Source organism: Pan paniscus, chromosome 2 (assembly GCF_029289425.2).
Source record: "Pan paniscus chromosome 2, NHGRI_mPanPan1-v2.0_pri, whole genome shotgun sequence".
NCBI classification, from domain to species: domain Eukaryota; kingdom Metazoa; phylum Chordata; class Mammalia; order Primates; family Hominidae; genus Pan; species Pan paniscus.
This window is the reverse complement of record NC_085926.1, coordinates 139,108,133-139,252,311: the sequence shown is the minus strand read 5'-3', so window position 1 is coordinate 139,252,311 and position 144,179 is coordinate 139,108,133. Positions and strand designations below refer to the sequence as shown.

The following is a 144,179-nucleotide window of genomic DNA, read 5'->3' as shown; positions in this document are numbered from 1 at the left end:
CTCTCCAGCCTCACCTCAAATCCCCTACAATCTGGGTGTGGCACCCGCTTCTCAACTGCAGCTATGTTCTCAAGTGTCACCAGGGTTCTCCTAACTGCCTAATCCAGTGGCTTCTTTACAGGTTTTGTTTGTGTGGTTGATTGCTTTAGATTTTCCAAAGTTTTCAAATGGACAAAAAACTAGAGAGAATAATATAATTAATAAACGTATATACTTGTTGCTTAGATTTAACCATTGTTACTATTTTTTTTTTTTTTTGAGACAGAGTCTCACTGGCTCTGTTGAGATTGCTCAAGATATTGGTCCATTTTCTGTGTTGGTCCCAGCTTGCCTGGTATCTTCCATCTTGCCAGGCTGGAGTGCAGTGGCGTGATCTTGGCTCACTGCAACCTCCGCCTCCCGGGTTCAAGCGATTCTCCTGCCTCAGCCTCCTGAGTAGCCGGGACTATAGGCACGCGCCACCACGCCTGGCCAATTTTTGTATTTTTAGTAGACACAGGGTTTCACCATGTTGGCCAGGATAGTCTCGATCTCCTGAACTCGTGATCCACCTGCCTTGGCCTCTCAAAGTGCTGGGATTACAGGCGTAAGCCACCGTACCCGGCCCCATTGTTAGTATTTTGCCTTGTTTCATCCATTTTATCTGCTAAATTATTGTTCATTATAGACATTCTAACGTTTCACCCTGAAATAATTCAGTATGCTTTTTTTTAAAAAAATGAACATCTTCCTACACACCCATAGTATCATATCAAACCAAGAAAATTAACAACAAATCTGTAATATCATCTTATACACACATTCCACATTCCTATTTCCTCAATTATTCTGGCAATGTCTTCACAGATGGTGTGTTCAGATTGCAGTCATGGATGTCCACTGTGTTTGGTGGCTGTGTCTTGGTTTTCACTGATGACCTCACTCTAGCATTTGCCTCTGCTATGCAGTTCCTTCTTGGAAGACTTTCCCTTGGTTTCCATAATATTAACTCTTCTTTCTCTTAATCTTCTACTCCTGATCATCTGTTTTCTTCACAGACCTTCCTTTGCTACTTGTCTTTTCAGTATTGGTGCTTCGCAGGATTCTGTCCTTGGCTCTCCATTCTCACCCTGAACTTGCTTCCCAGGCAATTCTCCTGAATAATATTCCATTGTATATATGGATACCATCTATGGTGTGGCTACACCACATTTTGTTTACCCATTTATCAGTTGATGGACGTTCGGGTTGTTTCTACTTTTTTGGCTATTATGAATAATGCTGGTATGAACAGCATTTGTATACAGTCATGTGTATTGTATACAAGTTTTTGTGTAGACATATGTTTTAATTTATCTTGGGTATATACCTAGGAGTGGAATTGCTGAGTCATATGATAACTTTATGTTTAACATTCTAGGAAACTGCCAAACTGTTTCCCAAGCAGCTGTACTGTTTTACAGTCCCACCAGCAATGTAGAAGGGCTCTGATTTCTCCACATCTTCACCAGCACTTGCTACTGTCTGTCTTTTTTTTATTATAGCCATCATAGAGGATGTGAAGTGGTATCTTACTGTGGTTTTAATTTGTATTTCCCTGATGGTTAATTATTTGAACATCTTTTCATGCGCTTATTAACCACTTGTCTGTCTTTCTCTCTTTCTTTCTTTCTTTCTTTCTTTCTTTCTTTCTTTCTTTCTTTCTTTCTTTCTTCTTTCTTTCTTCTTTCTTTTTCTTTCTTTCTTTTTTTGAGACACAGTCTTGCTCTGTCACCCAGGTTGGAGTGCAGTTGCGCGATCTTAGCTCACTGCAACCTCCACCTCCCGGGTTCATGCCATTCTCCTGCCTCAGCCTCCCAAGTAGCTGGGACCACAGGTGCCCGCCACCATACCCGGCTAATTTTTTGTATTTTTAGTAGAGATGGGGTTTCACCATGTCAGCCAGGATGGTCTTGATCTGCTGACCTCGTGATCCGCCCGCCTCGGCCTCCCAAAGTGCTGGGATTACAGGCGTGAGCCACCATGCCCGGCCAACCACTTGTATATTTTCTTTGGAGAAATGTCTATTTAGATCTTTTGCCAATTTTTCACTTGAGTTATCTGTCTTTTTTATTATTGAGTTGAAGAGTTTTTATATATTCTAAATACAAGTCTCTTTTCAGAAATGTGATTTGCAAAATTTTCTCCCCTTGTAGGAATTGTCTTCTTAGTCATCTTTATACCCATAGTTTCTAGCACAATAGGCATTCAATAATTATTTTTTGAATTCAATTGAATCTCTCATAGGTCTTTTAGGCAAAGTCTCTAATTATCTTTTTTACTATCCACTCAACTTAACTTCCTTTCTTAGACTATAAGAAAAATACAAATAAAAAGGAAGAATATGAACTCTTTGGACTGAATATTATTGAAAACTCTAAAGTATACATGGTTTTTAAACACTAGGTTTTAACAAATTACTTAACTTCTCCATGACTCAGTTTCCTCAGTTGTAAATTTGAGAGAGGTTTTGGAACTTGTACTTGGTCATCTCTAAGTTTGCGTCCACTCCAACATTTAATAAGTTTAACGATAACAAAAGTCAAGACCATTCCTGGTGGCATGCAGGGCTCGGAGCAAACCACTTAGAATAATCACTGTGTCTGCCTTGCTTGCTGGTATACTCCAAGCACAAAGTGCTGTGACCTACCCATAATAAGTAATAAGCAAAATAGTTTTACTTAATTCACATTAAGCTCATTAAATCCCACACCTGTAAAGATCATCAAGACGTCAACGACTCCTAAATTAGTATCTCTAGCCTGGACTCTCTTCCTGATGAATTCATTTGCTGATTCAACACTTCTTTCTGCAGGTCTAACAGGCCTCACAATTGTAACATGTCAAAAATAGAATTCTTGATTCCCCACTCCTCCTCGAACTTGGTCCCCACTCGCCACTCCATGCCAGGCTTTCTAATTTCAGTAAATGGCACCACCTCCAGTGAGATGCCCAGGTAAAAAGGTTGGAATCATCCTTAACTGCTTTTCTTCTTTAAAAGTCATTCAATTCATCAAAAAGCTTTATCAGCTCTACCTTTGAAACACACACAAATTCAACCACTTCTTACCATCTTACCTTCTCCACAGCTTACCACTCTGGGCCAATCTATGACCTCTTCCCTGGATTTTTATAGTAGTCTCCTACTTTGTGTCCTTAAATCTACTCTTCCCCACCTACCAACATTTCTCCACATAGGAGCCAGGATGATTCTCTAAAAACTTAAACAAGATCATACTACTCTTCTGTTCAAAATGCTCCAAAGGCTTCCTATCACATTCAGAATCAACCCATGGAGTTGCTGGTGGAGTGGCATGTTAGGCCTAGAACAGTTCAAGTGAACTGGGTCTGGCTTCCTCTCTGATCTTACCTCCTATCTCTCTCTGCCTTGGTGACTCCAATATGACCTTGTCAGCATTTTTATGTTTCCTGAACATATCCAGAATATCCTACCTTAGAGCCTTTGCACCTACTGATCTCTGCCTGCAACACTGGTTCACTTGAGATTTGGCATGGCCCACTCTCTTGCTTCATTTAGGTCTCTGCTTGAATGTCACAACTCCAGGGAGGTCTTATCCAACACCCTTTCTAAAAAAGCCCTTCTGCAACTCATTGTCCCTTTATTATGCTTTATGTTCATTCATAGTACTTAATGTTCCCTAAAAGATGTTCATTTATAGTACTTAATGTTCCCTAAAAGATTGTTTGTTTGTTTACCTATTCTGTCCCCCACTGGAATGTCAGCTCTAGAATCTAGAAGGGCAAAGATCTCATCTTTGTTTTATTTTCTTTTTCTTCCAACTTTCCAACTTTCTTTTTCAGTTCAGGGGGTACAATGTGTGGATTTGTTACATAGGCAAATTGCATGTCACAGGGGTTTGGTGTGTAGATTATTTCGTCACCCAAGTAACAAGCATAGTACCTGATAGGAAGTTTTTTGACCCTCACCCTTCTCCTACCCTCCACTGTCAAGTAGGCCCTGGTGTCTATTGTTCTCCTCTTTGTGTCCATGTGTACTCAATGTTTAGCTCCCACTTCTAAGTGAGAAAATGCAGCATTTGTTTTTCTGTTCCTGCATGAATTCGCTTAGGATAATGGCCTCCAGCTCCATCCCTGTTACTGCAGAGGGCATGATCTCATTCTTTTTATGGCTGCATAGTATTCCATGGTGTCTATGTACCACATTTTCTTTATCCGGTCCACCACTGGTGGGCATTTAGGTTCATTCATGTCTTTGCTATTGTGAATGGTGCTGCGATAAACATGCATCCATGTGTCTTTACAGCAGAACGATTTATATTCCTTTGGGCATTTTTTTTTGAGTATAGTAATAGGATTGCTGGGTGGAGTGGCAGTTCTGTTTTAAGTTCTCTGGGAAATCACCAAACTGCTTTCCACAGCAGATGAACTAGTTTACACTCCCACCAGCAGTGTATAAGTGTTCCCTTTTCTCTGCAACCTCACCAGCATCTGTTATTTTTAGACTTTTTAATAATAGCCAGTCTGATGGTGCAAGGTGATATCTCACTGTGGTTATTTGCATTTATCTAATGATTGGTGATGTTGAACATTTTTTCATATGCTTGTTGGCTTTGTTTACTACCTTGTTTACTGATGTATTCTTAGTGCTGGGTATCATTTCCAGCACATGATAGACATTCAATGAATATTGTTGAATAAATAAATAAATTAATGATAATTATTATCTGAGAGTAAGCCCTGGGTTTGTGTCACTTACTAACTGATTTGCCTTAGACAAATTATGTAATCTCCGCAAGTCTCAGTTTTCTTCCCTGCAAAAATGAGCTACTAATACCTCCTGCAAAGGACTGTTGTGAGGACTTGAGATAAGGGATGAAGGTGCCTCATATTAAGTGCTCAATTCATAGACCTGTAATTACCCATAAAAATAAACATCCTCCTTTACACACTTGGTTGAAGGACAAAGGGAATCATCAAACCTGCTTCCTTAGAACCACAATTTATCAACTAAAAATGCCATGCCAGAAGCTAAAAAAGGAAATGAATCCATTTCAGTGCAGTAGGCTCAGAGATCTGTGTTTACACAATGCCAGAATACCCAGGCTTAGAGATACTATGTTCAAATTCAAGTCAGGCCACTGCTTTGTTCTGCGGACTGCGGCAGAGTTGGAGGGGATGATTCAAAATGACCTCAGCTTTTGTCTAATTTGGTCCTGTGACCAGACCACAGGCAACGCCTCATCCAGGGAACTGATTTCCTTTGCAGCTCTCTGCTAAGAGGCCCATCAACATGATAAAATGCTGTGCAGTCATTACGTATTACTCGGCTGCAGGATGAGGCATTTCTACGTGTTTGGACATGGAAAGACCTTCAACAGGTATTGTGGAGTAAAAAATTCAAGTTGTAGATGAAATACACAGCACAAACACACACCAACAACACTCTGTTATACTTGTATGCAGGTTCCTACATCTGTATATAAACATAAAGCAAAGGGTCTTGAAGGTAGAAACCATGTCAGTTACTCTCACTTCCTCAGAGAAGCGGGGAGTGACTAGAACTGGAAGTGGGCGTCAAAGGAGACTTCAGTTTTATCCATAGGATTTGTTTGCAAAGAGAATGTGTTATGTATGTAATTAGAAACTATTTTTTTAAAGCTGCTCAAGCAAGATGATGCTAACACACCCCATTTGAAGTAAAATGAAGGAATTTACTTTTCCCTGCCTAGTGATTCTCAAATGGGCAGTCTCACCCATCAGAAGGTGTTTGGAAATGCCTGGGGGCATTTTCTGGATGTCACAAATTCTCCTGGGGGCTACTGGCATTTAGTTCCCCAGGGACGGGGGATGCTAAATGTCCTGTCATGTGGGAAAATCCCACACCACATAGTAGTATCTCTGCCCAGAGGCCAACAGTGGCCCTAGTGAGAAACCGCACAACACAAAAATTTGTGTTTGTTGTACAAGTAAATTCATCTATTACTGCCAGGTGTGGTAGCTCACACCTGTAATCCCAGCACTTTGGGAGGCTGAGGTGGAAGGATTGCTTGAGGCCAGGAGTTCAAGACCACCCTGGCCAACACAGTGAGACTCCATCTCTATAATAAATAAATGAATTAATTAAAAAAAGGAAAACTGTATATTTAAAAAAAATCTATTACATACAAGTAAGAGGTGTTTTTCTGTCTTTGGTTTGAACTACTGAGATGGCCAACACATGTTCTGTCTCTCTATGTAAAATAGTAAATTTTATCACTGATGGTCAAGAGAAGCAAATAGAAAACCATGCCAGTTGCTCTTGGTGGGAAGCCTGGGTTTTAATGGAGCTATTGGCATGGGTTTCACATCTCCCATTTAGAGTATGTGAATATTTCTGAGAATAAAGCTCATTCAGGCACCAGCCAGTGCCTTTGTACATTGCTGATACTTTAAGACAAACGTCCCATCGACCAGCAGTCAGGCAAGACTGAGAGCCTTCCAAGTAAAGTTGGGAGGGTCCCTTCTCCCATGGTTAGCAGTTCCAGCACAGGACTGTCTGCTTTTAGTCTGCTAGTAGTCTGCTTCAGACTACTGGCTCTTAGAAAGCAGCTTTCAACTCACAGTAGTAAGAGAGAGAAAGGTGAAGACAGGCAAAATGAAAAGAATATATTATATTTCCCCTTCAATTTCATACCCTTTGACACTATTGTGGTTCATACATTCAACACGTATTTACTGAGCATTCTACTGTGTGTCACATTGTGCTAGGTGCTGGGGTGTAGTAGAGAACGAGACATAAATGCTTACATTCTAGTGGAGAAGGCATAATAAATAAACAGATACACATAAATCAGGTCATTTTAAACAGTGGTTACTGTTGTGATGAAACAGCATGCGGATGTGATTGATAGAAACTAGTGGGACCAACATGTCATGGAGAGTTCAGCAGAGATGCCTCTGGGAGGTGATCTGAGGCTAGCTGGGCCCTGTTGTGGGGAATGATAATTGTGCCATCAGTGGCCAAGGCGGCAGCCACGGAAGGCCTGTGCCTGTTCCTGTCTCTTCCAGCCCAGCCCAGGGCATCATGCTGCCTGAAACAGCAGATTCAGTCCAGATCTTGTAGGTTATCTGTGCTCCATGGCTGGGAAAAGTTATGAGGAACATTCACACTTCTTATTTTGTTTTCCAGCCATCTAAGCCCAGGCTTTCAGCTGAACTCAGGCCAGGATTTCAGCTGAATCTAAGGAAGTTGATTTCATTTGTTCTAGAGGTATAAGACTAGAGTTTACTTGTGGATAATTGGCATGAGACTCTAAAAATTACTGTTACTTAAAAACACTTGTATGGCCATTACTTTGTATCAGACACAGTTCTAAACACTACAAATATTAAGTCATTTAGTGCTCGCAACAAATCTACATAATACGAGCAGACAACTATTATCCTCAGTTTATGCACGAGGGACACTAAGGCTGTTTCTCTAACAAAGGCCTTCCAACCAAGCATGCTTTCCAGGGATATGCAGTGTGGTTCTGGCTGACCGGTAGCACCAGCATTGAGTGGGGCAGACCTGGCAGTGGTGACGGCAGCAGAGGCGGTAGTGACGGCAGCAGAGGCGGTAGTGTCGGCAGCAGAGGCGGTAGTGTCAGACATGCAGATTCTTGACCTGCCCCAGAGCTACTGAACCAGAATCTGTGCTCTGCAGGTGATTCTGATGGATGGCGAAGTTTAAGGACCAGAGATCTAGTCCATTTTTTCATTTTTAGAAAGATGATCTGAAAGATTAGCCTTCCATATCTAGCTAACTGTTCAAAATCAGGTGTTTTAATTTTATGCAGCCTGTCTCTTTCTTTGTTAAAGCTCACTTCTCAGGTAGAGGAACTGGGCACAGCAGGGTTAGAATCAACTCGTTAATCAGGGGTCATTACAGCAGGATGTAGCGCATGCAGGGGGCTAGGATATGTGGTGCCGGGGGCTGGGGAAGGTATAGGGAGAGGCACCGCAGACCACAGGACAGTCCCTGCCTGAGAGAGTATCTCATCCCCATGTGCGAGTAGGGGAGAGGGACAGACGGGGCGCTGTCCTCTTATGGTGACATCCCACGTACAGCTAACCTAAGGCATTTAACAATATATCCTTCCCAGAGAGAAAGGAAGGGAGAAGGAAGGAAAGGAAGGAAGGAAGGAAGGAAGGAAAGAAGGAAGGAAGGAAGGAAGGAAGGAAGGAAGGAAGGAAGGAAGGAAAGAAGGAAGGAAGGAAGGAAAAATGGAGGGAGGGAGGAAAGAAGGAAGGCAGGGAGGCGATTTAATGTTGAAAGCATCCCCCCTCACATTCCCATGAGAAGATGCCTCAGAGAGAACCTGCATTTCCCTGAGGTTCTAGGTTACCATGGGCCTCTTTGGCACATAGCTTTTTTTTTTTTCTTTTAAATACCTGAGAAGGGATCTAAAGATTTTTCATTAAACATGATCCTGAATGCAAACCAACCACATTGCTTGGTTGTCAGCCAAAAACACATGGTCTGTCTAGTGCTAGAAGAAAATGGCTATATTAGGCTTCCTGAGAGATGTACGCATCCCATTCTTTATGGGTGATTCAAAGGATTCTCAGGAGACATTTTGATTCCATGTATTTCCCTGTGTGTGCTGACTTTAGACACTACCTTTTATGTAAGAGGCAACCACACTGTTTATGAAAGCCTATTTTCTGACTTTCCATGTTGTCAAAGCTGAAAAATTGGCCAACCAGATTCCACCCTAAGCTGTAAGATCCACACTGTGAGGCAGAAACTAGACTGCAGCCCTAGGAGGAAGCAAGAACTTACAATCATTGGTGGAAGCTGGCTGTGAAAATATCCACTGCAATATTACTGTGCTTACACAGTGAGTGTGTGCTCCAAAACCCAACAAATTGCAGGGCCAGATGTCTCTGGGTCCATGAGGGTGCTAGGCAAGGGGTCAATGCAAGGCTGGGCACTCTTTCCCCACCCACACTGCCCTTGTCTTGGCAGCCTGGGCTCTACTTGTCCACCCTCTGCAGCCAGCCCTGTTGGTGCTTCTTGATCCTGTGGTAACCCCTTCCTCTTACTGATTAGGCATGGAGTGGACCCAGCAGGGGCTGTGCCTGGTCAACCTGAGCCTCCGTCTCACAAATGTGATCTGAGTGGCAGGCCATCTGTGGCTGGCCATCCAGATAGCAGCAGGCTTTGGAGCCATGAGGTCTTGTGGACTCTGGGCTGGTAGATGTCAAGCAGAGACAGACAGACAGAAGCAGGGATGAAGTGGGCCTGGAGTGAGCAACCAACCATGTGAGTGACTCTCCCGCACTGGTTTCCTGGGCCTGGCTGAGTCTGACTTGCTGTCCTGGGTCTCCTTTACCTATAACCTCACACCAACCCCAGTCCCCTATTAATTGAGCCAGTTGGCATTGGCTTCTGTCTCCTGCATCCGAACAAGGCTTTACTGGAGCAAACAATGAGTCTGGGCTTTACACTGTCCCCTGGGGCCCTCAAAGGCCTGCTAAGGATTTTACAAAGGAGCCAGATCTCCAACCCCTTGTAGAACTCACTGTGGAGCTTCAATCACTTGTGACCTCTTGAGACCCAAAATGCAAACTTCTAGAATTTAGATGGTCTTGGCAAGTTCATTGTTTAAGAAACCCCTTTCTACAGGACAGGTATTTTTTTCCTGGTGCCATGTAAAATGCCCACACTTGTTCTGTATCCTTCCTTTTCTGATGAGTTCTCTGTGCCACTGAATGTCGGGTATGAATTTCCCCTAGTTTATCAATTAGGTGTAGAAACAATAACAGTAGTTTCCAGTAGTTTTCAAATTTTCAGCACAGAATCTTTTTTCTTAAGCTAATGTTACTTGAAACCTCAGTGCAGAAGATATATAAGCAGAGCTGCCCTCTGGGTTTCTTCTTTCGGCATCCCTCCCCCACTCCATCTGCAGGCTCTTCTAGAAGCCAAGGGCGCCAGGAACAAGCATTCAGGGCATTGCTCAGGGCGGCAGATCGTTTCATCCTTATCTACAGCAAATATCATGGAGCACCCATTACATATTATAGCCCCTGCCAAGCTCTGGAAATACAGCAAAGTACAAGACACATCCCCAACATAAAGGAGAGGTGGCCGGGTGAGAGCCTGTGCCAAGTTTGGAGGTGCAGCTCGGGCTGCAGGGCTCAGAGCTGAGAGGAGTTGCCAGGGGCTAGAGTAGTTGGGGAAGGGGCCACTGCCACCCAGTATGTGGGACTAGAGCAGAATTTCAATAGGTTTACATAAAAAGAGAAGGGGTGCGTACAGAAAAGACACAGACAAGAGGAGAAATGTGAGCAAGGGTGGAACTGTCTGGGTGCACTCAGGGAATGGCCAGCTGATGAATTTGGTTGGAGTAGCAGGGCATTCTCAATGGGAAAATAGGAAGGGGCCAGAATTTGAATGACAGGCTAGGAAAATTCAACTCATTTCAGAGGCCATCAAGAGCCCTGAATGATTCAACTTAGGAAAAAAGTATTAGGATGAAAAACAAGATAAGCACAAAAATGAGACATCAAGCTGCTCAGTTATGGTGTTTGACGTGGATCTGCAGGAAAGGCCAAGGGTCAGAAAAGGAAACGTTGGTGACACAATTCCCCGCTGCTGACCCTCTTCCCCAAAGGGTCACACGTCTTCCAGACTGAAGGCAAGCGCATTATCTTCCACTTATTTGTCAGGCATCAGAAAGCACAGTGACTCATTTGAAGTCCCCAGCCGAGGACTCCCAGGGGCCCTGACTCACAGGCCTTCCCAGAAGAATCCTGTCCAAGCACAGATGCATGATCACCAGACACTTGTTCATCGGCTGGTGAAAGCAGCCTCCTGGCTAGGTCAGCGCTTCTCAGATCTTTCCTCTTCTGCTCAAACCCATGAACGGGAAACACCTAAACTCTCTCCCAGCCTCAGGCTCAGCCTCAGCTTACTATGACACACTTGCAGCCTAAGGAATCCAGAGAAGAATGGCCCCATGTTGAAGCCTCTCCTAAAACCAGCAAAGTGAACACAAACACCTACACAAAAATACAGTAATTCCTTCTCATTTGTGTGTGAGCAATAAAAAAAAACAAAAAACAAAAAACAACCCAAACACAGTCATTCTTGAAGCAGGCATAAACATCAGTGCTGTACAGGTGAAAGCTGTACTCAGGCTACAAACTTCCATGGGGATGACAGTGTAAGACATTCCCTCATTGGACACAATTTGATGGTGACATATTAGGGCTAGCCAGCTCTGTCTCTGTCTCTCTCTCCTACATAATCAGTAGCCTGAATTTGTCCAGTAGTTGCCTAGAGTGAAATAGATTCTCCAGGTGGGAACATAACCAAGGACTTTGCCCAATCACCCCAGAGCTCTTAGGCATGCTATTCCATAAGGCACACGTTCACCTGTGTCATTGCATAGTGCATGCTTCAACAGAAGAGTAAATGAGATATTTAGAGTTGAAGTCATGACTCATGAGATGGAGTTGGAATTGAAGATCTTATAAGCAAAAGTTCAAAGAGATGCTGCTAGTAATAATATTTGAGTTGACAGAGGAACTCTACATATATCTTCTCTTTGATCATTATAAGGATCTGGAGACATGGGGAAAGTACATGTCTGTTTTCTGTTGCTTATAACAGAATACTTAAAACTGGGTATTTTATAAGGAAAGAAATGTATTTCCTTTAGTTATGGAGGCCAGGAAGTTCCAGGTTGAGGGGTCACATCTGGTGAGAGCCTTCTTGCTGGTGGGGACTCTCTGCAGAGTCCTGGGGTAGCACAAGGCATCGCATGGCAAGGTTCTCTTCCTCTTCTTGTAAAGCCACCAGTTCCCCTCCTGTGATAACCCTTTAACCATTAATCCATGAATGGATTAATCCACTTATGAGGGCAGAGCCCTCATGATTCAATCAACTCTTAAAGGCCTCACCTCTCAATACTGCCCCATTGGGGATTAAGTTTCCACGTGAATTTTGAGGGGAGCATTCAAACCACAGCAGTGCATTTGGGCAGGGTGGCAAGAACAGAAGCATAAAGAGTCTGAGTGTCTGACACAAGGTTCCTGAACAAGGGAGGGCCTGAACACCCTCTCATCCTGGTCTTCTGGTTTCAGAGGCTGTGTTCTTTCCAACAACTCCACAGGGTGGATGAGAATGACATCATCAGAAAAGGGACACAGAGGGACAAGGACAGCCACCGTACATCCCCCATCAGTGGAGGAAGGCTTTCTGGTGAGTGGGTTGCAATGGACTTGCTAGCACCTTGCTCAGAATTTCCAGGAATCTGTTCCCAAGGCTCTCGGGGGCAAAGGCAGAGGACGTTCCATGGTACCCTTAGTCAGGAGAGCGCATTAATTGCAGCTGCAGCCAGTGACTCAGCACTGATGAGAAAGCTGTCAGCTGCAAGCTGGACCAGACACACTCCCTGAGGCCACTGGCTATAGTCAACACTGGACACGTACACCTCCCAGTGCCCATCATGACTCCAGAGGAAGGAACTCTTCAAAGAACCTCCTGGTGACTGTGCCACCTTTCTTCCACAATAAATATGTCATCTCTCCTTCATTATTTTATATATATATAATACATGCATACATAAATATATATAAATTATATGTGATATATATATACAATATATATAGATATATAAATTTTTTTTATAGAGGCAAGGTCTCATTATGTTGCCCAGGCTAGTCTTGAACTCTTGGGCTCAAGCAATCCACCCACCTTGGCCTCCCAAAGTGCTGGGATTACAGGCGTGAGCCACTGTGCCTTGCCACCCTTCATTATTTTTCTATTCCAATGAGTTTTCTAAAATTTTCTAATTAAAAAAAAATCCAAACAGTACCAAAGGCTGTACAATGAAAAGCAATAGAGGTTGAAATATAGGATTCTAGTTATTGACACATAAATGTAATGCAGTATCTGGAAACTTCCATTTTTACAAGATGAGAAAATTAACCTTCCATTTCTGCTCTCCTCCCCTGTCCCTAACCTCTGGGTCCCTTAATATCACTGCTACATGGCACCACGTTTTATAACTTGTATGTATAACTTGTATGTCTTGCCCTAGAAATATAATTCTTTGTGCATATATGTTGATTGTTAAAATTAAAAACAAACAAGTAGCCTCTGGAGGGTCTCCAGAGGCAAGTGGAGACCCTCAAAGAAGGATGTACAGTCACGAGTCATTAAACGTGTGCTGCTCCGAGGGAAATAAAATTAAGTTGGGAGAAGGATGTGGGAAGGGATGGAGTGATGTATCGAAGTTATTTTTCCTGAGCATGTTGAAGGCATTTCTCTAATTCCTTTCGTTGAATGGCATGAAGGATGGGAGGAACACAGTCAGGGACCTTCCTTCACATACTCATCTATATTTTTGAGCACTGGCCATGTGCTGGGCACTATGCTAAGTGCTTAAGAAGCATATAAAGAATGGTCCTCACCTTCAAGGGGAAAAGACAGGAAAACCAGTGTGCAGAGAGTAAAAGCTCCAAGGAGGTGGGGTTTTTTTCTTTTGTGGCTTGTTCGCTGTTGTATTTGTAGTATTCAGACTAGCCAATTATTGGATGAAAGAATGAGAGCAATGGCAGAGCTATGCACGACTGGGGGACGGGGAGACAGGTAGGGGAGGAGCACCTATGGGAGCACTCAGGAGGAGGCCTGGAGGGCTCAGAGAATGCTCCCAAAGAGAGCTTGGGTTGAATTTTGAAGACCAAGTAGGAGTAGGACATGGGAAAAATTGGGAAAGGGAATCCCCAGTAGTTTGGTGGAAGCAGAAGGTGCATTTGGGAACATGAAAGGAGATGAGGAGGGAATGACAAGAGGGGAAAGAAGGGCCTTGTGTGCCAGGCAGAGAAGCCTGGCTGCATTCCAGGGGTGACAGAGCGCCTTGGAGGGTTGTCAGCACAGGAGTGGTGTGGTTGGGCTGTGTTTTAGAGACGCTCTGTGTGGGGAGTGCAGGGGTTACCCAGGGGCTGGAGGAGTCCAGGTAGGGGCTCTGTGATGAGACATGATAAGAAGCTGGCTAAGGTGCTGAGGTTGGAGGGAAGGGCCTAGACCCAGGAAACATTTAGGAGGTAGAGTGTGCACAGTTTGGTAGCTGAGGGGCTTTCTGGGATGGACAAGAAGTTCAGGTTGAGTTTCTGATTTGAGTAAATGAGGGGGTGGTGACATCATTCACAGAAAGAGAGATTAAGAAAAGAGTAGTGGCTTCAACAAGTTTTGAGGAGGTGCTAAGTGCCATTGCAGATGTGCTGTGCATGTGGGATATTCAAATGGGGATGGCTGTAGACAAGTGGATCTATCTCTAGATCTGAGAGTCCTTGGCAAGTAAGTGGTAGATGAGGCTGAGGACAGAAAAATGTAGGGTATTATGCACATGAAATTGTATGAAAAACACCACCTTTAAGCATGGATAGACAGAGAAGTCCATGAAGGAGACTGGGAGAAGGTGAACTGGAAGAGAGGGTGTCACTGTTTCTGTGCAGCGGCGTGCGAATGAATGAATGATGAATATATTATGTAAAATGATGAATTACCTTACCTTTTCTCCTGGCTTTCCCATCTTGAACTTCAAGCATTAGACTATACAACTAGAATCTTTCCCCGTTAATCTTGGTGCAGCAGCCACCAGAGGCATGACCTAGTTCTGCATGTGGTTATAAAATTTCTCAAGGGTTTTCAGGAAAGATTGGAAGACACAGAGTCTCAGTAGCTTTCCAACCAGTCGTTTCCCTGGCAATTAGCTTTATATATTTTTAAAATAAACTTTCTATTTTACAGTAGTTTTTAGATTTTGAGAAAAGTTGACAAGATAGTACAAAGAATTCCCATATACCCATTACCCAGTTTCCTCCATTATTCATGTATTACATTAGCGTGGTGCATTTCTTACAACTAACAGGCCAATACAGATATAGTATCATTAACTAAAGTCCAAGCTTTATTCAGTTTCCTTAGTTTTTAACTAGTGTCCTTTTTCTGTTCTAAGGAAGCATCCAGGTGACCACATTCCATCTGGTTGTCATGTCTCCTTAGGCTCCTCTGGGCTTTGACAGTTTCTCACATTTTCCTTGTTTTCTTGATGACCCAGACAGTTTTGAGAAGTGCTGGTCAAGTATTTATAGAATTTTCTTCAATTTTAGTCTGACATTTTTCTCATGGTTGGACTGGGGTCATGGGTTTGGGGGAGGAAGACCGCAGAGGTAAGGTGCTGTTCCTGTCACATCATATCAAGGTACAGACCATCAACATCATCACTGTTGATATTGACCTTGATCGCCTGGCTAAGATAGTGTTTGTCAGATTTCTCTTTTTCCCCCTTTCCACGCTGTACTCTTTGGAAGGAAGTCTATGTGTGGCCCACACTTAAGGAGTATGGAGTTATGCCCCACCTTCTTGAGGAAAGAGGCAGTCAGCTTTTTAAATCTCACCCTGCCTTTTCATTTGAAGAGAACATCTCTTCAGCTTCTTTTCCTTTCTTTCAGACACCCTTTTAAGAACACACAGGCCTGTCAACTATAGAGCCTGACTTTATAGGGACCTTTTATGGGACTTAATATTTCTAAATGTATCTAAATACAAACACCTCAAAAAAACTACATCACAAGATTTTAAAATGCAGGTAAAATGACTTCCCTTCGGGCATGGAGGTCCCCTTCGAAGCAGGCCTAGAAGGATGCCTCCTTGTCCAGGGGTCCATCTGGCAAAGCCTCACCCTTTGTTCTACTGGTGCCACAAATGAGCTTGGCCTAACTGCAAAGTCAGGAATAATGACACCACCCCTGTCAAGAGGGAGGAATTGGAAAGGAAGTACTTGAAAAGAATAATGATGCAAAGGATCTTTTCACTGTATTATAGATAAATAAAGTCCTACTTTGTTCCAAAAACAACACTTTGTTCCTGTAAACCAAGAGTATCATTGTAAAAAACACAACATGATCAGAGATTGGATCACTTCAAAGAGAATTAAGGCACAGAGTTTCACACCAAGACTGTAGAAAAGAGGATTATTATTTAAAGATACTGAAACTCTAACAAGAATAATTGTCATGTGAGTTAGGAAACATAGTACTTGTATCTTAGCACAATAAATTTTTACAATTTAATAAAACATTATTGCACTCTGATAAGATAAAACCTTAACCCCCCTGCTTTTGTTCCCTCCAGTGGCTGTTTCCTGTCCCCCACCCTGCTCCCCTGCAAACCCCATGCCTCTCCATGGGTTGGGAGGAGCAAGGAGGCAAAGCACATTAACTGTTTTTCTCTCATTCTCTTTTCCTCCTTATTGCCTGGACTTTGAAGTTCAATGTCATGTAAACATTAACTTGCTTCTTAAATAAAGCTGCAAAGAGCAAACTGTAATCTGAGCATATGATTTACCTTAACATTTTCCCATGAGCTCTAAGGATTCTGATTTCTTCTCTACCAGTATGTCTATATCTCATAGAATTACTTTGAAATAGTCTTAACTTATCATTATTATTGTTATTACTTTGGTATTGACATGTTTTCCAAAGAATGCCTCTTCGAGATGATTTTAGATAGCAATATCCACTAAGTTTAAAAAATGTTGTTACTTTTTTTTTAATTAAAGAAAAAACATGTTAAATGGCAGCACAGGTGGTTAAAAGATGGGGCAAAAATTATACTGGCTGAAGTTTGGGACTCTCTGAACACTTTCATTAGTCAGTTTCACAAGTAAAATTGATCGCACAGGTAAAACCTTAATCATCTTATTATAACTTTAGGAACAACCCACAGCAGCTAAGATGTATATTTATTTGTTTTGCTAGTCACCAGCCATCGTCTGCTTAAATTATCAAGAGTGTTTGTTTGTTGGTTTGTCTTTTTTACAGTTGTGTTAATCATGGTAGTCTCAATTAGTCTAGCAAACACTTCAACTCACCAAACTCTATGCTTCACTAATGCAATCTTTGCAAAGCTGGTGTTAAAAGGAAGATTTTTCTGAATTTGCCTTGGAGATGTTTTTATATTTTCTCCTAGGTTACATTTTATTTTCCCCAAATTAAGGAAGTATACAAATATAGTGACTTTTCCTAACCTTGAGAACTTTAATATGTGTTGCTACCCGGGTTGCTGAAGAAAGAATCCCTTAGTCTTAACAGACTGACTCTGTACAAACTATGTTTAATTACTCCCCTTCTATCTCCACTTTAGGTGGGTTCTTTTGCAATGAACAGTGTATGTCATTTAAAGTTGGCTTGCTGGACCTGAAGTGTGTCAATGTATGATCTCAAATAAATGAAAGACTGATACTAAAAAAATGCTAATTTTCTTAATTTATTCCCCCTGCACTGAAATGTTTTTCCTTGACACACAATTAAATATTTTTGAGCCTTTGGTAAATTACTGTGTGGTTAATTTTACTAAATGGCAGGAAGGTTAGATATTTGTAAATTTCCTCAGTGCATCATTCCTGATTAGTTGACCTTTTCTAAATATCAAATGGACCAGTTGCAGTCAATTCTATCACCACCATGATCAGCTTGCATTTATCCATAAGACATCTGTTTGTACACCAAAATAAAGTTCTTCACTGTTTTAGTTTGCTTTTGAAAACTGGCATAGACACAGAACAAACGGCTGTTAATGTTACAGAGTTTTGAATTTATCTTAATATATGATCACTACTGTTTAAACCTAAGTTTCAAAGAATACCTTTTTTGTTGTTATTCTGCTTGTCTGCTATTATTTTATCTTTATAAATACACTCTTCATTTTACAAAGTAGCTTCAATTGCTTTATTGACTCCAGATAGCAGGGATAATATACCCAATTACTTTGAAAACAAGACTGTTATCGTCACATGATTTCTGAATAATACATTAAAACTTTTTGCATTCATACCTATTCTCCAAACCCTTTTTCTTTCTCTTCTGCCCTCCTTTCCACCTGTCTTTCTTTTCTTTCTTCATCAATGATTTATTGAGCATCAACATGTTAGGCACTACGCTAGATGCTGGGGAATCAATAATAGATAAACTCTTGGTCTCCATGAAGCTTATTCTATTGATTTAAAATCTTTCCTATCTGTTTGTTCCAAGGGTCATTTAGAGAAAATACACTAATGGAATTCATGAGAAGGAAAGCAAACATAGAGAGCTTTCACTAAGTTGGAGAAAAAGTATGTCACCAACCTTTAGCTGTTGCAGAGTAATCTTCTTTTCGGGCTCTGGCTATATCAACAGTTCTTCTTTTCCCCAAGAACTGGCTCTGGAAAGGGCATTCTTCTTCCTCTAGCATGAATAACCCTGGGTGGGAATGTTTAGATGGATACCAGTTGGATGAGACCCAGGGCAGCAGGAAAGGCCTCCTAGAAAACCCAAGTGCCCATATTCATTTGGTAGGGCTGCCCGAGGCCTTGGCTAGAGGGCTTCTGTGGACAACCACAAATGCACAGGAAGAATTGGGGAAAATCAGATAAAGGAAAACCACTAAATGACACACGTACAGAAGGGAAACAGTTAAGAATTAACTCAAATTAATTTAAGGCTACAAGAACAAGTGGTGCAATGGCTTAGTTAATAAGAAGCTAGTCTCCAAAGCTAGGGATTTTGAGCCAAATGACTAAGGGCCTTCAGAGCTACCAAGAGGCAGATGGCTGGACAAAGGGACCTATCACAGAGAGAATCACAAATCATCATGGGGACCAGGAGTATGCACTGTACAATGGATGGAAACAGATTTGTTCATACATCCATCTACCCATATATACATCTGTCGATGATCGATTCAGCAAATGTTTGTTGATTACCACTGTTCTAGGTGATGGTGCTGGGGACACAGCAGTGAACATGCCCTCATGAAGCTTAAAATTCAGCAACATGCAGGGGGCATGTTGAAAAATCAACTGGAATGTAGATAGGGATTATACAAAGAAAAAGACAATGTTTAAACTTGAATCTGCCAAGTTTGGCTAGTTTCTTTGGAATACCAGAGCCCAAAGAACCTACCCCTTCAACTTTTAACTAGTCTGAGGTTGTGTCCCTTTTTTATCTTTCTCTCAGCTCAGCAAGACCATATAAGCATCCACATCTTTAGGCTCAGGCTCATCTATACTGAGGCCTCCAGTCCTGCCCTAACAGGAAACATGAAACCCTTGGATGTCTGCACTTGCCTAGGAATCACCTTCTTGAATTTCAGATTTCTTTACGATTTTTGACCTCTAAAAATTGAGCTCAAGTCCCTGGCTTTCCCAGGCTCAATATTTACGCAATGTCCTTTGCTTAACTGATATCCATCAATCTTCATGACCCCACTCAAATCTCTAACCTGAAGAATTGGAGTTGGGGGTGTAACAGCCCATTCAGAATGTGTAGGAAGCGCAGTCAGTGGACAGAGGTGAGCAAACCCAAAATTGAGATGGGTTAAACACCTGGAGGCCAGATCAGGGAGTATAGATCACAGGCATCATAGTTTATGGAGAACACGTTTCTTCTAGAAGGCTCTCCCAGGAATTTTTCATGCTGTGTTGCGATTTGAAGATAGTTTTGTGGTGAGAGTAAGGGGCCTCTTTGTGAATACAATCGGGGAAAAGACTATTTGTTAATTCAGACAAAACAGAAGGGTACAGGACAAATAACTACCTGTAGAAGAGTGATTGTCCTTGAAGAGTCTGGAAAAGCTAGGGAATAAGGATTTATCACCGTGTCATCAGCACTGGTGGGATGGATGGATGGATGATTGACTGATCTTCTGTCCATTTGGAAGCCATGTCCTATAGACATGGACTATCATAATTTCATTCATTCATTCATTCTCCTGTTTATTTATTTTATTTTATTATGTTATTTTTTTGAGATGGAGTCTCACTCTGCTGCCCAGGCTGGAGTGCAGTGGTGCCATGTTGGCTCACTGTAACCTCGCCTCCCAGGTTTAAGTGATTCTCCTGCCTCAGCCTCTCGAGTAGCTGGGACTACAGGCACACACCACCATGCCTAGCTAATTTTTATATTTTAGCAGTGATGGGGTTTCACCATGTTGGCCAGGCTGGTCTTGAACTCCTGACCTCAAGTGATCTGCCCATCTCGGCCTCCCAAAGTGGTGGGATTACAGGCGTGGGCCACTGTTCTCAGCCTCCTTTTAAAATCTAGATACTATTAATATAACTTGATAGGTAAGACACAATCCCTTTCCTCTTGAAGCTCACAGTCTAATGGGAAATGCAGGCTTATACTCAACTAATTAAAAAACTGGGTTGAGGTTTCTGACAGAAGGTTCCTTGGGATCTCAGAGCAGAGGCAATCTAATGCTCCCCAGGAAGCTGAGAGAAAGCATTCCTGAGGAAGTGATCTTTCAGTGGGACAAGGGTCACAAGGATCCTTCCAAGGTAAATTTTTTTTTTTTTTGTCTTCACTTAGCTCTTCCTAATGGGAAAGATTTTTTAGGACTAGTCTACCATGAATAGTTCAGTATTCTTGAAAAATATGGTTCTCATTGTTAACCAGTGAATTCCAATTAATTACTTAGAACTAGTGTGTAAATTACTTACTTAGGCCTGAACTGAAATTTTTTTTGAATCTACAAAGCCCAAGACTAATCCTTCAGCAGGGGTAGAAGATATGATAACTGAAAGACCCAGCCTAATTGGCCAGACATCCCTATTTTTCTTTACCAACTTACTATTGGCAACCGGCTCAACCCAGGAACTTTTAGGGCAGTGTAACAGCAAGCTCCACACTTCCTAAACAATAAGTAAAAATGTGTATGGGAGTGTAGCAAGGGCCTCTTCTATATTTAAAGAAGGTATTTTCAAATAGTTCCTAATAACAGTTAACTGGAGGACTTGAATTAACTTTTATTTTCCCAGGACCCTAAGCCTTTAGGCTTTCAAGCCTCTGGTAGGGCTGTCATAACAAAACACCATAGACTGGGTGGCTTAAACAATAAAAATTTATTTTCTCACAGTCTGGAACCTGAAAGTTCAAGATCAAAGTGTTGGCAGGGCTGGCTTCCTCTGAGGCCTCTCTTCTTGGATTGCACATGGCCACTCTTTTGCTGCCTCTTCACATGGGCTTTTCTCTGTGCCTCCATGTCCCTAGTGTATCTCTTCTGTGTACAAGTTTCTTCTTATAAGGAGACCAGTCATATTGGATTAAGGACCACTCTAATGGCTTCATTTTAACTTAACCACCTCTTTAAAAGCCCCACCTCCAAATACTGTCACATCCTGAGATACTGGAGGCTAGGGCTTCAATCTATAAATGTTGAGGAGATACAATTCAGCACATGACAGCGCCCCTTTGCAGATTCCTGCTCTCTGATTGCCCTATGATTCACCACTAAGGAAGCCAGTGACCACAGGGTCCTCCACTTCTTAAAAGAATGCCCACTCCAAACTAAGAGAGAAGTGGGAGAGTCTTGGGACCTGCACACCTTAGGCATACCTGCACTTGACTACAGAGTGAGCCTCTTTTCATGTCCTCCCAGGATTTGGGACAGCTTCCTGAGTTTTATGAGTGACACAGTGAGTTTCTATTAAAAGCAGCTGAAATGTCCATTTTGTACCTCAGGAGCACATGGGAAAGATGCAGACCATTGGCCATCAGAGGCTTCAGACTAAGGAGTCTTCAAAGAGCTCAGGCTGCTTTGTAGAAGCAAAATACAAGGTAATAATAGAGTCGAGATAACAGGAAGTAAAAGAACTCTGCAAAGCACAGTTAGTACCACTCTGAAAATCAATGTTTCCTGTTTGCTAACAAATCTCATTCTCCTGAGGGACCCTGGTCAATGTGAACAGGTCCCATTTGCCAGTGGCTGTAGGTCAATTTGCTGAGCGCCAGTTGTTTCCATTTTACATGTGTAGTCCCTGCCAGTCCCACCCCTTCTCTTCCTGTCCCTCTAAGTTTCTTCAGTTGTTTCCAATCTCTCTTATTTGTTTTTTTTCCACCAGTCCCTCTAAGTGCCTTTTATCTCCTCTCCCCCTCCTCCAATCAATCCTAGTTCTTCCAAATCCCTCCTGGCCCCACACATCCCCCCTCCTTTACATTCCAGTCCTTTAGTACCTCCCATTGTGTCCACTCCCCTAGCCCCTCCCACTCTTCCCCAGCTCCCTACTACCTCAAAGTGTACACAAGCATTTTAATGTTGATAAGGGGGCCAAATTGCCTACCACAAATGCTGTACCAATTTACATGCACATCAACATTAAACTCAACAAAAAGACTTGATCTCAGAAATACCTTCAATAACCCTATTACTCTTTAACTATCTGATAATATGCTTTGTGAAAATAAACATCTTACTGCTACTTTATTTAGTATTTTTTTGAATACTAGTAATGTTGAAAATGCTGTCATATGTTGGTTGTCCAATTGTGTTTCTGACTATGTAATTACCTGTGATATGGTTTGGCTGTGTCCCTACCCAAATCTCATCTTGAATTCCCATGTGCTGTGGAAAAGACCTGGTGGGAGGTAATAGAATTATGGGGGCAGGTCTTTCCATGCTGTTCTCATGATAGTGAAAAAAGTCTCATGAGATCTGATGATATTATAGGGGAGTTTCCCTGCACAAGCTCTCTCTTTGCCTGCTGCCATTCATGTAAGATGTTACTTGTTCCTCCTTGCCTTTAGCCATGATTGTGAGGCCTCCCCAGCCATGTGGGACTGTAAGTCCACTAAACCTCTTTCTTTTGTAAATTGCCCAGTCTTGGCTATGTCTTTATCAGCAGTGTGAAAACGAACCAATACATTAAATTGGTACCAGTAGAGTGGGGGCATTGCTGAAAAGATACCTGAAAATGTGGAAGTGACTTTGGAACTGGGTAACATACAGAGATTGGAACAGTTTGGAGGGCTTGGAAGAAGATAGGAAAATGTGGGAAAGTTTGGAACCTCCTAGAGACTTCTTGAATGGCTTTGACCAAAATGCTGATAATGATATGGACAATGAAATCCAGGCTGAGGTGGTCTCAGATGGAGATGAGGAACTTGTTGGGAACTGAAGCAAAGGTGACTCTTATGTTTTAGCAAAGAGACTGGCAGCATTTTGCCCCTGTCCTAGAGATTTGTGGGACTCTGAAATGGAGAGAGATGATTTAGAGTGTCTGGTGGAAGAAATTTCTAAGCAGCAAAGCATTCAAGAGGTGACTTGGGCATTGTTAAAGGCATTCAATTTTATAAGGGAAGCAGTGCACAAAAGTTTGGAAAATTTGCAGCCTGACAATGCGTTAGAAAAGAAAATCCCATTTTCTGAGGAGAAGTTGAAGCCAGCTTCAGAAATTTACATAACGAGGAGCCAAATGTTAATCTGCAAGAAAATGGGGAAAATGTCTCCAGGGCATGTCAGAGGTCTTCATGGCAGCCCTCCCATCACAGGTCTGGAGGCCTAGGAGGAAAAACTAGTTTCATGGGCTGGGCCCAGGGTCCCTGTGCTGTGTGCAGCCTAGGGACTTGGTGCCCTGTGTCCCAGCCACTCCAGCTGTGGCTGAAAGGGGCCAATGTAGAGCTTGGGCTGTGGCTTCAGAGGGTGCAAGCCCCAAGCCTTGGCAGTTTCCACAAGGTGTTGAGCCTGCAAGTGCACAGAAGTCAAGAATTGGGAGTTTGGGAACCTCTGCCTAGATTTCAGAGGATGTATGGAAACACCTAGATGTCCAGGAAGAAGTTTGCTGCAGGGGCAGGGCCCTCATGGAGTACCTGTGCTAGGGCAGTGCAGAAGGGAAGTGTGGGGTAGGAGCCCCCACACAGAGTCCCTAATGCAGCACTGCCTAGTGGAGCTGTAAGAAGAAGACCACCATCTTCCAAACCCCAGAATAATGGATCCACCAACAGCTTGCACTGTGCACCTGGAAAAGCTGCAGATACTCAACGCCAGCCTGTGAAAGCAGCCAGGAAGGAGGCTATACCCTGCAAAGCCACTGGGGTGGAGCTGTTCAAGACCATGGGATCCCACCTCTTGCATCAGCGTGACCCAGATGTGAGACATGGAGTCAAAGGAGATCATTTTAGAACTTTAAGATTTTACCGCTCTGCTAGATTTCGGACTTGCATGGGGCCTGTAGCCCCTTTGTTTGGCCAATTTCTCCCATTTGGAACAGCTGTATTTACCCAATGCCTATACTCCCACTGTATCTAGGAAGTAACTAACTTGCTTTTGATTTTACAGGCTCATAGGTAGAAGGGACTTGCCTTGTCTCAGATGAGATTTTGGACTGTGGACTTTTGAGTTAATGCTGAAATGGGTTAAGACTTTGGGGGACTGTTCAGAAGTGATGATTGGTTTTGAAATATAAAGACATGAGATTTGAGAGGAGCCAGGGGTGGAATGATATGGTTTGGCTCTTTGTCCCCACCCAAATCTCATCTTGAATTCCTATGTGTTGTGGGAGGGACCTGGTGGAAGGTAATAGAATCATGGGGGCAGGTCTTTCTCATGCTGTTCTTTTGATAGTGAATAAGTCTCATGAGATCTCATGGTATTATAAGAGGAGTTTCCCCGCACAAGCTCTCTTTGCCTGCTGCCATCCATGAAAGACATGACTTGCTCCTCCTTGTCTTCAGCCATGATTGTGAGGCCTCCCCAGCCATGTGGAACTATAAGTCCATTAAGCCTTTTTCTTTTGTAAATTGTCCAGTCTTGGGTATGTCTTTATCAGCAGTGTGAAAATAGACTAATACAGCCTGTTAACATTCTTTTTCCATTTTTCAATTGGGTTGCCTTTTTCTTACTGATTTATTTTTTATTTATCTTGTGAATATTTTTCTTCTACATATACCTTGTCTTCTAACTAACTGGGCTGAGACAGATTGAATATTCCTTAAAATGCTGTTATACGGATATAAAGGAATACTGGCCAACAAATATTTTGCAGAAATGTTCAAAAACTGTTAAAAGAATACCATCCAGTATGAATTGCCAAAAACCTTGTAAATAAGTAAAAGGAGCAAGTAAATGTGGTGAATTGGTCAATCATTGAATTGGCTTTTAGCAAATTAGTCTGTTTATTTTACCAGCATGTCTTCTCAAATACCTCAAAATATGACATCACTTCTTAGTTTTATATTTCCATTTTCCCCTCATATTCATTACCTTTATTTCTTTCCTTCTTTAATCATGTAGGCAATACATTTTATTGCGGAAATAATTTAAATATATACAGGGAATTGTAGCAGGCATTTTTTTGTGCCTACCTAATAGTCATGCCCTGTCTTCCATGTTGGCAAAGCCCAAATTTTGCTCAATATCTACTAATCTTGTTAATTGAATTATTTAATTCTCTAATATTATCACAGGAGCTGGGTGTGGTGGCACTCTCCTGTATGCCCAGACACTCAGAAGGCTGAGGCGGGAGGATCACTTGAGCCTAGAAGGTTGAGGCTACAGTGAGCTCTGATTACACCACTGCATTCCAGCCTAGGTGACAGAGCGAGACCCTGTTTATAAAGAAATAAAAATAAAAATAATTTTATTATAGCTTGTGTATCACTTATCCAAAATGCTTGGGACCAGGAGTATTTTGGACTTTTTCAGATTTCTGAATATTTGCATTATACTTACCAGTTCAGCATCCTTAATCTGAAAATCCAAAATCCAAAATGTCCAGTAAGCATTTTCTTTGAGCATCATATGGGCACTCAAAAAGTTTCAAATTTTGGAGCATTTTGGGTTTCAGATTTTGGGATTAGGATGTTCAACTGGTAACATGTTTATGGATTTCTAAGAGTTACATTAAGAGAAGGAAACTTGTCTTTGATTTATGAATTTCTAAGAGTTACATTAAGAGAAATTTGCTTTCCTAGCCCAAAGGCCCTTTGGTGAGAGGGAGGGACCCTGGAACCACATACGGTGATCACACTGGGAGCAGGTCCACTCACTCAACCATGGTGTAGTGAGGCCACCTTTATGCCTCTTGTGGACTTCCATTTAGAAGGTGCTCAGATGAATTCCTAAAGTGGTCTAAAGTGGATTCAGGGTACGGCACCCACCCCAGTATATATCTATTCATGAGGGCTTTTTGTGAGAGAATCTGATAGACGCTGTATATGTATGTATGACAAATGATGATATCTTGCCTGACCCTAGGGGAGAGAGAGACTATGCCAGAATCCATTGAGATCGCACATGTGGCTAGAGGTCTGGAGGCTCTCAGGTTACAAAACAGGTGTGGTGGTTTAAGCCTGTAATTCCAGCAACTTGGGACCAGAGTTTGAGAACAATGTGGGCAACGTAGTGAGATCCCATCTCTCAAAAATAGAAAGAATTAACCAGGCATGGTGGCATGCACCTGTAATCCTACCTACTCAGCAGGCTGGGGCAAGAGGATTGCTTGAGCCCAGGAGTTCAAGGCTGTAGTGAGCTATGATTGTGCCACTGCCCCACCACCTGGGTGACAGAGCAAGACCCCATCTGTTGAAAAAGAAAAAGTCATAACTATGCTGCAGAGACAGACTCAGGAAGCTGTGAAATGTGCATAAATTTTTTTAGAGCCAAACAATGCACATTCAGGCCCAATATATCAAATTTTTCTTTGGCAAATCTCTTTAATTGTCTGGCTTAATAAATGACAGCTGGGTTCTCAGCTTCCACGTTCCTATTCTGATGCTTTAGTTAAAGTATATGCAGAAAATCTGGCCTACCAGAGATAGGTAGTTGGAAATGGGGAGATTATTTTAACAGCTTTTCAGGCAATTGTGAATATTATTCTTGGATACTATACCAAAACTCAACAAATATATAGCTTGTTAATGTTTAAAAGCAAAGTGGAATCTAGAACTACATCCATTAACTTCTTGAGTTATTATTACATTAAAAATCCATTGGACTGTCTTGCAATTGGAATAGATTTTTTTTCTTACCCATCCATCATGGTTTTCTACCATCATGAATAAAATACTGGTTCATTAAGTGTAGTGTTATTAAAATATGTCCACATATTCTTTGATACTCCTCACTTTAAGAGGTGGAGCTTAGGCCGGGCGCAGTGGCTCACGCCTGTAATCCCAGCGCTTTGGGAGGCTGAGGTGGTGGATCACGAGGTCAGGAGTTCGAGACCAGCCTGGCCAACATGGTGAAACCCTGTCTCTACTAATAATACAAAAAATTAGCCAGGTGTGGTGGTGGGCGCCTGTAATCCCAGCTACTCAAGAGGGTGAGGCCTGGGAATTCCTTGAACCCGGGAAGCAGAGGTTGCAGTGAGCTGAGATCATGCAACTGCACTCCAGCCTGGGTGACAGAGCAAGACTCCATCTCAAAAAAAAAAAAAAAAAAAAAATGAAGTTTTTTTTTTTCCTGCATGGAGTTATGCAGATCTTCGAAATGTTGGCACATTTCATTATTCAATATTTTTTAAAATCACATTTATTAATATCATCACCAAGCTCATCAGAAAAACTTTTTAAGTATTGGGATGTTGTTAAGCTTGTGGTGGCAGATATGTTTCCTTTCTCTTTCTTTTTTGAGATAGGGTCTCACTCTGTCACCCAGGCTGAAGTTCAGTGGCACAAACGTGGCTCACTGCAGCCTTGACCTGCCAGGCTCAAGTGATCCTTCTGCCTCAGCCTCAGCTGTGACCATAGGCACACACCACCACGCTCAGCTAATTTTTTTGTAGAGACAGGGTTTTGCCACGTTGCCCAGGCTGGTCTCGAACTCCTGGCCTCAAGGGATATGTCCTCCTTGGCTCCCAAAGTGCTGGGATTACAGGCGTGAGCCACTGTGTCCAGCCTGGATAAGTTTTTCAAAATTCTAACCTTTTTCTTGAAAACTCAAATTTTCTCATTGGCATCAAATAATGTCAGTTGTTTCCTTTGAAGTGATTAGCTTACTTTGTTTTTTTTAGAAAATGTCTATTAAATACCCAGGTCCCAATCATACTATCAGTTATCAAAAGAGGTGTTTTCCACGTATGTTTATTGCAGCACTATTCACAATAGCAAATACTTGGAACCAACCCAAATGGCCATCAATGATAGACTGAATAAAGAAAATGTGGCATATATACACCATGGAATACTATCTAGCCATCAAAAAGAATGAGATCATGTCCTTTGCAGGGACATGGATGAAGCTGGAAGCCATCATTCTCAGCAAACTAACACAGGAACAGAAAACCAAACACTGCATGTTCTCATTCATAAGTGGGAGTTGAACGATGAAAACACATGGACACAGGGAAGGGAACAACACACACTGGAGCCTGTCGGCGGTGGGGACAAGGGGAGGGAGAGCATTAGGACAAATACCTAATGTATACGGGGCTTAAAACCTAGATGACGGGTTGATAGGTGCAGCAAACCACTATGGCACAAGTATACCCATGTAACAAACCTGCACATTCTGTACATGTATCCTGGAACTTAAAGTAAAATAAATAAATAAATAAATAAAAGTTTGCAAAGATACAATGAAAATAAAAGAGGTGTTTTCCAGAAAAAAAGGTCTAGTTCAGCTACGAACTCAAGCACAGAACTGCTTTTCCTCAGGACATAATACCTTGGTGTGCAGCAGACTTGCTTTATGCGCACTTCCTATTTGTCACACAAAATATTTAAATGTCATGTAATCAAGGCTCAAAATGGAATAAAATGAATACTCTTTACAGCTTCATTAAGGACATTAAGTGGAACTGGCTTTCCCATCCCCTTCCCCTACAAGTATACTGGTGAAAAATATAGTAACTGCCAATATAGTTTGGTGCCACTGCCTTGAATCACACCAAGGTTCCAGCAGTTTTACCTACGATTTTAAACGTAAATGTCACTACAGTGAAAAATGCAAATAAAACTTAGTATTATTGTGAAAACAGTTTTGACCTTGCAGATTCCCTAAAAGGATCTCAGGGATCTCCACAGGTCTACCCAGGTAGGAAATGTGGTAACATGGAGCAACATGGGAGAAGGGACAGGTAGCTCTGGGAAGCCTGTTTCATGAAACTGTCTGTCAGAAGACACTCAGTTACCAGTGGTTGTAGCTCCCTAGGAGCCGTTGTGATGCAGGACAGGAGAGCCACAAAATGTGGCTTTTTCCTTGGCTTTGCCCAGGAAAGAATTCAAGGGCTAGCTGGTGGCAGGGTAGCCAAAAACAGCTTGATTGAAGTGGCAGTGTTACAGCTCCATGACTGATCCTGCAGAGCAGGACTACCCCATAGGCAGAGAGTAGCTGCTCAGGGCAGTTCTATGGTCATATTTATACCTATTTTTAATTGCATGCAGATTAAGGGTTGGTTTATGCAGAATTTTCTAGGAAAAGGGGAGTAACTTCTGCGTCATTGGGTCATTGCCATGGAAAGAGGCGGGAACTCCCGGGTGTAGCCATGGTTACGGTAAACTGACATGGCACACTGGTGGACATGTCTTACGGAAAGTTGCTTCTGCCTCATCCTTGTTTTAGTTCATCCAGTTACGTCTATTTCTCGACAGGTCCTCTAAGTGGCTCTAAAGGGGAAAGGCGAAAATATGCCATGGGGCCCATTGCTAGGGTCTGAGGGATAAGGCTGGGAGTGGAGGAAGTGAGGAAGAAGGCCGGCCACCTACAGAACTCAGGCATTTGAGAAGATGAGCTGGATGAGCCCAGGCCACAGGAAAATTATCTTCTTGGGAACAGAGGTGGCAGATCAGGAGCCACAGATCTCCCCGCCACCCCCCAGCTACTGTCCACGCCTGTCTCCACCGCCTGTAGCCCCTCCTCCGACAGCCACAGCCAGAAGTAGAAGAGCTGTGGAACTCACATGTAGGGCTCTGTGGGTTTGGCTCTTAGAGTCAAGATGGTCACCGCCTCCAAGTGGCAGATAAGCAATGCAGGATTGGAGATAAGGGCGAGGGACAGACCATCTAGCCACCAGCCTCTACCCCCTAGAGACACCAAGAGGTGGGCAGAGAGCAAGTACTGGCCACAGGCAAAGCCAGAGCAGGCAGAGGGAGTGTATAGAACACCCTTGATATAAGTAACTCCATCTTAGCAAAAGACTCCACTTTACGTTTCAAAAGGCATCATGCCAACAGAGTCCCGATGTTCGCCTAACCAAAAAAGAGTGTACCCAACCAAATACGGCATAAACAGGCACACTCCTTCACTATCAGTCGTCACCAGAAGACCCCCGTGGCCATAAAAAGAGCAGGACTTCTCTAGCTCTAAATGGCCGTCTTAACAGACCCTATCTTGCTGTCGCCCATGATAAACACCCGGCATCTGCTGCCTAAGGCTTTGCCCACATCCAAGACTCTTCCTTGCAAGACATTGAGGCCAGGACACCTTGTCTCTCCTGGGACTAGTTTGTTAACCCCTTTTCCTATCTATCTCCTTTGCTCTTGATGTTAAATGTTACCCTGCTTGATGTGGAATATTTAATCTACAACATTTAACATGTTGACTAAGTATACTATTTTGTATGCTTTGCAATACTGACTTGGTGTAGTGGCTGAAGCCTGTGTGCCTATGGCTCTGACTACGGAGTGAGCGAGTGAGCGGGTAGTGTTAGGGGAATTGCCTCCTTGGGAACTCCATGTAGCTCCTGGGTTTTATGACTGGAATAGCATCAGTAAAAGTCTCACCTGGCGGAAAGACACAAACGTGGTGGACCTGGTTCTGTCTGACCTTCCTTGCTCGACTCAACGACAGAGAATGAGCTGGGAATAAGGGCAATGCACAGCCAACAGCGGAAGGGCTGTGGCCAGGCCCCTTCCTTCCTAAGTCCGGGTTTCTCTGGCTCACGAACGACCCCTGGAAGTAGACACCCGGCGACACCGCCCACCGGTCTATCCCTTCAGAAACCCTGTTCCCTGCCCGGTTGGCCCGCCTTCCGCTTTCGAAAGCAGAGGCAGTTCCGGGGTGGGAACCGCGCGGAGCTTTCTGGGAAATGTAGTCCTTGTCAAGAGGCTTCTGGGAGTCGTAGTCCCTACCTGTTCTTCCGGCGCACTGCCTTTCCGTTTTCCTGTTGCGGGTTCTATCGCTCTGCGGCGTGGGAAAGAGGCGTGCGCGTCCTTGCGTGGTCCTGCTTCGACCTGTGGTCTCTCTGGCTTCTGGTCGGGTGGGGAAGGTTTATGGGGTGGAACGTGAGAGACACGCTTGGGCACTTTTGCGTCTGGCAGTTAGGCAGCAGGTGGTAGTTTCCATGATGGGGACGCAGGGGCAGCGCCAAAGGGCCCCAGAGAACGAGGCATCCAAGGGGGAAGGGGTGTGGGATACGAGCCGACTGAGGGGAGACGCGCCCAAAGCCGGGGACCTCACTACCCCAGAGTCGACCTTGAAAGAGCCCTCGAGTCAGACTGAGGAGATGGGCAGTATCCTCCGACAATGGAAAGCCGTTGTCCGCTTCAGGGGAGACGCACTGTGACCCAAAAGTCATTTTACCATCATCACTATTGCTGCAGTTCATTCAGAAGGGTTTTGGGGGAGGCCATTGAAGGCTGAGCAGTAGCCCAGGGAGAGTTGACGGGGGCTGATGGTGGGAGTGGCAGCATGGATTCAGTGGATGATGAGGGATCAGGGAGTGGGGCGAGTTGAGGATTCCCAGTTTTCTGGTATGGGCTGTAGGCCTGTCTGCAGATACTCTCACCTAGTGGAATTCTTTTCCGTAACCTGTCTTAACTTAATGAGAGGCTTGATGGGTAAATGGTTAAAGATGCACGTGCACATCCATTCACCAAACCATTCAGATGCTCACACTAAACCCAAAGGCCACTCGTTCACTTATGCACACAGCTCACTTATACCTACCCTTGTGAACACACCGGTATGTAGTACACACAGCCACATAACAATTCATGATCACATACTCCTGGCATCAAACAAAGGGTAAATGTATCCATCTCAGTTTAAACGGCCTCTGCTATCTTGGGCGAAGTGTGACCTCCACACAAGAAGGACCCAGGTTGACTTCCTCAGTCCTCTCTGGAAACTTCAAACAGCTCAGCCTTTATCCTTTCTCTCGGCTACATCCACCTCCTCTAAGGTCCTCTGACTCTTCCTAGTCATCTTCTGCCACTCTGGCTTGATGGGAGGGAGATAGAAATGGGCTTGAATTCAGACAAGGGCTTTGCTTATCTGAAATGTGTTTGCTGAGGTTCTTATTCCCAGAGCAGTAGCTCTGAACATAATATTTCGTGTGTGCTGAATTCTGTTGAGAATCCAAAGAAAGTTGTGAACCCTCTTCCTGGATAAACACACATCTTTACATCCACACTGTTTTGAAAGCAAAATTGAAACCCATATGTGGGGCCCTGGTTAAGAACCTCACCAGAAGATCAGAACATCAGTTTCCTGATTGCCCTCTGTCTTAGCTCATTCAGGCTGCTCTAACAAAATACCTTAGACTAGGTAATTTATAAGTAACAGAAATATATTGTTTATAGTTTTGGAGGCAAGGAAGTCCAAGATCAAGGACTGGACTGGTGAAGGCTTACTCTCTGCTTCAAAGATGATGCTTGGGGCTGGGCGCGGTGGCTCACGCCTGTAATCCCAGCACTTTGGGAGGCCAAGGCAGGTGGATCACGAGGTCAGGAGATCGAGACCATCCTGGCTAGCACGGTGAAACCCTGTCTCTACTAAAAATAAAAAAAAATTGGCTGGGCATGGTGGCAGGTGCCTGTGGTCCCAGCTACTTGGGAGGCTGAGGCAGGAGAATGGCATGAACCCGGGAGGCAGAGCTTATAGTGAGCCGAGATCAAGCCACTGCACTCCAGCCTGGGCGACAGAGCGAGACTGTCTCAAAAAAAAAAAAAAAAAGATGGTGCCTTGTAGCTGTGTCCTCACATGGTGGAAGGGCCAAAGGGCCAAGTTAGCTCCCTTCAATTCCAACTCCTTTTATAAGGCCACTAAGCCCATTCCTGAGGCAGAGCCTTCATGAATTAATCACTTCCCCAAAGGTCCCATCTCTTAATACTATCACATTGGGTATTAGGTTCCAATATATGAATTTGGGGAGATCACCAATATTCTGACCATAACACCCTTTCTGCAGTCTTCAAGTGGCTCAAGAGGGGAGAAGAATAGGGTCTCAATCCCCATAGGAGTTGGAGTGTGAGGAAGGGGCAGCCTCTTCTCCCATCCATCTGTAACCCTTAGTTATGGAGCCAGACATCAGTTATTGTTGGTCCTCCACTGGGCAGTCAGTCATTCAGCTGGTTAAAGAGTCAGTTATGTAGTCAGTTTAAGCTTGTCAGATGTTTAGTTACCTACAGTTAGTACATCAGTAAGAAATCCAGTAGGTGGCCTGGTGTGGTGGCTCATGCCTGTAATCCCAGCACTTTGGGAGGCCGAGGCGGGCAGATCACGAGGTCAGGAGATTGAGACAAGCCTGGCTAACACAGTGAAACCCCGTCTCTACTAAAAATACTACATGTATATATATATATATATGGTGGCGGGCGCCTGTAGTCCCAGCTACTTAGGAGGCTGAGGCAGGAGAATGGCATGAACCTGGGGGGCAGAGCTTGCAGTGAGCGGAGATCGCGCCACTGCACTCCAGCCTGGGCAACAGTGCGAGTCTCCGCCTCAAAAACAAAAAACCAAAAAGCAACAAAAAAAGAAATCCATTAGGTCAATCAAGTGATTTGTGTGTTTAGATATTTAATCAGCCAACCAGCCAGTCAATTACTCAGGATTAACTTTTCAGATAGACAGTGGTCCATCAGGATCCGTCAGTCAGAAAGTCAATTTAATGGTCAGTCTGTCAATCAGGGTGCTAGTTGTTTAAAATGCTAAACACCTGGCTCATCAGTGGGACAAAAGGGCAGCTGGGGTGAGGCCATCTGGACACAGAGCGTGTCTCTACTTGCTACAGCTGGAAAATAATGTACACAGGTGGGGAGAAGATTTGACGACTCCTGGGCCGCCAGAGGGAGCTTTGGTTTGCTGGGAAAGAGGCCTCACGTGGTGTGGTTGACAGGGAAAGAGGAAAAGCGGCAAAACGTGGGCCAGGCGGAGTTGCCACCAGAAGGTGGTGTGGCATTCCTTCACGTCTCCACCCTGCATACTCCATCGGCTCAACTTTAGGCTTGAAGGAGCCCACTTCTGGCCGGCTTTTGAGGAAAGGCCCCTGGAAGGACTTCCCATCCTAGGGAGTACCTAACTGAGGCATGCTTGGCTCTGAGCTGGGAGGAAGCCAGCCGGCTACCCACCAGGAGAAGGACTTGCCCTCCCTGGTTGTCAGGGGCACGCCAGCCAAAGCACTGGGCAATGGGGGAAGAGAGGGAAACTGGGGTGGGGATGCTGGAGTATGGGGAAATCAATACCATACCTGTCTGCCCAGGAGCAAGGCAGGGAGCAGCTTCCTAAAGCTGAGGCACTGAGGGCAGGATCTCTGGTTTGTGGGAGTCTACACCATATCCAGGGCTACTTCTCATTCAGCTTCTCCAGGGGCCACACTTTGAGCCTCCATACTCCCATTCTTTTGCTGAACTCTGTGGTCAGCAGCTTCCTCTCAAATGAACAGCAAGTCCAACTAAAGCAGGAAGGATGGAAGTTAGACATAGATAATGAAGAAACAAGGGGAAAGGATGAACCCTCTTGGGGAATAGTGGAGATGTTTATATAAGGTTCCAAATGCAGTGTTGGGCACAAAGGCAGGATTCAGTAAATTTGAGTCCCCCTAAGGGAGGTGCATGTGGCCAATGCGTTGTAGCTCCTACTTATGCATAAAGCATGATTTGATGCCTCCAGGTGGGCTTCTTGGCTTTAAAAAGAGGGCAATGCAGCGTGAGCAGGAGCTACGGCTGAACATTATCTGGGTTTGATCTTTTGCTGCAAGCAGGCTGATGTTGCCATCGGAAGATTGTGTGAAAACTGACGGCAAGTGTGTGATTTGTGACCGCTGTGTCTGTCCCTTCACCCTGGTATGCTTATATGATGAGTGTAACTATGGCTTTTACCAGGGACACTGTGAGATCTGTGGAGGCCGTGGGAGTCTCTGATGCCTATTATTGTAAGGAGTGCACCAGCCAGGAGAAGAATAGAGATGGCTGCCCAAAGATTGTCAGCTTAGGGAGCTCTGAGACAGGCCTCTTCCATGAACGTCAAAAATATGGCATCAGAAAGAGGTGATTGGTGGGTGGCCCCTTCCTTCCCTGCATCGAGCTGCATCAGCTGCCAGAAATGACGCCTACAACTATCAACAGAAAGGGAGCGGAGCCCCGGGCATCGCCGAAGTGCCTGCCGGTGTACTGGGACCCTGCCACCTCTCCCTCCCCTTCCGTACAAACGTGTGATAGGGATGGAAAAGGGTTCTTTACAGAACACCCTGGCAGACTGAATCACAGAAGAATTGATAGATTAGTTACTGTTTTTTCTTGAATTCAAAAAGCAAGGTTCTGTCCTGCATATGGATATGTCCTCCCTACCCGGAGAGCTTCTAAAAACAAGTCATGGTTCAGTCTTCTGCTTGAGGAGCTGACTGTGAAGCTGCATGCAGTAAAAGACGTGTCCTTGAGGAGACTTCAGTGTGTGGCAGGAAGGTATCAGAACAAGAAATGAGGGCCTTTCATCTTTCACATTAAAAAAAAATGTGGGCAGGGCTGTCATTCTGGTTTCAACTGGTTTTGGTGTCTCAGAGCAATGGAGAGAGTCATTTGTGAGAAATAATGACTCCTGCCAGGTGGAGATGGTCCATGTGTCTGGAGCTTCACATACACTCTGCGGGAGTCATCATCCCTGGTTTAAGGATTGTAGGAACCTGGGTACGTTGCTTGAGGCTCCACACCTGCGAAGTGGTAGAGAACTGGATTTGAGCTTGGTCTATATGGTTCCAAAGCTCTTTTTCTAGGTGATCACACTGGAGACCACAGATAGGGAAGGGGAGAAGAGTGGAGGACTGAGAAATCACTGGCTTCTGAAGTGCTCTGGAAGCGACTGTCCTCCCGGAGATCCTGTCAATCTCACACCCCACACCATGATGCCAAGACGCTTTTTCTGTCTTCCAGACATGCAGAAAATCCATCAACAACTGCAGTCCATGTACTCAGGGAGGCCCTTAGGGAGCCTGGATTTTATCTGGAAGGCTGTGGAGGGCCAAGGAAGCGTTTTTAATTTGATTTACGCTGTCATGAATGTAAAATCTATACATGCCGGAGAGAACTATTTAGTATGTATTGGTAAGCCATCACACATGCTTTCTGTAGACCCCTGTGAGGAATGTTTAATATAATGATATAATGACTATGAGTAAGGGCTTGAGTCAGACTAGTTTGCCTCCCAGTTCTGCCACTTCATGGCTGAGAGGCCTTGGCAAGTGACCTCTCCTCTCAGTTTCTTTCCCTGTCTTAAAAATGGGGATGATAGGCTGGGCGGGGTGGCTCATGTCTATAATCCCAGCACTGTGGGAGGCCAAGGTAGGCAGATTGCTTGAGCCCAGGAGTTTGAGACCATCCTGAGCAACACAGCAAGACCCCATCTCCAAAAAAAAAAATGAAAATTAGCTGAGTGTGGTAGCTCATGCCTGCAATCCCAGCTGCTCGGGAGGCTGAGGTGGGAGGATTGCTTGAGCCCAGGAGCTTGAGGCTGCAGGGAGCTATTACTGCCATTGTACTCCTGCCTGGATGACAAGGGTGAGAGCTTGTCTCCAAAAAAAAAAAGGGGGATGATAATCTCTAAGTCACAGGTTACTGTGAGATGAAACAAGGTTCTGCGTAAAAAGCACACTGCATGTCTTGGGCGTTGAAATGCTCAACAAGTGCTGGCCCATCCTGCACATAAAATGCATCTCGTGCTCCATTTCCAACCCTCTTAGTCTTTTTCCAGTTACTGATTTCTCTTTTTTGCGTTAAATAACAGACATTTATTTCTCACAGGTCTGGAGGCTGAGAAGTCCAAGGTCAGGGAGACAGCATTTTCAGTTGCTAGTGAGGCCTCTCTTCCTGGCTTGCAGATAGCCACCTTCTTACTGTGTCCACACATGGGGGTGGGGAGGGAGGGAGAGAGAGAGAGAGAGAGATTGATTCTCTTGCCTCCTGCCCTAGTGTTTCTCTGATGCCATGGTGTACAGGGCACCCTCCTGCTGGGCAGTCATGCACATGCAAGTCAGCAGAGCAGGGAAGGCAGCTGTGGCTGGTAGCCAATGGATAAATGTTTCCCACAAGTGAACAGTTCTGAGATGTATTCCCCAAGCCTTCTTAGGAGGTCCTGTGGGATACAGCACCCAGTTGCCCCTGTGCATCCTTACACTGGCTTTCCCTCCTTCCCCTTCTGTCCCCTCTTTCACTCCTGCTCCTTTGGTACCACATCCCCTAACAAACTTAACAAACTACTACATTTAAGCTTTTTTTTTTTTTTTCTCAGACTCTGCTTCAAGGGAGACCAGGCTAAGACAATCTATTATAAGAAGAGTCTGTTTTCTTGGAAAAGCTACATTAGGAAAAAATGGGAAAAGAAACAAAAGGAGCTAGAAATATAAATATCCATAACAGAGATGCCAGAAGGGGATCATCCCCTTGAGCAGAGTAGACTCTTGACTGTAGCCCAAGTGTCAAGTTTACTTATTCACTTGTGTGGACGTAACAGAGTAGGGGGCGCAGGGAGAGGTACCAAGCTAGAGGGACCTGGAAGAGTTTATAGTCTAGCATAATTCACTTTCCAGTCCTGAGTTGGCCACTTTCTATTGACTGTGTGATCTTATGTACACGTCTACCTCTGAGCCTCAGAGCTCAGAGCCTTTCCTTACGTGTGAAATGGGGATAATAAATGCCTACTTCAAGTGCTCACTCATACTGTGAGATACACAGACTACATTAGTTGAATGTTCAGCCTAGTGTCCAGCCCATGGTATCTGTTCAACAAATGGTAAGTCACAGCCCTCCGTAATTAGCTTTGGATTGTCTGAAATCAAATTTTTCCTACTGCTTCCTATGTGCATACTTAGCTTCTGCAATAAAATGGTAAGCCTCTCAAAGGCAGTGGTAGAAGATCTATTGGTCATCAATAGATACTTATCCCTTTTCTAGAAATGAGTCCAGCTTTCCTGCCCATGCTAGCAGAGACCTTAGCCTCTAGGATTTGCTTGCTTTCCATTCAGGTCAGTTCCCAGGAGGCAGAGTCTGAGACACATGTGTGTGCAGGGGGTTGCTGGGGAGTGCTCTCAACACTGTGAAGGATGCTGGATGAGGCAGAAGTTGGGCTATGTTGCAGTCACAAGGCCTTGGCTTGACCCCAAAAGAGCTCTGAAGCTGAGATGGCCCCTCAGGGTTGTCCCTGGGCCTTCCAATCCCTATTCTGACCAATCATTGGATGTGGCTGCCCTGGGAAGGAGCCTGTCCTTCAGCAGATGGCTCTCTGCTCCAGAGCAGTGCCCTGAAAGCACTGACAGCCAAGCACCACCAGCAACTGGGGGAAGAAGTCCTGAAGTGGGGGATCAGGGTGGTGCAGCATCCACACCTTCAGTGTAATGGTGGCTTTGGAGAGTGTGGTAGTCACTGCGAGTTCTCTACCCAGTACCCACTTTCCCTTTTTTCTTGAGTGAAAGGAGGCTGAGCTTGTTTGGGACAGCAGTGTGCCCAATAAAGATCCTCACTTCCCTCGACTCGTTTACAGCGGAGGTAGCCAAGGGGCCCCACTCTGGCCAGTGAGAGGCGAACAGGAGTCTGGGTTCCTGATGACATAATGGCGCCACTGGCGAAAGTGAAAGGCTTTATTGCTTAGGCCACTGTCATCAGGTTTCGGCAGCACGGAACCAAAGGCAGTCCTAAATGGTTCAAGAGGCATTATCACATACCCTGCTTAAGAGCATGGTCCTGCGTGTGATATGGGCACAGTGGGAATCCCAGCTCTGCTGCACACTAGCAGCCATGTGGAGCCTCAGACGAACTACTCTTCGTGGTTCCCTTTTCTGTACAAGTGGGAATGACAGTAGTATTGTCACTACCATTTCAACATATAACACCAGGGTAACCAACTTGTTCCAGTTTGCCTGGGACTTTCCTGTTTTTTAAGCACTGAAAGCCCCACATCCTGGGAAACTACTCAGTGCCAGGCAAACCTGCACAGCTGCTCAACCTATTAAAACACCCTCAAACTACCCTGCTTCCTTTACAGATGGAAGACTGGAAAAATTGTGTTGATGCTGCCCCCTAGTGGTTGAATGTAATGTAACTGCTGCAAAGATACATTTTACATTGTAAGTTTTCTTGAGAATAGCAAGCCACAGATGGTTAGAGGCAGAGTTGGAATATTCCCCTAACCATTTAGATTTAAATGTAGAACTGCTTTAACCCTATTATATTATTCATCGATATTTGCCAGCAAATATACTATCTGGTAGGACTATTGTGAAGATTAATGAAATGGTGTAAATTTTCCCATGGTATCTCATATAGTGGTTTTTTTTTTTTTTATGACAGGGTCTTACTCTGTCATCCAGGTGGAGTGCAGTGGCATAATCACGGCTCAATGCAGCCTCAACCCCCGTGGGCTTAAGCAATCCTCCCACCTCAGGCTCCCAAGGAGCTGGGACCACAGGCATGTGCCACCACTCCCAGCTAATTTTTTTATTTTTAATTTTTTGTAGAGATAGGGTCTCCCTATGTTGCCCAGGCTCATCTCAAATTCTTGGGCTTAATGTGCTGGGATAACAGGCATGAGCCACCATGCCCAGCTATAAGTGCTCTTCAGTTCACTGGTATCATGTGAACTTGAGTTAGACTCAGCTCTGACTCTTCCTTTGAAAAAGTGACTTCAACCCCTGCCGGGCTCCCCCCGCCTGTTTTCCTCATTCACATTAGGGAACTAGGACTTTCCTCAGAATGTTGTGAAGATTCATGAAGAAACACTTGTGGAAACCACGTAGTTGGCACTACATGGCCAACTTTACTGCTGACAATGTTGTCTGGAAGGCAGGCCTCAGGCCATCCCTCTGCTGAGGGGCTCTGTAGCTCTCAGGAGCTGAGCTGGCCCTCAGGGATGCCTTCTCCTCATCAAGGCCAGTCTCCGCTGGCAGTCGGGCTTCAAGAAGTCCTGCCCAGACGCTCTGATGTATTCAGCCGCTTCCTCTTCAGCAGAAGCTATTACTCATCTGAGCTGGCTCCTGGGCAGGCACAAATACAGGGGGACAATCCAAACATTCAGTTCAGTGGCCTTGGGCAATGGGAGTTAACTGGTGTTTAGGCCAGAGCTTTGTGCTGGCTGCTCTTAAAGCCACAACTGCAACACAAACCCCAGCTATTTTCTGCTACTCGTGGTTGTGTTTAAACACAAGGTGGCACACCCACCCTTGTCTGGACTGCTAAATCTGTTCAGAAGGCTTCCCAGAGATTCAGAGAAACAGAAGCATGTATCTCTGCCTCTCTCTAGACAGTCTTTAAGACTTCTGGAAAAAGGAATCACCTAAATCTTCCAGAAAGTCTAATTCTGCTATGTCTATGAAAACCCTCAAATAGGCTTAATAGCAATATTAGATTAAGATCCTCAATTTCATTTAAAGTGAATTTAGAGAAAGAATACTTACATCAGGCTGGGCATGGTGGCTCACACCTGTAATCCCAGCACTATGGAAGGCTGAGGCGGGTGGATCACCTGAGGTTGGGAGTTCAAGACCAGGCTGACCAACACGGAGAAACCCCGTCTCTACTAAAAATACAAAATTAGCCGGGCGTGGTGGTGGCACATGCCTGTAATCCCAGCTACTCAAGAGGCTGAGGCAGGAGAAACGCTTGAAACTGGGAGGCAGAGGGTGCAGTGAGCTGAGATCGTGCCATTCTACTCCAGCCTGGGCAAGAGCAAAACTCCGTCTCAAAAAAAACCCCCCAAAAACCTCACATCAATAAATACCTGCACCACAATGAAGGAGCCTCCGCTTTGTTCTGTGTAAAGCCTTGTAGTCCTGTTTTAGTACCTTGGCTTTAAGTTGCCATTTCATGGATTTTTAATGAGATTTTTAAAATATGTCTAATCTATACCATGAAATATTACTCAATGGCTATAAAGAGCCATCTACATTTATACACATCTCAATCAATCAATCACCTATCATCTTAACATGGAAATATCTTTACGACATACTGATAAGGGAGGCAAGTTAATGAGAAATACTTCTCAAGATGGCCAAATAGGAACAGCTCCAGTCTATAGCTTCCAGCGTGAGCACGCAGAAGACGGGTGATTTCTCCATTTCCAACTGAGGTACCGGGTTCAGCTCACTGGGGCTTGTCGGACAGTGGGTGCAGGATAGTGAGTGGATGCAGTGCACCGAGAGTGAGCCGAAGCAGGGCGAGGCATCACCTCACCCGGGAAGTGCGAGGGGTCAGGGAATTCCCTTTCCTAGCCAAGCGAAGCTGTGACAGATGGCACCTGGAAAATTGGGTCACTCCCACCCTAATACTGCACTTTTCCAATGGTCTTAGCAAACGACACACCAGGAGATTATATCCTGCACCTGGCTTGGAGGGTCCCATGCCCACAGAGCCCCGCTCATTGCTAGTACAGCAGTCTGAGAAGCTTAAGCTGCGTGGAGCCCACCGCAGCTCAAGGAGGCCTGCCTGCCTCTGTAGACTCCATCTCTGGGGGCAGGGCATAGCTGAACAAAAGGCAGCAGAAACCTCTGCAGACTTAAATGTCCCTGTCTGACAGCTTTGAAGAGAGCAGTGGTTCTCCCAGCATGGAGTCTGAGATCTGAGAACGGACAGACTGCCTCCTCAAGTGGGTCCCTGACCCATGAGTAGCCTAACTGGGAGGCACCCCCCAGTAGGGGCAGATTGACACCTCACACGGCTGGGTACCCTTCTGAGACGAAACTTCCAAAGGAACGATTAGGCAGTGACATTTGCTGTTCAGCAATATTCACTGTTCTGCAGCCTCCGCTGCTGATACCCAAGCAAACAGGGTCTGGAGTGGACCTCCAGCAAACTCCAACAGACCTGCAGCTGAGGGTCCTGACTGTTAGAAGGAAAACTAACAAACAGAAAAGACATCCACACCAAAACCCCATCTGTACATCACCATCATCAAAGACCAAAGGTAGATAAAACCACAAAGATGGGGAAAAAAACAGAGCAGAAAAACTGAAAGTTCTAAAAATCAGAGCGCCTCTCCCCCTCCAAAGGAACGCAGCTCCTCGCCAGCAAGAGAACAAAGCTGGATGGAAAATGACTTTGACGAGTTGAGAGAAGAAGGCTGCAGACGATCAAACTCCTCTGAGCTCAAGGAGGAAGATTGAACCCATTGCAAAGAAGCAAAAAACCTTGAAAAAAGATTAGACGAATGGCTAACTAGAATAACCAGTGTAGAGAAGTCCTTAAATGACCTGATGGAGCTGAAAACCATGGCACGAGAACTACGTGATGAACGCGCAAGCTTCAGTAGCAGATTCGATCAATGGGAAGAAAGGGTATCAGTGATTGAAGATCAAATGAATGAAATGAAGCCAGAAGAGAAGTTTAGAGAAAAAAGAGTAAAAAGAAACAAACAAACTCTCCAAGAAATATGGGACTGTGTGAAAAGACCAAATCTACATCTGATTGGTGTACCTGAAAGTGACGGGGAGAATGGAACCAAGTTGGAAAACACTCTGCAGGATATTATCCAGGAGAACTTCCCCAACCTAGCAAGGCAGGCCAACATTTGAATTCAGGAAATACAAACAACACCACAAAGATACTCCTCGAGAGGAGCAACTCCAAGACACATAACTGTCAGATTCACCAAAGTTGAAATGAAGGAAAAAATGTTAAGGGCAGCCAGAGAGAAAGGTCGGGTTACCCACAAAGGGAAGCCCATCAGACTAAAAGCGGATCTCTCAGCAGAAACCCTACAAGCCAGAAGAGAGTGGGGGCCAATATTCAACATTCTTAAAGAAAAGAATTTTCAATCCAGAATTTCTTATCCAGCCAAACTAAGCTTCATAAGTGAAGGAGAAATAAAATCCTTTACAGACAAGCAAATGCTGAGAGATTTTGTCACCACCAGGCCTGCCCTAAAAGAGCTGCTGAAGGAAGCACTAAACATGGAAAGGAACAACTGGTACCAGCCACTGCAAAAACATGCCAAATTGTAAAGACCATTGATGCTAGGAAGAAACTGCATCAACTAATGAGCAAAATAACCAGCTAACATCACAATGACAGGATCAAATTCATACATAACAATATTAACCTTAAATGTAAATGGGCTAAATGCTCCAATTAAAAGACAGAGACTGGCAAATTTGATAAAGAGTCAAGACCCATCAGTGTGCTGTATTCAGGAGACCCATCTCATGTAGAGACACACATAGGCTCAAAATAAAGGGATGGAGGAAGATCTACCAAGTAAATGGAAAACAAAAAAAGGCAGGGGTTGCAATCCTAGTCTCTGATAAAACAGACTTTAAACCAACAAAGATCAAAAGAGACAAAGAAGGTCATTACATAATGGTAAAAGGATCAATTCAACAAGAAGAGCTAACTATCCTAAATATATATGCACCAATACAGGAGCACCCAGATTCATAAAGCAAGTCCTTAGAGACCTACAGAGAGACTTAGACTCCCACACAATAATAATGGGAGACTTTAACACCCCACTGTCAACATTAGACAGATCAACGAGACAGAAAGTTAACAAGGACATCCAGGAATTGAACTCAGCTCTGCACCAAGCGGACCTAATAGACATCTACAGAACTCTCCATCCCAAATCAACAGAATATACCTTCTTCTCAGCACCACATCACACTTATTCCAAAATTGACCACATAGTTGGAAGTAAAGCACTCCTCAGCAAATGTAAAAGAACAGAAATTATAACAAACTGTCTCTCAGACCACAGTGCAATCAAACTAGGACTCAGGATTAAGAAACTCACTCAAAACTGCTCAACTACATGGAAACCGAACAACTTGCTCCTGAATGACTACTCAGTACATAACGAAATGAAGGCAGAAATAAAGATGTTCTTTGAAACCAATGAGAACAAAGACACAACATACCATAATCTCTGGGACACATTTAAAGCAGTGTGTAGAGGGAAATTTATAGCACTAAATGCCCACAAGAGAAAGCAGGAAAGATCTGAAATTGACACCCTAACATCACAATTAAAAGAACTAGAGAAGCAAGAGCAAACACATTCAAAAGCTAGCAGAAGGCAAGAAATAACTAAGATCAGAGCAGAACTGAAGGAGATAGACACACAAAAAACCCTTAAAAAAATCAATGAATCCAGGAGGTGGTTTTTTGAAAAGATCAACAAAATTGATAGTCCACTAGCAAGACTAATAAAGAAGAAAAGAGAGAAGAATCAAATAGATGCAATAAAAAATGATAAAGGGGATATCACCACCAATCCCACAGAAATACAAATTACCATCAGAGAATACTACAAACACCTCTATGCAAATAAACTAGAAAATCTAGAAGAAATGGACAAATTCCTGGACACATACACCCTCCCAAGACTAAACCAGGTAGAAGTTGAATCTCTGAATAGACCAATAACAGTCTCTGAAATTGAGGTAATAATTAATAGCATACCAACCAAAAAAAGTCCAGGACCAGATGGATTCACAGCTGAATTCTACCAGAGGTACAAGGAGGAGCTGGTACCATTCCTTCTGAAACTATTCCAATCAATAGAAAAAGAGGGAATCCTCCCTAACTCATTTTATGAGGCCAGCATCATCCTGATACCAAAGCCTGACAGAGACACAACAAAAAAAAAGAGAATTTTAGACCAACATCCCTGATGAACACTGATGCAAAAATCCTCAATAAAATACTGGCAAACCGAATCCAGCAGCACATCAAAAAGCTTATCCACCATGATCAAGTGGACTTCATTCCTGGGATGCAAGGTTGGTTCAACATACGCAAATCAATAAACGTAATCCAGCATATAAACAGAACCAAAGACAAAAACCACATGATTATCTCAATAGATGCAGAAAAGGCCTCTGACAAAATTCAACAGCCCTTCATGCTAAAAACTCTCAATAAATTAGGTATTGATGGGATTTATCTCAAAATAATAAGAGCTATTTATGACAAACCCACAGCCAATATCATACTGAATGGGCAAAAACTGGAAGCATTCCCTTTGAAAACCGGCACAAGACAGGATGCCCTCTCTCACCACTCCTATTCAACATAGTGTTGGAAGTTCTGGCCAGGGCAATCAGGCAGGAGAAAGAAATAAAGGGTATTCAATTAGGAAAAGAGGAAGTCAAATTGTCCCTGTTTGCAGGTGACATGATTGTATATCTAGAAAACCCCACTGTCTCAGCCCAAAATCTCCTTTAAGCTGATAAGCAACTTCAGCAAAGTCTCAGGATACAAAATCAATGTGAAAAAATCACAAGCATTCTTATACACCAATAACAAACAAACAGAGAGCCAAATCATGAGTGAACTCCCATTCACAATTGCTTCAAAGGGAATAAAATACCTAGGAATCCAACTTACAAGGGATGTGAAGGACCTCTTCAAGGAGAACTACAAACCACTGCTCAACGAAATAAAAGAGGACACAAACAAATGGAAGAACATTCCATGCTCATGGATAGGAAGAATCAATATCGTGAAAATGGCCATACTGTCCGAGGTAATTTACGGATTCAATACCATCCCCATCAAGCTACCAATGACTTTCTTCACAGAATTGGAAAAAACTACTTTAAAGTTCATACAGAACCAAAAAAGAGCCCTCATTGCCAAGTCAATCCTAAGCCAAAAGAACAAAGCTGGAGGCATCACGCTACCTCACTTCAAACTATACTACAAGGCTACAGTAACCAAAACAGCATGGTACTGGTACCAAAACAGAGATATAGACCAATGGAACAGAACAGAGCCCTCAGAAATAATACCACACATCTACAACCATCTGATCTTTGACAAACCTGACAAAAACAAGAACTAGGGAAAGGATTCCCTATTTAATAAATGGTGCTGGGAAAACTGGCTAGCCATATGTAGAAAGCTGAAACTGGATCCCTTCCTTACACCTTATACAAAAATTAATTCAAGATGGATTAAAGACCTAAATGTTAGACCTAAAACCATAAAAACCCTAGAAGAAAATCTAGGCAATACCATTCAGGACATAGGCATGGGCAAGGACTTCATGTCTAAAACACCAAAAGCAATGGCAACAAAAGCCAAAATTGACAAATGAGATCTCATTAAACTAAAGAGCTTCTGCACAGCAAAAGAAACTACCATCAGAGTGAACAGGCAACCTACAGAATGGGAAAAAATTTTTGCAATCTACTCATCTGACAAAGGGCTAATATCCAGAATCTACAAAGAACTCAAACAAATGTACAAGAAACAACCCCATCAACAAGTGGGCGAAGGATATGAACAGATGCTTCTCAAAAGAAGACATTATGCAGCCAACAGACACATGAAAAAATGCTCATCATCACTGGCCATCAGAGAAATGCAAATCAAAACCACAACGAGATACCATCTCACACCAGTTAGAATGGCGATCATTAAAAAGCCAGGAAACAACAGGTGCTGGAGAGGATGTGGAGAAACAGGAACACTTTTACACTGTTGGTGGGACTGTAAACTAGTTCAACCATTGTGGAAGACAGTGTGGCGATTCCTCAAGGATCTAGAACTAGAAGTAGCATTTGACCCAGCCATCCCATTACTGGGTATATACCCAAAAGATTATAAATCATGCTGCTATAAAGACACATGCACACGTATGTTTATTGCGGCACTATTCACAATAGCAAAGACTTGGAACCAACCCAGATGTCCATCAATGATAGACTGGATTAAGAAAATGTGGCACATATACACCATGGAATACCATGCAGCCATAAAAAATGATGAGTCCATGTCCTTTGTAGGGACATGGATGAAACTGGAAACCATCATTCTCAGCAAACTACCGCAAGGACAAAAAACCAAACACCACGTGTTCTCACTCATAGGTGGGAACTGAACAATGAGAACACTTGGACACAGGAAGGGGAACATCACACACTGAGGCCTGTGGTGGAGTGGGGGGCTGGGGGAGGGATAGCATTGGGAGATATACCTAATGTAAATAACGAGTTAATGGGTGCAGCACACCAACATGGCACATGTATACATATGTAACAAAGCTGCACGTTGTGAACATGTACCCTAGAACTTAAAATATAATAAAAAAAGAAAAATAAATAAATAATTACATTGTAAAAAAAGAAGAGAAATACTTCTAAGACATACTATTAAAAGATACAAGCTATTAAAAGTATTTTTAAAGGAAAAATATTTTTAAGGGAAGCAAGTCACAGAACTATATATATATACACACACATATTATATATATTTACATATATATAAAATGATCTAGTTCCTATTAAAAACTACATATATTTCTGAATCTACATGGAACTTTTCCAGAAGAATGTCAGACAGCTCACAACATTACCTCTGGAGGTGGGATTAGATGAGAACATCACTTCTGAAGCTGTTTTTCAGTATTGGTTATTTTCTAGTGGGCATGTATTAATCATAAAAACAAGGAAGCTAAATTATGCATGTATACACCCAGGCCTGTCATGAGTTAAGTCATTAGACCACTGCCCAGAAACCAAGGACTATGACTGTGTCCACTGATCTCATCTCTGTGCTTAGTGTTTGTTATGGAATGAAGTGTCTCGGAACTTGATAGTGAGGAAGATATTTTGATGCTGTGCATACCAGTGTCTTAGAAGACAAAACTGTTATCTACACTTTTGGTGTTGACTCTTAGCCACAATATTTACTTTTACCAACAGATACTATCAATTGATTTTTAAAAAAATCTTCCGAGTCACTTTTATTTTTAAGTCTTCAAGCTGTGTTTAGCAGTTCTAATTCAGATATATTGTGAGTGGGAAGGAAAGAAAACACATTTAGTCTTTGAATACTTGAGAGATAACACAACTTTCAGCAGTAAGTAAGGCAGTTAAAATAAAATTTTAAAATACTGGTTCTCTGCATGACATTTGAATGAAGGGGGAAAAATAAAATACTGGCTCTCACTTGAAAATAACTCGAGTGACTTATAGGTACAAACCATTAGTTGTATAGTATAGGTATTCTTCAAAAATTTATTTATAGAAACAGACATATTCAAATGCAACACTGGACAAAAACAAAGAGAAAAAGTTGGAATGCCGATGACAACAGAGAATCTCACTTTCACTTTCCATTTCTCTGAATTAGCACCATTAGTTCAGAAATCACAGATGTAATTATAATTGCTTCTAATATATAAAACACCTTATAAAGATCTGTAAACTATCTAATAGCAAAGTTCTTCCAAAAACGCATTTAAAAATCCATCAGAATTTACCATTTGAAACTGATGAAAATGGTTTAAAAATGAATCCAGTTCTACGGCTTGTCAAAGGGAATGAGCCATAATTAGTTTTATTGGAAGAAAGTGCCTGAATTCATCTTCTAGCCTCCTTCTAACCACCAAGCAGGTACAGTAAATTGAATATTACTACAGGAATAAGAGTCATCTAAAACTGGTCTTAGAAAATATTTTCCTAAACTATAAAAATACTAAATGGCATACAAAAATTTCAGCATATACAGCAAATAGACTACAGCAGACAAATATTTAGAACATACTTAAAACTATCTTGTACCACAATCATCATAAACATCAAGTATTCTTCTAATCAGTTTTCTATGATTCATTCTAATTCAATGTTTATTTACCCTCAAGTTTTGTTCTAGTGTCAGATACAGACCAAATTCTGTGTTTCTAGCAGAAGTTACTGGAGGAACCATTGAATAATTCTTGGTATTCAACTTGTTCTCAAAGTGCTGGAAGTGCAATTGTAGTATAGCCTATTTTTTAGATGAGGGGTCAGCAAACTACAGCCCAGGGGCCAAATCTGGTCACCATCTGTTTTGTCCGGCCTGGGAACCCAGCTACACATATTCCTTTACGTACTGTCTGTGGTTGCTTTCCTGCTTCAGAAACAGAGTTGAGTAGTTATGACAGAGACTGTATGTGGCCTTTTGGTCCACACAGTCTGAAATATTTACAATCTGGCCCTTTACAGAAAAAGTTTGCCAACCTTTATTTTAGATAAATCACTTCAAGAAATTCTTAACAAGGACAAGGTAAAAATGTCTAAGATTAAAAAAATTTTGGTTGAGGTGTGCTGGTTCCATCACATAGTAACATGGGGCAGGCCAGAAGAGTGCAAACTTGGATTGGCAACTTCAGGTCTTGAACTATATTATTCTGGCATTCTAAGCGAAGTCTGGCTATGATAAAGTACCTTCTATTCCTCTGTGAACTGGCCATTTTGTACCAAGCAATTCACATACCACATTGCAGCAATGTGCTTACTGTTCAACCCCAACCATCTGTGGTTCCCACAAACAATATTTAGCCTTTAAAAAGCAATAATCTTCTACCCTTAGTAACAGACAAAACTAGAAGTGGACCTTTCCCTATGCTCTGTATTGGCATGGATTCTATACTGCTGTACTGCATACCTTTTAGAATTCTTCCCTGTGACATGCATCATAATAATTTGTACCACTGCCACCCAGGGCTACAAACATGTCCCTTTTGACAAAGCGGACCAAGTTTTCAAGCGGGCACATGGGCTTGGGAGAACGCTTGTGGTGGTCTTGGCAGAAAGAGGTGTGGAATGTGACATCGACGCCATTGTAAAGAATCCGGACGGAATGTTCACTGGGCTTTTCTCTGTCTTGCCAAAGCTCAAAGATCAACCTGGCTGCAAACCTTGGGAACCTGGCTTCTGAAAGGCCCAAGGCACTGAGAACTGGTGACAGAGTGACATCATGAGCAGAGTAGAGGGCAAAGAGCTCTTGTTTCCTGCCCTCGGTGGCACGCTGCATCCGGCCGATGGTTTGGTTCAGGATGGGGTGGGCACCCAGGACAGAATACCCGAGGTACAATTTCTTCTCCCGTCTTTCCCTTTCATCCTCGATCTGATGGGTCTTAATTACCTTGAAGTGCTCCATGTCAACACAGCCATTTCTGGTACAGGGAAAGCTGACATTGTGGCAGAAGTGGCAGAGCATGGAGTCTATGGGGTTGGCAGCTCTAAGCTGCTTGGTGGGGACATCCACGATCTTGGCCATCTCCCCGTAGGTCTTCTCCAGCTGGCTGTTTTTCAAACGTAGGAGGTACTGACGACGCTGCTCCTTTTCCAGATACTGGTTTCTTACCGGGCAATAGCAGCTTCCAGAGCAGAACAGCGCACTTGGCTGGTGCCTGAAATAAATCTTCTTCCAGTCAAAATCTGGGAGAAAGCCATAAAGCAAGGCCAGCCCACTTTGTAGGGTCCGGCTTTTCCCAGTGGTCTCTAAATAGAGCTGGTCTGCAGACCAATCATTGGGCAGGAGTTTGTGTTTCTTTAGATAGATATCCCTCAGCAGCTGACCGTTCTGCAAATGCTGCACAACTCCTGAAACACAAGCACACAAAGCTTACCTTACTTCCAGCTGAGCAAAAGAAACAGCAAAGGGAGGTGGAGTCAGCATGTGGCTCTGGAGTGTTTTAGGGCAAGAGAATGGCATCCAGCCTGCTTCCCCATGGTGTGGAAGTTACAAGCTCGAGTTCACAACAGCTTGTGAAGGGAGCCTCTTGGGGGTATTCATGAAGGATGAGCAGAGCGGGGCCCTGGCCTTGAGAACCACGGCCTTTGGACCATCTGCCTTGCACTTGGCCTCCAGACTGGCCTCTTCCCTGGGGAAAGTGTTGTGACTGGTTGGTCTCAGGGTTCGAAGTCACCCAGCCAGGGGATATCTGTAATTGCATGGGCCTAAGGAGAGGTTTTTCCCTCCTGTCCAGCATTCCTCAGTGTGCAGCGAGTGCTCAGTGAAACCGCTCAGGCGAAGGCTGACTGCAGATTCCCTGCTTGCTGCTGTCTCCTCACTGATGGAGAGTCCCCTCCTTGACCCCATCCTCCCCAGCCTGCCAACCGAATGTTCTCTGATAACCTGCTGGGTATGTTCTGCCTGATCCTGGGGGCTTTACAGACTCGTCAACACACATGCATTCTCTGTATGATATGGAACAATCTCCTGATACCCAGATAGAGTACTGGAAAAAAGCCAAGTGTAGAACAGTATGTTGATTATGCTCCTTTAAAAAGAAAGAGAGGGAAAAATAAGAATATGTATTTGCAGCTGCCTGAGTTTTGCATAAAGAAACTTTGGAAAGTTGTATAAGAAACTAATCTCAATGGTTCCCTGGGGGTGACGGAGGTACAAAAATGAGGTGGATGGAACATGGGTAGAAGCAAGAATTTAAAGTTTACTTCTTAGTACTGTTTTAGTTTTGAACTATCACGCTATGATAATAAATTAACTTTTAACATTGGAAAAAGCCTTATCTTTAAGCAGAAGAAGGCAACCCAAGACAAAAACAAGCTCACTCTCATCCTGTAGTAGGAGGTAACGGGACACAATCTGTCATGGGCATGAGTTCTACACACAGGCCCTGTGACCAGTGACACCATTTATTCAGATGTCCAAACAGTATGAAAAGTCCCACTGCAAAGATGAGACAACTTCAGCTGAAAATTGTGAGACAGAGGGAAATACGTTCCCCTGGGAAAGGGAACAGCTCAGCAAAACCCACAAAGGATGTCTGGGTCCTACTGTGAATGAAGAGTATTGAGAACAGAACTCCCCCAGGAACCCAGGAACTAAAGGCTGGAACAGGATTTAGCACTTCCAAGACGCTTTGCAAAAAAACATGCAAACCGTGAGAGACAAACATTAGATTCTGTGTCTCGCCCTAGTTCACTGCGGGGCCTATTTTATTTGGTTAGGCCACATAAAGTTAGAGTGCTTACTGTGTGCCAGGCCTTTCTCATTTAATCCTCACAAAAACCCAATGAAGAAGGTATATTATTATATTTTATATTTTCCTTATTTTATAGATGAAGAAACAAAGGCCCTGAACCATTTACAGTTAAAAAGTGGCAGAGCTAAAACCCAAGACCCCATCTGGTCCTAATTTTATGCTCTTAGACCCTTACATTTTCATGCCGAAATACAAAGTTCTAGCTATTTAGGGCTTCTTATACTTGCCAAACATAGCCTGCATCTTCATGGCTTTGTTCATACCGTTCCCCTTTCTCTTCCTAGGGAAATCCTCCCAGGGCCTGGCTCCAAGCTCCAACACTACCTGCTCTGTAGTGCTTTCCTTCTTCTTCTCCCTGGTCAAGTTAATAATTCCTTCCTCTTCCCATATGCTGCTGGACCATGACAACATCAGCTGCATTTATTGGGAGCCTCTCATATGCCGGCACTGCACTAGGCACTCTACACATGCTACCTCATCAAATTCACCACCAGCCACCGGGAAGACAGGCTCCTCCCCATGCTACAGGTCTGTCTGACTCCAAGGCCTGTGTTTACTCTCTAAGGCCCTGCAGTATCTGGCATTACAGGCAGTTGTCTCCACGCACATTGTGTGCTGCAGTTGCAGCCTTCTTTAGGACAGGCAGGAGGGTCCTATTCATCCTGCTACCCTCTCACACTCAGCAGCTGCCAAAGCATCTTCAACAGGGTAGGCACTCATGAGCAATCTTACCTTACATAGTTACTGTAGGGTGCCGTAAGTGCACCAGGGACAAAAGATGATTATAACAGCCATGCATTTTTCATGATATTTAAAATAGAAATAAAAATGACCATTAAAAGAGAATGAGGAAACAGGAGCAGACAGTATTACAAAAATGATTTCTAGAGTAACACTAATTTAGAAACGATGATGATGATAGATGAATTGAGAAGAAAGATCTGAATGAATGATTAGGTGTGTGAGGGCCAACCCCCCAGCCTCTTCTCAGGTAGCAGCTCCTGGATCCAGAGACTGGCGCCCTCACTTCCTGTTCTCTGCACAGTCACCCTGACCTGTTAGCCAGGGCTGATGGATGCTAACCCCTAGGACCTCAAGGATTCTCCCTCTCTCAAGAATTTGGATTTGCAAGTTCATCTGTGTGTGTGGCTGGGACTGTAATTTTGTTGACAGACACAGCAAAAAATTAGAGAGAGAGGCAGGGACAAGACAGCTTTTTTATTCCTGGTTCCAGTCTCTAGAGGTCTGGTCACACTCTTGATCTTAGAGTCTGTGAGTCATTCCTGAATTCTTATAATAAATTTCCTTTTTTTGCTTGAGGTGTTTTCTGTTATTTTTAACCAGAGAATCTAAGCAGCAGTTCTCAGCAAGAGTGCTACTGCCTTCAGAGAGGGCTTGGGGGTGGAGTTATCACAATAGTATGGGGAAAGGCATTCCTGGCACCTAGTGGGTAGGGGCTGGGGGGCTGGTCTCCAGAAGGGACACGTGTCTCTGTCCCATACAACTTTTGAATGCAGCATGAGACATTCCAGCACGTGCAAAACATATTTGAATACTTTAGACTGTAGAATCTAATTCTGTTTTTTTTTTGTGTCTAGAACACAAAACCATTTTTGTATAATATTAATGTTCACTGAATTTTCCAGAAATACAATATAAACTAAGGAACATCTATACTTTGTTTTGATCAGAACTTCAGAAAAACCATGTCCTGACATGTGGTATTAGAGTCAACAATACAGCATCCATCAATCATCTGCATTTGTAGTTGTCAGAGTCACATTTAGGTACAAGCATTTGAAGATTTCATTCTGTTTTCTAGTGTAGCTGTTCTTAAGCATTTATACAGAGTCACATATAATTAAGTAGTAAATTAGTTTCTTTTCATTTGTTATCGCTGGGGACCCTGGTATAACTTTTAAATAATTAACTGCATAGAAAGATTACATTCATTCATTCATTCATTCATTGAGACAGGGCCTCACTCTGTCACTCAGGCTGGAGTGCAGTGGCATGATCATGGTTCACTGCAGCCTTGACCTCCCGGGCTCAAGTGGTCCTCCCGCCTCAGCCACCTGAGTAGCTGGGACTACAGGCACATGCCACCACACTTGGCTAATTTTTAAAAATTGTTTGTAGAGATGGGGTTCCACTATGTTGCTCAGACTGCTCTCGAACCCTCAGGCTCAAACGATTATCCTGCCTCAGCCTCCCAAAGTGCTGGGATTACAGGCATGAGGCACCATGCCTGGCTGGTTATATTATATTTAAATTTCTCTTCATGATAGTTGAGGGAGATTGCAAAATAGTTAATTGTGTAATCAAAGGGGGTGTTGGATCTGCTAGGATGAAAACCCTTGTTCTAAAGTAATGCATGTGGAACTAATTGCCAAAGGCTTTTGACACAACTCCTTATCCACGGCTAGTCCTCCAGAGGCTTCAGCTTGTTCCACTCTGTCTATCCAATATCATTTCCCCAATAATAATGGCAAAACCTAAGAGGGCCTACTATAGGATGGAGACCTTCCCTCCATCCCTGCTGAAGTCCTAAGATGCTGATGCAAGATGAAGACAGAACATGGCCAATGGGTCTTCCCAATTCACCCATAAAGGCTGGTGACCAGGCAAAGGTCCTCTGAGGTTCCAGATTGAAGAATCAGAAAACTGAAACCTCTTGAAGGACCACCTGTTCCTCTATTCCCAGCAAAGGTGACTCCACAGTTAACTCACCAACCTACCCTGATGGTGAACTGACTGCACATGGTCTGACTAGGGCTGCGGAGGGAAAGCTGTGCTTCTGTGAGAACTCAGCTCAGCCAAACAAACTCCACATGCAGTAGAAATGTGCCATGCATTTTCTTCCCTGAGATCTTGTACATGAAAACCTATTAGAAGTTTTGTTAGAAATATCTGAGAACATGAGATTAGTTAAATAAATGATCAATTGCCCATCCAGAGTGAAAGAATATGGCGCTATCATAAATGATGTAGTGGATAAACAGTTATTCATAGGGAAATATTACCAAAATGTGTTGTTGAGTGGAAAAGTGGGTTATGAAATAGTGTGTTTAGTAAGATGTGTGTGTGTGCATAAGCACAGGAAGAAGGGTTACTCTTAAGGGTCTATTTCTGTGGTGGAATTACGGTTGCTTAAACTTTTTCTTCTTTTTACTTGTCTTTCCTAAATTATTTTCATGAACACGTATTGTTTTTGTAAGAAGGAGAAAGGTTCTATTTAGTTTTGAGAACTCTGATGTTTATTTAGAGGCCCTGGTGACCGAGCTCCTTGCAGAGCCAGTCCTTGCTTACCCCCTCTGAGCTGCACAGCACACCGCCCAGGAGAACTGCTCGGAAGGTATGCAAGCAGAAGAGCGGGTGGGGGAACCCCTGAGCGCATGGGGGTCACACATACCTGTCTGTGTGAGCTCTCCCATCTCACACAATGGGTGATTTGGGTAAAGAGGCAAGGAGTTCAAGGGGCTTTCGAAAGAGGCTCCGGATCCTTTTGACATGTGACTAACGAAAGCTTCCAGTTTTGGGTGATACGGTTTCCTAGAGAGATGATAGAGAGAGTTAGAGGTCAGAGTGCTCCACAAGAATCCAAACAGTTTCCAGCTTCAGCGAGCCAAATCCCACGTGTATCGCAGCCTTTTGCACCCACAGTAACAGGTACCGGCTCAATCACTTTTCAGTTCCAATTTCATTATTTCTCGACCACTGACACTGACACATGAAATCCCCTGTGAGGTCGGCCAGAGTTCCTAACCTCTGCTGAACTCAGTACTGTGGGATTCAGCTTCGCCGTCTATCTTCCGGCTCCCCAACCTGCGCTGCCTTCCGGGCTCGCTCTCCGGGAGGCCGCCAACACCCACCCAGCAGTCACGCCTAGGCTGGGCATCGTCCCACTCTCTCCATTCCCTGCCCCTGCACATGCTGTCTGCTCCCCATGTCTTGCAGATTCTTTTTCCTGGTGCTTCTCCATCCCCTTCTCCTTCATCCTCACAGCTACTACCTAGGTTCTGGCCTCAGGCAGCTTTTGTCTGGCTGGCAATGGGCTCTTTATTGGTCTTCTTGCTGATTAAGCATGCCCCTCTAATAATCTTGCCTTCTCCACTGCCAGAAGGATTGATTTAAAAGGTAACTCTGACCAGTCACTGCCCTTCCCTATCACCACCTTCTGGAAGGGGCCACACACAGCCTGTCCCTCTATTCTGGCCTCGCCCTGGTACTCACTGGCCCTCTCTACCCTAATACTGTGCTCTGGCCACGCCAAGCCAAAGGCCTTCTTTCCTCCAACACACAACGCACCTCATTCTTCAACACTTCCACCACTTCCCACGAGCTATCCCTTCCTCCTAGAAAATCTACCCTATCCTTTATCAAGGTCACCCATAATCCTTAATTTTTCTGACCTCTGAAAAATCCCCCTTTAGGAAAATTGTTAACGAATAAGATAACCAGGATCTCTATACCTCTTTACAATCCACTCCAGGTTTTGGACATACAACCTCTCATTTAATATAGGGTAATAATAAATGTCAAAAAAAGTTTATATATGAGATCTGAGAGTATCTATATTTCTGCCACAAAGTATATGTGGTAAATCTTTCTAGTCACTAATATACAATTACCCTGAATAATGAAATGACCTATGAATATAAACATCTTTTCTTTGAATAACGAAGTAGCCTATGAATGTATATACATTTTCCAGCTGAAGAGAAGTGGACAGATAGAGTAGTTCATGCCTAAACTCTATAAGAATCAGCATGAAAACAAGCAAAGATAAACTGTTCTAATGGCAAACCCCTGCTGTCTGAAGGCCCAGTTAACTTTGAAAGTGCTTTAAAAATGGCTGCCAAAATGGGTTTATTATCTATCAACAACATAAAGCTAAAAAAAATCCATCTTTTAAAAATACGTTTTTAAATTAGAGAATACTAATCCAGACATGTAATATAGTCTAATAAATCACCCTGGATAGCTAAAGGGAGTTATGCCTTTCCACAAAAACAGGGTACGTTATTTTGCCTGAGGCTAAAGCACATAAATGTTTGCAAACTGGGAAATAAAATGTCCAGACTGACAATGAGGCTGCCAAGAGTAATCCACATAAACAAAGGCTATCCATCAACAGGAGTCAAATGTTCTGCACCAGGCCATTATTTCAGGTTGGAGCTTTTCTTGAGGATCTGAGAAAGCTTTGCTGCCAATTTTAGAAATGGAATTTCATGACTGGAAGTGTTTGCTGAGGTGACCCAGGTTTTCAGGGCATCTGACTGCTTAATGATATCTAACTGCATTCATTCCAATGTTTTTTATTTTTGTTTGTTGTTGTTGTTGTTGTTGTGTTGTTTGTTTTTGGCATGCAAAGATGAAGATTTGTGGAAGAAAAACTTCATTTAAAGAATAGCTAACAGGCCGGGCATGGTGGCTCATGCCTGTAATCCCAGCATTTTGGGAGGCCGAGGTGGGAGGATTGCTTGGGGCCAGGAGTTTGAGACTGGCCAACATAGTGAGACCATGTCTCTACAAAAAATACAAAAACTAGCCAGGCATGGTGGCGCAGGCCTATAGTCTCAGCCACTCAGGAGGCTAAAGCAGGAGGATCACATGAGTCCAGGAGGTCGATGCTGTAGTGAGCTGTGATTGTACTACTGTACTCTAGCCTGGGTGACAAAGAGATACCCTGTCTCAAAAAAAAAAAAAAAAAAAAAAAAGAAAAAGAAAAAGAAAAAAAACATTTGACAACAAATGGCTGTATCTTTTTAGTGGAAAGCAGACCAGGTAACTCGAGTCCTGGACCTGGATCTGACTACCCAGGCCTTGTCTGCCTGGTCCACTGCTCCATCCCTGGAGCCCAGAGGGTGCTTAGCACATAGCAGATGTTCTAAAAATATATGTGAGTGAATTCAACTGTGAAGTGTCCCATCCTTGGATGTTTCATGAAAATAGCAAGCCTTCCATAATCTGTAGAAATGAATACGATAAGTTCCCATACGGTTTGTTAAAATATTCAGATTTTGATGAAAATATAGTCGGCCCTCCATCTCTTCAGATTCTGCATTGGAAGATTCAACTGTGGATCCAAAAATACTTGGAAAAAACCCAATAAGAAATAACAATACAACAATAAAAATAATACAAATAACAACTATTTACACAGCATTTACATTGTGTTTGGCGTTATAAGTAATCTAGAGATGATGTAAAGTACATGGGAGAATGTGCGCAGGTTCTGTGTAAATACAACACCATTTTACATAAGGGACTTGAGCATCTCAGATTCTGGTATCCAAGGAGGATCCTGGAACCAACCCTCTATGGATGACTGTATTAAAACTAAAGGCTACTGTGGATGAGACTAGTGTACTAGTCGTACACTAAAATCTATTCTCTTCTTAAGAACTTGGTTAGACCCTATTTCTGAGGTCCTGAAATGAGGTAAAGCCACATTCGCCAACAGAACAGAAAGATGTATGCCACTTCTGGGTTCAGGCTTTCTGATCATGTGTATGCCCGGTTCACATTATCTTCCTTCCTTCCAGCCATTATTTAGGCATGGCAGCAACCAGGGTTCAACCATGTAGCCATCCCCAGGGGATAGTAGAAGCAACAACCTGGAAGAAACCTGGGGCCCTGAATGACCAGGTGGAGCTGACTAGCACAATCTGGAACACACATTTCAGACCTTCACATGAGGAAGAGCTAAACTTCCTTGTTATTTAAGGTAATGCATTCATGAGTCCCTGTGCTACAAAATAAACTTACAAAATAGGTGTACCCTGACTAATGCAGACATAATTATATCCATGAAAATAAATTTTTCTTTAGGAAAAACTCATATTATTGTGGGCTCATTGAAAATCTGCTTTCATAATGAAAACTGAAATAATCAAAAGTGTTACTATCTTAAGCCTTCAAGTCATTCACTTTGGAGTCCTTATCTTCACTTTTATATGCATTATTCACATCTATTTATGCCACAAAGTTTGAGCCGAACCCCAAGGCTAATCCACACACCCATGAGAACATTTATTGTTTATTTAAAATCTCAGCAATGACTGAGTTCTGCACAGAATGTTAAGGCAAGCAGAAGAGGCAGACGACCAGTGACACTGTTACCAGAAAACACAATCCAAAAGAGGATACATAGCTGGAAACTGGAATCACATTAGATTTTTAAAGTTCATGCCAATTAAAGAATTTATCATCTTACATATTAATAACATGAGATTATGAAAAGATAAGCCCAGTGTACTTTTCTTTGTTTTTAGCTTTCTGGACCTTTTGGTCTTACTTGATGTAATGCATTGCCCTGCTTTCCTTAGCTCTCATAACATTGCTCTCTTGACTTTTCCCCATTTGCAACATCCCTGGCCCCTCTTGAAATCCTTTTTCTCTCTGAGTACCACATGCTGGTGCTTCCCAGGACTCTGGTTTTGGCCCATCCCTCACTCCTCAGGTTCTGTCTGTAATACAAGCCCACAGCTTCAAATGCCATCAACATGCTGAAGATTCTCAACTAAACCTCTTTCTCCCAGCAAGCCAATGCCCCTGAGCTGCAAAATTATACAGACTAGGCCAGGCAGGGTGGCTCACACCTGTAATCCCAGCACTTTGGGAGGCTGAGGTGGGCTGATCATGAGGTCAAGAGATCAAGACCATCCTGGCCAACATGGTGAAACCCCATCTCTACTAAAAAATAAAAAATACAAAAGTACAAAAATTAGCTGGGTGTGGTGGCGCGTGCCTGTAGTCCCAGCTACTCGGGAGGCTGAGGCAGGAGAATCGCTTGAACCTGGGAGGCAGAGGTTGCAACGAGCCAAGTTCATGCCATTGCACTCCAGCCTAGTGACAGAGCGAGACTCTGTCTCAAAAAAAAAAAAAAATTATACAGCCTATTACTGACTAGAAACTGTCTCTTGAATGTTTCATGATAGCTCAAATGTAGCAACAATGCCTGTACTAACTTCCCCCCATACCTCCCTTCTGTGTTCTCTAATTCCAGGGAGGGGTACCACCACCAGCCAGACACCCAGTCAGAAACCTGGGCCCAATCGGGCCTGCCTTTCATACCCCTGTCCAACCTGCCACCAAGTCCTATTGATCCCACCTTGTAACCTTCTCTAAGACCCACTCACTCTCTCCATCTCTGCTGCCACTTTCTGAGTTTCAGCTGCCATCATTTATTCATTCAACAAACATTTAGTCACACCCCACCACTCATATGTCAGTCGCTGTCCTAAGCACTTGGAATGCAGCAGCAGTGAACAAAAACAAATTAAAATCTCTGCCCTTAGGGAGGTTATATTCTAGCCTGGGGAAGCAGACAATACACAATGAACACTGTGTGTGTGTGTGTGTTTGTCTGGGTTAGAAAGTAACAGATGCTGTGGCAAAGAGAAGAGCAGGCTAAGGGGGCTGTGGGAGACCAGGGTGGAAGGAGGAGCACCTCGTCATTTTAACTGGAGTGTTCTGAGTAGGTTTTATTGAGAAGGTGACATTTGAGCAAAGACTTAAAGGAGGTAAGAGGACTGGCCATAAAGCTTTCTGTGGGAAGAGCCTTCTAGAGACAGAAACCAGTTTGTGCAAAGGCCCTGAGGCAGCATACAGTGCCTGAATGTGGAAGGAAGAGCTAGGAGCATTGTGGCTGAAGCGCAGTGAGTGAGCACGAGGAGAGCGGAGGGCAAGGTCAGGCGGGTTAGGGGTGGAGGAAGGGCACTCAGGCCTTGTGGGGCACTTTAAGGATGTGGATTCTGATTCTGAGTGAAGTCTCTCCTCTGGATCACTACCCTAATAATAACACCACTAGCTGCCACCAGCTTCCAATCCATCTTCCACACTATGGCTGTCAGAGACCTTCATCTTTTCATCCCTTTCACTGCCCGGCTCTCTCGCTGCCTTCATGCCTGGACATACTCCCTCGCTGGGTATCGAAGCCTCAGATAACCTAGTTCCTACCCAGTTTTCCACTCCACGCTTGAGCCTGTGAAACTAACTTTCTGCTCAAGCCCGTGAAACTAACTTTGAGGGCCCCAATGTGCCAAGCTGTCCACCACCTAACACTGCATGGGTTGGTCTCACCGCCCAAGGGGCCATTCAGCACCAGCTTCTGCCTGACTTGCTCCTGCACACCTTTCTGGTCCCTTTCTCTGTGTGGCCTTCCCTGATCTGCCACCCCGTGTCCCCTCCCTGCCCCAGGTGGGGTCAGGCTGCCCCTCTTCTGGCTCATGCCCCCAAATATGGCACCCAAACTACTTCCATTTCTACTTCTTGCTCTTCTTCCATTTCTTCCTCTTCTTTCTCTAATGCTGCCACCACTGCTGCCACCTGTGCCAGCTACTATTCACTGAGGGCTGCCGTGTCCTGGGCACCAGGCCTGTCTCTGTAAATGTGCTGAGCTCCCTGAGGGCAGAGGCAGCCCCAACAAGCGGCCTTTCTTCTTCGACTCCTCAGAAGCCCACTCCCTCCATCACTGCTCCAGCCCAGCCATACCCTGGTCTTATTGTGGCTCACACCTGCCCAGTTCTTTCAGCCTCGGGCCCCCTGCACTTGCTGCTTACTCCATAGGGAACACTCTGTCCCCGGACCATCACAGGGCTGGCCCCTTCACTTCATGTAGGTGCCTGCTTGTGTACTGCCTTCTGGTACCTGGCACATGATAGAAGCATAAAACTAAAATTTGTGCAATAAATGCTGATCAAAGTGGATGTTTTCTCTTCCTTGGATGTAGAAAAGCATATTTAATTCATATTTATGAATGCAAAAAAGCATTTACTAAATATGGCATATAAATAACTAATAACCTTAATGCTGGCTAAATGTAATACTATGAGGGTTAAAATAGCACCTTCCTTATAAAGCACATGGCATTCACAAAGAGGCAGCTTCTACTACAAAGGCTTTGAGAGTCACAGGGTGTGGCATCGTGGATGGAAACCCTGGGGCAACAAACTTGTGGACCGCCAGCTAGGGCTTGGTTCAGCTCACTGCACCCTGCCTGCTGGCCACAGTATTCCGTTTCACTAGACTAGAATAATGGGCATGCTCCAGGGCACACCACCTTTTAGGAGGTCACAACATTAGTAATTTTTAAAGCTGAAGTAGCACCTGGGAAGACAGCAGGTATTGCTCGTGACCCAGATCCCACAGTCCTGGGGGAGTCAGCAGCCTAGAGAGGGTCCCCTTCACCGGGGTTCCTGCTCACTCTTACTCTTAAGTATCTGTTTATAATGATGAGTCAACTATTACTGTTTTTAAAGATTAAATTAATTAAATGAGATTAAGTAACTATGCATACCCCACCCTGTTCACACAAAGGATTTAAGTGGCTTCTAAAAATACAGAATGTTCAATAAAATAAAACTAGGCAAAGGAAAATGAGGGCAGAGGCAGCCAGGCCAACTGGTCCCTAGGAACTGAACCTCTCAAATGGGAGCGCCAAAAATGGCCCCATTAGAGGGTCCTGGCATCACCGTGACAGGGGCCCTGCAAGACGAGCTACAAAGTGTCACTTTTAAAGAACAGCCCTGGCTGTAGTGAGGTAATCCATGGCTCCACCAGGCTCGCCCTCCCCGGGCAGGCTGGCATCCCAGAAGCATTCCATCAAAATAACATCTTCCCCACTGAGCACTTCATCTCCTGACCTCATTCACTAAACTCTGCTAGAATGTTATGTGCCTCCAGACACATTTGCTGAGGTCTAGCCCAATATTTTATTGCTAACTATGCCTCTAATTTTAGAGCCATGCCATTTCCATACAATTTCCACACTCTGTTCAATTATTTTTCATCCTAAGGGCTTTCAACCAAGAACAGGCTGCCTCTACTCCAGTGAAAAATTAGAAGGGTGAAATAATTCTTACATTTATATGGCTCTGCAATTGCTAACGTGCATTTGTCTCTGTCACCTCACTTACTCCTTGCCCCAACTTTGCATGGGGAGCCTTGTGATCCCCGTTTCAGAGGTAGGAGGCTGAGGCTCAGAGGACACTAAGGGGCTTGCCCGCTGCTCTGAATGGAGCAGGTGAGCTGGGGCGGAGGACTCTTAACTCAGTGCTCACTGTACTGTGTCCCAACTGTTTATTAAAGTGAAAAACATCAGGGTGGGAGGGTGAGCCTCAGACTGGCCTGGGCTCAGTATATCTGCTATGTTGCTTCAGACAGGTGTCCTCGCCTCTGTGGGCCTCCGTCTTTTCAACTGTATAATGGCACTCACATGTAGGACTGCTCTGAGCTCAGGCTCCTGCAAACAGTATGGTTCACCAAGTGTAGGTCCTGTCATTCTCTATCCTACAGGATATAACAGATACTTGAAAATGACTTTTAGAAAAAGTGCAATTTACCTGTTAGCCACCAGAGTGCAGTCAATTTCTGGTCGCTTTGTTTTGGGAATGACATACAGTGGGTACCTGTCTCCGTGGCGAATGAACACATGCACTGAGACCAGCTTAAAATGATGCGGGGCATGACCTGCGCGAGAGAAGCACATTGTCTGGTTATCACTCAATAGGTGTCAATCCTTTTAGAAGGGGGCCAAGGGGATGACCTGGCCACATTCGTGCTGGGAATCTGAGCCGGAGGCAGCAGGGGCCACCGTGGGTTTGCAGAGCCACCACAGTGAAGGGGCCCTGGCTGCCATTCTGGATGGGGGCCACTGAATAGTCTTACAAGGCGGGACAGAGGAACATGAGTAGGCTGATTATGTCCCAGACCTCCTGGAAACAACGGGAGGCTGGTGAAATGCAGGCATGACTACTAATGTGGACTCACTCACATGCATAGACCAGGGAGAGAGCCACGGAAATACTAGAAACAATGATTTCTGCTTTAAATCTTTCATGAGACCAGAGAAGGCATAAAGAGATCAATAAGGATTCAACACTATGCTCTGATACACTTTTACAAAAGCAAAACTTGTAGAAATTGCCTCACTTCTATGGCAAGACGCCAGCAGGACATCCTGTGGACATCCTGAGTCCCAAGAGGCTACCCTGAAAAGCAGAGTGTCTCAACGTGCTGCACTAGTGCCTGCCAAGGCCACCTTTCTACCTTGCTGCTGCCTCACTAAAGATCATGATGATGGCAAACATTTGTGGTGGGTTGATCGTGAGCCACGTGGTATGTTCAGAGCAGTTACTGAAACCTCCCCAGTCCCAGGCATAAGTCCTGTGAGTTACTCCCATTTTATAGAGGAGAATGCAAGGACCCAGGAACTCATTCAAGGGCACAGCCTGGTGGCAAATGCAGGACTTGGGTCCTGGCCATCTTGCTCCTTACTGCTGTGCAATGCTGCTGGAATAACTAGTCCCCAAAGGGGTATCTGTCCTGGTGGCACAGTCAGGCCTACCTTCCATGCTGCGCTCGGCCACGCTGGGGATGTTGCAGTACAAAAGAGCTTCATAAACGGGGTCTGTCACAGGGGGCTCCGTCACAGGGTCGGGCATGATTCTCTTTCGACTCTTGCTACTCATTCCATTCTTAGGTGTCGACACCGGGATCAGGTGGACTGAAACGAAGCAAGGCAGGTTGTGACGCACAGTTCCTGGGGCGCCAGGCCAGCTGCAAGGCCCAGCGCAGGGCTGGATTTCACTTTGAGGAGCTATTCTTACACTGAGAATCAGGGTGCACTTCAGTGGAGCAGAAGTCAGCTTCCCATTCGAGAAGGGCTTCTGAGCCCCACTGTGTCCTGCCCCTTCCTCACTACCTGCCACTACCCTCTCCTTACCATCTATTCAACACCAGGGGGGCCTCCCAAGCAAAGGGGCCTCTCTCAGGGCAGTTGGAGGAAGAACTCACACACTAACTTCTTAGGACCTGATTACCTCTTCCTAATGCCCTTTAATTCCAGTAACAACAAGAAGGAGGAAAACCATCATTCCTCATTGAAGACCTGCTAGGTGCCAGATGTGGGTGTCTGACATATCCCATTTATCATCATCTGCTTTATGCTTTGTGGGCCTTCAGAGTCGCTCATCTAACCCATGAGAGCACTTTACAGAAGAAAGCCAAGGACCAAGGCATGTGTGGTGGGTGAAAGCCTGTCTCACGCTTACTCCTTGACTTCAGGCCAGCTTCCCTGCTAGTGTCTTCGGGGTGGCATGTGTGGGTCTTGCAATCTGTGTGCTTGTCCATCTACTACCCTCATTCCATTAGTGAGCTGACCCTTCACCACCACGTGTGGTCAGGCTGGACTGTCAATCACAGTGTCCCCACTGTGACACTGTCCACAGGGGTGGACATGTGACCAGAGTCAATAAGGGTAGTAATGGGGCAACTGGACTCCCTTTCCTCGAGACGGGTGATATACAGACTCTAGAAGAGGTGCTCTTTTTCTTTCGGATGCTAATCTGTAAGAATGGAAATGTGGGGCTGCCCAGCCATCTATCCCTCATGAACAGCTTCTGTCTCAGTGGTCCCTAATCTCTCCGTGCCTAGGGAATGTCTTTGTAGCATCATAGATCCTCTAGAACTCCCAACACAGTAATAGTCATACTTTCAGCATCCGCCCTTTGAGGGAAACACATGAAAATAAGTGTGCTCATAGATCTTTTTAACTTCTAAAAGATTTATTAATCACCATAATATCTACACATGCGCACGAACAATAGCTAAAACAGGGACCAACCACCAGCCTAAATCAATGTAAATTCCCTAATTACTTCTACAAATTCTTCTACATAAATATTTAAAACTTCCCTTTGGCAAACAGATGCCATAAACAAAGATAAAAGGCAACACACTGAGAGAAAAATATTTGCAACTAACCTAACAGACAAATGATTAATATCCAAAGTCCGTAAGAGCCCCTATACCTGAAAAATCATTAAAGGATATGAACAGGCTAATCGCAGAAAAATAAATACCAATGGCCAATAAACACATGAAGAGATGCTTAAGTTTATTCATAATTAGATACAGATAAAACAACAGTGTGATACTGTTTTTCATAATTAAGTTTATTCATAATTAAAGAAATATAAATCAAACAGTGGACTATATTAATAATTTTTCCTCATCAAACTGGAAAATCAAGTTTTAATGATAACACTCAATATTGGGAAGGGTGTGAGAAACCTGACGCTTCCAAACATCATGGGGAGGGTGGAAACCGGCACCTCTCAGGAGTGTTTGGCAGTAGCCATCAAAATGGTATATGTGCACTACCCCCGATCTCGTTATTCTACGTCTTGGAATCCATTCTGTATCTATAAAGATAGCGATGCCCACGCACAAAAATGTATGGCCAAAGAGATTCCCTGCAGTGCTGTTTGTAATAACAAAAAATGGAAATAACCTAAATATCCATCTCTAGCAGAACAGAACGTTATGTCCCTACTGTGGAATGTTCTATCCCAGTTAAAAAGAAGGGAAAAGAATCAAAGATAAATTAAGTGAAGTGAATACACTAAGTCACTGTATACTGATATAATCTTCTTTGTGTAAAGAAAAAAAACAAACCATAAATGCATAAATATACAGGGATTTGTTTATTACGTAAATGCATAGAAAAAATGTCTAGAAGGTTACCCATCATAACACAGCAGTGGTTTTCCTCTGGGAAAGGATGGAATGGGGTGTGAAAAAGTATTTTTACTTGTTTGTGTATTCGCACACACATATATGTACAGTCATGAGTTGCGTAACAATGGGGATGCACTGAGAAATGGCCCTTAGGCAATTTTGTCATAGTGTAAACATCATAGAGTGCACTTACACAAACCTAGATGGTAGAGCTTTCTACACACCTAGGCTATTTGGTCAGCCTGCCGCTCCTAGGCTACAAACCTGAACTGCATGTTACCGCACTGAATGTTGTAAGCAGTTGTAACACAATGGTAAGTACTTGTGTATCTAAACATATCTCGACTTAGAAAGAATACAGTAAAAATATGGTATTATAATATGGCACCACTGTCATATATGTGTTCTGTCGTTGATGGAAGTCATTATGTGGTACATGACTGCATATGTATTTATAGTAAGCACATATTAATGTATTCTATATGTATAGAAATATATATTTCTGTATTTCTATGCTGTCTAGGTAAGCATTTTTTTTTTTTTTTTTTTACAGTGAACATATTTCCCTTCATTACTTGTGTTACCAAAACAACAATCACAGAGATACAGAACTGGTGATTCACCCACCCAACATTAGCCCTTTGGTTGCTCCTAGGGCCACTTTCTTTCCAGTAGTTGGAAGGTGCTAGGATGGCTAACACAGCCCAGGTGTTCAGAGGGAATTCACTACAGGGAGATTAGCACAACAGCACGGAAATATAGAAAAGTGCTAAGGCAGTCTCTTAGTGACCTGGCCCTTCTGGCTGGCTCAGTCCTTGATTCTGCTCTTTTGTGAAATCTACCAAGTCCTGGCCCCTTGGCCATGCCTGTGGGCACACTCCCTTGGAGTCTGGGCCAGGGAGAGAAGCAGCTAAGGAGACAGGATAATATGAGTGACACAGAAATGGAGGGGCACAGGTGAGGACAGTGGGTGTCCTAGAGTGCCCACAGTTTGCTAGTTCATCTATAAGCACCCGGGGTGAGGCCTGTTGTGGCTGCCATTTGGGAACCACGGTGGTTGGCTGCAAATGACCCACCCATGACCCAAGGAAGCAGTGGTTTGAAAACCACAGATAAAGATCAGAATGAGACCTTCTGTCCAGAAAGATTTTATCTGCTGCTTCCTCTGGTATCTGGGCCTGTCAACTGTGTCTACTAGTTCAGAGTGTGAGATCACCCTGTACTATTTGTGCCTCCCTGAGTCACCAGGACATAGCATCAGTTCACAAGGGGCCTTCCCAATACCAGGCATTCAAAACAGGTCCTGACGCATAGAAGCTGTGAGGAGAAGTCTCCCCAGCTCCATCTTGACCCCAATCCCAACTTGGTTCTCACTGTTCTGAGCTGCTCTGAGCCACCCCACCCCACAGGATGTTTCTCGCCTATGCTCCACCGTTTGCTGGCAACTCTACTCTCACCCTCTGCTCCCGAAATCTGGCCAACACTGTAACTGATCCTAGGGTCACCTCCTCCAGGAAGCCCGCCCTGAATCCCCAGTTCCCACATCCTCTTCTATGAGCCTACCCAGTTCCTGCTGCCGTCATGGCTCACAGCATAGTATATGCAAGCAGCGGTGTCCCAGTTTGTCACCCTGCCATCCCAAACATCCAGAGGGCTGGGAGTGTGCCTCTTTCACATTTATATCCCCCGCTGACTGACAGAGGATAGGTCTTCCAAAAATACCTGCTGAACTGGGGCAGACGCTGTGCTCCACGCTTTTGATGAAATATCTCATTGACTCCTCATGTGGAGCACTGAGGGTTGCCGAACCAGTCTGGGGTGAGGGGCATCCAAACAGGCTTCCCAGAGGAGACACCTAGCTGGGCCTGAAAAACTGATGAAGCTGGCTGTGTGGAGGGGAAGAGGAGAGGAGCAGAGGGGAGGCCGTGAAACACAGCCAAACATGGCAGATGAGGGTCAGCAAGCTGGCTCAGGATACGCCTTGGGTCCCGTAAGGCCTGGTCAGGTTGGCCTCACCAGGGTCGATGTGCAGGCCGGGCTCCAGGAGGAAGGCTGGGAAGGGGCCTGGAGGAGCAGACCCCGGGCTGCAGGCCGCCTCTGCCCTGGTGCTGTGCTACTCACCACATCAGCTCTTGAGGCTTGCCCCGATCACCTAGATAAAGGGAGCTGAGGGACAGACCCAGGGGCTGGGGGCAGACACTGCTCCAGGACACTGCTCCTCCCAGCAGGCTTTGCCCAGGCCCCCCATGCCTCTAGCTGTCCTGTGGGACAATTAGAAACTCTGCTGACCTCAGGCAGATGACAGCAGCTCAGATGTCACAGGGCAAGAGAAAGAGGCTGTGGGGGCATCAGAAAGAATAGTGGGCAGATAAATAGATGGAAGGATAACGAGTTTCATTATGTAGGTGGGAAAACCCATGAATCTAAATGAGTGCCCTGGGGCCACTGTGCCACCAGGACCAACACGAATAACAGGATACGAGATATCTTTTACTGATGATTAACTCTGTACCAACGGGCATGCAATTTCTCTGTGGTGTGATTACCAAGTAGGAGGGCAAATTTCCATAAGCTACCTTTGGAAATAAGCCTCTCTTTTATGGCGGTGTTCTCTGCTCATCTCATCTACGATCACTTTCATCCTGTCCACACATCTATAATCCTCATGTGTAAAGATGCCGACAAGGTCTCAATTTCAAAGAAATGGCAGAGAACATGACCTCTAAAGCATCTCCTTGGGACCCTCCCTCTCAAAAGCAACCAACAAATTTCTTAGAATCATGAGTAAAACAACCAGATGCTATCCCACGCAGGCTCCCTCCCCACCACCCTTCCCCACCCCATCTCCCGAATGCATAGTGGATGACTCTGTATGTATTACTAGTCAACATTCCCATAGCTATAGCTAGGATGCAAGCCAAACTGATCCTCTCTCTGCTTTTCCCAGCTTTGGATCTCAACCTAGGAAGAGTAACCATCAGCCAGACAGTAGACCTTAGGCAGAGGCAGGTCAAGGGAGTTACCTAAGGTCCTGAAGCCTGTAAGCCCGGACCTGCTCACCCACTAAGCTCGGTATTTATGCATTTGTCCATCTGGCCATCCAACATGTATGGAGCACATGCTGGGGAATTCTTCAGAGAATAAAATGGACAAGGTCTCTGCCCTCACGGGGTTTACAATCCAGTTGCGGGGGACAGTCAGACATTAAATAAGAAAAGGTGGGGAGAAAGCACATGGACCATAAGGAGAAAATAGCCTTCTCAGGCACGGGGCCCCCTGCACTCACTGGTTGCTGGTTAGGGGGTGCAGGTATGGAAACGATGCAGTGAAGACATGGATATAAAGGAAATATTGGGAAGTTACCAGATGTGATGGTTAATACTGGGTGTCAACTTGATTGGGTTGAAGAACACAAAGTATTGCTCCTTGGTGTGTCTATGAGTGTGCTGCCAAAGGAGATTTACATTTGAGTCAGTGGGCTGGGAAAGGCAGACCCACCCTTCATCTGGGTGGGCACAATCTAATAAGCTGCCAATGCAGCTGGAATATAAGCAGGCAGAAAAAATATGAATAGACAGGCTGGCCCAGCCTCCCAACCTACATCTTTCTCCCATGCTGGATGCGCCCTGCCCTTGAACATCGGATCCAAGTTCCTCAGTTTTGGAACTTGGACTGGCTTTCCTTGCTCCCCAGCCTGCCGACAGCCTATTGTGGGACCTTGTGATCGTGTGAGTTAATACTTAATAAACTCCCCTTTATAAATATATATATATGTATATATTCCATTAGTTCTGTCCCTCTAGAGAGCCCAGGAGTGGTCAATAACAGCTTTAAGCAAAACACAACTTATCAACTAGACTTGGGTTAGTAGCGAACACTAGAAACTTGTTTAGAGAGACCTGTTTCATCTAATGATGATTTGCTCATTTTGATTTTTGTTTATTCCATTGATGGTCCCCATGGAATAGAAAATAAGGAGGGAAAAGGCCAGGGTCAGAGTCAGATCATAACAGCACAGGTTGCTAGGCCACAAACCCCTGTCTAGCCTTTGAACCTCGGGGCACCTTAGTTATCCCTGAAACTCAACAACCATAGGGGCAGCAGATAAAGTTATAACCAAGTATCTGCTGCCACCTCATTATCTGGGAGTTACTCTGACTTGCACAAGGACACACCAGTTTCTTTCCCCTAGGGTGTCAAGCCAACCTCCCTGATATCCAGGTCACCTCCCTATACCAAGGCCCTGGGATAGGGCCAAGGACAGAAATCTACCTGCATATGTGGCCTTCTTCTTGCCTTAGGAAACTGCTGTATGCAAGTTCCTTGCAGGTGCCTTGAAACTGACTTTAATGGAGCACAATGAAGGGCCCCAACCCTGGGTCAGCTCATCTCTCCCCACTTCCTTCTGTGGCGACAGACCCATCCTCCTTTGGGAGCAGCTCCTCTTCTCATGCCAACCCCATGGCCCTGTGGGGGCTGTCATGCTGCTCCTCCAGGACCATGTCTCCGCCTTGCTAACTAGCCCAGGGATGAGGACCTGACTCTAGGCAGCTGTGCCAATAAAGGGACCTTTCCAGGAAAGACAGGCTGTCCCATGTGGAAGACACTTCTGCAGTGGGAGTCAGATGGCTTCCAAACCCCTCCCTCCTGCCATCCCCATGCTTGTGTGATTTGGCTGTCAGCCTTCTTCTGATTACACAGATACCTGGCAGATTACAGTTGGGTATCAGGGACCCAGAGTTTCCCGGGAAATGTGAGCATGATGAGGCTAAAGTGTTGGCTCAGCTCTGTCTCCATTGCTCTGGGATCAGCTGCCACACAAGTCACCCCACTGACTACACCAGCAAAGAACCTCTTGGGGTCAAGGTCCAGCTCCACTATCTGTTTACCTTCCTAGCTCCAGGGTCTGCCTTGCCCTTTTTGGGACTTCAACACTGGGCTAGTCACTTCCTTAGGGGACTACAGTCACTTTTTCCTTGGAACTCCACTGACATCTGTCCTCAGTTGCCCCTGCTACCATGGTTCTGAATGCAGGGAGGTAGCCTGGGGCTGGGGGCTGCAAATGAGCTATAGTATTACAAAGATGTGAATTCATGTCCTGGCTCTGTTACCTCCTAGCTGTGTGACCTGGGGCAAGTATCCCTGCCTCTCTGTGCCTCATTTCCTTCATCTGTCAAATGAAGGTGATGATACCTACAGATCAGGGTGGTAATGATGATGTTGAGATACCACCTGTGAATGGATTCTGGTAAGGAATCAAGAAATACTATTTTCAATGTTTAAAAAGTGAGCAGGATATGGTGGTACATGCCTAGAGTTCCAGCCACTCGGGGGACTGAGGCAGGAGGATCGCTTGAGCTCAGGAGTTCGGGGCTGCAGTGAGCCCTGATCACACTACTGCATTCCAGCCTGGGTGACAGAGTGAGACTCCATCTTATAAATGAATGAATGAATGAATGCTATTTTCTACATCCATCCCCTGGATGTGATTATTCCTGTTTCCTGCAGGCTCTTAAAAGGCGCTCCCTCTAACTTGGGATCTGGAAGGGATATCAAACCCCTGCGTCCAACCCTTCACAAAAGCACAACCAGCCAATCTCCCTTCTCCTCTTGGCCACTCCAATTTTAGCAGCTTTTCTGGCTCCCTTAAATACATTCAGCTTATCTGAGATAGTGCCTCCTCATAAGCTAAAACACCCCCAGTCCTGCCACCTAATTTCTCCAATTTCCCCCGGCAAATAAACCAAAAGGCTCTTGAATTCTCTCTCCTTCAGTGGTCTGCCAAGGAATAATGACGCGCTCTGTCAGTTCCCACAATTCCCTTAGTGCTCCTCAACCCACTAAATTATCTTAAATGCCCGCCCTGTCTCTAACCTGTACTGAATTTTAAAAGTGCATTGTAACTGTCAAATGAAAACCAGAACCACAACGAAGAGTCCACAGTTGTTATCTGCCTCTCATCGTCTGCTTTTAAAGGCTGGAGTGGGAATCATGTTATACAGGTGAAATGGGAAAAGTCAAGCCCACATTTGTAGACTTTGAGACACTTGGTTTTACATAAATGAGATTGATCAAACAGTTGAATCTGCTCTTCCCATTTTGATCTATCCACTTTGAGCTGCAATACACCAACCTTTCTTGTTTTCCTCATTCTTAATGTTGCCTCATGGTGAACCACATTAGGTAAGAATTTATTAAGTGCTTCTGATACGCCTGGTAGCATTCAGGGAGCCGGAGAACTCCAGCAGAGTTCAGGGCTGGGCACATCCTGTCAGCCTGGAGCTCTGCTCCCTGGGCTATTTGCACGCTCTATCTCCTCCCTCCTTGACCCTTTCCTCTGACATTTGCCTCTGGGACCTAAGTCCACCCATTGCTTGGGCATGGGGGCTCCCCCTGTGGCCTGGGCTTGAGCCCCAGTTGCAGCCTCTCAGAGGAGTCAGGAAACCCCACACTCTTCTGGGAGCTGCTGGTAACTGGCCTTACCCTAACAGGGCCATTGGATTAGATGATGCCAACACCAGACTCCAAATCACCACACACTCAAGACAGAAACTAGAAATAAGAGATTTCCAGGACAGGCCTCCAAAAAGAACATGAAAAGAACCTATCTCCTTAACCTTTTTGGGTCATGAAGGTTATGACCCTCATCTTTGAGAATCTGATGAAAACGATTGATCCTCATCTCTGAAAGACGATGTGAACACAGTCTTGTGAATTGGACTTCTGGGGGTTTACAAGACCCCTGAAACCCCATGGGACAATGCAGAAGTCCACAGGTTCAGGCTAAGAACCCAAAGTACCTGGAAACAGGTTTTCAATTTCAACACTCAAGAAGAGATGAACAGATTTTCTTTTTTCAAAATAAAAAGGGGTCATAAAAAACATGAGTTCATCCTAAAATAGTCATTCAACACTAAAGTATAAAAAGAAAAGGAAAATCACCCATAAATCCTACCACCCAGAGAACCCCATAAGGAATATTTTAGTATTTGAGTATATATGTGCCCTGCCAGAGGCTAAACATGTGCTTCTGTCCCTGCTCCGGTGGGAATGGTGACGGATGGTCACTCAGGCCCAAGGACATTGTTCTCTCTCCCCAAGAGGAGCAAATAAGTTTCCTGTGTCTCAAAGGTCTGCAACCCACTGAGGCCACCAAACCAGCAACCTGTCCTTGAGGGTGGGTGGGTTGTCTGCCTTCTGTGTAAAGGCTCAAAAGACATAGCCAGACAGGCGAGGGGCTTTGGGGAGGCCACCTCAAGGAAAGAGAGAATGTGGCCCAGGGTGGGGCCTGCACTCTCAGGCATGTGGACATCCCACAAGAGCTGCCCCACCCTCTGGTAGATACCTAGGGGTGGTGTGGACGGGCAGACCCCTGGCCAGTGGAGTCCAGCCCCTCGGATGACACAGGGAAAAGAGAAAAGCAAAGAGAGGCAAGATGTGATGCTGAAGCTCCAGCCAGATAAATCCTAGAGAGGGGCCATGCATCCCAGCCACCTCCCCATTCTTTCCCACCTGAGCCCACCCCTGAGCTACGGCTCTGAGGCACAGGGTAACATCTGTAGTGTGTGTGACAGCCACACTGGCAGGAGGGCAGGATGGTAGTGAGGGCAGGATGGTGAGGCAGTCCCAGAGCTCCCTCCCAGGTGCCCGCCCTACTTCACCCTCGTGTACAGGATTCAGATTCTGCCCCTGTCGCCTCTTTTAGATCAGCCTCTTCCTTCTCTCTTGTGAGGTGGGGCTGCTGGTACATAACAGGGCTCTGCCTCTGATCAGCACTCACTTCATTTCAAGGTGGGCTTCCTCCTTTTAATGTCATCAGCATGGGGCCAAAGCCCTGTTGCCAAGACAACAGGGAGTGAGTGGGGTCTGCACTGGGTGGCTTAGCTCAGCAGGCGCACACTCTGCCTACCAGACTCCAGCTGGCCTCGCGCTCTCCCTGCAGTGGGTACAGCCACATAAATCCTGTGGCTTTCTATTCTGTTCATCTCTTCAGTGGATCTTAGAGATCTCCAGGCACTTTCCTGAATTCACTGAATACTTCTACTAATGCTTTCTATTTTTACTAACTAGCCATGATAGTATTTGCTCTTGCTGATTCAAGACACACACACACACACACACACACACACACACACACACACTCTCTCTCTCTCTCTCTCTCCCCCACCCACCCCCAAATAAAGGTACCATTTTAAAATTTAATATATTATGCACAACCTTCCAAGTCAATAGAGACAGGTCTATGTGATCATGAGGTAATGGGGTATTTACTGTTGTACACGTTGGTTGCCTTCTCCTTTGTTTCCTATTACAAATGATGCTGCAGTAAACATCTTTAAACAGATCTCTATCCCCTCATCTAATTATTGATGAGAACTTCTTTAAGATAAGGAACTAAGAAGAAAAAAGGGAAGAAGGGAGAAAGGGAAGAAGGGAAGGAGGGAGAGAGGGAGAGAGGGAGGGAGACAGAGAGGGACAGAGGGAGGGAGGGAGACAGAGAGGGACAGAGGGAGGGAGGGAGACAGAGAGGGAGGGAGGGAGGTCAATATCTAGCTCCACCCTGAAAGAAAACTAGAAATGACCCACAGACATAAATGTGTCCATTCTCAGCTTGCAGAAGAACCTGCTACATGACACTCTCACCTTCCCACTCCAATGCATCTACAACATGAGCTTAAGAAATTGTGACAATAGCTTATTTGTCAGATTTAATTTTGTCACTCATCTATGGTGTTTTTTTTTTTTGTCACCTGCAGATATTTAACTCTATGTGGCAACTGGACATAAAGCATTCTGAGGAAAAGCAAAATTAAAACTCCCAGAAATCAAACAGAAAGTAAAATCTTTAAGAAAAGGACTAAAATTAACAAAAAATACAGAATTTAAAACTTTGGTCGCAATGAAGAGATGGCGATATGACAGAACTCTCAGGCTAACAATGTAAACCTTCACTTTCAATTTCTCATACTTTTTGTCTCCAGCTGAACAAAATAAAAGCCCAGGAGGAAGCGCATTGGGGCTTTTAGAATAGAGGACACAGTACGTTAGATCCTGGGCATTCTAAGGGCTTGCATCCCCAAATCTTTTCCATGAAGCATACTGAGATCTTCACACATCCCCACATTCAAACATACCACTCTGTACTTTTCTCCACTGAACGTACACAGGACAAAGAACAGAGGACGACCACCTCCCCTGGCTGTGTGGCAGGACGTGGCTTCCTCAGCAGCTGAGCAGCTCACTTCCTGCTACTTTCATCAAGATGTGTGCCTCAGCAGAATCACTATCACCATATACTACAGATCTCAGGGGTCCCTGCAAAGAGTCGAAACCACAAATGCTAATGGCCATCTACAAGAGTGAGCAGGACTGAGGACACAAGGGTCTGAACCACCGAGGAAGGTGTCACAGCACCCTGGCACCTGTCAGGGCTCCTTGCTTGCCTACTCAGAGGCAGTTCTATGTTAATGTACACACTGTTCTATCAAGCATTGTTATTTTCTTTCTTAGCGGATATCAGACTGAAAGCAGCACAGAAAAAGGGAGGGGATATAGGGGATCAGGGCCACAGGAAACATGATAGCTCTGCAGGTAGAAGAGTTCCCAGGGAAACTATCGAAAACACATGCACACTCTTTCCCTCTCTCCCCCCGCTGTCTCTCCCTCTCTCCCCCTGCCGTCTCTCCCTCTCTCCCACTGCCATCTCTCCCTCTCTCCCCCTCATCTCTCCCTCTCTCCCCCCATCTCTCTCTCTCCCTCTCTCCCTCTGTCTCCCCCTCTCTCACACACACAGAGCTGGCTAAGCGGGGCCTCCTCAGCTCCCCACCTGAGAACTTCTAAGCAGGTTGCCCCCTTGGCTTCTAGACCACTCCTGTCCACAGTCCACCCCCTGGCTGCTGCTGTTCTGTCTCCTTCGTGGCCCCTTGTCCTCTATCTGCCCAGATTTTCTTTTGGCTCTCTCTTCCATCTGCATCACAGGGCACAAATTCAGAAGCTGACAGGGACTAGGCAGGTGGGCGCTGTGGCGACCAAGACAGCACTCTCCCCACCCAGGGAGGCAGCCCCGACTCAGCTGCCCAGCTCCTGCCAGCGGTCCCCGTAATGCTGTGGGCCTCAGGTTGCTGCACAGTCTGGTTTTTCAAAGAGGAGCTGGAAGTTTACATGAAATTGCCTAGTTTTAAAACTTTGGTAAATAAATTAAAAAATCTAAAAACAGGGGTTGGGCCAAACAAAACAAGTTCACAGGCTGTTGGTCTGGAGCAGCTTCCACTGCTCCAAGGAGCCCTGGTCCTCCGGAAACCAGGGCTTCACCAGCAGGGAATACAAAGTCCCCAGATGGTGGCTTCTGACAGGGTCTCTCATAGGCCTCAGACCCTCAGGTCCACTCTTAGGCAGGACACTGCATCCACTGGGCCCGTTGGCTACCTCCAATGATGTCCATGCCCTTCAATGACTCCTCCCAGCCTGGTCTCCTTCCTGCTCTGCCCCAGATTGTCCTGCTGCTCAGGCCCTGTCCCACTTCCCTTCTTGCTCTGAGCACTTCCCCTTGGCCTCTTTATTCAGACCCAGGGAGCCACCAGCCCTGCATGGTTGACTTCCCAGTCTGTGTTCTGAGAATTTACTTCCACCTATGGCAGACTTATCCCAGATGGAAATGAGACATTTACGTGAATGAATGCATGCATGAATGAAGTGTCTACTGAACTCCCTGAGCCAGACTCCTGGGTGCCATGGTAGAGTCCCCCTGATACCATCATCCTAGCCCCACGACACCACCCAATTAGCTAGAGTTCCACAGAACCACCATGACGTCTCTTGGCTTTGCTTCTTCCTTTCAGGGTCAATACCTTCATTGGGGCCACCCTCAGCTTGCTACTAGATGAGCAAAACAGCCTCTGAGGTGCCTCCCAGCATCACCCTTTCACCAGCCTCTGGATTGGCAGTTCTTAGATTTTGTGTGCATTAGACTCACCCAGGGAGTTTGTTAAAGATGCAGATTTCTGGGTTCCACTACCACCAAGATTCTGATTCTTTAAGGAAGGGCACAAAATGTGCTTTTTTTTTTTTTTGGTTTTGGAACATGCATTTTGACAAGCTTCCCAGGTTATTCTGATGAAGGTGCTTTGGAAAACACTGTGCTGGACTGTAGTCTTTCCAAGACACAAATCTGATGGTGTCTTCCTCGCCTCAGTGGCTCCTCACAGCCTCAGGAATAGTGTAGTGATAGGAGGTAGGTCCCAGACTTTGTTCCAACTTCACAACTACCTACAGGTGACTCACCCGGGCCTGCTCTCTCTCTCTCTGCCTTTGCACATTTGGCCAGGAGCACCTGTACTCAGCTGCCTCCTTGACCACTCCTGCTTTCTTTAAAGGATGGACTCAGATGCCACCTCTTTTAGGGGGTCTTCCCCAACTCCAAGCTGGATTGGGTTCCTGTACTCTAGTCTCTCATACTACCCTTCCATAAATGATCTCTAATTCATTTGTTTAACAAACACATACGTAGTGATTACTATGTGCCAGGTACTGTTCTGGGTGTTTTATAAATATTAGTTTGCTGAATCCTTTGCCAACCCTATGAAATACGAACTATCATTGTCCCCATTTTACAGATGGGGAAACCAAGGCACAGAGAGGGTAAAGAAGTTGCCTGAGGTCACATAGCTGGTAAGTGGCAGGACAAGGATTTGATCCAGGCAGTCTGACTCCAGAGCCCACGTTCTTTCTGACCCCACTGTGCTGCTGCCTCTTACCTGTCCCAGCACACAGCACCTGGTATTCCAGGGTGTCGGCTTGTGATTCTTCTCCACTGGACAAAGAGCTCCCTGGGGCCCATGAGGGATTAAACTCTCAGCCCGGGGCCTAACACACAGTGGAAACTAAAGAACATTTGCTAAAGAACAAAGTGTCACATACTCATGGCACTGGATCAATGAGAAAAGATACAATTCATAAAACCTTAGAGTTTAAAGAGACTTTAAATGGGATCAGACTCAATGACCTGTCCAATACTTTACTCTTCAAAGAGCAGCCCTCCAGAGTTTGCAGACTCCAGTGACGGAGAACACACCATCCATTCCACCTCTGCATGGCACTGACTTTTAGGAAGTTCTACCATATGCTTAACTGAAATGTGTCTCCATGTTCACCTCCTCTTGCAGAAAGGGCCCTTCAGATATTGACAGCAACCCTCACTCTCATTTTTGCAGGTTAGTCCTCCTCTTTTCCTCTTTTCCCACTGGGAATCTGAATCTCCAGTTCACCTTCAGCATTTCCTTCGACTCTGCTCTGGCCAATCGGGGCCCTGACCAAGAGGGAAACCCCAGATATGGGTGCCATGTGCTCAGTATAAATTAACCCCATCATGGCCAACGCACTCTGATTAAAAACAAATGCATGCGTGATCTATTTCAAAAGCTTTCCCCACCAAGTGGCTGAAGTAACATAAACTCTGGCAACTTCTGGAACACCAGGAGCCCTGGTTTCTGATGATGGTGCACTATGATGGAACTCTGCGCTGGTTTGCTTAAAAGGTTTATGTTGGCTATGCTTCCATGAGCCAAGGGTTTTCCCGTATCTCCGTTCTCACAGCAACCTTGCAAAACAGCAATAATTAACTCTATTTTACAGAAGAAGGAATAGGACACACAGCCACTTAGCAGGGAAGCTGACATTCAAATTATGATTCTAGAGCCTGCGTGCTCCTGTCACACCACCATTTTGGGAATGGTGGTCAGAACATGGAGAAATGAGCATAAAATCAGCATTAAGAAAATGCAAGGGCCAAGGAGGAAAGTGAATGATTACAAATGAGCACAAGAAGTGGAAACATAACTCATGATTCCTAAGTCTTCACATCCTGACAGTCTTTCCTTGCTGCACTAAAGGAGTCCTTTAATTTGAAGTTATTTTTCCACTTGTATGTATTTTAACTACAATAACCAAAAATATCTATGCCTTGCCTGTTCCCTTCTACAATTCAAACATCAGGAATTTCAGAATGTTTCACCTTCCAAACACAAAACATTAAAGACTTGAAAACATAGACTTATTTTTATTACAGACAATTAGCATATAGCAAGTCATTAGCACCGTTTAAGATGAACATATTTTGAGAAACTGTGAACAGTATCTTAATCTTTTCTGTATTTCCTTACTACCTCCACTTCCACAGTGTAGAAAAACGTCAAACACACATAAGCACTTAATAAATATATGTGGGTTCACTACATACTTTCTGTATCCAGAGGAAGACGTACTTACTTAAGCAATCTGATTTTTGAATCGTAACCGGGCTATTTCTTCTTCACATTCAAAACATCAGGAAAAGAAAACTACCAATAAGACCAAATAAGATATATGATCATTTCAGATAACAAAGCTATATTCTTTACTTAAAGCATGAGAAAACCGAGTTATACTTAGTTGCCTCAAATATGTTACTTAAAGTAATTATATACGCTAATTTGGTATTCAAAAATAAGTAAAAAGAAATGGTAAAGAAAAAAGTCCATATATTTTAGGATAAGAATGAGAACATAAGTGGTATATAAGCGAAACCTGTGCATTATGAATTAGTGCTGTTTCTTACAGTATAATAATAAGCAACCAATAAAGCAATTAAATAAATGGAGCAATTAAACTCACTTCTACAGAAATGGGGAAATTCCAAAGTTACAGTTTACCTAAAAGAAGAGCAGTAAGAACGTCCATATCTTAATATCTTTCCGATCTCCAACGTATCCAAGAATAAAGAGCTCAGACCCAGACAGGCTAATTTACCCTGCAAAATTTTCCTTAAAAAACTATGGCTGAAAATTGGCTTTCCTAAAACAGAAGGTACTTTCAGAAGAGTTATATAAGCAAAACACACAGGCCAATTCAGTGACGTGGAAACCAGCTCATGCAAGAGAAATGCCACAAACACAAGTAACACACATTCATGTCTCAGAACCTGTCAGCCTCTCAAAATAAAATCAGGGTTGATTGTAACATCCTACCTCTCCAACCAAAGGATGGAAAATTTTTAATGAAAATTTATAAACAAACTACTGAAAATCTTACCACACTTTTTGGAAAGGATTCATATTTTACAATTCATTTGCCATCTGGAATATTTTTAAACTTCTGATGCCCACCTTCTTTTGACCTCTTTTCTAATTCTGGAAGGATAAAACGAGTATTTTAAATTCTTTTTACTATTAGAAATAGCCTGTCATATGCATGTACATGGAAATATGTCACAATTGGAAGTGAATCAGGGAAACTTCCTCAAAGCCTCCTCTCTTGAAACCACCTCCTCCTAGAGCCAAGCCTTCCCCATGTTCCTCTGTGCACTCATAACATCCCACTTACCGAGCCACCTGCCCTTCTTTCCATCATTCAAACTGCAACAGAAATGCCCCTCCTCACACAGCTGTCCTGGGTGGTGTGGGTGCCAACTGCTTGTCTCCCACCCATCAGGGTGAGGTGGTTAAATGGAGAGAAGGCAGGTGACAGCAACAACATAATTCCTGGCATCACACAGATGTTTTCTCAGCTTCAAATACACAGCAACAGAAGGAAAGAAAATAAGGTTCCATCTGCTTTTTAGAGCAGGCATGGATTCATGCATTCAGCAGACATTTACAAAATATTACTACGTGCTAGGCAGTGCTGGTTCCTGGGATACAGAGAGAAACAGGATGTGGTCCTGCTCTCAACGAGCAGACAATCTGGTAGAAGGAAAAGACACAAGAACTGAAAATTATACTAGTGCATGGTTAGTGAAAGGAGGGGGCCGGGCGTGGTGGTTCACGCCTGTAATACCAGAACTTAGGGAGGCTGATGTTCTTACTGCTCTTCTTCTAGGTAAACTGTGACTTTGGAATTTCCCCATTTCTGTAGAAATGGAGTTTAATTGCTCCATTTATTTAATTGCTTTATTGGTTGCTTATTATTGTGCTGTAAAAAATGGCACTAATCCATAATGCACAGGTTTATGCTTATGTAACACTTATGTTCTCACTTGAGGTCAGGAGTTTGAGACCAGTCTGGGCAACATGGTGAAACCCTGCCCTGTCGCTATAAAAATACAAAAAATTAGCTAGGTGTGGTGGTGCATGCCTCCAGTCCTAGCTATCCAGGAAGCTGAGGCGGGAAGATTACCTAAACTCCTAAACTCGGATGTTGAGTCTGCAATGAGCTGTGATCGTGCTACTGCACTCCAGCCTGGGCAACGGAGTAAGACCCTATTTCAAGAAAAAAACGGGGGAAGGAAGGAAGGAAAGGAGGGAGGGAGACAGGTTCAAGGATTCAGAGCATCCTGATATATATAAAAGAAGCACCAAACCCTTAAGTATTCCTGGAAGGGTCCTAGAGGAGAAGAGGCAAGGGCTGAAAGGAAAACAATGAGAGGGGGTGAGGAGGAGAACGCTCTTGGCAAAGGAGCACCAGGATCTGAGCACAGAAGCAGCAGAGAGGGGCCACAGGAGGGCAAGGGGCCTCTCAGAAGACCATGGGCCACCACTGAGGTGTTGCCACTAAGGAGGTCCTGGGGCCAGATCTGTGTCTGAGAACAGCCACTCTTAGGTGAGCTGTAGTGTGCACAGATTTGGGGCCTGGCCTGAGCCTAGGAATCTCAGTGGAGAATGCTACATGGTGAGGCCCATGGCCTGGTTTTATCAGAGTCCTCCTGTCTCGTCACAGGGGATTTCCCATGCAGCCCCTGCTGCCTGGGGGGTGGGTTTGATACTGGTGACCTAATCTCCCCACCCTCCCCGAAACAACTCCAGCCCCGCGGCTGACTGAAGGCTAAACAGACACCCAACTTGCAAGGACCCAATCAAAGGGCCAAACACCTCTGCTCTGTGTGGCTCAGCATAAGAAGTCAAGCAGGGCCACTCAGTGTCTCCATCTGGTGAATCTGAACAAAAAATCTGGGAATAACCAGGCAGTTCAGGAATTCATGCAAAAGTCAAAAGAACACACGAACACTGCTCGGTGGTTTAGGATCCCTCCTTGCAACCGGCCACTGTGAGTGCCAACAATAAAAAGACTTCGTTGTCTTCAGCCTCATTGTTCATTTATAAAACAAGCCTTTGGGGCCTCCTTGTTTCCTATGAAGCCCCTACCCTCCCACGACCTGCGGGGCCCGGCTCTACTCACAGAACTGCAGGCTGAGGCTCACAAAGGCCAGCAGCGCAGCCAGGGCCAGCAGCAGCAAGAAGCGGTTGCGGAAAAGCATTATTAAGTATTCTATTTTCTCTTCATGGTTTCACCTCAAATCGGGAACATGTCCTGTGAATAAAGCAGAGGTGATAAATGAGTGTTTAGAGGTGGAAAACTAAATTTGTCAACTGAAAATAACCAAACTTGTCAACTGAAAATAATCTGATTAGCCCAGTCCCCTGGCAGGGAAGCATGCATCTCTAGCTGGAGAACAACAGCATGCTCTATGATTAGTCTTTGCCCCCAAATAAGCCCAAGCGAGAATGCTCCCTTCAAGTTAGTAAGCAAAAACTAGTTCCTGAATGCTTTATCTGACATCAACAAGGAATGAGATATTTTACAGACATGACCTTCCCAAGGAAAAACGCAAAGGATGTTTATTGGGTATTTACAATGTGCTGGACAATAAGGGAAATCTTCACACGGACTCATCTTGCTGTGACCTTTAACCTTTAAATCTTCAAGGTTTTTTGGTGGACATTCTGCTGAAATGATCTTGGTATTCTTTAATTGTAATTGTTAATCTGAACAACAATCATCACAACATGTCCCCCAATGCCTTGGGGGATGGTCTGGGTGTGCAAAAGGATTTGCTCCTACACTGACTAGCTCCATCCGCTAATTGAGACCTCCCTTCATCCTGGACCACTAAGCCTGTTTCAGCTGTATCCATGGGTCTTCTGGAAGCCTCGTCCTGCCTATTCAAAATTCCCCTAACCACATTGGAAGTGTGCAAGAGGACTTTTTAAAAAAGCTGAATAAGGTCCTAAATGTCCCTTCTGTGGAAAAAAAAAAAATGAATGACTACTATAACTTTTACCCTATCAGTTTTAGAAGTCAAGTTTATTTCCTGGTTCTCTTTGGGATTTTAAAGAGAACTTGCAAACCATAGTCTCTTTAGAAAAGGTTCTTAAACTACAGTTAGATTGTAACGGTAATTTCAAACTTGAATCTTTTCCCCATTCAAATATAATCTTCTTCAGAGACCAGACAGACAAAATCAGATAAAAGCTCATCTGCTAATGTGTGAGGGCTGCGTAACTGTGAATATAACTGAATATAGCCATTAAGCTGTACACCTGGGGTGAATCCTATCTCAATAAGCTGTACTATGAAAAGCACATCCTTTGGGAATGAAGCAGGAGCCAGACTCCCAGAGCCCCTCGCCTACCACCTCCTCCCCAAGGGCCCAGTAGGTGACTTTGAAAACCCACTTGTTTAAGGGACCTGTCAGACTTTCTACCAAAAGAGAACATTTGCTAACAGATTGATGAAAACACACTTGCACCTTACGATTGCGCCTGTGTGTCCAGCAACCAGCATCTCTGCTAACAAACAGATCCCAATTTCATTTTATTTATTGATTTTGTGGTTTTGTAACTCTATTTGGCATATGTGACAATCAGCAGTTAGTTCTCATCCACATTGACTAGATTTTTGAATGTGGTAACAGGTACATAGGTAACCAAATATAGAGCTTGTTTGTTGAAACTTCATCCTCATTACGTTTCCTGGATAGCCGCGCATGACGGTATGGGACGTGCCTTAGTCCTCTGGCCCAGACAGCTTTGTTGAACCTGGTATGAATGTGCACATCTGAAGTCCCCCTCTCCTTCAATCTCTCTGAGTGCTGGAGAGGCACGCTTCTTGAAGCCCCTTCTTGAATATGCTTCTTGAATGTGCTTGTGAATATTGATGGTGTATTTTCAGGTCACCGTCTTGTTAATGGCGGAATGGCCCTTCTTCTTGCCACTCTTCTTGTGGGAGCCATTCTCCCAGGCCCAAGATGGAAAGGAAGAGCTTGAGGGAAATGCTTCTGTCCCATGAGTCACTATCCCTAACCAAGAGTCAGTGCCTCCATGCCTGAAGCTCAGTACTACACGTACACATGTTCTCCTGCACATCCCTCCCTCTGCAGCTCTGGTGCAAATCTTGTCTTCAGGTCTCTCACTCTGGGCCTGGGAAGCCACTGTGCTGGCCCTGGGGAATCATCCACCCCCGGTTTCTGATGCCACGTGGTGTCTTTTGTGCCATCACCTCAGAGGCCGACCTGCCTGCTGGTTGCCCTGCGTTTGCATGTGGGAGGCGAGGGCCTTGTTTCTGCTGCTGAGTCATGTCTTGTCCCTCAACTACTTCCTGCTTCCATGCTCTTAAGGGATTTCCCCCTCCCTGACTTGTGGGAGAGGCCAGTAGAACAGCTAAGTATGTTTCCTATGGTCTTACTTGACACTGCATTTTCTTCTTTCTCTTTTTTTTTTTTTTTTTTTTGAGACAGAGTTTCGCTCTTGTAGCCCAGGCTGGAGTGCAGTGGTGCGATCTTGGATCACTGCAACCTCAGCCTCCTGGGTTAAAGTGATTCTCCTGCTTCAGCCTCCCCAGTAGGTGGGATTACAGGTGGCTGCCACCACACACCCGACTAATTTTGGTACTTTTAGTAGAGACAGGGTTTCACCACATTGGCCAGGCTGGTCTCGAACTCCTGATCTCAGGTGATCTGCCTGCCAAAGTGCTGGGATTACAGGTGTGAGCCACTGTGCCCGGCTGACACTGCCTTTTCATAAGGGATTAGCCACAGTATGGTTTACAGTTGTCTTCAGGCGGGCATTTGGTGGAAACAGTGGCTACTTGCTATAAGTCTCAGTTTTATAGCATGGTAAATTGTTGCAGTAACAGCCCCCAATTTTTTCATGCCCTTTGTATCCATGGGCTTACCCAGTCTTTTCCTATACTGACTTTTGGCTTGGCCAAGGAACTTGTTTTGGCCATGGGACAATAGCAAATGTGTTACAAGCAGGGACTTGAAAAGTACTTATGCATTGGGGCTTGTCTTCCTTTACTACTTTTCCAACACTGAGACCACCATGTGAAGACCCTAGGCCAGACTGCTGGGGCATGAGAGACCACATGGAGCCAAGGTAAGCAGTCCCTGCTGAGGCTCCCTTGAAACAAACTGTGGTGACAGTCTGCTGTCACCACAACTGTGAATGAGGCCATCCCAGACCACCCTGCTCCAGCCACACCACCAGCAGATGGTTATCAGTGGTCTGCCCAGACTAAAAGAACTGCATGGTCAGTCCCCAGAATTATAAGCAAATATAATGGTTGCTATTTTAAGCCAGTAAGTTTTGGGAGCTTGATACAAAGCAAAAGCTAACTGATACAATAAATGGGAAATGCCTTGCACCTTCCCCAGGAAATTCTAAGCCAGGATCTAGATCTCAATATCCTCATCTGTAGGCACGACATGAAAATCTCCATCTTGTCTACGTTCTTTAATATGCGGAGTGCTTTTTGGGAAAACAGCTATATTTAGTTTTAGATTTAAATACGTTAGGTTAACCAGATGGCTGGGATCGTGTAACTGCCTGACTGCTTCTAGTCTGCACTGCTGACATCTCCACCAATCTGTGACTTTTCATTTGCTGAACAGTGGGAACATCCACCGTTTCCCCTTGATACTCTCTGGGGTCTGCACCCTCCCACTTCTGACTCTCCTCTGATAGCCTCTAGCATGGTCAGCATTTCCATTATTTCTACTTGTGCTAGGGAGTAGTCTGGTGTGATCACAGCCCTAGGGGTGTATGTACACAGCCTGGCCAGAGGAACACCGAATCCCAGGATGCCTTCTTTTGGAGCCCATTTCACTAGAAAACTTGAAGATAATGATCATACTTTAGTCTTGGTTTATTAAAATGGCTAAATAATGATGATAGAATCCAAAATTCACACGGATTTGAAGAAGTTTGCACCTGAAGCTAGGACCCCAAGGAGTAGGGGTGTGTGTGTGTGTGTGCGCACGCGCATATGTGTGTGTGTGTGTGTGTATATGTGCACGTGCCTGTGTCCAACATGAGAAGTGGAGTGCGTGGTTCTGCTGCTGTGGGTGTTTCTTTGCTGGGGACACTTCAGTGGAAGAGACTGAAAGGAGCCCTAATGTGGTGTAAAGGACGAGGCTCCAAAGATGGGCAGATCTGTGTTCAATTCCTAGCTCTGCTGCTTATTTTCTGTGTGTCTTGACAACTGGCTCCACCTCTCTGAGCTGCAGGATCCTGCTTTTTAAATAAGACTGAGGATAAGAGACAAAAGAGCAGGTGGCGGTGGGGAGCAAATCTCACAACAGGCAGAGCCCTGCTGTCGAGCAGATATGTACTATGTCTGACTTCCACACTCCGGAAGAATCACACAGACACCTATACCACAATCTAAACACAAGGAGTCACCCTTTTCCTTGAACTATTGCTTCTGCTCCATGCTGTGGCTCTGCTTTCAAATCCTGGCCACCGGCCCCTCCCCTACTCACTGGCCCCATCCCATCCATCAGGGTAGGCAGCCACGTCTGCAACCATGTTCATGGCTCCTCTGCCACCATGAGCCTTCCTGGGGGCTGACTCAGCTGTTGTGTCCCTGCCTTGCCCTAGGTTTTCCAGCCTGGAACATCTGCCTCAGCTTCTGTTGGGCCCCACCCCAAGAGGATGAGGTACCAGCCAACTGGCTCTTTCTGGCACTGTGGTTCAATCTCCAGCCTGAGTTTTCCAGAGCTCCCTTTCCCCCTTTTCATCTCCAGGTAGGTAGGAGGCTCCTACAGCCACTCAAGAAGTCACGCAGTCCTTGGTTCCCTTCCTGCCATCTTCCTGCACTTCTTTCCATAAGAGCTCTGCGCCTACCCCTGGGGTCTATAGCAGCTCCTCAAGACATCTGGTGAGACTCATACAAGTCATGCCAGGCGACAGCCAGTATTCTGAGCCCAGAGCAGGACCCCCACAGCCTGCTTGCTCACAGCCCTAAAAATAAGATCCACAGGAAGAGTCCCTGCTTCACCGGCAGGGTGAGGTGCTATGGGATTACAGCTCCCACATCTTCTAATCCCCAAACATCTCTCAAGTCCCATCACCTTCTGTGGAAAAGATGCTCTTGGCTCAACATGGCATCATGACCAAATCCAATTCCCACAAATACTTCTGTGTAAACAACTGTTATATGTCCAGGCTGAACATAAAATAGTTGTCAGTCATCACATGTCTGTTGGGCACAGCTGCAGTCCCCTGTGCTAAACCCACGTGGTACAAATATCTGAAACCTAGAAATTGAATTATTACTCTGAATTCCTGATGAAACAGCAAAAACAAAACAAAAAACAGAAAATCCAGCTAACTCAATTCAACCTTATTACAAGTCTGAGCTGTGAAAGAAAAGATTTTAGAATACAATTTTGAAACATAGTACTAGTTAATAAGCAGTTCCCATTACATTATGATGAATACCATTTCTGAATTAAAAGGAAAAAAAGAACATGTCAAAGGCATTTTTACAAGCTACCATTCTACCACCAGAGAGTTCCAGAGCCCAAGCCTTGGCCTATTTTTTACCTTGTAAGAGCTGAAAACACCACATCTAGTGACAAACTCTGGTCCAGGCTGTCCTTCAAAGTGTACAGAATTTAGGGTTTTAAACATGACCACAATTGCTAGAAAGAAAATGTACAATTACCTTTCATTTGTGCAGTTAAAATACCATTACCAAGAATAGAAAGGTAGTATTAAAGAAAATGCTTCAGATGTATTCTACACGTTGATTTTTTTGGTCAGAATTATTTTGGCCTAAGTAAATACAGCATTATAATTAAAAAAAAAACCCTTCAAGTCTGCAATTGTGAACAAAATATGAGTCAAGCAAAGGTAAAAGCTATATCTTAATAGTTTCCCTTCTCCAAAGTCACATCAAAGTGGAGTTTAATTGCCAAATCAAAGATGCTTGCCCAAGAGAAACCAACCTTGAAGTCTGATGAAGATGCGCAGATTCCAGAGCCTCCTGGAAACCCCAGGAAGGCACCTGGGATGAAGGGGCTGTGAGTTCACAGCAGTTATTCACATTCCAGAGTTCTCCACTTAATTTGCAGGCTCATTTCTAAAAGCTGAAGCCAGTTCACGCACTCACTCATTCAGTCAGTCAATTCAAAATAACATTTCCTGAGAGCCAGTAAGTGCCAGGCACTATTCTAAGTGGTAAGAACACAGGACACAGGATACAGGACACAGTTTTTGTCATATGGAAGGTCCCAGCTGAAAGGCACTAGAGTATTTATGGGAGAAATGATACAAGACCTAGGACTTGCTTTAAAATATTCCAGAGGGGCCGGGCGTGGTAGCTCATGCCTGTAATCCCAGTACTTTGGGAGGCCGTGGCGGGCAGATCACTTGAGGACAGGAATTCAAGACCAGCCTGGCCAACACAGCGAAACCACATCTTTACTAAAAATACAAAAAATTAGTCAGGCATAGTGGTATACACTTGTAATCCCAGATATTCAAGAGGCTGAGGCATGAGAATCGCTTGAGCCCTGGAGGTGGAGGTTGCAGTGAGCTGAGATTGCGCCACTGCGTTCCAGCCTGGGTGACAAAGAGAAACTTCATCTCAAAAAATAAAAATTATAAATATATTCATAATTTATATATTATATATAATATACATATCTAATATATATATTAGATATATATATATTCCAGAGGAGATAAAAAGTTTGAGGGGAATAGATGAAATAAGATTGGCAAAATGGTGACAACAGTTGAAGCAGTGTGACAGATCCTTGAGGGTTCATTATCTGCTCCTCTCTGCTTCTGTGTATGTCAGAAGTTAAAGGTGTTTTTTTTTTTTTTTAGAAAAGTTTCAAGAAGTTTTTTTAAAAACAGAAGTGTAGAGTCTGGCGAGGGAAGTAGGGAGTAAACAGATCACTAGGCTCTATCAAACCAGTGCTATCAGGAGGAAAGAAGACTGCATCCAGGCTAGGATACGGCAGATTGGATTTCTGAAGTGGCAATGCCAGAACTCCATCTTGAAGAGCAGATTGGTGTTGGTGCATCTGTGATTGAATTTTAGGAAAACAGAATGAACTCAAGGGATGGTGTTAAAGGTGGTGGGGAGGTATTGGGTTGTGAAAGGAGCCAGAGAAGGGAGATGATACATCCAACACTGATACATGCAGGGAAGTGTTGTGCCTAGGGAAAGCCAGCTGCCCAGAGGCCACACAGGCGGAGCTGGGGTGCCCCTGCCGTGTCTGGGTCTGCTTCTCCAAGGGATGGGCTTGCCTGGCCCAGCACCCACAGCCCTCTACCCAGGCCAGCTTCCCCACTGACCTCAAGGTGTCCTACCATCAGTGGGACCAGAAAACACACTCACTGATTCTCACTCCCTCCCTGGAGTGCCCTCTGGGCACTAAGCTGACTGAGCTGCAGGATGGAGTGGGAAGAGGGGTCTGATTGCAGGATCCACACCACCAGGCAGGCCAGCTTGAAAGACAGGCCCACTTCATGAACCTACCCTTATTTTCTAGGGCCAGGGTCCTATCTCCTCCCAACACCTGGCCTCCTTGGGGAATACTGGACAGGAACAGGCCCAGAGGCCTCCCTGCCCCTCTCAGCAGGGGCAACATATTGAAGGATATCTAATAGTCATGAGGCGTGGCTCCCCTGGAACATTTTGCACTTTGCCGCACCACAGACCCTCCCAGGCACCTCTCACCTGGGGGTCTCCTCCTGAAAAACAGCCTGTCTTCTACCCTAGGGTGGTGAGGGGTGATTAGACCTGCGTCACTGTCATGCCCAGATGTGATGTAGAATGGTAACAGCCGCCTCTTGGCTGTGGGGAAGCCAGTGGGGAGCTGAGGTGGTGCTATGGTTTGGATATGTGTCCCCTCCAAATCTCATGTTGACATGTGATCCCCAGTGTAGGTGGGGCCTAGTGGGAGGTGTTTGGGTCATGGCAGTGGTTCCCGCATGAATGGTTTGGTGCCGTCCTCTTGCTGGTGAGTGAGCTCTAGCTCTGTTAGTTCATGTGAGAGCTGGTTATAAGGCGCCTGGGACCTCCTCTTCTCTCTCTTGCTCCCGCTCTCACCATGTGATACGCTGGCTCCCCCTTTGCCTTCCACCATGATTGTAAGCTTCCTGAGGCCTCAGCAGAAGCAGATGCTGGCACTACGCTTCTTACAGCCTGCATAACCATGAACTAAATAAATTTCTTTTCTTTATAAATTACCCAGTCTTGGGTATTCCTTTACAACACAAAATGGACTAACACAGGGGGTGTGCTGATCAGTGCTGCAGATTGATCCTGAAGCAGGCCCTGAATAAAGGGCAGCACCAAACTCAATGTTCTTTGCCCTGCTTTAAGGACCTGTTATGATCTGGCCACACCCCATAAATCCCACCTCATTTCCCAGTCATACCCACAATAGGCTGTTAAATGCATGGGCCTGGGGTCAGCTGGCTAGGTCTAGAGCCCTGCTCTACCTGATAATGAGCCACAGTTTTCTCATCTATGAAGTGAGAACAATCTCTGAGCCCATTTCATAGGTTGTATAGGGAGGGAGCCGTGGGGTTAAGATATGTAAGGAACATGGTACAGTGCCTAGCCTCTGATAAGCTCTCAGTAAGTATTAGCCGTGATTTTGCTGATGGTTTTAATACCCACCAGCCACAAGTGAGCTACTTACCCTACTTCTCCCTTGTCTTTGTTCCCTCTCCCCAACTCTAGAAATAGAATCTCCACTGGACCATGCCAGAGAAAGTCAGAGTTTGAAAAGGTTTTAAATATCATTTGGTTCAAACCCCTTCATTTACCTGAAGAGAGGCCAGGGCAGGTCCGAGGGGCAAAAGGCTCCAAGCTGCTCAGGGAGGCTGGCCTGCATGGCTGAAACCCTTGCTTCACATTCAGAGTGGTACCCAGCAATCTGCCCTTGTCACGTTCTTCTTCACTGTAGCAGACACACTATGTGGCAGATGCTTCTAACTGCCCCAAGTGTCTATTCCTTCCTTCCTCTTATGAACAGAACCCTCTGGATTTTAGCTGGATACATGGATACATGACCATCCAGCTAGAGAGAATATTTCCTAAACTCCCTTGCAACTGTTGTAGTGATGTGATCAAGTTCTTCCAATGAGTCGTGATTGGACGTAATATGGCCATTCCAGATCAAAAGGAAGCTGCCTGCCCCAGACCATTCTGACTTTTTTCTTCTCCTATTCCAGGCTCTGAAACACTGGCATGATGAGGAGCAACTTTCACCATGCAGATGGAAGCAACATCCTAGTGGATGACAGAGAAGGACCCTAGATAATCCCAAGGGGCAAGGCCACCCATTCCTTGATTGCCTTCCAGCTCAAATCATTTTGGGAGAGAGAAATTAATCTCACAGCATTTTAATCCATTGTTATTTCACTTCTGTTTAAGCAGACAAACCAATTTCCGATCTAGAACTTGCTGTTAGCAGAACGCTGGTACTCTTCATGGGGCTCCCTTCTGGAGGTGTAATGAGTAAGTGCACAGGCGTTCATGAGCTGCATTAGGCAGAAAACCTCGTCACTGACCAGGCTGAATACCACTCTTATATATGATATGAGACACTGTTGTGGTCACCTTTGTTCTTTTTGCACTTTAGTTTTTGTTTTATCTTAAATAATTCATGTATCTATAAAGATGGCTTGGCTGCAGGTAACAGAAAACCCTAGCAAGCAAAGAGACTCATCCACATTCTCACATGACAAACCATAGTATTAGGTAGGACAGCAGCTCCAAGGCTAGTTGATTCAGCAACTCCAAGCATCAATGGGAAGCCAAGAGCTTTCCATGTCTGTCCTCTTACTAGGCTGGCTTCTCTCAGGGTCACAAGCTGGCAGCCACACTGCCAGGCATCACAGCCATACTCAGCCATGGGCAAAGGCAGAAGGGATAACTCTGTTCATCTCTACTGGAAGCAAAGAAACCTTCTCCAGAAATCCCTCCCCCAGGCTGCCCATCGCATCTCACTGGCTGAAGTGTGTCATGTGCCCACACTCAAACCAATCACTGACACTGGGAATGGATACAACGACTGGGTGGAACCAATCAGGATGCACCTCCTGGCAGAGGCCCACACAGGGATAGAATGGGCAGAGACCTGAATAGAGTCAGGGCTCTGTTAGGAATAAGTGAGCAAGGGGATGTTTGCGACAACTCACAACTGGAGAAGGTGTGACAACATGCACAATTATTCTAAAAAATTATTTTTAAACACAGTCATCTGATGACAGTACCACAACTTTTCAGATCCAATAATCAAAACACATACAGTCATAATTATATGTTTAAAAAACATCAGTGCTGGTTTGCTCAGGTGTAATTCAGCAGAGACAAACAGCAGAGCAGCCTCCTGCAGCCTACTGACTGTACGTCTTCCACTAACAGACCTTTTGTTTCATATTTTACATGTTTTTAAAATATGCAGCATTAATTATTTAGCTACCATTTCTTTCCTAAAAGGATTTGAGGCTGATAATCTGCAGATTTAGTATTTTTAAATCCCTGAAATAGTAAACTTTTTTTTTTCCTTTGTGAACTACATGTTCTAACCACTCTCTCCTTTGAGGTTTTTTTTCCAACTCTACAAAGGATAAACTTGTCAAGGCATCTGATCATTTCTCAGGGCCAGAACAGACTAAAATAACTAACTCATCAAGCCAGGATTTTCACTTTTATGTACGCTTCAGTTATTATTATTATTATTTTTTGACATGACAAGTCTGTGTTCCATCCAACGTTACTGCTTTGCTCTTTCTTAAGTTTCAAAGTAGTTACATCTGAGACTGGCATTATTATTTTAGAATGTCGAGAAGCTATAAGTACCTCAACAAAGACAGGAGAACATGCAGTTGGCATGATTTACTCACCGCAAAGCCACTTTAAAAATATAGCTGTTTTTAAAAAAATTTTGCAAGCAAAGTGTGTCAATTGAAAGTTTCTTAAAATGTCAAAGAAAGCACGAGAGGATTAAACAGGCAGGCTGCAAGACTGGAAGTACAAGTGGCATAATATCAAGGCTTGAATGATAAAAGTCAAACTTTTAAAGGCAAAAAAAAAAAAAAAAAAGCTTCCAAAGTCCTGAGACTCTTAGCTGTGCAATGTAAATCAGGCACACCTGAAAGGACAGGTTATCAAGGCCTGCATTTCTGTGTTAACAATATTATATAGGAACGGGATTTTGCTCTGGATGGACTCATGGACAGGAGCACTCACGCATGCCACTGAGAGGCGTTTTGCCCAATGAGGCCTTTTTAGGCTGGGATCACACTTACCTACAGAGCTTTGGCAAGACCCTGTGCTCACTGGCAGGTGATTCTATGACTCATTCATGAAGAAGAGTGGGGCACCAGGAGCCCTGTAGCTTGTTATCACTGCCAGTGCCAGTGGGCATGAACTTTACATCCTTAGAAGTAAATCTGAGAACACGGCTGTCTCACTTAGTAGGAGGTTGACAGTGTCAGTATAGAATGAGCCCTCCTGCCCATGGAGGTGGCCAAGTGTGTGTAGCCACTGCTGGTGATGCTACAGAGGGGCTGATGTGGGTGACCTTTCGGAGCCCTCCACGTGCTGAGATCCAAGGATTCTCTGACTCAGATCCCAAAATAAGCTCTCAAAACACACACACACACACACACAGACTCACTCCGTCTCTCTCTCCATATATATATATATGTGTGTGTGTATATATACGTGTGTATATATATACGTGTGTGTGTATGTATATATACGTATGTATATATACACGTGTGTGTATATATACGTGTGTGTATATATACGTGTGTGTATATACATATACATGTGTGTGTATATATACGTGTGTATATATATACACGTGTGTGTGTATATATACGTGTGTGTATATATGTGTGTATATATACACGTGTGTATATATACGTGTGTGTATATATACGTGTGTGTATATATACGTGTGTGTGTGTATATATATACACACACACACACATTGCTCCTTTGCACTTATAAAGTGACAGGTAGAGCAAAAATAGAGCTAAGAGCACTGTTACCTACAATTACGACATTTAGCTTTGGAGGAAATCTGAACTGCCTCGAGTCCCAGCTCCCTGCCAATAAAGTAGGTAATAAGACTCTTAAGAGGCCAGGCTCAGTGGCTCACTCCTGTAATCCCAGCACTTTGAGGCCGGGGCAGGTGGATCATTTGAGTTCAGGAGTTCAAGACCAGCCTAACCAACATGGTGAAACCCTGTCTCTAATAAAAATGCCACAAAAAAAAAAAAATTACCTGGGCGTGGTGGCGGGCACCTGTAGTTCCAGCTCCTTGGGAGGCTAAGGCAGGAGAACTGCTTGAACCCGGGAGGCAGAGGTTGCAGTGAGCCAAAATTGCGCCACTGCACTCCAGCCTGGGTGACAGAGTGGGACTCCATCTCAAAAAAAAAAAAAAAAAACCAAAACTCTTAAAAGCTCTGAAGCTTTGATTCAGCTCAGCTAACAGTTGTAATGAAACACACAACTCCAGGTTGATGTAACTTAATGAGAAATTTGGGAGCCAAAGTGGTTGACACAAGTAATTTTGAGAATGAAAAGCAATGGGGGTGGCCATGATCCTTGTTTACACACCAGTTTCCACAAACTGCAGCTAACTGAGCAAGTACTTATTCTGTATTATCATAATAAAATCAAGTTTCTAATGGAGTTTCTTAATATGTCTATCAAATAGGGCAAAAAGCTATACTGTATTATTTAGAGGTTTGTTTTTGTAGTTCTCTTACAAGGCCCATGGAGTTACTGCTTGGGTACTGTTGTGTGTTATAGGAAATTGCAGTGGTGGGAATGTTTGTTGTAGAATGTGAACTCTTGGTTATAGAAAGTTGACTCTACCCACCAACTCTGTGATAATGAACCACAGATTGCCATATCACTGATTGTGATATAATAACTGATAGAATCAGGATGGACATCTATGCTTCCTCTCTTTAAGCCAGAGGACAAGTAATCCTAGAGGACACTTGCATTTCAGGGACATACCTGAAAGCCTTGTTTTATAAGACAAATCATTCTAACAGATTAATTTTAAAATCTTGTTTTCCAAGAAGGACTGTCTTCTGTAATCTTCCCATTAGGGAGTCATCAGATCTCTGGTCTTTTAGTGGTTTCCCATAATGCTCCACGGATGTCAACCAAATACTGCCCATGGCCTCCATGGCCCCACCTACCAGTGCAGCCTCACCTCAAGCCCTCACACTATGCCTCTCCCAGACCCAGACATCTCTCAGCCCCACAGAAGAGCCTTGCTCACTGGGGACTCCAGGCCTGGGTCAGCTGGGCAGGTGCCTGGAATGTCAAAAGGGCATCACTCCTGCTCCCCAAGAATGAACCTGAGGTGGAGAAACCTGTTACTCTTGGAGCTGCCTGAGGCAGGGGAGGGAGGTAAGACCCCAAGGAGCATGCTGGAGCCAGCACATAAGGCCACTGGACTGCCTTTTTGGGAGGACTCTGGTGAGCTGAGACAGGTAGTGGGTTGGAAGCCAAGGGTGAAGTGCTCAAAAACACAGAGAATGAGACCAGTTATTGCCTGAATAACTGTGTGAGACACATGTATGAGAAACAGCCGGCTGGGCCTGGTCTACCTCCAGACTATGAGGATAAGTGTAAAATGACGGCTGTTTTAAGGCACCAAGTTTGGGAATGATTTACTATGTGGCAACACTGAGCTCCACGAGGCTGGGAACTTTGTCAGTCTTGCTCCCTATACATGTATCCCCAGGGCCAAGAACACTGCCTGGTCCAGAGCAGGTGCTTAACCAATATTTGTTGAGAGAGTGAATGAATGTATGAATGAAGAGATTAATGAATGGAGGACTCACTACAGCCACTAGCAATCCCCCAACCTGCCTCCAGCCAGCATGCTGCCTCTCCTCTGTGCCTCCACTTTCTCACCTTGTTGACTGCTGACCATGCCCTGGATCCCAGCTCAAAGATCACTTTCTCATAGAGGCTGCCCTTCAACTCACCCGCCTTGTTTAGCACCCTGTCTCACACTCTCAAGTTACCCTGTATTTCTCCTCCATGACACTTCTCAGCACTATTCATTATGTAATCAAATGACCATGGTGAAATTCCTGGCTGGCTGGCTGTCTCCTGTGACTGACCCTAAGCCACATGACAGTAGGGGTAGTGTCTGCGTGTTTGCAGAGAGCTGACTGACCGCCTGTCAGAACATTTCTGAAAACTGGCAACATACAGCCAGTCTCATCTTAGAAAGTGCCAATTCTTAGAGAGCTCTCTTTTAATATTAAGCTGGAATTGATCTCTAACTGCTAGCCTATCCCCCACCAAGCTTTCCAAACCCATTACACCCAGGTCATCCTTGCCACACAGACCCCAGGCGACCCAAAAGGCTAGGTGTCTTCTCCAGGTTTAGTCGGTCAGTCGGGGGAAGAACTAGAGTCTGAAGCCAGCTCTCCTGACTTTCCAGTTCAATGCTATTTCCATCACACCACACTGACTCCTGGATGTTTCCACTGACATTAAATGCTCTGAAAACATCATAATCTCTCTATCCAAACAACAACAGCAAAGCTGTGTACTTTTCATAGCAGAATGCACGGAACAGGTCAAGCTTAACATATAACACAGAGTATACAATATCCATATATAACAAGAGCTCATGGTGATATTTTAGGGACCTCCCCACCAAATACCTAAGAGATGAGCCCCTGAGCAAATATCTAATTCTGATTTTCATTTGGTTCTTGTCTACTGGACACTCCTTGTGCCAGTTCTCTGCAGGAGGTGTTTCTTCTGCTTTCCTTTCTTTTCTATGACTTGTCATTCCCAGGATCTTTGAAGATCAAAGACACAAATAAACTAAAATAAAAAACACTCCAGGTGATCTGCAATAGCTCAACAGGCCAGCAACCCTGAACAACTGAGCTTTTGGAGAGAATGCCATGAACAGAGAAAACGTCCCTGACCTAATGTGAAAGGAAAAAAGGACAGAGAACAAGGCATGGCACGATTCTAATCAATATGTATAGTTATGCATATGTTTGGAAAGCCAGGATGGAAAGAAATATACATTTAAAAATGAGCTGGCGGCCAGGTGTGGGTGGTTCATGCCTATAATCATAGCACTTTGGGAGGTCAAGGCGTGTGGATTACCTGAGGTCAGGAGTTCGAGACCAGCCTGGCCAACATGACAAAGCTATATTTAGTAGAGACCCCTGTCTCTACTAAAAATACAAAAATTAGCTGGGCATGGTGGCGGGCACCTATAATCTCAGCTACGTGGGAGGCTGAGGCAGAAGAATCGCTTGAACCCCGGGGACGGAGGATGCAGTGAACCAAGATTGCGCCACTTCACTCCAGCCTGCATGAAAGTGCAAAACTCTGTCTCAAAAAAAAAAAAAAAAAAAAAAGGGAGTTAGTGGCATTTCTTACCTTTCAGATTGGCCAAAAAAATTCACCTCTCACCTATCATGAATGTTAGTTAGTCTCAGGGGGATGAGTTCTTTCATACACTGCTGGTGAGAGGATTAATTAGAATAGTATCTGTGAAGGGGAAATGGTGGTCTCCACCAAAACAATAAACATGCACATCTTTTGCCCCAAGAATTTGTATTTCAGGTTTCTATCCTACAAAAGTGTTACCGCCTATGTACAAAGCAGCATTAGGAGTCATTATAAAAATGTGAAAATAACTGAAATGTTCATCCATAGGGAAACAGTTGGAAAATCACAGTTTGTCCAAACAATGGAACACGATTCAGCCTTAAAAAAAGAAAGAAGTGGGCTTAGGTGTGGACAGACAAACCTCCAAGAAATATCACCAAGTTAAAAACAAAAGACAGAAAACAAAAGTAGCAGCATACTAGATACAGTGTAATCTCACTTAGGTAAAACCAACGCTAGCATATTCCAACATATATATGTAAATTTTCGGAAAACATAAATTTACCGAAAAAGGTCTAGCAGGAGATGGCTGCTGAAATTAACAGTGTGATCTCTATTGTGAAGTAGGAAGAACTTTCCAATATTTACTCACATATTTTAATGCTTTGATTTTATAGTATGTTGGGTGCAAATAACCAAAAAAAAGGTGAGTAATGACAGAGGGAAACGTTATATTGTTAAGTCAAAAAGACAAGCTACAATATAGCATGTACAGGCTGGGCTGAATGGCTTGAAGCAGGTGCAGGAGCAAGACTTTTCATTGTACACTTTAGAATTTGAACCTGTGCTATTTTAAAAAATGAATTTAAATAATTGCTATTTGTAAAAGTAACAATTTTTTTTTAAAAAAGGAAAAACATTAAAAGGAGAGAATATGTCCTAAATATTATGAGTGGTTATAGCTGTACTGACAAGTAATCTCAATTTTCTTTAAAACAAACAAATTACAAGACAGAAGACTGGCTCACTATTCCTTAAGTAAGTAGGAATCCTGGCAGGCTTATTTTCTCACATATATTTCTGCATTTTCTAAATTTTCTTAAACAAACTTGTATTACTTCTAAAAATCAGAAAAAAGGAGTACTGTAAAACATATTTAAGTTATTTTTAAACGATGCAGTTAAGCAGTATCTCACAAGGCAGGCACATGATAAATTATAGAGACCAGTGGTTTTCAAACAGTATCCTCTTTCAAAACTCATCACAACATGGAATCTGATGTGGAATTCAGGTAGCAGTGGAGGTGCTTAGGTGGACTGGGAGGGGCCTCGTGCCTCACTTAGCAGCAGCCCCATCCACCTGCCGAACCCAGAGTTCCAAGAACATCCTTAGGAAATGCACTGTACAGACAGACAAAGGCTACAGGCACCTGAGGGGTGGGGGACTGTGCTGGGATGATCAGCGAGAGGGCTGCGTGAAAGAGGCGGAAACTGTGCTAAACTAAAAGGCAGGGAGGATGTCAGTGGGCGTGCCTGATGTGAGGATAAATGGTACAGAGGCAGGCTGCAAAGCCCACCCCTATGTCACCGTACCGTGGATGACAGGCCTTATGCAGTGAGTCATCAGTGAACAGGGTGGAGGAGGGCTGGAGCCAGACTAGGTTCCCGTAGGAGTAGGGAGTCACTGAAAGTTTCTCAGCATACGCCTGACTGGATGAAGGTGGTATTCTTGAAATGTCACTCTCAAGCTGCTGATAGATACAGACTGCATATCACCCCACCTCTGAGTTACATCATGGCACTGGCAGCAGGAAGACACCCTCCAACCTCCTGGGTCCTTGTGGCTGTATCATCATACATACTTGGTGGGTTTTTCCAAGATTGTGCTGTGTTCAGTAGACCAGGCCAGGCAGGCTCTGGCCCTCCTACACTGCTATCCTAGAAGTAGCTCTCATTCCAGGGGCAGTAGAGTTGGGGTCCCCAAGTCACAGCTCATGGTCCCTCCCTGGCACTGAGACCAGGCCTTTTACTCCACCACCTAACAGCTCGGGCAAAGTATTTAATCTCTCTGAGCTGCAGTGTCCTCACCTGCAAATAGTAATTCATTCATTCATTCATTCATTCAGATATTTACTGAGCATCTGCTCTATGCCAAGGATAGTTATAGAAGCTGGGGATTCGAAGTGACCAAACCAGCCCCAAATTCCTGCCCTCATGGAGCTTCTATTCTAGTGGAGTGTAATATTGCTGCCTGCCTCAGGGGGCATGGAGGGGATTAGATGAGATCCATCCTGGAAAACATAAGACAGTCATGATTTCGTTCTCATTATTATTTGCATTCCCTGCAGCACTTGGACCAAGAAGGCACCCAAAAAACAGCATCAAACTATTCAGTCTCTGTCTACAAATACAGATTAACCCACCTTGAAGCAAAGTGCAGTTCATTCAGCCCTTGGCTTAGACTAGCATGATGGTTCATCTCTCTGTACCCCACCCCCCAGCACTGTCTCCAGTCCACCTTAATAAACAGGGCTGGGAGGGAGAACGAAGGAAATCACCCTTGGAACCATTCATCACAATCAAGGCAGCTGACAGCTTTGCTAAACCCTGGCTCAGCCCTCTTTTCCTTAGGGAAAGAAAGCACAGTTATCAGAACCCTTACCTTCTCAGGCAGTGCTGAAAGTTCCTTTTTCGGGCCAGGGTGTCCTGCCTTACATGGGACATGAACACCTGATGGACTGCACGCCAGCCTCCAGCGGGCCCCATGGAGAGGACTCAGCCCCTCTAATCAGGCCAGTCTGTGGCAAGGTGAGCCCTCATTTGGTGGATTTCAGGATTGAGCGTTCATTTCAATGTGTCCTCAAGGGCATGTATGAGCCTGGGGCGGGGGTGAGTAACAAGCACAACCAGTACATATTCCAAGTGAGTAGCCAGAAGCATTGGTATAAGTCCAAGGGAGAAAAAAACTATAAGCCAACTTTAGAACCTCATCCTCTGGGCTCCAAGAAAGTGCTCCATCAAAAATCTCCCTGGCAAGTATCTTGATATGTAATGACAGCTTCAGCTTTCTTCACCAACTACATGCTGGAGTTCTGGTGCCAGCCTCTATTTTTATAGCCTGAGTAATGCCCAGGCAAAGGACCAGTCAAGAATCAGACACAGAGGGACGGGGCACAAGACGTGATGGCACAAGTGATGGGGCCCCTCTCCTACTCAGCCTCCAGCAGCAGATCCTTTAGAGCAGAGTCTGGGACAGCAGCCAAGCCCTCCTCAGATTCTTGCCCAAACTCCTCTGCAGACTCATCCCCTCTCACAGCCAGCCCATGAGTTCCATGGGGGCTGGTCCTTTTCTGCAAGACCCTGTAAGGCCAGGCCCCATGGCACAGCAGTGTTGGACGGGTGAATGGCCACACCATCTCGCACGACTCTGGCACAGTCGACTTGCTGTTCCCCCTTTTCATAACTCAATGTCTGTGCCCATTCCACTCTCTTGGCCCAGATGTCTTCTTGACCCAGATGTCTTCTTGACCTGGTTAACTCCTTCTTATCCTTAAACTCAGCTTAAGCACCACCTTCCCCTGGAAGCCTTCCCTGACCCCAAGGCTGGGTGACATCTTCCAATACTGGGCAACCACAGCCCTCAGAGCCTACCCCTCCCACTCTACTCATCAACACGACAGACTCATGTCAGCTTCCTTGCCCACCTTCCCCAGGGCTGGGTGGAGAGACAGCAGAGCAAGCAGCAGGTGCTCAACAGGTGTGTAGGGGAAGGGAGGGAGGGTGGGAAAAAGGAAGGGTGAGCACCAGGAAGAATGCTGTGGATGGAATAGCCCCATCACAGAAACCTACAACAAACTAAACAAGAATAAAGCACTACAGCCCAGTATATCAATATACCACTCATCAATTATTACTGAGGAAAACTAGCAGGAAGTAGTGGGAAAACACTTTTTAATGAATTAGCGGGGAATCAGGTTACTCTTTGCTGTGTCCTCTCCTCCCCTCCAGATGTGGGCGGGGGTGGGGGCTGGAGAGGAAGAGAAGCTTTGGAAGGTTGAGTGGGCAGGGGCACTTGAAAAAAAGGGGCTCTCATAGGTTCCTCTGGCCTTGGGGGACTAAAGACCATTTCCTCTGGGGTAACCTCCAACTGCTGATGTGAATCAACTAGGACACATTCCCACAAAGCTGTTAAGAACATGCCCTGTGTCAAGACAGGGGGATAATGAGGGCCTCCCACTGTCCTACTGAGTCATCTGGCCCAGTTCCCAAAGGTAGGAACAGAAGCAGGGATTCAGAACAGATGATCTCCTGGGGATGAAGAGACGACTTTTGGCTGGAGCCTTCTTAGCACAGCATTTCCTTCTAAAGAAAACACCCCCACTAGCCCCTCAATATCCACTCATTCTTTCTTGTTAAGAGAATCCTGATTTTTGGGGGGAGGAGGGGGCAGACAGTGTAGCAGAGACTGCCAGCTAATTGTGATACCCATCTCCTTTCCCTCCTGGGCATGTGGCTGGACCACATTTCCTCCCCTTGGAAGGTATGCTCACGCGACTGAGCCCTGGCCAGTGGAATGTCAGGGCCAGTAGTTCAGCACCTCTGAGCCTGGCCCACAAAATCCTCCCACACACCATCCTCCATGTTCCTTCCTCTTCAGCTGAGTGAGGCAAAGGAGCATGGCAGCCTTGAGAGCCTGAGTCCCTGAATCTCCTCTTGGAGGAAAGCCCCAAGCAGAAACAGCCATTTTGGACTGTGTGTGAGCAAAAAGTGAATGCCTACCATATTTGAACCATTAAACATACTTAGTTTGTTTAAGCAGTGAGCCTTCCTCAGTGTGCCCCACTACACACTCACATGGCCCGTTTAACTGGGGGCAACCCATGTGATACAGTTCTGGCCATGGAATGTCAGGGGACATCTGGTTTGCTGGTGTTTTTTGCCATCATGAAGGAAAGGCCAAGAGAGTAACACAAGTGTCAGTACAGACAGATGTCAGCTGCTGAAACCAACACCAGCAATCACCTATCTTCACGCATTTTGTTACATAAGATAAACAAACCCCTATTTACTTAAGCCACTAAGCCAGGGCTTTCTGCTACTTTCAGCCAGACACATTCATAACTGATATGCTTTACAACCACTCATCATTCATTCACCCAAATTTTATTGAGGCCTGTTTCATGCCAGTCCTTGTGCTAAAGGCCAAAGCTTTACAGATGAGCTGGGTATGGTCCCTGCTTTCTAGGGGCTCCCTATCAAGCTGGAAGACAGGCCCATGAACAGACAATCAGAATACCCAGGGAACGGATGCTGTGGTGGCACGTGATGATGTCCCAGGAGAGTGTGAGCATTGGGCAGTGGGCTGGCACTGAGGTGAGGCATTCCCAACTCCCCTTCGGGCATTTGGCACACAGAGTAAATAAACACTTCTCAAGCTAAAAAGCAAGTAAAAAGAACTCGGGATCCTCAGCCAAGCCAACTGCAATTACTTAGTGTAAGTAGAGTCGTTAAACACCATCAATTAATGCAGCTGTTTCAAGATAATCAGCAGTCATTAGAGCAAGATGCACAAGAGGAGAAAAAAAATCATATGCTGCTAACTTAGCAATGCTAGAAATTATGTGAACCGAGGATGAGACAGGCTTGCTTAGATCTTCCTGCCTGCTGACGTTAGCCACCTCCCAAAATATACTTTCTTTCTCAAAGAAGACAGTGATTTTTCACTTTGAAGACAGAGCCAAAAAAAATCAACCATCCATGCCACGACCTTCGACCATAAATGCCCAAGCTTTGATTTTTCAGGTCTGTGTTTCCATTAGGGACTGCAACGGAGACAGACACACTGGCGACAAAAGAGGTTCCAGTCTGGGAAATCAAGAGATGATCATGACCAGAGAAGTCAGAGCACCTGGGGAGCCATTTGTAAAACAGAGAAAGGGTTTTCCCCCTTTTACCTTAATTCTCCCTGCATACAAAAGGTTGGCATTATTTGCTGTTTCTTTGTTTTACAAGTGTGGGGCAAGGTTTTTTTTTTTTTTTTTTTTAAGACAAAACTTCATTTAAAATTTCCAGGACATAGGTCTACCCTTGAACAACACGGATTTGAACTGAGCAGGTCGACTTACATGTAGGTTCTCTTCCGCCTCTGCCACCCCTGAGACAGCAAGACCAACCCCTCCTCTTCCTCCTTCTCAGCCTACTCAATGTGAAGACAATGAGGATAAACCCTTTATGATGATCCACTTCCACTTAACGAATAGGAAATGTTTTCTCTTCCTTATGATTTTCTTAATAACATTTTCTTTTCTCTAGCTTATTGTGAGAATACAGCATATAATACATACAACATACAAAATATGTGTTAACTGACTACATTATCAGTAAGGCTTCTGGCTAACAGTAGGCTATGTATAGTTACGATATTGGGGATTTAAAAGTTATACTTGGATTTTCAACTGTGGGGGGCCATGGTGGGGGGAATCAGTGCTCCTAACCCCTGAGTTGTTCAAGGGTCAACCATAGTTTAAAGTAAATAAAAATAAGCTGGTTGCCACTAAGATAACTGATGACTGGTTTTCCAGTCTGACTGCTGACTTATCGGTATGAAGTATTCCAGTGTATGTTGAGTACAAGCTGGGCTAATCACGCTCAAACGAGGCAGAGAAGCACTCGAGTTCCTGAAGCAGCAATCACAGAAGGATTTTCTGGTCGACAGCCCATTGCTGGAGGCCGTGCCAGCTCCATGATGGCAGGTGCTAGTCGGGCAGGCTGCCATGCTGGAGCCTCTCTGTAGGACGCACAGAGCAAGCAAAGCGAGGTCTGAGGAGGAAGGTCCTCTCTTTCCAGCACCAGTTAGGAAACCCATGCCCGTCAACATAGTTTCTTTGGGTCAAGAAGTTTCTAGCTACGGCAGACACAGGAAATGCGGTGTTCTGGCTTCCTGCCTCTGGCTAGTCCCCTACCTGCTCTCAGGAGCAGCTGTGCCATTTCTTGCTCAGAGAACTGGGTCTCTGATAGTACCAAAGGTTTCTGGGGCTGCTGAAGAGCCAGTCCAGTCCAAAATAGTAGCCAGGGCAGCATTCTGTCAACCAGGACCAAAAACAGTGTTGGCAAAACCAGGTGACTAAATAGATCTAGGATCTCTTACCATGCTTCCCACTAACAACCTGAGGCCAAGAGTGACAGTTAAAACAACCAGCATGTGTCAGACACAGATGAGTCAAAATGAGCGCCTGTTTCAAAGAGCTGGCAAGGTCACCACCCCATGGTCAGCCCCTTCACAGCCTCTCATGGCTGTAAGTGAGCAAGTGCCTGGAAATCGATCTGCACCGCCATTCATGTCCTTCACCACAAACTGAAATATAATGTCCTCTGTTCCATGAGGACAGAGACTATTATCCTGTATCCATCATCTCAGTGCAGTCGGTTGGCGCCTAAAAGGTAATTTTAAGAAACAAATGAATAGGAATAGCAGCTAACATTTTTAAAGCATGTACCATGTGGTAGGTGCTTTTCTAAGCCCTCATCATGTATTATTATATTTCAGTTTCACAACAGTACCATGAAGTAGGTATTATTATCACCACCCAAATTTTACAAATAAGGAAACTGGCACAGAGAAGTAACTTGTTCAAGGGTACATTGCTAGTAATGGTAGAGCCAGGGTTTAAAGTCAGTTTGGCCTCTGAATGTACACACTCAATCACTGCACTGTGCTGAATACACAACCAACTCAGGTACTCTAGTATTAGGAAGTCATCAACAGAGAACCTCTGACATCCACAAACCTTGAGAAGTCCTTTCAGGTTTCTGGGTGCTACATACAGAGTTTTTGTTTGTTTGTTTGACTTGCAGAAAGTTTTAGAGAAAACCAATGCCTACTTTTATCCCTAAGAATAGGACCACCTACAATTTTCAAAAAACTATGTAACCACATTCGGTTATCAAGCAACGTGGGCAGGGATATCCAGGTTTACATAGTATTTCTCTACTTATGAGATCTGAATTCTAGAGGAAGCCTTTTAACCATCCCAAGGTCCCATCTCCCCATCTCTAAGCAGATCGCAGGCTTATTGAATCAAATGAGATATGGACAAAGTTGCTTTTTTATATAGTAAGGTACTGTATAAACATAATGCATGATCCTAATAATTAATATAATTTGCATAAAATATATACTTATTAATCTATACTTGCCAAATTTTCTATACTTTCAAGATAGTTCATATTTATATCTATGTTTTAAGATTTAAGCTTAACAGTTTACTTCTGTAAGTCCCTCCATTATTATTTCTGAGCTTCCAAAAATTTGTTCTACAACTTTACTAACTTTACGGTAATCCAACTGCCACTTTCATTTTAGAAGCATAAAGCCTTAACAAGACAGTAAATGTTTAATTCTAACTGGATTCTCCTATGTCTGCAGAGAACAAACAGCAAGTAAGAGCTTCATTTTATTTTACGGTTAAAAGCTCAAAATGATACTGCTGGATCTCTGAAGGCCTGAAGGTTGGTGTTAGATCCAAGAATGAGGTAAGCCTAGGAAAGCAAGCTGTGGTTTTGTTGGTTGAAAAGACACATGTCTCTGAATAACTGAGGGGTGGGACAAATAATATTCAAAATGATTTGTAACTTCAATGTAAACGATGGCTGTAACCACAAACAGAAGTGGAGGAGGAAAGGGGAGAGAGTGGGGGCATCAAAACCAGGTGCAATAATTTTAATCTTAATATGCTTTTTAATCAATATGCTATTGATTACAGCTCTTTCTGAGGAAGCTGGTCACACCCAGGGGCATAAGGGTGGTGAGCAGGTGACAAAAGGATGCCCTGTAAACTGAAACATGAGTGTGTAAATTGGGGAAATGATTCTGCAAATACAAAGAGAATTTTAAAGTTACTACAGTCTCTACTACCACATGTTTGAGTTCCCCTAAACTCTCCTCCACCCTCGAGTACGCAGCTCAGAGGGAGCTCCACTGATGGAGGGAGGGGCAGACGCATGCACAGATGACTGTGGGCCAAGGGAACGAGGTGAAGGGTGCCTCCTGACTGCAGGAACTACTCCCCAAGCCGCCATCCAGTTCTTCTTCCATGCCTTTTTAATCATTAACTTCTTCCACACTCCTGAGATTGTTCCCGCCATCACTGCAGACTGAACTTTTTCCAAAAGCCAGTGGCTTCCCCAGCCAAAGTCCAAAAAGGGTCAGAGAAGCCTGCTGGTTTTGAGGGTGGAGGATAAACAGGCCAGAGTCTGTGGCTCAGTTAGGTGTTAGTTGGCCAGGGCCCTCCTGCCTTTTGGACTCAGAGCGGACCCTGAAATTCATTCTGGGTTCACGGGTGCCTCCTCGTGGCTGCCGTGCAGCATCTCCAGGTTGAGAGGCTCCAATGGGCCCTCGTTTACCTGCAAGGCTGCGCAGCAGGTTCAAAAAGAGTCCCTGGGAGATGCTTCTATCAAAAGGCCCACCATCCTACTAGAAAGCTGCTCCCTCTTCTTCACCTCCTAAATACAGGTGCACAGACCTTACAAGCCACTGCTCCTTTTGTCACTTACCTAGACTCTCCCCTCAGCACCTCAGGTGAGATGAAGTGGCAATGGCTGCAATCTGAAGTGGCCAGGGGGGCTCTCCAAGTGGTACCCTGTCTCCCTGGAAGCTTCCTCCATTGGAAAATGGGTGCTGTCAAAGGGGACTGGGGCTACAGCTCAGGGCCTATAAATTAAGCCATGGTAAAGTGGCTTCCCAGGCCAAACCCCAGACCAATCTTGCTCAAGCCATTATTTCCAAAAGGGCACACACCTCATTCAAAAACTTCAAACAGCTCAGTTCTCTCCTGCCGTGCTAAGCCCAAGTCTCAGCTGGCTTTCAAGGCCTTCTCAAAACCAGAATGATGGGCCCAGCAAATGGATTTCAGATTCCCATGGGGCCATTTTTCCTATCTCAGTGACTTTGCTCCTAACTGGTAACCCCTACACTGGAATGTGGGCACACTTCCTTATCCACCAACCAGGAACCTTGTCCAGGGACAGGTTCTGGGGCCAAAATCTCCCCCTATGAATTTTCAGGACCTTGAACATTCTCCCATCCTTTCTCCCACCCACCTCTAGATAGTAGTATGTCTCTTTCTCCCTCTCCTCCCTTTCTCTTACTCACAGACTGCAGGCATTAATTAAACCTCTTCTAGAAAACAGATTTTCACCAACTGCAGGAATTCTGAGCCAGACCTGAAGACAGAGACAATCTGGGTAAGAAAGATAAGTTTGTGACAGCCAGGGGCAGTGCAGGCTCCCACAGCCAAGTGGCAGTCTCAATTTTAGCCCTTTCCAGATTCCCCCACAAAAAAGGGGGACATGAGGTGTTCCCACCCCCCCAGCATTTGGCTGTACTGCCTGGGGGTGGCCTTTGACAGAGGCACAAGAGCTGGACCTTGCCCCATCTGCCAGTGGGTTATAGCCACCTCCAAGAGACCAAAGCACTGGCCCAAAACACCAACCTCCCTCCCACCAATAGAGCTGCAAGCCACAGTGCCAGAAATGTGCAAGAGGCACTCCCAGCCCGCCACAGGAAGCAACACCCACTGGAGTGGGGATGGTGCAATCTGAAGCGGCCAGTGGGGCTCTGCAAGTGGTACCCTGTCTCCCTGGGAGCTTCCTCCGTCAGTGGGCAGGGATAGGAAATGTTAAAGGGGACTGGGGCTACAGCTCTGGGCACTATAGGTTAAGCTATGGTGGACTCAACCCTCAGCAGACAAACTTAGTAGCTTCCAAGGGCGCCCACCACCACCTACCCCAATTCTTGAATGAAGACAACTGATTTTCTTCATGGAAATCTTGGAGTCCCCACTGAGGTTAACGACCCACCATCAGAGACTGATCTGTAGATTGCACTCACTGCTCCAAACACACACAAAAATGAGTTTGTCTCTGGTGATATGACACATTAAAAAAAAAAAACTGTTGAATTTAAGGGTAACATTTTGAACAGTGTAGCAAAGTGTAGAAAACATTGGTTGTGAACTCAGACTAATTCACCGGGGCATCCATTTTTTTTCCTCACAAACACTGAGTACCCCTATGTGGTAGACGGGGGACCAGGCAGGGACCTGGGGCCACAGAGGTGGTTCCTTCCACTCATCCCTGAAGATGCTCCTGCACAGTGGGGCATCTGACAGCGACTCATCACAGAGCGGTGTAGGGAGGGCCAAGGAGAAGCCCACGGGAATTTCTGGACAGAGAGACCCTACTGAGCCCCAGTATGTCCTTGGGATACTTATCTAATCAATAGTGAAGTAATATTGAGCTAATTACTATTCAAGCTGATCAATAGAAAAAAGAGTTACAGATACTGCAGTTCCACAAACACTTGGAGTGCTGTGCTCCAAAGGCCAGGTGGCCCACGCTGTTCCTGGTGCCCAAACGCAGCCTCCCAAGGCATCAGTGAGGATGGGCTGGCCAGGAGCCAATCCCTAACAGAGAAGTTCCCCCTACACATCCTTTCTCTGAGATAAGCAATTAATTTAATCCAAGACTTAATGAAAGCCAGGAGAAGGGATGGGGCAGATTCATACACTGGCTTTCAGGCTGTCCCGTGCATCTTCACCTCTCTCCAGGGACCACGAGGGTTTTTTTTTTTTTTTTTTTTTTTTTTTTTTGACAGAGTTTTGCTCTTATTGCCCAAGCTGGAGTGCAATGGCGCAATCTCAGCTCACTGCAACCTCTGCCTCCCAGGTGCAAGCGATTCTCCTGTCTCAGCCTCCCGAGTAGCTGGGATTACAGGTATGCACCACCACGCCTGGATAATTTTGTATTTTTAGTAGAGACGGGGTTTTTATGTTGGTCAGGCTAGTCTCGAACTCCCGACCTCTGGTGATCCGCCCGCCTCGGCCTCCCAAAGTGCTGGGATTACAGGCGTGAGCCACCGCGCCCGAGGCCTTTTGATCCATCTGCTATAAATCCCCTTCCCACAGATGTCCCGATTGGGCACCAACACCTCTGAGGAGGGTAAGTTACTGCCAAGCCCGACCGCAGTCGCATCCCGTTTGAAAGGGTGGGCTCCGCACTGCCAGCTTCACACCCACGGGCCTTCTGCAAATATCAACAAACGGCTCCATTTGTGGAGCACTCTCCGATCCCCCATCCACCCCCCTACACTTCCCCATTCACAGCTCTATCTGATTCCCCATCTCTCCTGATTTTACTTGTTGAATGCTTACAAAGGATCCTTGCCTTTCCGCAAAGACACTGGCTAGCCAGGCGGTGATAACCTCACTCACTACAGAGCCCCCTCGCAATCGCTGAACTCACAGCCGAAGTGGGAAAATATGGCTCCACGTCCTGCACCGTGAATCCTTTACCATCCACAGGCACAATTTAAAAGGCAGCTGCGGCTGCAAAGCAGGCAACCTACCCTAAGCAAATCCATTCTCTGTGTGTGTGTGTGTGTGTGTGTGTGTGTGTGTGTGTGTGTGTGTGTGTGTGTGTGTGACAAACCCAGCTTATTTAAAAGATCAGGACATATGCAAGTTCACCAGCAAAAGCAACGTCGTGGGTCTACACCACACGGTCCTAACCTGCGCATCCAGGAATGTTAACCTGCGCTCGGGCGGCCCCGTGGCCAGGCCCGGGACTCCCGGAGGCGTCAGGCTGCAGGTGGCTGCCAAGAGGAGCCAGCCCCGTCTCCGGGAAAGGTCGCGAAGTTGCGGCCGCCTGCTTACCTGGAGACTAGCCGGCTCAGGACCGCCCGGGAAGGGGGATCCCGGGAGCTTGAATCTCGGCTGGAATCCAGCGGCGGGAGTGCGGGGGCCGTGCGGGAGAGGGCTGGAGGGGCGGGGGCGAGGTGGAGGCGGGCTCCGCGGGAGAGTGCGGGGCTGCGGGGGGCGAGGGCTTGGAGACAGAGCCGGGGGTTCGCAGCGGGCGTGAGACGGCGCCAGCTCTGGGAGAAGGGGGCTATGGGGCGGGCGCCGGGGCTGGGACACCGGGCGCACGGGGGGAGTGGCAGGAAAGAGGGCGCAAGTCCTAGGCTCAGGGTCGAGCGCGGGGATAAAGGAGGAGGCTTAGTCGCGGGATTCGGACCCGACGCTTCGAAGCGCCCCCAGCCTTCCCGCCCCTCTCCCACTGGCGAGTTAGGGGGACCCCCTCAGTCTCCCAACCTCGGACCCTGGACGCCCACCCGCCTAGAACCTCTGCGCGGCTCGGCCCCAACGGCAACCGCCCCGGCCCAGGCCCGCGCCGCACTCACCGCCCATGGTCCCAGGCCGGCCCCAGCTCCGCCGCTGCGCGCCCGACTCGGCGCTCGCCGCCAGCTCCTCCCGGCGCGAGGGGAGGCGAGGGCGGCGCGCACCCGCCACCGGGGAGCTCGCGGGGCCCGGCAGCGCCCCCTGCCGACCCCGCCGCGCCCCGTCTCAGTTCGGCCGGCCCTGCACCAGGAGCCCTGGAGCTCCGCCCCGGAGGCGGTGTTGCGGTGCGGCTGGGCTGGGGCGACCGCGCGGGGTTGCTGAGAGAACGCTGCCTCTGGGAGGCCCAGCACAGCCCGGAGAGACTGGTCAGTCTGCAGAGCCCTCGGCGTGCAAAGCCACGGGCACGGACAAGCCGAGCGCGCAGGGACCACGACCACAGACGCGCAGGGCTCCCGCGTGCCTCACAACTCCTGACCTGCGATCAGGGACTGCGCGGAGGCGCGCCAAGGCCCAGGAACACAGCCCTGGCCGGCCCGGGCCCTAGTGTGGGTGCTTTGGGGCCATGTGCCTGCCCTGGCGCCGCTGATGCTATCGCCGGGTGGGCGCGCGCGTCTGGGGTGCGCCTGCTGCCACGTAGACCCAAACTGTCACCCCCCACCCCTTTCGGCCTATCCCACACTCCTCTTCCGGCTCAGAACACATCCGGCCTTGTGTTGCTCTAGTCCTCGCTGCTGCTCCGTCTCCAACGGCCTGCAGGGACCCGGGGAGGTCGTGGCCCCGCGCAGTCGCCCTTCCCACCTGCTCCCGGCCCGCGGCTTCCTTGGAGCCGCTGCTGAAGATCCTCAGAGCACTTGAGGGCTGCCTGTAACGCCCCGTTAGACATCTGATAGGCGAACGGTTGTATTTGGTTTGATCAGTATTTGTGGGTCATTTATTGCAAATGTTAGGTTCCTCAGCTGGTGCAGATTTCCACCAGATTTCTCTGTGGGAGATGAAACGACCAACAGCGATTATCAGAGAGGTCTTTGCTGTCAGCTCGAGGTCTACAGCAACCCTGTGTGTCCTAGCACAACTAGCCTCAGGCAAAATAGATACGGATTCGAATTTGCTACTATATACCTTTGAGGTGCACCTTTGGGAGGATCTCATCCCTTGACTTCTGCTTTCTCTCCTTGATTGATGGCTCTCAAATCCACACACTTGGCTCAGATATGTTAGCCATATTTCCCCCTACCCTCCGGTTTTTTTCTTAGAACTTTCCGCCTCAAGTTACCACGTCTGGCACTAAATTTTACCTCTTCCAAGTTCCCAACTCCATTTATCCCCGTGGTCTCGCCATTCTCTCAGCCACCTGGCATGCCTTCTTCATCAGGTGCCTTAATGGCTCGTCAGTACTGGACTTTGCTGCCTGTCCGCCTCTGGTATTCCCCCGATGCAGCGCTATCCCGGGCCTTTTTTCTGCCCTGAATACTGACAGCCTCTCCCAATCCATGAGCACGAAATCTTTTCACTGTCCCCTTTGGCATCACCCCCAACTCTCCCACCTGGCCCCCACAGAAGCCCACCGCAGCCCGCCCAACAATGTCTCCTCTGCCCCTTCTGATTGTCCTCTCACGGATTGCAGGCTCTACTGCTTAGCTCACACTGTCACCCTCTTCTCTACATGGGTTAGTCAAGGTGCTTTCTGCTGCAAAAGACAACCCAATTCACACTATCTTAAATCACAAAGGGTTGATCCGCTGTGTACATGAAGAGCCTGTCTGCTTCAGGCCTGGCTTTAGTCCCAGGGTCTCAGGGACTCCCCGTCTCAGTTTTGCTGTCTTCCACATGAACTACGCTTTCATGCGCACATGAGACCCTGGCAGATCCAGGCTCACAGCCTCACAGCTCTAGTTCTAGCAGAAAATCAGCTTCTCTGCCAGCCATTGCAACTAGCCTTGGACCTGGCTTTGTTTGCAGGATTGGGCCACATGTCCATGCTGTGCTCTCAGCCTCTGTGACTCCATGGCAGGTGGGTTCACTCGTGGACACACTGTCACCCTCAGCAGGGAGCATGTAGGCACTCTTGGATCCCTTCTCTGTTACAAGGGGACTAAAGGTAACTCAGGGCACCATCTCTAGCCATTTCTCTGCAAAATTTGCCACACCAGCGCTTTGCTTGACAGCGCAGGGCATACTGTGGGGGCAGAGTCTCAGCCTGGAGATAGGACACAGGCCCTTTCTGCTTTCAGCTTCCTCCTTAACCTATCTGAGATCTGTGTCTTTGTACCACCCCCTTCCCTAGGTCCACACTTGGTATAGGGATGGCCTCAGGACCTCATGGAATCAGACATCATACACTCCCTAGACTCACATCCTGTTTCTTTACCTCACCTTCCCGATTCCCTGAGGATGTCTATGCTACCTTCCATTCTAGAGGAGGCATCTCCTCCCCCTCCCTGTGGACTCTGGGTTCTGAGTGGTACCCACCGAGCCTTAATGGAGAAAGGGGCTATAGGGAAGAAAAAAGAAAAGCTTCCTACAGGGAAAATAGATATGAGGAAGCATCTCAAGACCATTACTCCCACTAAATCTCTTTCCTCCGTGGTTGCTGAAGAGGTAGGATGGCAGCCTAACACAGCTGGGGACCATCTGGCCAGCACCTGGGGAGACTGTGCCAGAGACTGCAGCTGACAGAGGAAAGCAGAGTGGTGAGATAGGCAGGTTTCTTTCTTCTTTCTTTTTTGTTTACCTTCACAACAGAATGGATGTCATAGGCAGGTTTCTGCTGTGCCTGAATCCCACATACCACTGGATTTTTCAAGTACATGTTCCAGTAAATACCCCATTTTCCCCCAAGCAAATTAGAATTGGCTTTCTCTGTCACTTGCAACCAAGAGAGTCTTGACTAGTATAAGCCTCTAGCATAGGACCTCACACATTAGTTCCTGTAAAATAGCAACTATCATCACCGTTATTCATATGATAAATGAGCAAGCCATACTCTTTGGTAACTGTAAACTGTAGAAATGAAAAGTGCATGCAGTATGCTCAATAACTTTTGTCTCCCCTCTTATTCCCAGCCTGCTCCTTTGTCCTTTCCAAATTCACATCTTGACCTCCAAGCAAACCCTCAACATTCATTAAAAGCAGAGCCCACCCATCTTATAAAAATAGTCCCAGACTCACCCAAGTCATGAATATTCTGCTAGGCAGCATTTGCTCCCATGTTACACAAGTGATCCCTTCCTAGACTATAAGCAACTGGGAGCAGGTGTCCAGCTTCAATTCACTTTCAAGCCTTTGAGCAAAAATTGTACAAATATTTGCACAGCCTCCTTTGTCCCGTACTGTAGACTTAAAGAAACAATGAGCTACTGCCTCTACACTTAAAGGGACTTTACCATGGGGAAAGACAAATAGTCTAGGACAGAGACTGAGATGACAGATGACAATACCAGGGAGTCCTCTAGGGGATGGAGGTGGAGTGGTTATTTGCACCATGTTCTAAGTTCCAAAGGCCTGTGCTGCCTGCAATCTTGACTTATGACAGATTTTATACATCCACACTAAACCTTTCTTCTGTGCCCATCACAGTATCCAGATAATAAATTTCATTTCAAAATTCCATTTACCATGGGTTTTGTTTCTCCGATGACAAAAGAAGTACCTATTCATTGTTGAAACTTGGAAAAATACAAAGAACACAAAAATAAAGATTAAAATGAAAATTATACATAATAGATTTATGTTGATTAATATAGTAGAGAATATCAAACTGTGATGTAAAGAGAGAATATGGCCTCATTCACACTTCTACCCCACACCTGGCAACTGCAGGGCCTCAGGGAGATAAATATCTTGCAAAAAGCTAAAGATCATCCTTAGCTTCTTGCAGAAATGCTGCACTGTCTCTAACACATGTATAGTTTTTAAAAATGCAATCCAGGCCAGCTCCAGGGTGGTCTGTTCTCTATTATTTATGTATGCATGATTCATTTTACTTACCACCAGCTGTAATCCCTTCTCCCCACCCCTAGCAGGCCTATTATGCAAGTCCCTTCCCCCTCCTGAGAGCAGCTAGGGAGGCAAACTCATTTTCCCATCTATCTGGGTGAAATTTAATTAGAAAGCCAAATCTGGAAGAACAGAACACAAAATAACCACATTAAATAAAAATAAGAGATGGCTCTGAACTTGACTTTAAGCCAAAAAATCAAAGAACTGCAGTAATTTGCTGAATCATAGATCTAAATACTCATTTTTGTCTTCTAACCTCTAAGCCCAACTGAAAGAGACTTCTAAAGAAAAAAACAAACAAGTACTAGATGAACACAAATCACATTTAGAAGTCATAAAAGGACAACAAGGACTCTGGCTTTCTATTCCATCTAAAACAATGCCAGGCACATAGTAGGTACTGTATGAAAATTGGATGAATGGATAGATGGGCTAAAAGACCATACTTCTTGTTTTATAATGGAATGTTAATCAGAAAGGAGATGAGAGGAGGTTGAGCAGCTGACAGAGCTTTCTGCAGTCTCATGGCCACTTGAGAAACAGCAATTGTAGTTCAGGGTCCATGAGAGATGGGGCCCAGGCAATACCCTAGACTTCTAGTTAGGACCCAAAGGAGAGAGATTGGAAGCTAGAAAACAGCCGTAAAGTGCTGTAAGTCATTGCCAGTGTAGAATTCTATGCCCAGAATAAACAAGAGACAGAGAAGAATCAACTTACCCAAAATCAGTCACAAAATTAGGTAGTGGGAGACCCAGGACTAAAATCCAGGCCTCCTGAACGTTTCAGGGCCCTTTTCACTAAACTGCACTGGGTTCTTTGCCCCATATATATGTTTTTTAAGCCACTAAATAAAAAGAAAATAAAACATCTCAGTATTCTCCAAAGAGGAGCAGAACAAATTTATCTTACAAGTTTGGATTGTTCACAAATTGCATCCCCAAACTACCTGGGCTCACCACTTCCCTCAGTGGATCCAGGCGACTTATATTCATGAACACTGGCTGAGTTGCCTTGGGTTCTGAGATCCTTTGCCTTCAGCCCACGCCTCCCTGTTGAGCGACAGACCAGAATATCCAATTGCTTACTCAGTGATTCCGTTGAACTTCTCAAAGCACCAAAAACTCCATAATGTCCAAAACTTAACTGGTGTTTTCTATTGTAGGGAATAGCGCCTGTGCCAACTGTCCTAATCTGAAAATTAGAAACATGGGAAACACCTCTCTCTCCCTCATCCTCCACATCTGGTCTTTTTCCAAGTCCTGTTCATCATTCCCTCTGTGAATATTCCTCTAATTTGCCCACTTTAGTCATCTCCATCACCACTCTAGTCCAAACCATGAATCTGCTTTCTATCACTATGGAGTAGTTTGCATCTTCTCAAATTTTGTATTAATGAAATCATATAGTATGTATGCTTTTTTTTGCTGGATATTTTTCACTTACTTAGCACAATTATTTTGAAATTCAGCCACAGTGATGCTTGTATCAATAACTTATTCATTTTCATTGCTGACTATTTTTCCATGGTAAGGATGTCCCACAGTTTGTTTTTGATTCACCACTGATGGACATTTGGGTTGTTTCCAGACTGGGTTATGACAAAGCTTCTGTGAACATTTGTGTACAAGTATTAGTACTTGTACCAATGAACACATGCTTTCATTGCTTTTGTGTAACTATCTAGGAATGGCATGGCTGGGTCACATGATAGGGATATGTTTAGCCTTTAAAGAAATTGTCGAACTGTTTTCCAGACTGCTTATATCATTTTACACTCTCATCAGTAATGCTGAGAATTCCTTTTGCTCCATATCCTCACCAACACTTGGTATGGTCAATATTTTTAATTTTAGCCATTCTGGTGGGTGGGTAGCAATATTGTTTTTGCTTTAATTTGTAATTCACCATTGTTTCATGATGCTGAGTATCTTTTCATGTGCTTATTTGCCATCTGTGTATCTTCCTTGGTGAAGCATCTGTTCAAATCTTTTGACTATTTAATTGGGTTGTTTGCCATATTATTGAGTTGTGAGTGTTCTGTATATATTCTAGACACAAATCTGTCAGATTTACATTTGCAAATATTTTCTTCCAGCCTATGGTTTGCCTTTTTCATTTTCATTACAATGTGTTTTGAAGAACAAAGTTTTAAATGTCGATAAAGTGCCACTTATTGATTTTTTTTTTTAACAATTCTTGATTTTTGTGTTCTCTTTCAGAAATCTTTGCCAAACCCAATACAACTATGATTTTCTTCTAACTTCCTCAAGAAGTTTTACAGTTTTGGCTCTGACATTTAAGTCTATGTTCTATTTCAAGTTAATTTTTATATAGGGTATGAGGTAAGGGTCAAGTTTTTACATATGATTCCAACCAGTCTAGCAGCAGGTGTAAACATTATCCTTTCCCCAGTTACTTGCCTGGACACCTTTGTAGGAAATTAATTGATTTGTATCTGTGGGTCTATTTCTGAACTCTCTATTCTGTTCTACTGATCTAAATGTCTATCTTATGATAATACCAAACTGTCTTGATTACAGTAGCTTTATAATAAATCCCGATGGCAACAGCCTAAGTCTTCTAATTTTATTTTTTTCAGAATTGTTTTGATCACTCTATGTCTTTTTCATTTCCATATAAGTTTTAGAATCAGCTTGTAAATTTCTACAAAAAAAAATCCTTGTTAGAAACTTGGCTGGGATTGTATAGAATCTGTAGATCACTTTGGAAAGGTTAGATACCTTAATGGTATTGAATCTTCTGACACATGTACACCATACTTTTATATTTGTTCGCATCTTCTTTAATTTTTCTTAGCAATGTTTTAGTTTTCATTGCACAGGTCTTATACATTTCTTGTTTATTTACACCTAAGGATTCAAAATTTTTGATGCTGTTATAAATGATATTGTTAAGTTTCTATTTCTAATTGTTCATTGGTAGTAGACATAAATAAAATTGAGTTTTGTATACTGACCTTGTATTCTGCTAAACTAATCTATTAGTTCTAGCAGCTTTTTTAGGTCCCTTAAGATTGCCTGCAGAGATGATTATGTCATGTGTGAATAAAGACAGTTTTACGTCCTCCTTTTCAATCTGGATGCCTTTTATTTCTTTTTCTTGTTACTTTGCACTGACCGAAACCTAGTATAATGGCATAAACAGGGGTGGTAAGATTGGACATCTTTGCCTTGTTCCTGATCTTAGAGGGTCTTTGACATCCACCATTATGTATGATGTTAACTGTGGGCTTTTCATAAATTGCTTTTATGATGTTGAAGTTTCCTTCTATTCCTAATTTACTGAGAGGTTTTTTTTTTTTTAAATCAGTAATAGATGTTGGATCTTCTCAGTTGCTCTTCATCCATATAAAGAGATGGATCATACAGTTTTTAGTTGAGACGATCATATGGTTTTCTTTTTTTATCTGCTAATATGGTAAATTGTACTGATTATTTTTTAATGTTAAGCCAGCCTTGGATTTCTGGGGCTAAACTCCACTTGGTCATGATACATTACCCTTTTAATACATTGCTGTATTTGATTTGCTAAAAATGTTTAAAGAATATTTATGTCTATGTTCATGAGTGATATTGATCTATAATTTTCCTTTTTTCATAATGTTTGGTCCAGGTATCAGAGTAATGCTGGCCTCATAGAATGACTTTGGAAATGCTCATTCCTATTTCAGTTTCTGGAAAACTTTATGTGTACGAGTATTATTTCTTCCTTAAATGTTTGATAGGCATCACCACTAAGCCATCTTGACCTGGAGTTTCTTTATGGGAAGGTTTTATAGAATTTTTATTTAAAAAATTAAGCAATTGTGCTATGATGTTACAATGACTACAACATCACTAGCTAACAGGGCTCTTTCAGCTCTATTATAATCTTATGGGACCACTGTCATATATGTGATCCATCATTGCAGCATCTGTTATGGAGCACATGACTGTACTTTAAAGATGTTCTTCCACTGTCTTCCTATTTGCATTGTTTCTGACAAGAAGTCCATTGTCATTCTTATATTTCTTTCTCTTTATGTAATGCCTGTGCCCCCCTCCCCCCGCTTGCTTTTTATACTTTTCTCTTTATCATTGGTTTTAAGCAATTAGATTATGATTCACATTGGTCTAATTTTCTTTATATATGAAGTTTTCACCAAATTTATAACAATTTCTGCCATTATTTTTTGAAATATTTTTTCTGTCCACTACTGTCTTTTGAGGACTCCAATTACACACATATTAGACTGCTTGAAATTGTAGCACAGCTCACTGATACTCTTCATTTTTTTCCATCTTTTTTTCTCTGTGTTTTGTTTTAGTTTCTATTTCTACATCTTCAAGTTCACCTATCTTTTATTTTCTGCCATGTCTAATCTGTTGTTAGTCTCATCCAGTGCATTTTTTGTCTCTGATATTTTATTTTTTATATCTAGACACTTGATTGAAGCTTTACTTAAAAAGTATTTTTCACTGGGTGTGGTGGCACACACCTGTAATCCCAATGCTTTGAAAGGCCAAGGTAGGAGTATCACTTGAGTCCAGGAGTTCAAGACCAGCCTGTGCAACATAGGGAGACTCTGTCTCTACAAAAAAATTTAAAAGTTATCCAGATGTGGTGATGCATACACGCAGTCTTAGCCACTTGGGAAGCTGAAATGGGAGGATCATTTGAGCTTGGGAGGTCAAGGCTGCAGAGAGCCATGTATGCTGGCCTGACAACAGGGCAAGACCTTCTGTAAAGAATAAAAAGAAAAGAACTTAAAAAGTATTTTTCATGTCTCTATTTAACATGCTCATATTTTCCTCTACTTTATTAACTGTATATAGTAGAGTTGTGAGTTTTTTAATGTGCCTATTTATTTAATGTATAATTTCTGGGTTGATTTTGATTTTTTTCCCCTTATCATAGGATGTAGTTCCTTGCTTCTTTACATTCCTGGTAATTTTTGATTCAATGCCAAACAATGTAAATTATATTTTTGTGGGTACTGAATATTCTTGTTTTCTAACAAATATTTTTGAACTTTGTTCTAGGACACATAAGTTACTTAGAAACAGTTTGCTCTGTTTGAATATTTACATTTATGCTTTGTTATGTGGGATCAGACCAGCCTTTAGTCTATACATGGTTTTTCCCCATTACTAGGATAATACCCTTTTGAGTACTTTATTTAAGTTCCCACGCATTACAAGGTTTCCCCACTATGGCTGGTGGGAGCACCAACAATTCCCAGCTCTACGTAATCCTGGATGTCAGAGACCTGTTCATCTGCCTTTAATGGGGGCCTAAAAGATCCCTTCCACCCAAGAAACTAAAGCAATGTTAGGTCTAGCTGGCTAATACTAGAGCTAGCTGCTCCTTCAATTCCCAGAGTACCAACAATTTTCACACACCTCACAGGGAGCAAAGAGCTAAGGAGTCCTAACTCCCTCATCCTCTGACTCTTCCTCCCTCCCATCATACCTGGCTCCAACATCCCATCCCCACTACCTTGGATCCTACGTGGGTTTCAAAGTAGCCTAAAACAGAGAGGTTGAATTGAGCCACAGGCTGGGGCAGGGTAGGAGGTAGGCTTGGGACAACTGGGGTGATCTCCCATTATCCTGGGTAAACAAAGGCAGGATCAACCTAGGTCCTTTTGGAAGAGTGAGAGGCCAGCATAATGGTAGTGTGGCAGGATGGACAAAGAATGAAGTGTGTTTTCAAGAGGTATCCAATCTCCATTCATTCATTTATTGAGTGTTTAAGGCATGCTCAGCACTGTGCTGAATATCTTGACGGGTATCTGCCTGACAGCCCCCAAAGCCTGTTTAAGAAGACATATGATCAAACGAGCAACAGACTACAATATTGAGTCAGTGATAGGGGTTGAGCAGGGGGGCCTAACCTGGCCTGGAGAAGAGGGAAAGGTTTCCCAGAGGTGAAGGCCCGTTGGGTGAGCAGAAGTCAGCCTGGCCTTTCTTCCCTCCATGGTTCTGGCAGGGGCAGATGTGGCAGAGCCATGTCCTGGGCGCTTCAGGGTTTTTGCACAGCCTGGCCTCTCAGGCAGAAGACAGTTTGCAGATGGGACTCTCTTTCCATATTCTGAAGGCCATGACTCTCAACTGAAGCTCAAAAGCAAAGCACGTCTGTATGTGCTTCTCTCTCAGGAGAAGGGCTTCCTCAAGAATTCTAAATGACCCATAAAAACAACTGCCCTTTATTGAGCACCTCCTGTGCACCAGACCCTTTGCTAAACATCTTCACATACACCATCTCATTCAAGCTCCAGTAGTTGTTGGGAATATTAACTCCATTTTACAGATGAGGAGAATGATGCTCAGAGGTTTCAACAGCCTGCCTAGCATCACATGGCTCTCTGGGCGGAGCCAGGTTTGACCTCTGTTTGCCTGACTCTTGCCTCCCTTCTCAGTCTCATTCCCCTTCCATCCGACAACTTGGGTTCCTCCATTAATTCTCACTCCTCCTGGTGGAAACCCCTGTTGGACCCAAGAGTGTTTGGGAGGATGGAGGATCTCAACATCCTCCCTGCCTATGCTGGCTCCTGGCCCAGGTAAGGTGCGGTGTCATGTCTGGACCTTGGTGAATGTCTCAGCCCCTTTTAGTCTCCCAATTCCTCACAAATAGTCACCCTGTGTACAGTCAAAACTCACTTTTGACTTTAAAGGATCCAAGTTACCAGTCCTTTTGGGTGAAAGTGAGAAGCACCATGTTCTTCTCCTGGGCTATGGTGTTGTTAAAGAAAAAATTATTCAGTGATACCTGTTAAAGCATGGTACAGGAGACTTTATTTGGGAACATCACAATAGGTTTAGGGACCACTGCAATGGGGTTTTGCAGTGGGGGAAAGAGTGGGACCTGCTGCTTGGCCTTGGGCAAAGTCAGCCTGTGGGGGTTCCTGGAGGCCCCTCCTTGGTCACCTCATACAGAATTATGGACAAGAGGAGAGACTCTACCCTACAGAGATACCGTGTTTGACTCTTACCCCAGGTTTCGACATATGCAGACTGGAGAAGGACCACAGTATCTGGGATGCTCTATTCCCTGGGCCAGGTGGCCTGGGATGGGCAAGAGGATGGCAGAGGGGAAAGGCGGGCTTCTCCAGGGAGACGGAATGCTGAGCCTTGCAGGTGTCGGCTGCTCTGGCATCCATCAAACCATCACCACCTCCAGGGCTTCATGTCGAGGTTGGAGGAGGCAAAGAATGTGTCCCCTCCACCACGTCCCAAAAGTGGGGGAACTACTTCTTGGAAACCCAGTTCTCTCTCCTTATTCCGAATATCCAGGAGAGCTTAGACAGGCCCCACTAGTGCTCCTATAGGGCAGTGGGTACAAAACCCTGGCCTGGGCACTGGACTTGGGCACTGGTTGAAATACAGATTCAAAGCACACACACACAGATTTTTCTCAGGAACTGGGCTGAGACAAAGGTGGAATAAGAGAGGAGTCTAGGGTAAAAGGTTCAAGGAGCCCCCGTTCTCAGGAGCAGACCCTGCACTTGCAAGACCCTGAAGCAATAGCCTCCTAAGATTTGTGGCCTGGGCCCCTGGTTGCTTTACCCTGCTGAATTTGTTGGCCTGTTCAGGAGGTCTGGGGATGGCCCTGAGGGCCAGCCAAGTTTGGGAACCATTGCCTTCCACAAAACAAGCACTCAGCATCATGCACAGAATAACAGGCAATGCCAACAGGGCTGCCTTTCTTCTTAGCAATGGCAAGGAAGCGCTAGGGCAGCTGGATGGCTAGCAAGCTGGGATGGATGTGATGGTAGAATAGGAGTCTGGGGAAGGGAGGAGCAATGGGGAGGACAGGAAGGATGACAGACAGACATGAATGAGGTTGAGGAAGGACTTGGAGGCAATGGTCTTGCCCACTTCAGTAACTCACAATTCCTATCCCACCTCATCCCTTGAACCCAGCAGCCCACTTGTGCTTCAGGTGGCAGCTGGAAGGTACAGGGCAATGGACCCCCATGTGGTGGAGATGCCTGGGCTTGTTGTCTCATGATCCAGCTTGCAGGGAGCACTCTCTTCTCACTGGATTGAAGTTCACTGTGTGTGCTTCTCCTGATGGGTGAACAGCCACAAAAAGCAGGGCTGGGAACCACTGTGGAGGCTCCTCTTAGCATGGCCCCTGCTCAGCTGGGGCTTCCTGCTCAAACTTCTTTGCCCCTCCAGGCTGGGAAGGCCCTTCTCCCTCCTCCCCTCTGCCCATCCCAGTGGCCACCTTGAGGTCCACCTGTCCTTATTCCTTTACACAGATAATGAAGCACTGTCCTTACCAAACCCACTCTTCTGTTTTCTTCTGTGATGTTCCCTGTGATCCCAGGAGTTCATCAGGGAGAACCTTAATCCCATTTCATGTAAGGGATAAAAGTAAAGGCCGAAGAGGTTAAGTGAAATGACCAACTTGACCCAGAAATTTGTTCATTGGGTTTGCATAAAATTAAGGCCCAGGGTCATTTTCCTCTATGTGGTCTTGGTCCTCCCATCAGTCCAGCCCTCCCCCACCAATCAGAACTGTGAAGGCTGCATGTCATGTCATGGTTCTTCACCAGGGACATTTGTGCAGGTCTCAGGTACCTTGTGCAGGTCAGCCCTATGTGGCTTCTACTGCCTTGAGTAGCTGTGACTTGTCATCATAGTGGGCCTGTCAGCTTCTCAGATGGCCATGTCCCTGAATGCCCCAGACTGTCTTCACATGCCCGGTGATCAATAAATGTCTGCTGACCGAGTTCCTGTTAATGAACAGTGATGCTTCATCAGTGAATATTGATGGATTGGGACTCCTGTGTACTCTGGACAAGAAGCCAGGGCTTTTGCCAAATGCAGCAAAGAATAATTCCCAGTAAGTTGAAGGCATTCTAATCCCCTACACAGACAAATCTGTAATTGATTCAGGCTGGGGGATGGGGTGTCTCTCTGTTGTCATGGTGACTTATTAAAAAAAAAAAGGATTATTTAACAGCATCCCAGACATTATGACTCTGAAGTAATAGCCCTTTTTAAATTGAATCATATTAATAAGATCCACCCGACTGCACAGTGTTTTTTTTTTTCCTTTGGATGCATTATTAACCTGGCTAGCAACAAGACCTCATCAATGCAAGATGCCCATTCAATAAGAACAACATTTCCAGCATTGAATAAGGAAAGCTGCAACTCTCCAATTCTGGAGATCCTGGTGGGTAAGGAATAAGCTCTGAATGGTGATCTTTGGGTTGTAGAGTCTTGAAGGGCCAGGATTGCATATGGGTCATCTCTCTTGATTGAATCCCTAAAACTTGGGGCAGCCTGTGCAGGCACACAAGCCAGCTAGCCACAAAGCATCAGAGGGAAGTTGAGAAAAGAACAAAGTAAATTTCACAGAAGTTCTACATTGTGTAAGAGATGAATTGCAAAAATCTTGATTCTCACAGTTCTTCTACCCGAGCATCAGTTTTCAACATTGGATTTAACATTTTGCAAGTATTTACTGAGCACCATGGTGGACAGACTCTAAATTGACTCCCAACAGTCCCTACCTCTTGGCACTCACACCCTATGTAATCCCCTCCACTTGAGTGTAGGCAGGCCCTGAGACCTGCTTCTAACAATAGAATATGGCAAGGCAATGAAACAACACTTCTATGATTATGTTACATAAGAAGCAACTTCTGTCTTGTTGGCAGACTTTGTTCTTTACTGGCTTTGATGAAGCAAGATGCCATATTGTGAGCTACTCTATGGAGAAAACCCCCTGGAAATCAACTGAGATTGGGCTCTGGCCACAGCCAGCAAGAACTGAGACTCTCAGTCCAGTAACTCACAAGGAACTGAATCCTGCCAAGAACCACATGAGTTTGGAAGTAGGATCTTCCTCAATCAGACCTGCAGATGAGACTCCATTTCTGGCCAACACCTTGATTGCAGCCTGATGAGAAAGTCTACTACAGAAGACTCAGCTAATCTATGCTCAGATTATTGACCCACAGAAACTTTAAGATAGTAAACATGGGTTGTTTTAAGTTACTACCTTAGTGATCATTGGTTACATAGCAATAGATAAATAATACAAGTACCTACTGATGTTGTAAGTGCCATGAATACACCAATGAGTAAGACAGACAATGTCCCTGCCTTAATGGATGTTTCATTCTGTTTGAGGAGTCAGACAATAAGTAAATTAATACATTATTGCCATGAAGAAAAAGGGGACAGAGTAGGAAGTGGGTGGTATTTCAGATAGGGTTGGTGAGGAAGATTCAGTGTGATGAGGAAGTGTTTGTGCAGAGAGCTCAAAAAGTGGGCACATCTGAGGGAAGAGTGTTTCAGGCAGAGGGAAGAGCAAGTCCAAAGGTCCTGGGGTGAGGAAGGGGTGAGGATCGAGCTTAGTAGGTCAAATTCCAGTTGGTAGAGGGAGTGTTGTAAGAGACGAGCTTGGAAAGTTAGTGGGGCCAGACCATAAATGGCCCTGCAGGTTGTGGGCAGGGCTTTGCTTATATTTGCCATGTGAGAGGGGCTCCAGAGCCTTCTGAACAGATGAGTGATGTGACCCAACCCGAGTCAGAGTCTCTCTGAAAGGACAATCCTCCTCTAATTGCCATGACGTGAATTCCTACTCAGGGCCTGGAAAGTGACAAAGAGCCTTCTGATCGATTTCGCTCCAGGGGTTCTCTCAGAAACCCTGTAAGGCGGATGGGGCAGGTACAGGAATTCCTCCCTAACTGTGCACTCCCATAGTTTAAAATGCTTGTCTGTGTGGCTGGACCCCTGGGTCCTATTTCCACACTAGGAGCCATTAGAATAGAGCAGGACAATTGATGAGTCACTCCAGTCATGCTGTGGGGACCCTGGGTCATAATGTCAGAAAGGCTTTCGGGTCTGTGTGGGGGACGAAGTAGGTGAAAAATGGTGCTTCCCGGGTGCATGTTATTTGCAGCAAAGGCAAATGAATGTACAGGGATTTTTTTATAGGCATCTTTTTGTAAGATTTTAAAAATCTTCTCTTTTCTTTCCTTTTTTCTTTTTTAAGCTCCAGGTCCTCTGAAGGCATCTTTTTGAAATGTCAAAGAAGGAAGACCTTGAAAATATTTCTCATGAATTAATTATATAGGGCCCATTATTACGAATCTAAAATATTGCAAATGCCATTAAGATGATGTGTTTTTTCTTTGAGTAGTACTCTCTTTATTGTGTTCTTTTAGAGGCCATATAAATACATATTAGAAGTTTTATGTATTTACATACATTATTAATCCTTCAATTTAACTTTTTCCTGTAACATTATATAGATATATATACAGTTTCATATCTATAATTTTATTACGTAAACATAAACCTCAGTGCTGAAAGAGAAATTTGTCTTTCAGCCCCGTCCCTGAATTTTAAGAGATTAACTAAAAGGCTGCTATAATTTCTTAGTGGGTCCTGCTGACTTGGGCCATAGCAGAGGGGAGGGCAGCAACCATATTGGAAGACAGGTGAATAAAATCTCATTCTGCCCTCCATCCATTCCCTCATCCATCCATTCATCTACTTATCCATCCACTCACCATCTGTCCACTGCCCACGCATCCATTTTTTCATTCATTCATTCATTTATCCATCCCTCACCCATCATCCATCCCTCACCTATCCTCTATACATCTATACAGCCATCTATTTATCCATCATCCATTCATTCATTCATCCATTCTTCACTCATACTCCACCCATCTATGCATTCATCTACTCATCATCCATCCATTCATTTATTCATTTTTCATCCCTGCATTCCACACATATTTATTGAGCACCAAACATGGCCAGACATTGCAATAGGAAACGGGAGACAGGCAGAGATGGTATTTTGTCTCATATACAGTCTAATCTTTGTTCTGCGAATAAAGTTTCATTCCTTCCCCATAGCACTACTCCACCACTACCCTTGAACTCTCATTTATACAGTCACTTATTTAAGTCTTGCCAAGGGATATGCAGGTAAACTTTGCTTTCCATTCTTGAGTAGAATCCAAAAGACTCCCTCAAAGCACTCCTATCCCACAGAATGTGCCTTTGCGTCTGAGACGGACATGATGAGGGATGACAATCAGAGATCTCAGAATCTGGTCCAAAGTCCTTCTGGCACTTAATTCATGGGAAGCTCTTTAAGGTGTCAGTACTAATAGTCCAAAGCCTTCTGAAACAATTCAAATGTGTTGAATAATTACTATATATGGCAGGATTGATGGATGTGCTCTTAGTTTCAAAAACATGGTTCTTTCTAGGTCCTCTACCCCTTCTGCTCTAAAATTTTGGAGTGTTCCTCAAGGTTAAATTTTCAGCCATCTGCTCTATGTAACCTGAGTTAATCCTTCAACTTAATTTTTTAGATTTTACCAAATCTAAATCCTGGTCCAACCAGATCTCCTAAGCTCTTGACTTGTGCTTCTATTTTCCTGCTAGACTCAGGTATCCTAAAAGGAATTACTATGAGCTGAATATTTGTGGCCCCCCAAAATTCAAATGTGGAAACCTAATCCTTAATGAGATGGTATTAGGAGGTGGGGCCTTTGGAAGATGATTAGGTCATGAGGGTGGAATACTCATGAATGGGATTAGTGTCCTTATGAGGAACTACAGAGATCAGAGAGCTCTCCTTCCACCATGTGAGGACGCAGTGAAAAGACACTGCCTATGAACCAGAAAGCAAGCCCTCACCAGACACTGAATATGCTGGCACCTTGATCTTCAGCTTCCCAGTCTCCAGAACTGTGAAAAATGAATGCCCGTTGTTTATAAGCCACCCAGTGTATAGTAAACTGTTATAGTAGCCTGAGCAGACTAGGGATAGAAACTCAACCTGTCCCAAATCAAATTCTTACAGCAACTACAACATTAAGGCTCCCAGAGCTCTAAGATATGATGAATGAAATCCACAAAGGATGACTCCTGGGCTAGCTGGGGTAGCACAGAGAGACAGTAGCTAATTCAGGGACATGAACCCATCTCAAGAAGTGTGCAATGGAGGCAGGGTGCAGTGGCTTATGCCTGTAATCCCAGCACTTTGGGAGGCCGAGGTGGGCAGATCATTTGAGCTCAGGAGTTAGAGACTAGAGTGGCCAACATAGGGAAACCCATCTCTACTAAAAATACAAAAATCTTCTGGGTGAGGTGGCACACGCCTGTGATCTCAGCTACTCGGGAGGCTGAGGCAGGAGAATCTCTTGAACCCAGGAGGCAGAGGATACAGTGAGCCGAGATCGGGCCACTGCACTCCAGCCTGGGTGACAGATCTAGACTCCGTCTCAAAAATAAAACAAAATAAAATAAAATAAGGAGTGTGCAGTGGAAGGTGAGCAGCAGAGAAAACCTGGGGTTCAGAGAGACAATGTTACTATCCAAGGAGGAGCGACTCTGGATAGAGGGTCCTCAATCCTGCCACTAGGGAGGGACTTCAGCCATGGGGTGGGAGATTCTTTTCAGGGTCCATGCTTCTTAAGCAGCTGAATGGTTAAAACCTTACCTTCTCAGCACATCACTACCAGGAAGTCGTTATTTGAGAATGATCAGGAGCCTTCCTGGCATCAGATCAGGATCCCACTGCTGTGAACACACTCCTTCTGGGGCAAGGGGTACATCAGTCTCCCGTGAGTATGGTTAGTTGGAGCCAAACCCTGACAGACAACATTCTGAGTGGCCCAAGAAACACAGCCCAGCTGAGGCCTGGATTCTCCAGGCTCTGGGAGCCAAGGGAGGCACTATTCATTTTATATGGTACTAATGACATCCAGTTGATTCACATTCATACCAGGTTGGTAGGACCACTTCTTGCTGTGATTTCCAGGTCTGTTGATTCTGGCATTTCCTTTATCTGCACAATAATGTAGAAGAGCTCACTTTTAGGAGACATCACTCAAATAGCTAAAGTTTTCCTGCCATTTAAATGTATTTGCAAATGAAATGTAAATTGGTACAATTTTAGAAAACTATTTGGTAGTATTTACTAAAATAAACACCTACTCCATGATCTAGAAATTCAATTTCTAAGTATATGCTTGAGAGACATAAGTGCATGCATCTGGCAAAACACATATATAAGAATGTTCATCACAACCTTTTCCACTATAGCCCCAAACTGAAAGCATCCAAATGTCCATCAGGAGGAAAATGGATTAGAAAACCCCTGAACTGTGGACATCTGTACAATGGAATACTATACAGCAATAAAAAGGAATAAAATACAGGTGTGTGCAACAACGTGGATGAATCTCATGGACATAAGATGAAAGAAAGACATCAGAAACAAAAGGCTACATATGCTATCATTCCCTTCACATGAAGTTAAAGAGGTGGAAAAACTAATGATGTTAAAGGTAAGAGGTCAGGTGGCCAAAGAGTGGGGCTACTGCCTGTGATCAGGTGGAAAGCAACCTTGAGGGGACTGGAAATGTACTTTATCATGATTTAGGTGTTGGCTACATGAGTATATTTATATATAAAAATCTGTTGGCTGTACATTGAAGATCAGTTCACTTTTTGCCATTTACTGCATTATACTTTTTCTGCATTAAAAAACATTTTAAAAATTTTAAGTGCATTTATCCCTGAGCAGAGTATTACTCTAATCCAGGAGAGCAATGTGTTTAATCTCTCATATAGACTTTAATACAGCAAAATTTTTCTTAAGAGGCTGAGTTATGGGGACATCTGTAGTGTGGCTGTGGGAGTGAGTGGTAATAGATATTTCAGGGTTTCAGGCTACAACATCTCTGTCACAGCTGCTCAGCTGTGCCCTTGTAGCATGAAAGCAGTCATAGACAATAAATAAACAAATGTTCCAATGAAATTTTTGTTTTCTTTTTTTACAAAAACAAGCAGTAGCGGGGATTTGGCCTGTGGACTGTAATTTGCCAACCTCTGATCTAGTTCATTGGTGGTGACATCCCAGGAAACTGTTGAGGCTTGAGGGGCCCCTGCAGGGCTCTCACCAGGGAAGAGTGCAACAATCCATTCGTTAGGTCTAGTTTGGGGGAGGGATAGAGCGCTGGCATCAAGGGTGACAGTGCCCATCCTGCTAAGTAGTCAGTTCCTCACACTTCACTGAGAAGGAGCCAGGTCCTCCCACAGAGGCCTCCGTAACTGCTGTTTCACAGAAAACAAACTCCCTTCATTCTTACCCCTCACAATGAAAGCCTCATCCAGCACCTGCCTTCACTGTCTGGCCCCCAGGACACTGCTACCTGCACATTCCTTCAATGCAGGTGACTCCTCCTTCATGCCTTATACCTCAGCTGTCCCTACTCCCATGCCACTTCCCCACCACCTGGTATAAAATTCCCCTCTCTTTGGGGGCTTCTGCTAATTTGTAACTGCCAGATGGTTTCACTTTGCCCATTGCCTAGACAGAGCCAATTTATCAACACAGGGGAATTGCAATAGAGAAAGAGTAATTCATGCAAAGTCAGCTGTGTGGATACTGGAGTTTTATTATTACTCAAATCAGTCTCCCCAATAATTTGGGGATCAGAGTTTTTAAGGATAATTTGGTGGGTACGGGGCCAGTGAATCAGGAGTTCTGACTGGTCAGGTCAGAGATGAAATCATATGGAGTTGAAGCTGTCCTCTTGCGCTGAGCCAGTTTCTGAGTGGGGGCCACAAGACCGGAGGAGCCAGTTTGTCTGTCTGGGTGGTGCCAGCTGATCCATCCAGTGCAGGGTTTGCAAAATATCTTAAGCACTGATCTTAGGTTTTACAACAGTAGCAATTTGGGGAGGTTTAGAATCTTGCAGCCTCTGGCTGCATGACTCCTAAACCATAATTTCTAATCTTGTGGCTAATTTGTTAGTCCTGCAAAGGCAGTCTAGTCTCCAGGCAGGAGGAAATTTGTTTTGGGAAAGGGCTGTTACTGTCTTTCTTTCAGATCTAAACCATAAACTAAGTAAGTTCTTCCCAGGACTTTGTCTGGCCTATACCCAGGAATGAACAAGGACAGCTTGGTGGGTAGAAGCAAGATGGAGTAAGTTAGCCCAGATCTCTTTCACTGTAATAATTGTCTCAGTTATAATTTTTGCAAAGGTGATGATACAAGAAAAACTTCAGCCAAATTAAATTTAAAGGAGTTTAACTGAGCAACGAATGATTCATGAATCAGGCAGTCCCCAGAATCACAACAGATTCACAGAGACTCCAGCGCAGCCACATGGTGGAAGAAGATTTATAGACAAAAAAAGGTAAATGACATTTTCATGCATGTCCGTGTGAAGAGACCACCAAACAGGCTTTGTGTGAGCAATAAAGCTTTTAATCACCTGGGTGCAGGCGGGCTGAGTCCAAAAAGAGAGTCAGCAAAGGGAGATAGGGGTGGGGCTGTTTTATAAGATTTGGGTAGGTAAAGGAAAATTACAGTCAAAGGGGGTTGTTCTCTGGCGGGCAGGAGTGGGGGGTCACAAGGTGCTCGGTAGGGGAGCTTTTGAGCCAGGATAAGCCAGAAGGAATTTCACAAGATAATGTCATCAGTTAAGGCAGGAACAGGCCATTTTCACTTCTTTTATGGTGGAATATCATCAGTTAAGGCAGGAACTGGCCATCTGGATGTGTACATGCAGGTCACAGGGGATATGATGGCTTAGCTTGGGCTCAGAGGCCTGACATTCCTGTCTTCTTATATTAATAAGAAAAATAAAATGAAATAGTGGTAAAGTGTTGGGACAGTGAAAATTTTTTTGGGGGGTGATACGGAGAGAGAGAATGGGCGATATTTCTCAGGGCTGCTTCAAGCAGGATTAGGGGCGGCGTGGGAACCTAGAGTGGGAGAGATTAAGCTGAAGGGAGATTTTGTGGTAAGGGGTGATATTGTGGGGATGTTAGAAGAAACATTTGTCATATAGAATGATTGGTGATGGCCTGGATACGGTTTTGGATGAATTGAGAAACTAAACGGAAGATACAAGGTCCGAATAAAAGAAGGAGAAAAATGGGTATTAAAGGAGTAAGAATTGGGAGGACCCAGGACATCCAATTAGAGAGTGCCCAAGGGGGTTCAGCATAATTACTTGCTTGGTTGGCAAGTTTTTGGGCTCTATCCTTGAGTTTTTTTATGTTGTCATACACCAGGCCAGATTGATTTAGGTAAAAACAACACTTTTCATTTAAGAATATACAGAGTCCTCCTTTTTCAGCAGTGAGTAAGTCAAGGCCTCGGTGGTTTTGGAGGACAACTGCAGCTAAAGAGTCAACTTGGGCGTGGAGGACTGATAAAGTTTGTGATATGTCTGTGATGCTAGCAGAGAAGTCATTAGACAGGCTACAGAAGGTCATGACAGAGGTTGAAATGCCTGCTATTCCAGTACCGAGAGCAATAGTGGAGGTGGAAAGTCCTAAACCGACCAGCAAGGAAATTAGTGGAATAACTCATTTTTGTCATGTTGGTGTCATGAGGGGAACAGGGAGCTCTTCAGTCCCATTTGCAAATTGAATTTTCTGGGTAAGGACAACTAGTGTGCATGTGCCTGTCCAATTAGCAGGTAGACACATGTAGGTAGAGGATCCACAGGGGAAGAAGAGACCTTGTGCAAGGCAAAACTGGAGATGTAAAGTAAAAAGATGAGGAGTGCTGAAAGGGGTGTCTTGTACCCAGACTCCTAGGGATCCAGCTAGGGCGGCAGCTGTCAGAGGTTGTAATGGGGACTGATGGGGTAACTGCGTAGAGGGGGAGGTTTGATTTTCATGGTGTATGAGAAAACGTTGAGTATCTACGAGCAAACTTTCACTGTTATTTACGGGGCTGGGTATAAGTAAACAAGAAGAGGGCCTGGGAGGACAGTCTGATGAGCAGGGGGAAGGTAGCCAAGGATGGAGTGAAATACAGGGTAAGTGTCTTCCTAAGCAATAATTACTGCTAACATTTTTAAGTTTGCCAGTATTGATAGAGGGCTTATCTGTAATATGGAGCTGGAAGGCTCCAATTGTTTCAGTGATGTGGGTAGTTGGGCTTTGGAGATGAAGAATAAAGGAACATCGAGAAGGTGAAAGATTACCTAGGGGAATTCTGGTGGATTTTTGCTGAGAGATACATAAAGGAACAGCCACAGGAGTAGTAGTTTGTGTTGTGAGGGGTCCAAATAAGGGGGAAGTAGAGTTAATATAAGGAGAAAGGTTTTTTAAGTAAGTGTGGAGGAGGGCGGCAGCTTGCTGATGTGAAATGTCTGGGGAAGTATTACTGGTCCTGTATAGAAAGTAAATGAGTTCTTCAGGAGGGTAAAGGTGAGGGCTGTTAAAGGAAGTTCGGAGGTGTAAGGAGACAGGAGATGTTGCCCTGTCTGTCTGTAAGGCGGGGACAGCTGTGTAGGCACTGGAAGAAAGGGAAATGCAAAGCCAGCAGTTGTTCACTAAGGAGGGATTAGAAGTGGCTAGGAGAGAATGGGTAAGGTTGATAGTGTGGTGGAGATAGCTGGGGAGAGGTAGAGAGTGGCATAAGAATGGGAATAAGAATAAGAGTGAGTATAAAAGTAAGGTATAGTATAAAAGTAAGGGTGAAAGTATTGGAGGGTCCCCTGCCAGCAAAGATCATCTATCCACTCTAAGAGGGAGTTAAGAGTTGCCAGTCCTGGGCAGGGGCAAATCCTTGAGCTTGATGTGTAGGGAAGGGAGGGGGCCTAAATAATCCCTGAGGAGCAGTAGAATAGCAGATGGAAGAAGTTACTTCCTTGAGGATAGATTTCCACGATGGAAAGGAAATGAGAGGTTCTAAGAGGCAGGCTGGTGGCTTGTACTGTAGCATAGCCTGCCTTTGCTGGTGTGTGGCGATTAGGCCTGGTGGAACTACCATCAATAAACCAAGTGTGTTCAGGGTGAGAAACAGGGAAGAAGGAAATATGGGGAAATGGAGTGAATGTCAGGTGGATCAGAGAGATGCAGTCATGAGGGTCAGGTGTGGTATCGGAATAATGTGGGAGGCTGGATTGAAGTCTGGGCCAGGAACAATGGTAACTGTGGGAGACTCAACAAAGAGTGAGTATAGCTGAAGAAGCCAGGGAGCAGAAAGTATATGCGTCAGGTGTGAGGAAGAAAATAGATTTTGGAAATTATGAGAGCTGTAGAGAGTGAGTTGAGCATAGTTTGTGATTTTGAGGGCCTCTAAAAGTATTAGGGCAGCAGTGGTCACTGCACACAGACTTGAGGGATAGGCAAAACAGTAAGGCCAAGTTGTTTGGATAAGAAGGCTACAGGACGCAGTCCCAGTTCTTGTGTAAGAATTCTGACTGCACAGCATTGCACTTTGGTTGTGGGTAATGAAAAGGGTTGGGATGAATCAGGGATAGCTAGAGTGGGGGCAGTCTCTAAAGCTGTCTTCAAGGAATGGAAAAAGGAGTGGGGAAAGGATTTAGAATCTATGGGGTCAGCTAGGTTTCCTTTTGTGTGCTTATATAATGGTTTTGTTAGGATGGCAAAACTAGGTGTCTAAAGGTGAAAGTATCCAACCATGCCCAGGATGTAGAAGGTGTTCGGGTTTGAGAGATCAGTCAGACATGATCGGCAGGGAGAGCATGTGTGTTTTTATGAGAATTATGCTGAAACAGGTAACAGATGAGGAAGAAATTTGGGCTTGACTGAAGTAATGGGGGCTATCTGTGAAGGCTTGTGGCAGTACAGCCCAGGTAATTTGCTGAGCCTGATGGGTGTCAGGGTCAGTCTAAGTGAAAGCGAAGAGAGGCTGGGATGAAGGGTGCAAAGGAATAGTAAAGAAAGCATGTTTGAGATCCAGAACAGAATAATGGGTTGTGGAGGAAGGTATTGAGGAAAAAAGAGTGTACAGGTTGGGCACCACAAGGTGGATAGGCAAAACAATTTGGTTGATAAGGCGCAGATCCTGAACTAATCTGTAAGACTTGTCCGGTTTTTGGAGAGGTAAAATGGGGGAATTGTAAGGAGAGTTTATAGGTTTTAGAAGCCCATGCTGTAGCAGGCAAGTAATAACAGGCTTTAATCCTTTTAAAGCATGCTGTGGGATGGGATATTGGCATTGAGCGGGGAAAGGGTGATTAGGTTTTAATGGGATGGTAACGGGCATGTGATTGGTTGCCAGGGAAGGAGTAGAGATGTCCTACACTTGTGGGTTAAGGTGGGGGGATACGAGAGGAAGACGCAAAGGAGGCTTTGGGTTGGGGAGAAGGGCGGCAATGAGATGCAGCTGTAGTCCAGGAATAGTCAGGGAAGCAGATAATTTGGTTAAAATATCTCAGCCTAATAAGGAAACTGGGCAGGTGGGGATAACTAAAAAAGAGTGCATAAAAGAGTGTTACCCAAGTTGGCACGAGAGTGGGGGAGTTTTCAGGGGTTTTGAAGCTTGGCCGTCAATACCCACAACAGTTATGGAGTCAAGGGAAACAGACCCTTGAAAAGAAGGTAATGTGGAGTGGGTAGCCTCCGTATTGATTAAGAAGGGGACGGACTTACCCTCCACTGTGAGAGTTACCCGAAGCTCGGTGCCTGTGATGGTCTAGGGGGCTTCCGAGGTGATCGGGCAGCGTCAGTCTTCAGTTGCTAAGCCAAGAAGATTTGAGAAGGAGTCAGTCAGAGAGCCCTGGGCCAGAGTTCCAGGGGCTCTGGGAGTGGCTGCCAGGTGAGTTGAACAGTCCTATTTCCAGTGGGGTCCTGCACAGATGGGACATGGCTTAGGAGGAATCCCAGGCTGCGGGCATTCCTTGGCCTGATGGCCAGATTTCTGGCACTTGTAGCAAGCTCCTGGGGGAGGCGGGCCTGGAGGAATGCCTGGCCACTGCGGTTTAGGCATTTGGAAGTTCTTGTGTGCTGGAGATATGGCTGGGGTTTGTCTCACAGTGGAGGCAAGGAATTGCAACTCAGAAATATGTTGCTACTTGGCTGCCTCTACTTTATTATTATACACCTTGAAGGTGAGGTTAATTAAGTCCTGTTGTGGGGTTTGAGGGGCGGAATTTAATTTTTGGAGTTTAATTTAATTTTGGGAGCAGATTGAGTAATAAAATGTATATTGAGAATAAGATGGCCTTTTGACCTTTCAGGGTCTAGGGCTGTAAAGCATCTCAGGGTTGCTGCCAAACGAGCCATGAACTGGGCTGGGTTTTTATATTTGACAAAAAAGAGCCTAAACACTCTCTGATTTGGGATAAGGAAAAGGAGAAATTAACCTTGAATATGCCTTTAGATCCAGCCACCTTTTTAGGAGGAAATTGCTGGGCAGGTTGGGGAGGGCTAGTCACGGAACGAAACGCTAAGCCAGACCAGGTGTGAGGAGGGAAGGTGACTAAAGGATTATAGGATGGAGGAGCGGAGGCTGAGGAAGAATTGGGACCTAGCTCGGCCTGGCAAGGAGGGGAGAGGTCAGATGGGTCTGTAGAAAAGGAAGATTAGAAGGACTCAGCGACGCTTGGGGTTGGGACTGAAGGGACAGGTGGGAGGGAAAGAAGGAAGATTTGGGACAAGCTGCATTGGGAACAGAGACTAGGGAGGGACTGATGTGTAAAAGAGTGCCTGGATGCCAGGCACCTCAGGCTGTTTGCCTATTTTATGACAAGAATTATTTAGATCTTGTAGGATGGAAAAATTGAAAGTGCTGTTTTCTGGCTATTTGGAACCACTGTCGAGTTTGTACTGGGGTCAAGCGGCATTGCAGAAGAAAATAAGGCATTTAGGTTTTAGGTCAGGTGTGAGTTGAAGAGGTTTTAGGTTTTTAAGAACACAGGCTAAGGGAGAAGACGGGGGAAGAAGCTTGCCCATAGTGAAGGAGGCAAGCCCAGAGAAAAGAGAGAGCAGAGACACGGAGAGAAGGGGTGGGGGGGCTCTTGTCCTCCAGAAAAGTGGAAAAGGGGTCAGGGCACAGAAATAAGGGATCAGGGTGCAGAGACAAGAGGTCGGGGTGTGGAAATAAGGGATCAGGGCACAGAGATAAGAGGTTGGGGTGTGGAAATAAGGGATTGGGGGGTTCTTGCCCCCAGAAAAGCAGAGAAGGGGTAGAGACATGGAGAGAAGTTGGGGGGGTTCTTGCCCCCTAGAAAAGTGGTACTTGCCACTAAGGGTGAAGGAGAAGGATTTGGGGGGTTCTTGCCCCCCAGAAAAGCAGAGAAGGGGTAGAGACAGGGAGAGAAGGGGTGGGGCAGGTGTCCCCCCATGATTAAACATCAAGGGAAGACTGTCTTCCTGAGTCTGTGACCGGCACCGGAGTTTTGGGTCCATGGATAAAACGCATCTCTCTTCATCTCTACCAGAAAAGGAAAGGAACTGAAATTAAGAGAAGGGAGAGATTGAAGGGTGGCGCCAAGATTGAAAGGAGAAAGTGGTTGAGGGATAGTGGGAGACGGTGGAGAAGAGAATAAGAAGAGGCCACTTACCTGATTTAAAATTGGTGAGATGTTCCTTGGGCTGGTGGGTCTGAGGACCCGAGGTCGTAGGTGGATCTTTTTCACAGAGCAAAAAGCAGGAGGACAGGGGATTGATCTCCCAAGGGAGGTCCCCTGATCCGAGTCACAGCACCAAATTTCATGCGTGTCCATGTGAGGAGACCACCAAACAGGCTTTGTGTGAGCAATAAGGCTTTTAATCACCTGGGTGCAGGCGGGCTAAGTCCGAAAAGAGAGTCAGCAAAGGGAGATAGGGGTGGGGCCGTTTTATAAGATTTGGGTAGGTAAAGGAAAATTACAGTCAAAGGGTGTTGTTCTCTGGCGGGCAGGAGTGGGGGTCACATGGTGCTCAGTAGGGGAGCTTTTGAGCCAGGATGAGCCAGAAGGAACTTCACAAGATAATGTCATCAGTTAAGGCAGGAACAGGCCATTTCCACTTCTTTTGTGGTGGAATGTCATCAGTTAAGGCAGGAACCGGCCATCTGGATGTGTACATGCAGGTCACAGGGGATATGATGGCTTAGCTTGGGCTCAGAGGCCTGACAGACATACAGAAATCAGAAATGAGGTACAGGTACAGCTCGGTGTTTGCCTTATTTGAACAGTATGAACGCTCAGCAATGACTGAATGGTTGAAATACAGCTGCTGGAATTGGCCAAGACTTAGCTATTGTTACAGGCACATACTCCTACGTTAGATTTTCAATCTTGTCTACCTATTAAACTAGGCTGCTGTTCGTCCGCAAGGACTTAACTATAGGAGTGCAGAATCCTTCTCAGGCCACCATATTTAGTTCACTTTAACAGCAGCTTCAGTACAACTCTGTCACCCTCATTCCTGCTCAGTGTTGACACATCCTACCCTCCTGGGCACTTCCCTCTCACCGCCTCCCTCCTCACTGCAGGTGCTGTCCTCACCCTGGAGTCTCCAGTGCCCAGAGGCTGACCCATCCAATATCCTAGCCTCTGGGGCTGCAGACAGCCAGGGCCTTCATTTGTCTTCTGCCTCAGCCACTCACACCCACAGCCACACTGCAGACCTCCCCATTACAGAGCCCCACTCCACCAGCAGCATCTCACATCCACACGTCACACTCTCGGAACAGTCCCTCCCTCCTTCATTATCACTACACCTGTCCCTCACCCTGCTGAAGACAATTGAGAAGAAACAGATACATGGAAAGATCTCTGCCCTCTATTTATCTAAAAGTAGGAAATAGATTTGTAAAAGTGTCCCACCTCTCCTGTCTACCAGGAGGGACAGGAGTTGATCACTAGAGACAACTGTAAACCAAAAATAAAATTCTAAGCCTCGCAACCAATGAATAGACACCTCCTCTTAGCTAGGGGGAGTCCAGGGAAACCTGAAAGACTAGTTCACGCCATGATGGGAAGGTGGGGAGGTCAGATATGCCTCATTATACTCACCTCCCTTTGGAACTCAGGCACAACTGACCATCATTAACGTGAAAACAGAGATCTTAAGAGGGAGAAAACAGACTGTTTATAGCAGTAAGTTACCAAATTCCAATCCGACTCTAGTATAGCATCACATAACAGATAGCAGGCCCTGAAAGAAATAAAAATATTTTACCCCAAAATATATTTCTTTGAGATACTCTTAAATTGCCCTGCCAAGGGAGAAATTTATATTCTGTAGAGAATCTCTTTCCCTTTCCAGGTCTTTTTCTGATCCTGAAGAGATTAGCTGAGAGTCTACCACATTTTTAAAGGTCTGAATGGAAAACATTTGCCATCTATTGCCTCTAAGAGTGGCCACCTGTGAGACTTCATCTACATAATAAGAACCTTGGTCTCTACAAGCCCTTATTCTAGCCTGGATACTTCTTTCTATTGATTCCAGGTCTGTAGATAAAAAACTTAATTCTTTCAAGCAATTGCCAATAAGAAAATCACTCCCTCACCCATTTTGAATTTTCCCACCTTTCAGGACCGAACAAATGTGTACCTTACATATATTGATTGATGCCTTATATCTCCCTAAAACATATAAAATCAAGCTGTAACTCATCCACCTTGGGCATATGTTCTCAGGACCTCTTGATGCTGTGTCACAGGTCATGGTCCTCACATTTGGATCAGAATAAATCTCTTCAGATATTTCACAAAGTTTGGCTTTTTCATCAACACAACTCTGGACCTAAAAGCCTGGAGATGGCACCAGAGGAATCTACATAATGAAACATAAGCCATGTAGGTCATAAATGATTATATTTGTAGACATTTTGGTGCCTTAATATCAGCAAGGGTTGCACAATGAGTTTCCATATGCATGAATTGCAGAGATGTACAGAAATTCTAGTTATAATATTTTGGAAAGAAACCTGGAACAGATGCCTGCTTTAGATAATAGGAAGGCCTAATTACTTCTGAATTCCTCAGATAACGTGTTTTGCCTCTGGATAGCCTGCTTGATGGTAACCAGGTGATCTTTGCTCTCCTCAGATTATAGCAGAGACTGCTGGTTGCATTCCTGCAGCTATCCTCCCCTTTTACCTGGTAACAGATTCCTGACATTTCTAAAGATGGGCAAATGGCTGTCCACAATAAAGGTATTTCCCAGCCTTCCTTGCAAGTGGTTGTGGTCATGTGACCTAGTTCTAGCCATTGAGAAGTGAAAGTGTCATGCGGGACTTCTAGGCTCCTTCAAAGAAGCTCAGTTAACTTGGAGTCAGATCCTTCTCCCTCTCCCCCTTTCTCCTTTTCACCATCTGGAATGAGGTGTAATGCCTGACTCCACTGCCATCTTGGATCACAAGAAGATTTTTAAGGATGACACTCACATGTAGAGGAGCAAAAAGACGGGAGCAGTCTGGATCCTCGATAACTTAGTAGAGCCTCAAGATCTGCCATGGATGCTTATCTGGACTTCTTTTATGAGAGAAGAAAAACAAACAAACAAAACGGAATACCCCTGTGTGTTGGGTCTGTTACCAGGAGCTGAAATCAATCCCGATATAACTCTCTTCCACCTGCCCAAATAAATGCATGCTCTCTCCCTGCCACAAACCAACCTCCTCCTGCATGTCCTATCCCAGTGAAATGAACCGTTTCTCCTTCTTTGCCCATTTTTGGTTCACCTCTTGTTTAGACCAGAAACCAGGACTCTCCTTTGACTCCCTTATATCTCTTCATACCCAGTCAAAGATCAAATCTTGTCATTCCTACCTCCTAACTTTATCTCAGGGCAGTGATTCAGGTCATCAAAAACTATCACCCCATAGCCAATAGACCTCTGGGCCCTGGTGTTCAGAGGCTGCTGAATGCCAGCAGCTCTCCTGGGTGCCAGATCTGGCCTGCCTCAAACAAAAAAAAGGAGGGTGTCTGGGGGCTGGATGGAGGGAGGAAGAGTCCCTAAATGGGACATGAGGCCCCAGGGTCATTCTTCTCTGCCCCACTAAGGGCCCAGCTATCTGGGGTGGTGTCACGGCCAAGGAAAGTTCCAGGCCAAATCTTAGCTTTTGTTTTTTGAATCTGCTGCAGCACTCCCTTCCTGGGGACTTCCCTGTTTTTCCCCAGAGTTACTTCCAGACATTTCTTCTTGGGGAGACTTAATTAGCAACTATAGGCTGTGTATGTGTAACACAGGTAAGGGCAATCAGGGCCCCAGGCACCTATGGGTTTAATTTTTTATCTATTGAGCACCTATTATGTGCCAGGCACTGTGCTGGCAGCCTCTGACATCCCTTCTGGGGAGAGTTTGTCATGACTATTTTATAATTGGAAACACTGAGACTCAGAGAGGTGAAGTGATTTTCCCAGGGCTGCACAGCTCAAAAGGAAGGGGCCTGGGATTATCCCTGGGTCTGATTCCAAATCGCTGCTCTTTCTCACCTCACCAATTATCCTAAACCTGTATAAACATCTCCATCACCTGCAGAGCTATTAAAAATTCTGATTCTAAGGCCAAACCCTATAGATTCGGCTTCAGTTGCTTTGGGCTAGAGCTGGGAGTTTTTGTTTTGTTTTTTTGTTTGTTTTATAAGTACCTGGGTCTCCCAGGTAATCCTGATGCTCAGCAGGTCTGGGATCAGCCCTGCATCATGTCTGGCTGACTCCCAGTGGCAGGAGAAGCTGCCACGCCCCCTGTACAGCAGCGAGGAGGAGCTAGCTCGGTTGGCTCTGATGGGGCAACTGCAGCCCTGCACAGAGTAGTAGCAGGCCCAGCAGATTCTGAGTAAAATTGCCAGGGCCAGGAGACAGACCCTTTGCTATTCCTACTCAATACTTGTTTCAGAGATTGTTGCCTTAAATTATTTGTGCATTTGACCAAATCTAGTCATTCTTTGTCCCAGCCAACCCACACAGAGAAGTCAAGTGAAGGTGCTGTATACAATATCTGCATCATGTCCCTGTTTGAAGGTTTTCATGGGCTCCTCCTTATATGAGTGAAGTTCCTGGTCCCAGAGTAGCCCGACCTCCTGCTCCTGCCTTCTTCTCTCTGGCTTGTCTGCTGAAGAATTCTTCATATCCAGATTCTACTGCAGCTTAAATATTCCCTCTTCCAGGGAGCCTTGGGTGGCCTATCCCTCAGTCCTTTCTTGTCTTGCTAGAACACTTGCCATTGTCCAACCATCCATCTATACACTCATCCATCCATCCATTCATCTATCTACTCACCAATCCATCCACCTATACCCTTACCCATCCACCCAGCTATTCATCCATCTATCTATCCATTTACCTATCTCCCCACTTATCTGCACATCCATCTCCTCTGCTGTGTCCTGTAAGCTTCACATTTGTGTCCTAACAACACAGTAGAGGTCATTCCTTAAGGTCATAGAGTAGATCTTTTTTTTTAACTTTTAAGTTCAGGGGTACAAGTGCATGTTGTTACATAGGTAAACTTGTGTCATGGGGTTTGTTGTACAGACTATTTCATCACCTGGGTATCAAGCCTAGTACCCATTAGTTATTTTTCCTGATCTTCTCCCTCTTCCACCCTCACCTTCTGAAAGGCCCCAGTGTTCTCTATGTGTCCATATGTTCTTATCATTTAGTTCCCACTTAGGAGTGAGAAAATGCAGTATTTGGTTTTATGTTCCTGTGTTAGTTTGCTAAGGATAATGGCCTCTAGTTCCATCCATGTCCCTGAAAAAGACATCATCTCTTTCTTTTTATTGCTGCAGAGTATTCCATGGTGTATATGTGCCACATATTCTTTATCCAGTCTATCATTGATGGTCATTTAGGTTGATTCCATGCCTTTGCTATTGTGAATAGTGCTGCAGTGAACATACGTGTGTACGTGTCTTTATAATAGAATGATTTATATTCCTTTGGGTATATATCCAGCAATGGGATTGCTGGGTCGAATAGTATTTCTGTCTTTAGGTCTTTGAGGAATTGTTACACTGTCTTCCACAATGGCTGAACTAATTTACACTCCCAGCAACAGTGTAGAAGTGTTCCTTTTTTTCCACAACCTCACCAACATCTGGGTTTCTTTTTTACTTTTTAATAGTAGCCATTCTGACTGGTGTGAGATGGTACCTCATTACGGTTTTGATTTGCATTTCTCTAATGATCAGTGCTGTTGAGCTTTTTTTCATGATTATTGGCTGCATGTATGTCTTCTTTCGAAATGTGTCTGCTCATGTCATTTGCCCATTTTTTTATGGGGTTGCTTGTTCTTTTTCTTGTAAATTTGTTTAAGTTCCTTATAGACTCTGGATATTAGACCTTTGTCAGATACATAGTTTGCAAATATTTTCTCCCATTCTGTAGGTTGTCTGTTTATTCTGTTGATAGTTTCTTTTGCTGTGCAGAAGCTCTTACATTTAATTAGATCTCATTTGTCAATTTTTGCTTTCGTTGCAGTTGCTTTTGGTATCTTCATCATGAAATCTTTGCTGTGCATACGGAATGGTATTGCCTATGTTGTCTTCCAGGATTTTTATAGTTTTGGGTTTTACATTTAAGTCTTTAATCAATCTTGGGTTAATTTTTGTATAAGATGTAAGGAAGGAATCCAGTTTCAATCTTCTGCAATATGGCTAGCCAGTTATCCCAGCACCATTTATTGAATAGGGAATCCTTTCCCCATTGCTTGTTTTTTTCAGGTTTGTCTAAGATCAGGTAGTTGCAGGTGTGTGATCTTATTTCTGGGTTCTCTATTCTGTCCCACTGGTCTCTGTGTCTGTTTTTGTGCCAGTACCATGCTATTTTGGTTACTGCGCCCTGTAGCATAGTTTGAAGTCAGGTAGCATGATGCCTCCAGCTTTGTTCTTTTTGCTTAGAATTGCCTTGGCTATTCAGGCTCTATTTTGGTTCCATATGAATTTTAAAATAGTTTTCTCTAGTTCTGTGAAGAATGTAAATGGTAGTTTAATAAGAATAGCATTGAATCTATCAATTGCTTTGGGCAGTATAGCCATTTTAATGATGTTGATTCTTCCTATCCATGAGCATGGAATATTTTTCCATTTGTTTGTGTCCTTTCTGATTTCTTTGAGCAGTGGTTTGTGGTTCTCTTTGTAGAGACCTTTCACCTCCTTAGTTAGCTGTATTTCTAGGTATCTCTTCTTTTTGCAGCAATTGTGAATGGGAATTTTTTCCTGATTTGGCTCTCAACTTCACTGTTGTTGGTGTATAGAAATGCTAGTGATTTTTGCACATTGATTTTGTATCCTGAGACTTTGCCAAAGTTGTTTATCACCTTATAAATTTTTGTGCTGAGACTATGGTGTTTTCTAGATATAGAATCATGTCATCTGCAAACAGTGATAATTTGACTTCCTCTCTTCCTATTTGGATGCCATTCATTTTTTTTCTCCTGCCTGATTGCCCCGGCCAGAATTTCTAATACTACGTTGAATAGGAGTGGCAAAAGAGGGCATCCTTGTCTTCTGCCAGTTTTCAAGGAAAATGCTTCCAGCCTTCGCCCATTCAGTATGATGTTGGCTGTGGGTTTGTCATACATGGCTCTTATTATTTTGAGGTATGTTCCTTCAATACCTAGTTTATGGAGAGTTTTTAACATGAATTAATGTTGAATTTTA

At 44.8% G+C, this 144,179-nt stretch overlaps 1 protein-coding gene and 1 pseudogene across 8 annotated transcripts; one reads left to right on the top strand and one right to left on the bottom strand.

Moving 5' to 3' along the window:
* The first annotated feature begins 31,433 nt into the window (after positions 1 to 31,433).
* LOC100981819 (PHD finger-like domain-containing protein 5A) lies at positions 31,434 to 36,779 on the top strand (annotated as a pseudogene).
* Positions 36,780 to 47,934: 11,155 nt separating this feature from the next.
* Positions 47,935 to 111,020, bottom strand: PXYLP1 (2-phosphoxylose phosphatase 1). Of its 8 annotated transcripts, none has more exons than XM_055110543.1 (8): positions 110,349 to 110,890; positions 108,423 to 108,558; positions 107,789 to 107,859; positions 82,379 to 82,510; positions 64,059 to 64,217; positions 63,055 to 63,181; positions 55,119 to 55,258; positions 47,935 to 50,300 (listed from the first exon to the last, which is right to left on the bottom strand). In XM_055110543.1, exons 4-8 carry the CDS (start codon positions 82,455 to 82,457, stop codon positions 49,363 to 49,365), a joined length of 1,443 nt encoding a protein of 480 aa, XP_054966518.1. In that variant the 5' UTR covers positions 82,458 to 82,510; positions 107,789 to 107,859; positions 108,423 to 108,558; positions 110,349 to 110,890; the 3' UTR covers positions 47,935 to 49,362. The 8 variants fall into 8 exon arrangements, with proteins under 8 accessions (XP_054966518.1, XP_054966521.1, XP_054966520.1 ...); XM_055110546.1 differs by having other exon boundaries at positions 107,789 to 107,876; positions 108,423 to 108,525; positions 110,349 to 110,870; XM_055110545.1 differs by having other exon boundaries at positions 108,423 to 108,525; positions 110,349 to 110,870.
* Between the last annotated feature and the right edge of the window lie 33,159 nt (positions 111,021 to 144,179).

Coding starts and splice junctions, on each gene's coding strand:
- PXYLP1 (XM_034957516.2), bottom strand. CDS start 82,457: ATGCTTTTCCGCAACCGCTTCTTGCTGCTGCTGGCCCTGGCTGCGCTG. Junction 64,218..82,378: donor GAGCCTCAGCCTGCAGTTCT/GTGAGTAGAGCC, acceptor GCTTCGTTTCAG/TCCACCTGATCCCGGTGTCG. Junction 50,301..55,118: donor GGGAGAGCTCACACAGACAG/GTATGTGTGACC, acceptor CTTGTGTTTCAG/GAGTTGTGCAGCATTTGCAG.